Source organism: Nicotiana tabacum, chromosome 20 (genome assembly GCF_000715075.1).
Source record: "Nicotiana tabacum cultivar K326 chromosome 20, ASM71507v2, whole genome shotgun sequence".
NCBI classification, from domain to species: Eukaryota; Viridiplantae; Streptophyta; class Magnoliopsida; order Solanales; family Solanaceae; genus Nicotiana; species Nicotiana tabacum.
Window position 1 is genome coordinate 159,187,304 of NC_134099.1, and position 144,179 is coordinate 159,331,482.

At 38.2% G+C, this 144,179-nt stretch overlaps 6 protein-coding genes and 1 long non-coding RNA gene across 10 annotated transcripts; 3 read left to right on the forward strand and 4 right to left on the reverse strand.

Annotated features, from left to right (window-relative positions):
• Positions 1-14,521: 14,521 nt before the first annotated feature.
• Positions 14,522-23,054, forward strand: LOC142174626 (uncharacterized). The gene is made up of 14 exons (XM_075240457.1): positions 14,522-14,669; positions 16,878-16,889; positions 18,273-18,533; positions 18,914-18,949; positions 19,021-19,080; positions 19,184-19,216; positions 19,320-19,512; positions 19,625-19,849; positions 19,943-20,026; positions 20,081-20,427; positions 21,089-21,306; positions 21,637-21,913; positions 22,000-22,191; positions 22,849-23,054. The coding sequence occupies exons 1-14, from the start codon at positions 14,522-14,524 to the stop codon at positions 23,052-23,054; spliced, it is 2,292 nt and encodes a 763-aa protein (XP_075096558.1).
• Positions 22,857-30,030, forward strand: LOC107806925 (uncharacterized). Its single transcript, XM_075241188.1, has 6 exons — positions 22,857-24,625; positions 24,718-24,792; positions 24,934-25,042; positions 25,195-25,257; positions 29,350-29,462; positions 29,790-30,030. Exon 1 carries the CDS (start codon positions 23,070-23,072, stop codon positions 24,510-24,512), a length of 1,443 nt encoding a protein of 480 aa, XP_075097289.1. The 5' UTR covers positions 22,857-23,069; the 3' UTR covers positions 24,513-24,625; positions 24,718-24,792; positions 24,934-25,042; positions 25,195-25,257; positions 29,350-29,462; positions 29,790-30,030.
• Positions 30,031-46,898: 16,868 nt separating this feature from the next.
• Positions 46,899-47,763, forward strand: LOC107764354 (uncharacterized). The gene is made up of 2 exons (XM_016582908.2): positions 46,899-47,431; positions 47,517-47,763. Exons 1-2 carry the CDS (start codon positions 46,908-46,910, stop codon positions 47,761-47,763), a joined length of 771 nt encoding a protein of 256 aa, XP_016438394.2. The 5' UTR covers positions 46,899-46,907.
• Positions 47,764-48,447: 684 nt separating this feature from the next.
• Positions 48,448-51,302, reverse strand: LOC107764353 (uncharacterized). The gene is made up of 6 exons (XM_075240458.1): positions 50,957-51,302; positions 50,580-50,784; positions 50,232-50,430; positions 49,880-50,066; positions 49,095-49,705; positions 48,448-48,891 (listed from the first exon to the last, which is right to left on the reverse strand). The coding sequence occupies exons 1-6, from the start codon at positions 51,300-51,302 to the stop codon at positions 48,448-48,450; spliced, it is 1,992 nt and encodes a 663-aa protein (XP_075096559.1).
• Positions 51,303-52,138: 836 nt separating this feature from the next.
• Positions 52,139-57,838, reverse strand: LOC107764352 (apyrase-like). Its single transcript, XM_075241324.1, has 10 exons — positions 57,742-57,838; positions 57,201-57,477; positions 56,245-56,373; positions 55,628-55,684; positions 55,407-55,499; positions 53,901-54,103; positions 53,644-53,735; positions 53,226-53,440; positions 52,559-52,748; positions 52,139-52,419 (listed from the first exon to the last, which is right to left on the reverse strand). The coding sequence occupies exons 2-10, from the start codon at positions 57,441-57,443 to the stop codon at positions 52,280-52,282; spliced, it is 1,362 nt and encodes a 453-aa protein (XP_075097425.1). The 5' UTR covers positions 57,444-57,477; positions 57,742-57,838; the 3' UTR covers positions 52,139-52,279.
• A 15,785-nt stretch (positions 57,839-73,623) lies between these two features.
• On the reverse strand, positions 73,624-76,721 carry LOC107762664 (protein STABILIZED1-like). Its single transcript, XM_016581037.2, is given in 2 exon segments — positions 73,624-75,813; positions 75,815-76,721. Coding segments are annotated over 2 exon segments (2,844 nt in total). The 5' UTR covers positions 76,664-76,721; the 3' UTR covers positions 73,624-73,818.
• Positions 76,722-77,113: 392 nt separating this feature from the next.
• LOC107762663 (uncharacterized) lies at positions 77,114-82,235 on the reverse strand. Of its 4 annotated transcripts, none has more exons than XR_001642854.2 (7): positions 81,392-82,233; positions 81,073-81,268; positions 80,922-80,963; positions 80,315-80,516; positions 80,021-80,171; positions 79,664-79,788; positions 77,114-77,529 (listed from the first exon to the last, which is right to left on the reverse strand). It is a non-coding gene; the product is annotated as an uncharacterized LOC107762663 (long non-coding RNA). The 4 variants fall into 4 exon arrangements; XR_001642852.2 differs by having other exon boundaries at positions 80,315-80,397; positions 81,392-82,232; XR_012704168.1 differs by having other exon boundaries at positions 80,315-80,397; positions 80,922-81,268; positions 81,392-82,235.
• Between the last annotated feature and the right edge of the window lie 61,944 nt (positions 82,236-144,179).

The window sequence follows — 144,179 nt, forward strand, 5'->3', positions numbered from 1 at the left end:
AGGCCTAGTACGGACCGCACAAAGTTGAATGCGGCCGCACTAGGTGGTTCAGAGAGTTGGTAAACCAGGCTAGAGGCAACGCGGCCACGGTACATATCTCACGGTCCGCAGTGTGCCGCACTACTCTTTTGTGCGGTCCGCACTCATGAGATTCAGAGAGATGAAAGTTTGCAAAGCCAAAGCAATGCGGTCCGCGGTCGTGATTGCGCGGACCGTGCCAGCTCCCTCCGTGGCCGCGGTCCATTCTACGCGGTCCGCGGAGTCCGAGTTTAGAGAAGCAAAAGTTAAAGAGCCCAGTGCGGCCCGCACTGACCCCGCAGGGGTATTTTTGTCCAGTTTTTCCAGCCTAGTATAAATAGAACATTTTACCATTTTTGGTCATCTTTTGTATTCAGATGTGAGCTGCGCTCCTGAGAAAGATATTTATAGCCATTTTTGGCACTTTTACTTTACATTTATGATAGATTCTTGTAGTTTAATTTTAGAAATTAATTAATATGTTTAGTTCTTCATCTATTTTTTCAATTTTTTTGTCTAGCATGAGTAGCTAAACCCATTAGCTAGGGTTGTGGTTCATCCCTAGTATGGGTAATTGATGGGTGTTTCCATCTAGTGTTAGATTGACTATGGATGTTTGCTATTTGGGTTGATTTTATATTTTAATCTAGAATTGGTGATTGCAAATACTGGTTCAAGCTTTGTGGGTTTAACTCTTCTTGAGAAAGAGAGTCTATGACCCCAAAATTGACCCAACAAGGAATTGGGATGGACTCATGAGAAATGATAGTCCCAATTAATGAGTTAAACCTCGAGAGAGTAATTACCCTACTTGAACTCTAGTTTCTTGGTCTAATTTGCCTACCCATTTGGTCTCGAGAGAGTCAATTGGGCAAAATCACTCTCTCTACTGAGAGGTGTGAGAGTGGGTAAAATTGTGAAACGGTTATAGCATAAGCGCAATTATGTCAATCGAACCTTAGTAACATCTACCTGTCAATTAGCCACCTAGGTAGTGTCACGACCCTAGTGCCCTTCTTCCCATTAGATACAACTTAGCATTATTCTCGTAGCATAATTTAGTGTTAATCATTAGTTTTATAAAAATAGTTATAATTTGAAAACCCAAAAATGTTTGAAGTGACATTAGGAGTACAAACACATCTCTAGGATAGACAGACAATCCAACTCCACTACTAGCTCCCTGAGGAAATCGACCCCGACCCTCATATCGGGTAAAAGCTATTGCGAGCCGTTCTTCCTACCTTAGTGTAGCATCGAGTTGGCAAAGATTACTTTTTGGCGCCGTTGCCGTGGATCTTACGGTGTTGACTATTTGTTTATTTAGTTTTGTGTTTTGCTTCTCTTTCCTTCTTGTTTACTAATTTTGTTTGTGTTGATCAATCAGGTACAAATGGCTCTTAATGGAAATGACCCTCTCGGTAATATGATAGCGGGAGAGGAGGTAGAGGATCTAGAATAAGATGAGGTCTTACCTCAAGTTCCACGGAGAGGCCGAAATGCCAATGTAAATGCAAATGAGAACAACAATATTCCAGACCCTCCTCCGCTACCGCAGAGAGTGGCTCCTAGAGTTTTACCAAATCAAGGATCCGCCAGTGCTATTGTTCCTCCCCGAATCCATGTGGGAAACTTTCAAATCACAAATGTTATATTGACCTTGCTCGAGCAAAGAGGGTATTTCACGGGCGCCTCCGATCAAAATGCCTACAAGCACTTGAAGGGGTTCGTCAATACATGTTGGGGTATCAAGTAGACAAACGTATCCGAGGATGCGTTGAGATTGAGGCTTTTCCCGTTCTTTCTTCGGGGTAAAGCATTGGATTGGTTAGAAAGGCTCCCCAATCATTCTATTACAACATAGGATGAATTGACGGACAAATTCATTGCCAAGTTCTTTTCTACAAGTCATATGGCGGCTCTTCGGGATGAAATTCTAGCCTTCAAGCAAAAGCCAATGGAACCTTTTCACAAGATATGGGAAAGATATAGAACAATGGTGAAAGAGTGCCCTAATAACGACATGACCGAGGCTATGATCCAACAAACCTTTTATCGGGGCATCAACACCACGAATCAATGCATTGTGAACCAATTGGCCGGAGGGAACTTTATGAAACTTTCTTACCAAGAGGCATGTGATGTACTTGATGAAATGGTCGACACCTCTTCGGCATGGCAAAGCCGAGCAAATGTGCCCCAAGGTGACCCCACGGTCATCCATTTGCACAAGGAATTGCACGATCATGGCCAAGCTATTGCCAAGCTTACAACAACTATGAATCAATTGGCGAAGGCACAATTACAACAAATCCAAAATCCGCGCCAAGTCAACGCAATAGAAGGTGTCACTATGCTTAAGAGAAGGCAAAGAGGGCAACAATCTCAAGGGAATTGTGAACAATATGACAATGATGGTAGTGGGTTTTCAAATGAGTGTTATCATGACCAAAGTGAAGAGGTTCAATATGTCAACAGCTATCAAGGCAATAGAAGCAACTCTTCCAACCAACAATGGCAACCTCAAGAAAATTGGGGCAGTCAACAACAAGGCGGAGGTAATTGGAATAACAACAACCAAAACAACAATTGGGGTAATCAAGGCAACCAAGGGAATTGGAATGGTAATAACAATAATTGGGGCAACAAAAACAATCAAGGGGGGGTGGAACAACAATGGAAACCAAGGCAACCGGGGGATGGGCTTTCAAAGGCCCCCAATGTACCAACAACCGAGCAATCCACCCCCTTTCCCTTCTCAAAGTCCTAGTTCTTTCGGAGGTGATATGGGAAGAATTGAAAGCATGTTCGAGCAAATGATAAAAAAGAACCAAGATTCCGATGCCCAATTGGCTTCTCATAATACATCTATCTGGAACTTGGAGGTGCAATTAGGCCAAATCTCTCAAGCATTGAATACTTGTCCCAAGGGTGCTCTACCAAGTGATACGGTAGTGAACCCGAAGGGTGGGAATAACAATCATGTGATGGCGGTTACAACAAGAAGTGGGAGAGGCGGTAATGTGAATGCCTCAAAGCAAAAGCAAGTTGTGGAAGAAGATGTTGAGTTGCGTGATGATAATGTACCTTTGGTTGTTGAAGATGTGGTTGAAGAGAATATGAACAATGATGTGAGGATTGATATTGATGAGGCCGAGGTAGAAACTCAAGATGGTGTAAACCCGTCTAGGGAACACGTGATTGACATGCCTGAGCCGGTTGTGCCAAGAGCCAAGGCTCCTTTGCCAAGGCCACCTCCACCTTATCCTCAGAGGCTCGCGAAGCAGAAAAATGATAATTAGTTTAAAAAGTTCATTGATATGATGAAGATCTTATCTATTAATGTGCCATTGGTGGAGGCACTTGAACAAATGTCGGGCTATGCAAAATTCATAAAAGACTTGGTCACAAAGAAGCGTTCTATGGATTGTGAGACTATAAAGATGACTCACCAAGTTAGTGCTATAGTGCATTCAATGGCCCCGAAGCTTGAAGATCCCGGTGCTTTCACCATTCCTTGCACCATTGGGAGTGCGGATTTTGCAAAGGCCCTTTGTGACTTGGGGACTAGCATAAATTTGATGTCGTACTCGGTCTTCAAGACTTTGGGAATTGGACAACCTCGACCTACCTCAATGAGACTTCAAATAGTAGATCGATCGAGGAAGCGACCTTTGGGCATAATTGATGATGTACTTATCCGAGTGGATAAGTTTATATTGTCGACCGACTTTGTCATATTAGATTGTGAGGTGGACTTTGAAGTGCCGATTAATCTTGGTAGACCTTTCCTAGCTACGGGAAAGGCATTGGTTGATGTTGAAGCGGACGAGTTGACTTTCTGAGTGGGGGATGAGAAGGTGGTATTCCATGTTTGCAAATCGATGAGACAACCCAATAGCACGGAGGTGTGTTCATTTGTGGACATATTCACAACTGTGATAGTGGATGACACAAGTCCCATGATCCACGTTGAAGATCCCCTTGAGGCCGTGCTTCTTAATATGGATATCAATGATGATGCTAGTAGAGTGGAGTGCGTGAATTCATTGCATGGTATGGGTTCATATTCATATGAGCCTAGGAAGCTATCTTTGGATCTTGAAAACCGCAAAACTCCACCAACAAAGCCATCAATTGAGAAGCCACCGGTGTTGGAGTTGAAGCCATTTCCTCCACACCTCAGGTATGAATTCTTAGGTTCAAATTCTACTTTACCTATTATTCTTTCATCTTGCTTAACTAATATGCAGGTTGACGCCACTTTGGCAGTACTTCAAAAGCGAAAAAGGTGATTGGATGGACATTAGCCGACATTCGAGGTATAGCCCTGCATTTTGCATGCATAAGATCATTTTGGAGGAGGATGCAAGGCCTTCCTTAGAGCATCAAAGAAGACTAAATGAGGCGATGTAAGAGGTGGTGAAGAAAGAGGTTATCAAGTGGCTAGATGTTTGGGTAGTTTATCCTATTTCTGATAGTTTGTGGACTTCTCCGGTGCAATGTGTGCCGAAGAAGGGTGGTATGACCGTGGTGATCAATGACAACAATGAGCTCATTCCCACTAGAACGGTCACCGAGTGGAGAGTTTGTATGGATTATCGGAAGCTGAACAGGGTGACTAGAAAAGATCATTTCCCATTGTCATTCCTTGACCAAATGCTTGATTGTCTTGTGGGCCGGGCTTTCTATTGCTTTTTGGATGGTTACTCGGGGTACAATCAAATTCTAATTGCCCCGGAGGACCAAGAGAAGACCACCTTTACATGTCCTTATGGCACATTCGCTTTCTCTAGAATGCCATTTGGATTGTGTAATGCTCTGGCGACCTTCCAACGTTGCATAATGGCTATTTTCACAGACATGGTGGAGGATATCTTGGAGGTCTTCATGGATGATTTCAGTGTGGTTGGGGATTCTTTTGAGGAGTGCTTGGTAAACTTGGATAGAGTGTTGGCCCGATGTGAAGACACCAACCTTGTTCTCAATTGGGAAAAGTGCCATTTTATGGTAGAAGAAGGTATAGTGTTGGGTCACAAGATCTCGAACCGAGGAATTGAAGTTGATAAGGCCAATATTGAAGTTATTTCGAGGCTCCCTCCCCCTACTTATGTCAAAGGGGTGAGGAGTTTCCTTGGGCACGCGGGTTTCTACCGGAGGTTCATAAAGGATTTTTCTAAAGTGGTACATCTATTTTGCAAGTTTCTAGAGAAAGATGCAAAGTTCTTGTTTGATGAGAGTTGTATGCAAGCATTCGAGCTTCTTAAGCTCAAGTTGACTTCTACACCCATCATTACCGCACCAAATTGGAGCTTGCCTTTTGAGCTCATGTGCGATGCTAGTGACGTTGCGGTTGGGGCTGTTTTGGGCCAAAGGATCAACAAAATGTTCCATCCGGTGTACTACGCAGTCAAGACCATGAATGAGGCTCAAAGGAACTACACAGTCACCGAGAAGGAGTTATTGGCTATTGGTTTTGCTATGGAAAAGTTCTGACCTTACCTTATGGGGGCCAAAGTGATAGTGCATACCGACCATGCCACCCTTAGGTATTTGATGACCAAGAAGGACTCAAAGGCAAGATTGATGATATGGGTATTGCTTCTCCAAGAGTTTGATTTGGAAATTGTTGACCGAAAAGGGAGTGAGAATCAAGTGGTGGACCACTTTTCCCGTTTGGAGGAGGAGGGGAGGTCTTGTGACGTTCTTGAGATAAATGATGCATTTCCCGACGAGCAACTCCTTACGGTGTCAATGAATGGAATGTCGTGGTTCGCCGATGCCGCAAATTATCTTGTTACCGGAATTATCCCGTGTGAGCTCTCTTCCAACCAAAGGAAGAAGCTCAAGTGGGATAGCTTGGATTTTTATTGGGACGAGCCATATTTGTTTATGATTTGAACCGATGGTGTGATTTGACGATGTGTCCCGGAGGAGGAACAATTGGGTATTTTGGAGGCTTGCCATTCCTCTCCCTATGGTTGCCATCATGGCGGGACGAGAACGGCTTCTAAAGTGCTTAGTTGCGGATTTTATTGGCCTACCTTGTTTAAAGATGCGGGTGATGTGGTCAAGAGATGTGATGAATGCCAAAGAGCCGACGGAATTTCTAAAAGGGATGAGATTCCCCTCAATACAATTCTCGAAGTGGATATTTTTGATGTTTGGGGCATCGATTTCATGGGTCCTTTTGTGAGATCTTGTAGGAACACTTACATTCTCGTGGCTGTGGACTATGTCCCAAAGTGGGTTGAATCCTTGGCTTTGCCCAATAATGAAGCCCGGAGTGTTGTGGCATTTTTGAAAAAGAGTATCTTCACAAGGTTTGGCACTCCTCGTGCTATCATTAGTGATGGGAGTTCTCACTTTTGCAACAAGGCTTTCGACACGTTTCTTTCCAAGTACGGTGTCAATCATAAGGTTTCTACCCCCTATCATCCTCAAGCTAGTGGCCAAGTGGAAGTCTCCAACAGAGAAATTAAGAGTATCTTGTCTAAAACTGTCAATGCTAATATGACCGATTGGTCGAAAAAGTTTGATGACGCTCTTTGGGCTTATCGAACGGCTTACAAAACTCCGATTGGTATGTCTCCGTATCGGTTGGTGTTTGGGAAAGCTTGCCATCTTCCGGTGGAATTAGAGCACAAGGCCATGTGGGCTTTGAGGAAGTTGAACTTAGAATGTGATGTTGCAGCAAATCTTCGGGTTGAACAACTTAATGAGCTCGATAAGTTTAGATTCCATGCCTACTCCAGCTCATCCTTGTACAAGGACAAAATGAAGTACCTTCATGACAAATATGCTTGGGGCAAGGAGTTCAAGGTTGGAGATATAGTTCTCTTGTTCAATTCCCGGTTATGTCTGTTTCTGGGTAAGCTCAAGTCAAAGTGCAGTGGGCCTTTTAAAGTTGTGTTCGTGACCCCATTTGGTGCTCTTGATCTAAGAAACGCGAATGGTGAAGTATTCAGAGTCAATGGACATCGGGTCAAGCTTTATCTTGGGAAATTTGATGATATCCACGTGGTGGCACTTCTCCATCTAAAGTGATGTGCTGGTAACATGCCTCGTGGCACGACGTTAAATCAGGCGCTGCTTGGGAGGCAACCCATGTCTTTTTCTTTTTGTTGTTTTCTGTGTTTTTCTTGGTAGTGTAGGTTTGGTTTTTGAGCTAACTGATTGTTAGATGTTGCAAGGATTGAGTTGATGTAGTGCAAAATAGTTTGAAAAAAGTTGAACAGTCTCTGAAGTTTGCTAGTGCGGCCGCATTACACTTTGTGCAGTCCGCACTGGTGATGGTCAAAAGTGGTGCTCTCTGAAGTTTGCCACCGCGGTCGTATTCCATTTAGTGCAGTCCGCGATGGACCTCTGCGGCCGCGGTCTGCTTTTGTGCGGTCCGCGGAGGTTGCCTTCTCAAGCTTCAAGTGAAGAAACCCAGTCCGGTCCGAAGTCGGTTTTGTGCGGCCGCACTGGTAGGTAAGGATGGGTCCCATTGCTTCTCTATAAATAGACCCCAAGGGTCACCCTTTACCCTTTTCGAACTCTTAACACTCAGAAACCTAAAAACACTGTTCACACTCTCATTTGATTGTAATTCTTGTTTGCATTGATTAGTTGCATTCCATCTCCACAATCTGGTAACATTTCATCCATATTTCATTGATTAATTTTATATTTGCCTTTTATTTTCATGCCCAGTATTCTTAGCTTCTTTTTCTTCTCGTAGTCTTTATTTAACTGTTAGCGTAAGGTAGTTTTAAATGTTGGGTTTGTGTGCTGAATATGCTTAGTGATTGGGCAATTGAGTAGGGACAAGTTAGGTGTAAAAATTGAACAAAAATAGAAAAAACTTAAACCCTAACTTAGTGCCTGTGCAAAATACTCTCCACGGCCCGCGATCGCCTTTGTGCAGTCCTCGGTGCCCTGACGCGGTACGCATTACCATTTTGCATTGACTGTGGTGCCCAAGTGACTGAAATTGAACCTATGCCCAGTGCGGACGCATTGCACTTTATGCGGTCCGCGCTGGCCCACCGCGGCCGCGATCCCACTTTGTGCGGACCGCGGTGGGTAGATTCAAAGGAGTAGTTTTCTATACCTTACCCCAATGCGGACCGCGGTGGCTTTGTGCGGTCCGTGGTGCACCCAATGCGGCCACACTCCTTTTTGTGCGGGCCGCAGAACACTGTTTCTGCAATATGTTCTGCAACTTTTGATCTTCTGTTCTGCAATTCATTTCACTGTCTGTGTTGATACTAACAAAGCTAGATGTTTATGCTTGCAGGCAATGGTTAAACAAAGAGGCAAAGGCTCGAAACAACCCGGCCGAGGTAATTCCTCCCAGGTATGGAAGCAAAGGATGGTAAAACTCACTCCCCAGGCTAGAAAAAAAACATAAAGGATATGAGGAAAGCAATCAAAGCGGCCGACATAGCCATTGACTACTCGGGGAGTGAGTACGAGCCCTCCCGGGAGATCTCTTCAGATTCAGTCCCACTATACATCCCGTATCCAGAGAAATCCATACATAGAGCCACTCATCCCTCTTCCCCCGATGCTCGAGCTTCAATCAACACTTCTTCTGGGTCGTCTGAGGGCTCAGCGACAGGTAGTGGGGATGAATACTCTACATCTCCCACAACGTCAATATCTGGAGAGGGTGCTAGAGGTGATGAGGGAGATGGGGAGTTACTTGGGGGTGGTGTGCCTCAAGTTGGGGTTGTTGACCGAACTAAAAATCCCGTTGTTTGGGAAGATAGATTCGTCAGCTAGGTGGCGTTCCACAAGTTCAGGGAATGGTGGCCGACACGAAAGTTGATTCTTGAGAGGAGCTTCATTTACAAAGACCTTCTACCCCTACACCCCAATGTACATAGACAGTTTCAAGCTCAAATGGGTTGGTAGCACTTCAAAGATAATTGTGTGAAGGCGAATGAGCACATGGTCAAGGAATTTTATAGCAATGTGGCCCACATCTTGAAGGGCACTAAAGTGACCAAAGTGCGAAACAAAAATGTGGTATTTAATGGGAAGGCACTAAATGAATACCTGGGGTTCAAAGAAGAAGATGAGTCCCTTTACAATGAAAAGTTAGCAATGGGTGAGGAGGTTCGCCCGTGGTTAGCCTCATACCTGGCAGTCCCGGGTACGGTTCTAGAGTGGTTGCAAGCAGGGGTCAAAATACTTCGGAGGACTTTTAACTTTGAGGCTAGGGGATGGTTGACTTTTGTGTGCAGTCGGCTCGATCCCACTACCCATGATCAGACTATTCCGCTTGCCCGGGCTGTTCTTTGCATCTATTATGGCGGGATACCCTATCAACGTGGGCAATGTGATGCCCCGCGTCATTTTGCAGTGGGGGTTGAGCATGATCGGAACTACCCTTTTCCCAGCACCCTCACTATGTATTTTAGGGACCTGAAAGTGGAGAAGAGACCTTTTGACATCAAGGTCAAACCTGTGGCTCCGTTTTCATGGTACAGTCTGAAGGGGTCAAACAACCCCAAGGACAAAAATTACAAGCCACCTGCTTCTGCTCCAATCGGCCAGTCTGAAGATCTGGTTGCGGTAGAGCCCTCCACTGAGCCTGTTTCCACAATCGCTGACATGCCTCCCAGACCTTCCACTACTGCTGGTCCCTCTACTTCAGCTGGTCCGGGGATTCCATATTCCCGGGCCCATCCTATCACTACCCACCAGCTGATCCAGACACTTCATAGCTTGAACAACTGGATGTCAGTTGCGTTATCCAAGTTGTCCACCTTGACTTCTACCATTGCGGCTTAGTCGGCACCGCAGCCAGCACAGTTTCCACAGGCTATTGAGGATACATTGAAGAAGATCCAGGAGAACCAGGAAAAGATCATCAGTACTCAGGGTGCCTTGGCTAAGGCAGTAGATTCACATGGCAAGGCCCTGAAGGAGCTTGCCAGGGAGCACAAGAAGCTGCGAAAGACAAGGGCTTCCAAGGAGTCGGTGAAAGAGCTAAGAGTAGATGTGGACAAGCTGATGGCAGACCAGATGCCTCTTGACTTATTATTCGGGGATCCAGCCCCAGTAGCAGAGCCACAGCAGGAGCAGACTCAGAGGCTTCCTAGGAAGAAGAGGAAGCTCCCTAGTGCAGACGAGGCGGTCATCCGGTGGGCAGACCCATAGGAGGTCTCCTCCAGTCAGCCACAAGTTGCTCTAGATATTCAGCCCGTACAGGTCCAGGCCCCAGTCCCAGCAGTTGAGCAGCAGGAGACCGGGAACCAGTCTGAGGTTCCCGTACATACAGAGGACCTAGGGACCACTCATGTTCCCATGCATACAGACGAGGCTTAGGGAGTACCTACATCCTTTCATTTTGATTTTTGATGCTTATTTGTTTAGTTGGCATTGGGGACAATGCTAGCTTTCATTTGTGGGGGTACTCCCTACTTTTTATTCAAATGATTGTATATATTAATTGACTTTGTTTATGTTTTTGTTGATTTTCTATTTGGTCTGTATATAACTTTACATTTAGTTACTTTTATCGCACTTTTTATCTTCTCTTTGGTCTGTATATAAAGTTACATTTTTGTATATATTCATCCCCCGTTGTATATTCTAATCCCCTATTGTAAATATTCATTTTATTTTCTATTTTCGTACAAATTTTTCATTTTTAGCTTAGTAGATAGGCTCGCAGCGTTTTTGTTTCATTTTTGGCGCTTTCAATAAGCCCTTGGTTTTCTTAATGCCACGGTTTTTTCCAAGGGTGAAGTATTGTGCGAACCGGGTGGCTCTTCCCGATGATGGATGACGTGACAACCTTCTTAAGGGTTTGAGTCCGTTTTTTTATTTTTCTTTTCTTTTTAGTAGTTTATAGTTAAGGGTACCTCAAGCAAAGCTTCACTTGGAACACATTTGCCGTTGATCGCATGGTCGAAGACAAGTGGTTGTGTTTAGGATGGTGAAAGTAGTGACCTTGAGACTCTTGTTTTGACCAAACAAACATCATGTGGTCTTTCGGGACTATTGTGTGCTCAATCGTGTCTAAGGTTATTGTGGGCCCCCGACTCTATGTCTTTGGCAATCCTTGAGTGTGTGTGGTGAAAAATCGAATTGTGAGTCCAAGTCCCGAGTCAATGGTCTAGAACTTGTCCTGAATGTTTGTTGAGGCAAAATTTTGAGTGAAATTCGACTTGAGAAGTGATTATAGTCTCTCCTTGATCCAAATAATAGTCGAACAATTTCATAGCCTACCAAGGATATAATCCCTAGCTAACCCTTTTGAGCCTTAAACCTTTTTCTTTCAAGAACCAATGCTACAAGCCTATTCCTGTTCTAAATTATACCCTCTCTTGGTACTCAAATCGTCCCTTGAGTAATGGCAAAAGTCTAAGTTTGGGGGGAGATACAAGAAAGGAAACAAAGTGGTAAAAGGTACAAAAGCAAAAGAAAAGGAAGGTGATGAAAAAGAAAGAAAAGAAAAAGACAAAAAGAAAGCCCAATGTGCAAAGAATAAAATGGGATTCAAGAAAAACAAAAGTGAAAAAGATGTGGAAAAAAGTAGAAAAAGAAGAATTGCTTTGAATTTCATAAGAAAGAGTGACAATGTGTCTCTCTAACCCCTTGAAAAGAAGTGAAATACTCAAAGAATCAAAGAGAATTGTGCCAAAATGAATCAAAAGAAGTGCTTAAGGGAAGATGGAACCCATATAGACCAATAACTTTTCCTACCCCGAACAAAAAGCCTTCACATTGACTCCACAAAAACCCTATATGATCTTGAGTTGGATGACGCTCGCATTAGTGGATACTTACATGAGGGTCAAGCATATGGTACTTAGAGCCGGACTTGTTACCTTTCCTTGAGAGAGACAAGTGAATTCCCATTAACCTTGGTTTGTGTGCTTATACTCTAAAAGGTGAGGTTTGCTTAGGGAGAGTTGAGGATGTGTGAGTTTGGGTTCCACAACGACCAAAGTAATTGAGAGAGTTCTTTGATGTAATGAGTCAATTCTTGATGCTCTTGTGTCACACTTGATCCATAGTTTTTCAAAGTTTAAATTTTGTTAATGATCCATTCGTATTGAGGACAATTGTTAGTCCCAATTGATGCTTGTTGAGGTTACTTTAGGACAGCTGGAATTACTTGGATTTTTCTTTAAGGGGTTGGTCTTATTTTGTTTGCTTGAGGATAAGCAAAGTTTTAAGTTTGGGGGAGTTGATAAGTTAGGATTTTAACATATTTTATGCTCCTACTTGCCTATGCTTTGATCATATATTGTTACAAAATAGCCCTAAAAGGCTCACAAGTTGTGCTTGATTGCAGGTTTGATCGATAAAGTGACAAAATGTCAAAGATCTGCTAAAAAATGAGTGAAACCTGCTCAAGTATCAAAGACCAAGAAATCTAAGGAAAGAAGGCCTAGTGCGGACCGCGCAAAGTTGAATGAGGCCGCACTAGGTGGTTCAGAGAGTTGGTAAACCAGGCTAGAGGCAACGCGGCCGCGGTACACATCTAGCAGTCCGCGGTGAAGGCTCCGCGGCCGCACTACTCTTTTGTATGGTCCGCGGTCATGAGATTCAGAGAGATGAAAGTTTGCAAAGCCAATGCCATACGGTCCGCGGTCGTGATTGCGCGGACCATGCCAGCTCCTTCCGCGGCCGCGGTCCATTCTATGCGGTCCGCGGAATCCAAGTTCAGAGAAGCAAAAGTCAAAGTCAAAGAGCCCAGTGCAGTCGCGGTCCATTTAGTGCGGCCCGCACTGACCATGCAGGGGTATTTTTGTCCAGTTTTTCCAGCCTAGTATAAATAGAACAGTTTACCATTTTTTGGTCATCTTTTGTATTCAGACATGAGCTGCGCTCCTGAGAACGATATTTATAGCCATTTTTAGCACTTTTGCTTTACATTTACGATAGATTCTTGTAGTTTAATTTTAGTAATTAATTAATATGTTTAGTTCTTCATCTATTTTTTCAATTTCTTTGTCTAGCATGAGTAGCTAAACCCATTAGCTAGGGTTGTGGCTCAACCCTAGTGTGGGTAATTGATGGGTATTGCCATCTAGTGTTAGATTGACTATGGGTGTTTGCTATTTGGGTTGATTTTATATTTTAATCTAGAATTGGTGGTTGTAAATACTAATTCAAGCTTTGTGGGTTTAACTCTTCTTGAGAAAGAGAGTCTATGACCCCAAAATTGACCCAACAAGGAATTGGGATTGACTCATGAGAAATGATAGTCCCAATTAACAGGTTAAACCTCGAGAGAGTAATTACCCTACTTGAACTCTAGGTGCTTGGTCTAATTTGCCTACCCATTTGGTCTCTCGAGAGTCAATTGGGCAAAATCACTCTCTCTACTGAGAGGTGTGAGAGTGGGTAAAATTGTGCAATGGTTATAGCATAAGCCGCAATTATGTCAATCGAACCTTAGTAACATCTACCTGTCAATTAGCCACCTAGGTAGTGTCACGACCCTAGTGCCCTTCTTCCCATTAGATACAACTTAGAAATATTCTCGTAGCATAATTTAGTGTTAATCAATAGTTTTATAAAAATAGTTATAATTTGAAAACCCAAAAATGTTTGAAGTGACATTAGGAGTACAAACACATCTCTAGGCTAGACAGACAATCCAACTCTACTACTAGCTCCCTGAGGAAATCGATCCCGACCCTCATATCGGGTAAAAGCTATTGCGACCTGCTCTTCCTACTTTAGTGTAGCGTCGAGTTGTCAGCGATCACTTTTTGGCATCGTTGCCGTGGAGCTTACAAACAATGGTGGCCCAAGCAAAAGTGGGGGAGATCGGAGTGTATCCAAAACTAAGACTCCTCCCTCCAGCAGCAACAGTGTTGCATCCATCAACAACAATTAAGGGAGATAGCCTCCCTCAGAATGCCGTCATTGCGGCAGGGTACATTGGAAAAATGAATGCCCAAACATCAAGATCAATGCTCATCAAACTGCCGAGGATGAGTCAGATGCATCAGACACTTTAGAATCGGACCAGGTAGGCGCCTTCAATGCAATTGTTGGCTCTATCCCACATGCCTTAGTGGGGACCAGTGCATGTCCTCCTAAGAAAATATCAGACTCAATTACCAAGAAAGGGAAGGAAAATATGGACGAGAGGCCTCCTAAGCAAGTGAGAACCCTAATGTTCGACGAATTGAAAGTGAATGGCAAGCCCATTCACGCATTGATAGACATGGGTGCTACCCACAACTACTTGGCTTCAACTCAGGTAGAGCGCCTGGGTCTAGTTGTGCAAAAGAGAAAGGGCCATGTTAAGGCTATCAACTCGCCACCCCAGACATTGGGTGGAACAGCTACAAATGTCCCAGTGAAACTTGGCCCATACAAAGGAAGCATCGACCTGCGCATAGCAATCATAGATGACTTCGACATCATAGTGGGTTTGGAGTTCATGAGGCAAACCAACACCATACCGGTACCATATGCCAACATGCTCCTGATGTTGGGAGAAAACGGGGCCAAGCCCTGCACCATACCATGTTTTCCCAAGATGGCCGCTGGAAACATCTCGGCTATGCAGTTGGAGAAGGAAGCCAACAGACATGAACCCCTGGTTCCGGCTACCCTTCGCAACAACAATCAGCCATCATGTCATCGACCTCAAAAGACTGGTGATGCTCCTCAGCGTGTGAAGACTTGTCAGCCATGCCACAAGGACAAGTCGGATCACTCATCATAGATGGGACCCTTGCAGCCATTACATGTCCCACAAAGACCTTGGGAAAGTGTTTCCCTCAGATTCATCACGGGATTGCCCCAAGTCGGTAACCTTGCATCCATCTTGGTTGTCATAGATCAGTTTTCAAACTATGCAACTTTCATAGCAGCCCACAAAACATCTCAGCAGAAGATACAGCTCGACTCTTCTTCTCGCACATTGTCAAACATTGGGGCCTGCCCAAAGACATTGTTAGTAGGCGCGACTCACGCTTCACTAGCAACTTTTGGACCCATCTCTTCAGGTGCTTTGGGTCAATATTGAGTCACAACTCAGACACCCATCCACCATCGGATGGCCAGACAGACCGGTTCGATGACATGCTGGAGGAATATCTCCGCAACTTTGCAACCGGATCACAAAAGCATTGGGTGAAGCTCTTAAGCAAATGGGAGCGCAACATGGGGATACTGCGGACCTATCTCGTCAAAGCCCAAGAGCGGGCAAAAAGGTTCACCGAACAAAATCTTTGCTTTGCCCAACATCAAACAGGGGACAAAGTAATGTTATGCGTCCCAAAACAATACTTGTTTGTAGATAGGACCCATGACCCTCGCTTGCAACAAAAATACATCGGGCCCCTGCCCATTGAAAAACGCATTGGGAAGTCCACATACCAGGTGAAAACTCCATCCTGGTGGAAGATCCATCCAGTCTTCCATGTCAGCCGCATGAAATCATTGCATCGCTACAACAACAAGCTCAAAGAATAGAGGGGCGCAGACCTCCCAACCAACAACCACCAGAATCATCATCATCGTCATCATCATCATGATAAGGCTCCGAGGACGGCGCCAACTCAGGTGGGGGAGAATTTTGAGTGCTTTCTAGACACGCCCCATGACCCCTTGGCCGCGCCCCATGGCGGCTTAACAATTCTCACAATGCCTAGCACCATGGTCGGCCCCGTGGTATTGGCTACGCCAAGTGACAAGCGCATATGCGCCTCTGTCGCCCCACCGATGCCTCTCGCCAGCGCCCAGCGGCTGGCCAATGACAACAGCGTCGTGCGCACTGACAATGTCGCGCGAGCAGATCCTGATGCCTCGCCAGCGCCCAGCTGCAGGCCCATTCCAGCAGCGCCTCATGCACAGACCCTGATGCCAAGCACCAGCGCCCAGCCTCAGGCAAGCACAACAAGTGTCGCACGCACTAACAGCACCGCGCGCGCAGACCCTGACCCGCAAGACAAAGTTGCTGCCATCAGACTTTTTTCTAAATTGTAATAAACTAAGTCCTTTTCATTGTAATTATAGGCTAGTTTACATTATTTTCATTCAGTGTGCTTCTACAGCTTTATTAGGGCAAGTCATGTAACTTTGGTTTATTTTTTTTAAGCATTATTAGGGGGGATCAAACAATCAAACATTTTCAAGCAACCAATTTTCTGTACTGGTGTCTCTCCCCCTCGACACCACATCTTTTGTAATCAACTTTCATTCATCAATAAAATTATCATCATTATTCAAAACCCAATTCTCTCTCAGCTTCCACAATTTCTCGTGATATTGGTTTTCCCGCACGACACCGACAATCTAGTCTAGCATGCGGAGGGAACCTCATTGGCGGACAGCAACCGCACTGACATCGGTTGCCTAGCCTTACGTTGCCCTTCCAAAGAACATCAGGAAGGCACCGCGTAACAATAATATTGCAGTTCTTTAAATAATTTGACGCAAATTCGGTGTTTTACTAAATCTTTTTGTTCTACTATTTGTTCAGTTTCATAGATGCATTAGATGCTGAAATTTAAGTATAAGTATAAAAAATATGTGTTTTATATATTGTAAGAACTTTCTGATCCGTACACCATATTAGTCTCTATTATGTTGTATATCGTCTTTCTTCTGAATGCATTATTTGATATATCATTGCATAAATTTAAGATATATTATGTCATATGTTTTATCATTTTTTATATGTTTACCCATCCCATACATCTTATGCATTTTTTAAAATTTAGAGCATTTGTAATTTTTAGGTACTTTTAATGATTAGTCGTACAGGTTTATCGGCTTTATTAGTCACTTTTATACCTGCTTTACTCAGTTGCAAGTAGAGAAAACTCACAATTCTAATCAGCATATCAAATCTTATATACTAACCTTTAAATATGTTTTCTGAACAGTTTGCCAAGCTGGTAAAAGTTATCGTTGGTCATAGTTTTGGATTCTATGAATTTTGGACATTTCAGTTGGCAGTCACTCCTAACTTTTACAGCTTTATTTTTTCAATTCAGCATATCAAATCTTATATACTAACCTTTAATGATGGTTATTGTCCTTAAAGATTTGATAAATTATTTAATTATATTGGTTTTGATAGATTCCTTACCTTTTTCCACTTATACCAGTTACCTTTTTTTATTTTATGGTTTACAGACTTTGTCCATTCTACTACTATCAGACGGAATGCTATTGAAAAAGAAAAAACAGAACAATCATTAACGGACATAACAAATCGTCTGAATTCCCCTCAATTATGTAGTGCACTCATAAAAATCTGTGAACAAGTTTCATCATCTCAATCTCAACAATAATATCCAAATTCAACGCAACAACAACATTTGCGATATGATTTTTCGCCTTCAAAATTGCAAAGCGATCATCTTTTACCGGATTTAAATGAGCTACCATTATTGCAAGGTAAATATTTGTGTAAATTTTGTTATATCTTAAATGAAAATTTTAGGAAGTCAAACTTCCGTACTGCTATTCCGGAAAATAACAACAATAATTTTTTTTTTAACTTATATACTTTTATCTCATATGCGTAATGGACTGGCCAGTAGAATAATTTATATATTAAAAGCTTAATGTTCTGCCATTATTTGCTTTTGTTTATTTTATTATAAGTAAAACATATTTGTTATAAATATAGAATTATTATTTTGTATGAATTTTGCTTTTTGTCGTTCTACTTTTGAAATTTTTGTTAAGCGATTTATCTTCTCTTTTGCGATGTTTATTTTTTTTAAAAAATATTTCTTTGGTTGATTAGCCTTAATATTTAGAATACTTTTAAAATGAAGATTTGTTAGCCATCTAATTTAACATATTGTTTGATAGGCGGTTTACATTTTCATTAGAAGTATGACTAATTAGAGGCGAAGTAAGATTTAATTCATGTTTGTAATGTGAGTTTTTAGCCAAAGTTAACCCTTATTGATGGGAGTCGCTTTGTATTTGACATCTATATATACTCTTGACCATCTTTAATTCCATAAGGTTACTAAGGTACTACCTTTAGTTTAACTTAATGGAATGAGGTTCAAAGTGACGGTGAAACTGTTAAAACACAAAAGTCAATAGTTATTTTTGTAGCTAAACCCAGCTATAGAATTATTTTTTCAAGATCAATATTGCAATAAACTTAAACTTTATCTTGACTAACATGAAAAACAAATGCTACATGTTAACTTGGTTTACATACAATTTAGTATATACAAATTGGTTTGATAGTTTTCCTATCCTTTTCCACTTCTAACAATTAGTTTTTTTTTTTTTTTTTTTATGGTTTACAGAATTGGTTGATACTACTATCATAGGGAATGCTTCTCAAAAAGGGAAAACAAAACAATTATTAACGGACATAACAAATCGTCTAAATTTTCCTCGATTTAGTAGTACCCCAATAAAGAGTTGTGGACAAGTTTCATCGTCTTATTCTCAAGAACAATATCCAAAATCAATGCAGGAGCATAATTTGCGATATGGTTTGTCGAGTTCAAATTTGCAGAAAGAACACCTTCTACCTGATTTAAATAAGATACCATTATTTCAAGGTAAATATTTATGCTTAATTTATTTAACTTATTTTTGAAATTTGAGGAAGTCAATTTTTTGTGCCCCTATATACATGTCCGCATAAATAATGAAGTTTTTAATTTATACACATATAACTTATATGCGAAACTTGGGCAACAGAAGTATTTAAAAAAACTAAACTTTAATTTGCTTCCATTTATTTGCTTCTCTTTATTTTCTCAAGTACACCATGTTTGTTATTTTACAATTCTACTTCTATGAGTTATTTTTTTTGGGTTATACTTTTGCAATTTTCATTATTTTAAAAGCACCCCTATAATTTCAAATTCAGTTTTGCAATATACTTTTTCTTCAATATGAAATTGAAAAAAGGCTAACAATTAATATTTATGTTTAGAATTTGAAGATGACAATATTGATGCTGATATACCAGGTATGTCATTGAACTCACCACAACTCATACTCATACATACAAGTTTACTAATTTTTAATTTTTTCATCAAGGTCATATGCAATCCAACGTACAAATTCATGATGAAAATGAAGATGACGGTGTTTTTGAAGGTATTCACATATAACTCATTAATGGTCGATAATGTTAAAATGTTTTAACAGTTCCACATATATTAAATTTCAAATTTTAAGCACTAATTATTATTATTTTTAGATGATGAAGTAGAGAGCTTGATGACCAATGAAGGTATAAGTATGACGTAATTTAAAGTTACATATACAACATACTTTTATTTTCTATATAATAAGTACTTTAAATTTATCTCTTTATTTTACTCTCATAAAACCAGAATACTGGGATATTGGAGATGCCAATTATGAATGTGAATATTGTGGGGCATATTTCTGGTTTGAGGAAAGAGTTGACAAGAAGTATAAAAATAAAAAAACCAGTTTTCACTTTGTGTTGTGGTCGTGGAAAAATCAAGCTACCAAATCCAAAGGAGCCTCCTTCGATTTTGAAGAATTTATTGTTTGGATCAGGTTAATAGATAAATTCATTTCATTAAAATAATGACACTATAATTTTTGCATATATATATCTCTTCTTTAACCTAACTTAATTTCATGAAGGTGCAAAAAGCAAACATTTCAGAGAGAACATTCGAACATATAATTCTATATTTGCATTCACATCAATGGGAGGAAATGTGGATTTCTCTATCAACAAAACAAAGGGACCTAGAACATTCAGATTGTCTGGGCAAAATTATCATCAGATTGGAAGCTTATTGCCTTTGGAGGGATCTTCTCCAAAATTTGCACAATTGTATATTTATGATACAGAAAATGAGGTAGAAAATAGAATTCATGCTATCTGGTTAGCATAGACAATTGCTTACTCAAAATATTTTAAAATTATATTTTTTATAAGATATAAATTGTTTGTTGAATTCAATATTTTTCTTTACAGTCGTGGTGAAATGAACAATCAACTTCATGCTGAAATTGTCAATGAGTTGAAGCAAATGCTTGATGACAACAATGTTCTTGCAAAGTCATTTAGAATGGTAAGAGATCAATTTTAAACGGATGGAACCTCAAATGTTAGACTTAGATTGATTGGGAAAAGAGGCTCTGATGGAAGAAGATACAATTTACCAACAGTTTCAGAGGTAGCTGCCTTGATTGTTGGAGATTTTGAACAAAGAAGGTCTGACAGAGATATCATAGTTGAAAGTCAATCTGGACAACTACGAAGGATAAATGAATTAAATGTATCATACTTAGGTTTGCAATATCCATTACTATTTCCGTATGGTGAAGATGGATACAGAGAAGATATTCCTTTAAATGATATTGATGATTCAACCGGTGGAAGGAAATATGTTAGCACGCGTGAGTACTTATCATATAAAATTCAAGAATGGAAGGATGAAGATCCAACAATTGTATCAGGTAGAAGATTATTTCAGTAATTATTGGTAAATGGTTATACAATGATGGAATCTTCTCGATTGAGGTTCATTAGGCTTCATCAAAAACAATTGAGAGCACACTTTTATAAAAGGTTACAAGATGTTGTTTTACATGGCGACATAGAACCTTCTTCTCAATGACAAAGAGTTATACTTTCTTCCAGCTTTACGGGAGGTGCACGTTACATGTTGCAAAATTATCAATATGCTATGATAAGTTGCAAATGGGCGGGGTACCCTGATCTGTTCATCACTTTTACTTGCAACCCAAAATGGCCAGAGATTACTAGATTTGTGGAGAGTAGGGGATTATCTCCAAAAGATCGTTCCGACATTTTAACAAGGGTTTTCAAAATCAAGCTGGATCGCATGATAAATGATCTACGAGACAATAAAGTTTTTGGAGAAGTAAAAGCAGGTACAGTTTTTATGTTCTACAAAATTATTATGTTTGCACATTAATTTTATTATATGCTAATACTAAAAATAATTAATATATAAACTTAATGATCTAATTACATCTTTATTCTTCAGTGATTTATATAGTTGGATTCCAAAAACGAGGCTTGCCTCATGCACACTTCTTGCTTTTTCTTTTGAATAAATACCAAATGACAAAAATATTGATGGAATAATTTCAGCAGAATTACCAGATAAAAAAGTAGATCCTTATTATTATTATGCTGTTACAAATTTCATGATGCATGGTCCTTGTGGTACTGCTAGAAAATCTTCTCCGTGCATGCAAAATGGTAGATGCACAAAGCATTTTCCAAAAAAATTTGTGTCATCAACCACAATTGATGAAGATGGGTATCCAATTTATAGAAGAAGGGATGATGGTAGAACTGCAAAGAGAGTAGGTATTGAGTTGGATAATAGATATGTTGTACCACACAATAGATTTTTATTATTGAAGTATTGTGCACATATTAACGTGGAGTGGTGTAATCAATCACGATCCATTAAGTGCTTATGTAAGTATGTTAATAAAAGTAATGATCGTGTCACCGCAACTTTTTCTCAAAGTGTAAATAATGAAGACTCGAGGGTCGTTGATGAAATAAATATGTATTGTGATTGCCGATACATATCACCTTGTGAAGATGCTTGGAGAATTTTTAAATTCCCAATACACCATAGAGAACCACCTGTATAAAGGCTATCTTTTCACCTACCAAATAATCAGACGGTGATATTTTCGGATGATGATCCAATTGATGCAGTTGTCAATAGACCAACCGTTAAGGAATCTATGTTTTTAAGCTGGTTTGAAGCTAATAAGACATTTCCTAAATCAAGAGAATTGATTTATGCAGAATTACCTCTAAAGTTTGTGTGGAAACAAAACCTAAAAAGATGGGAAAAAAGAAGAACATCTGCATTTTCTATTGGGAGAATATTCTTTGTTCCACCTGGCTCTGGCGAGCAATATTACCTTGGATTGTTGTTGGATGTCATTAAAGGTCCAAAGAGCTATGAGGATTTAAAAAAAATAACGGTTGTGATCATGGGACTTTTAGAGATGCATGTTATGCTCCGGGTTTATTAGATGATGACAAGGAATATGTAGATGCTATAATGGAAGCAAGTAATTGGAGAATGACATCATATCTTAGACAATTATTTGCTATGCTACTTTTATCAAATTCAATGTCATGTCCAAAAAGTGTTTGGCAAGCAACATGTCATTTACTATCAGAAGATATCCTTCATGAAGAAAGAAGAATATTGGATCACCCAGGTACTTATTTAATGCTTACAATTTCGAGTTATGGTATGATACTTATGAAGGATGGCCGATTTGCTTAATTTTATTAATTAATTTTCTTTTTAATTACTTCATTCATATTAATCTGATTGTTCATTTCTTTCTTCTTTTTTGTTTTTCAACTTCATACAAAATTCACTCAACAACTTAATGTTCGTTAAACAATATTTTGTTATGTTGTCTTTTTACTATAGTATTGTGTTTAGATCATAGGAATAATATTGATAGTAATTAATGCACTTTCCAGAAATAAATACTAATAGAAAATTAATGCATTGTATTTAATGCCCTAAAGCTTCGGGAAAGCCTATAATCTCTCTTATGCATTCTTTATTTTAATTGAAAATATTGCAATTAATTTTTTTGGATAGCAAAATTATTTTTTTTGATACATTACGAATAATAAAATGCATCTTCACAGTATTAGTAATTTTTAAAAATAAAATGAACCACATGGTTTGGACTATATTATTACTTCAAATTCTATGTGCGTTAAATGTGCATTAAATTAATGTAAACTACTATTTAACACTATACTTTTTCGTTAATCTTATTATTAATTTCACGTGGCTAAACTAGACTTTATAATTTCATTGTATTTAATTATTTTATATTTTAATGTTATTTCAGAAGCTGACCTAACAGATGAAGAATTGAAAAATCGTTGTTTGCAAAAGCTTGAAATTTTTTTGAAAGGTTGTGGAAGAAGTTTCCAGGATTTTCCAACAATGCCAAGGCCTGTTTATAATACGGAAGAAGTTGACAACAGCAACAGATTAATACGGGATGAATTGCATTATAATAAACGCATTTGGCAGAGGAACATCAACAATTAGTAAAGAATTTGACAGATGAGCAAAAGTCAGTTTATGAAAAAAATAATAAGAGATGTGAATGAAGACAAAGGTGAATTTTTCTTTTTATATGGTTTTGGAGGAACATGCAAGACTTTTATTTGGAGAACTCTATCTTCTGCCATAAGATCTAGAGGAGATATTGTGTTAACTGTTGCATCTAGCGGGATTGCATCTTTGTTGTTACCAGGTGGTCGAACAACTCATTCAAGATTTGTGATTCCTCTAAATGTAACTGAAGATTCAACATGTAATATCAAGCAAGGTACTCCTTTAGCAAATTTAATTATTAAGGCAAAGTTGATTATTTGGGATGAGGCACCTATGATGCATAGATATTGTTTTGAAACTCTTGATAAAACTTTAAGAGATATTCTTAGGTTTAAAGATGCATCCAATTTACACCGACCATTTGGAGGTAAAACAATTGTTCTTGGTGGTGACTTCAGACAAATATTACCTGTCATTCCAAAAGGTAGTAGACAAGATATTGTTAATTCTTCTCTCAATTCTTCTTATTTGTGGCCTCACTGTCAACTCTTAAAGTTAACAAAGAATATGAGATTACAAGGTAATAAAATAGGGACACATCTAGATGAGTTGAGAGTTTTTTCAGATTGGATTTTGGCAATTGGCGATGGTATAGTCGATACTTCTGTTAAGGGCAATGAAAAAGTCCAAATACCAGATGATCTTTTGATAAAACAATCTGTTGATCCAACATCTGCAATTGTAGAAAGTACATATCTGGATTTCAACAATCGTTGCAATGATATAGGATACCTCCAGCAAAGAGCCATTGTTACTCCAACTATTGATATAGTGGAATCAATCAACGAATATATGATTTCTCTTAATCAAAGTTCTGAGAAATCATATTTGAGTTCCGATACAATCTGCAGCTCTGACAATACTTATTCAACACTGGAACATGTACACACTCCTGAATTCTTAAATACAATTAAATGTTCTGGAGTTCCAAATCATGCTCTTACTCTAAAGGTTGGTATTCCAGTAATGTTATTAAGAAATATTGATCAGTCAGTAGGATTATGTAATGGAACAAGGTTGATCACAACTAAATTTGGAAATCAAGTTATTGAAGCCAAGGTGTTAGCAGGACAAATGGCCGGACATAAAGTGTTTATTCCAAGAATGACATTGACTCCATCTGATGCTAGAATTCCATTTAATTTCCAGCGAAGACAATTTCTAATTATTGTTTCTTTTGCCATGACAATCAATAAAAGTCAAGGACAATCATTGTCTCACGTGGGTTTATTGAAAAAACCAGTTTTTATACATGGACAACTATATGTTGCTCTTTCTTGGGTGACAAGCAGAAAGGGATTAAAAATTTTGGTTTGTGATGACAATGGGCAAATAACTACTAAAGATACAAATGTTGTATTTAAAGAAGTTTTTCGAAATTTAGTTTGACACTAGAAAGATAATCAGTGTCTTTTTTGAGGTTTAAGTACTACTTTTGTTACTGAGCTTCATTAACCAAGTGCGACAATAGCTGTTGATAAGATATCTGAAACATGTAATAGGTACGCTTTACTTTTCTGTTCTTTTCTTATATCTTTCTCTATTTCTCTATTCTATATATAAATTAACATTTCATAAAATGTTGCAAATACAGATCTATCAGGATTTTCCATAACATGGATTAACGGGACTTCTTACATCGCATTTGTGAAGAAGCACAGAATGTCATGTACGAATTTTTTCTTTTTCCCTTTCCTGTTCAGTTATGTTAATTGCAACAGATTATAAGTTGGATTTTACAATATTCTATTCGGAACGATTAAGTTAATGCAATTTATTTTCATTTTCCTATTTTTTTTGCATTTTCTAGTTTTGTAATGTCGATTTGAAAGAGGGGATTGTCACTGGAGGTTAAGCTTGGCCACTGCTTCAAATTTGGCATTAGTACTGGAGATGATGTTCAATGTCAACTTTCAAAGGTGATTGCATATCTACCTTGTGTGTGTACTTATGATACCATATCCTCATTATAAGATAGCTAGATGTTTTCCCTCTTCTGTTTCTAAAACATAATTAACATTCCAATTTTAATTTGCGTCGTCTTTTTCATTCACAAACCTTATTTTGCCAGGTGGAGTGATGTCGTTTAATGATGGTGGTCCTTCAAGGAAATCCCAAGCCCAGTTTCTCAAAGGTCCATTTCTCTATTTTCTATATTTAATTTTTGAATATTACGTTATGCGACATTGAATTGAGCGAAAAAAGGTGTTATTCTCTGTGTCGCTACTTCGCGATTCAATACATGTGCTTTTATGTCCTTTTTAATTGTTAAAAGTAGTATATTGAAGATTAGCTGCAGCATTAACAAAATGCTGTAAAAAAATATAGACGATAGCTTGCTCTGGCATCCCATAGAGAATAAGGATGGGGAGTTATGCTGTTGCATAAGTAATTACTTGTGTATCAAATATTGTTATTTTCATATCAACGAAAGTAATTACCTGTGTCATTATGTATTTAGTTTTGGTATTTTTATTTTTGAGCTGGAAGTAGCAACGTTTTGGACTTTTTTCGCAGCTGTTTTGGGGCTGGATTTAGGTGCACTTTCATGGATATTTGCAGGTCGTTTTTCTACTGCGTTTTGGAAGAATTTAAGCTGCGTTCTTGGCTGATTTTCAGAAGTTACGGGGGCTGTTTTGAGTGATGTTTTGGGGTGAGTTTTGCGGCAGATCTTATGGCCATTTTTCGCTAAGTTTTGACTGTTCTTGGTCCAGATTTCTGGACTGTTTTTGAGCAATTTCGGTAGCAGGTTTCAGCTGTAATTTTCCGACTATTTTTGGGTGAGAAATTCGTAGCGTTTTGGACTGTTTGCTACTGATTTTCGCAGATTTTTGGAGTATTTTGGGGTTGTTCAAAGGTGAAGTTTATGTGAATGTGACTGAGTTAAAACAAAATTCAGGAAACTGTTAGAAGAATAAAGAAATATATAAAATAGTAAAGAATCAGAAATATTCCGAGTCCACAATTTTCTTGTGCGTCCTTAAGGAATTTTAACCCCCTCACACGTTGCCAAGGTAATGGATTAAATCCTCCCAGGATAAAATGGAATAAACCTTCCTGCAACAGTGGCAATACAAACTGCAGGATACCAACGAACTCAAAGAACGGAGCAAAATCACACTTACGAATTTGAGAGAGAGAGACTGCGAATTAGGATGCAATATATTCAGAAAGAAAGAAGTTCTAGAGTCTTTTTTCGTATGTGGAAGATGCAGCCTTGCCTCAGAATTTATAGGCAAATATCAGAAGAGGTGTCTGGAAAGGTGCCTTTTCAGAAAATACGCGGCATGCCGCGGTTCTACCGCGATCGCGGCCGAACCGCGGCCAGAGAGCTTCTCTGAATCTGACTGCCGCGATTCTACCGCGGTCGCGGCAGAACCGCGGCCAGTGAGGCCCTTTGAACGTTCAGCAGTGATTTGGCATTTAATTAATTATTAAATAATTAAATAAATTTTGTCCAAAAATAATCTTATCGATCGATCATTATCCAAATCCAAATCCGAAGCCGAATCCGAGCCGAGCCGAGCGAGCGACGACGACGGCGCGAGGGTTCATTCTCTTCAACTCCTTTTAAGAGCTTTAAGAAGTGAATCTATATATAAGCACAGAAATGTGATTGTCCCTCACTAATGAGGGACAAAGTGCAAGACAAAAGTTCACTTCTTCAAATTTTCATTTTCCCTCCATTTTATTTCCCTCCATTTCCAATTCACACTTCTTCTCTTTTAAAGCCCAATAGCTTAAAGTCCAACAATCCCCCACATAAATGGGAATGGCTGTATCAAGAAAGATCATTGATGAAAGCTATGTGATTTGGAAGTAAGGATTAATTGCATCTGGATAAGTAGGTTTCCCTTTGAACTTTCCGTAGTGAACATATGTCGGATATACTCGGTCAATCGGTAGATTTGATATCTTTGAACCGTCGAACTTTTAGTGTATACCTAAACAACCATATGTCACACAACCAACCCTTAACCATCTTTTGGTTCTCATTGTTGTGTTCGTTTTAGCCATGAACACCGCCTGGTTTCATAAGTGCGTAGAGAATTGGCCTTACAGAATTCTCATTGAAGCGGCTTCTTCTTCACACTTACATAGGTGATTCCTAAACGTGTAATCCTTTAGATTGACATTATTTGATAAATACCTCATCAAACTTAGGTAATCATTAAAGAACGTGTAAAGTTCTATCCTTGTTACTGAACATTGTCTTCATCACGAGAATGGACCAAAGATTTTGTTTTGACAATGTTGAACCGGTCAATCACAACTTTGTTTGAGCTCCTTGAACCTAGATCTCGGAACATCCAAAATTTTAGGTAGAGTTACCGCCATGTTGACTTGTCCTCGGCCATAGTCCCATTCCCTTAGATGATTTCTCAACTCCCTCTCTAGTTAAGCCTTTTGTAAGTGGATCCGCAACATTATCCTTTGATCTTACATAATCAATAGTGATAATTCCACTAGAAAGTAGTTGTCTAACGGTATTATGTCTTCGTCGTATATGACGAGACTTTCCGTTATACATAACGCTCCCTGCCCGTCCTATTGCAGCCTCACTATCGCAATGTATGCAAATAGGAGCCAAAGGTTTTGGCCAGAACGGAATGTCTTCTAAAAAATTTCGAAGCCATTCAACTTTTTCACCGGCTTTATCCAATGCTATAAACTCTGATTCCATTGTAGAGCGAGCGATACATGTCTGTTTGGAAGACTTCCAAGATACTGCTCCTCCACCAACAGTAAACACGTATCCACTTGTGGACTTTGTTTCTGATGAGCCGGTTATCCAATTAGCATCACTATATCCTTCAATAACCGCAGGATATTTATTGTAGTGCAAAGCGTAGTCTTGGGTATACTCCAAATATCCCAGAACTCGTTTCATAGCCACCCAGTGATGCTTGTTGGGATTACTTGTGAATCGACTAAGTTTACTTATTGCACAAGCTATATCGGGTCGTGTACAGTTCATGATGTACATTAGACTTCCCAACACACGAGCATACTCCAATTGAGACGTACTTTCGCCTTTATTCTTCATAAGATGATGGTTTAAGTCAATTGGAGTCCTTGCACTTCTAAATTCCAAGTGTTTGAATTTTTCAAGTACCATTTTCACGTAATGTGATTGAGACAAAGCTAGACCTTGAGGAGTCCTCTGGATTTTAATTCCTAGAATTACATCGGCAACTCCTAAGTCTTTCATATCAAACTTACTAGCAAGCATACGCTTAGTAGCTTGAATGTCGGCAATGTCTTTGCTCATTATTAGCATATCATCAACATATAAGCAAACAATGACTACATGATTTTGAACGTTCTTAATGTAAACACACTTATCACATTCATTAATCTTAAAACCATTTGACAATATTGTTTGGTCAAATTTCGCATGCCATTGTTTGGGTGCTTGTTTTAATCCATAAAGAGACTTAACAAGTCTACACACCTTCGATCATTTGACAAATCCAAATCCAAATCCAAATCCAAAGCCAAAGCCGAGCCGAGCGAGCGACGACGACGGCGCGAGGGTTCATTCTCTTCAACTCCTTTTAAGAGCTTTAAGAAGTGAATCTATATATAAGCACATAAATGTGATTTTCCCTCACCAATGAGGGACAAAGTGCAAGACAAAAGTTCACTTCTTCAAATTTTCATTTTCCCTCCAATTTATTTCCCTCCATTTCCAATTCACACTTCTTCTCTTTTAAAGCCCAATGGCTTAAAGTCCAACAGTTTATAGCTGGTTTGTGTGGGTTTAAGGTGGAAGAAGAAGGCTATGAAAAGGAACAATTTCTTTGCTCCTCAAACTGCTGCGTTTTTACTGCTAGAAATTGATGTTTTGGGTTATGTTTTGCTGAGGTTTTTGGCTGTATGTTTCATGGAGTTTTCATGATTTTTTCTCACAATATCTCGAGGGATGATTCTTCTATATAGTATATGTATCTCTTGAGTTCAAAGAGTCAGCTTACGTGCAATAAGGTTTATATGTTGGGTTGCCTTTGCACTGTGTATGCTGATGTATTTGTCAGAAGTACAATCGAGTTTACTTTGTTTCACCTATACTTATTACTTATGGTATTGCAACATCTTCCTCGCATTGTCCCTCGCTTAATTTACATCATTATCTTTTTTTTTTGTATATAGAGTCTATTTTCATGGCCAAGTGCTGATTCACATAAGGTTTTGGTTACTGATGTCATTCAATTTATCTATGCAGATTACATCTTCATTTAGAGCAATGGGTCTTTTAATTAATTTCATCCACACTTTTGAACATCCTTGCGAAAAGTTCCATCTTTCTTGGTAGAGTTCATCACACAAATTGCGAAGGTGAATTTTTTTACCTTTTCTTAAATAGTCAAAGTACCTCAGTCATGTTCAGGAATAGTAAACACTTTAGTCTACAAATTGCTATTTTGCAGGATACTCATTAAAGTGGGAAGATATTGTTATTTTTTAACATGTCTGAGTATGAGTCATGGAAATAGAGTTTAGGTACCAATTGTAAAACTGTTATTGAGGAGCAGGAAAGAAATGCTTTTATTATAAAATGCAACGTCAATATATGGAAATAAAGGAAATTGACTAAATCCATTCTCGGTGAGGAAATTAAAAGTGTGGCATCGCAGTTGTAGGTGAACCTATTATTTGATGCAGGTAAATTTTTAAGGCATTGCGAGGCAATTCTACTGAAATTACCGGTGAACTCGGTGTATTCGGCCAAGATCACTGTTCCCCGGCCACGAAGTTGTAGATCATTCTCAGAAATACCTTATAATATTATGGACCTTGAATCTGTTACAATGACTAGAGATCTATTAGCTAGCTACGTTATTGTAAAGGATTTAAATGTCAGTTGATATTTTTTTTTGTTGAAGCTCAATGTAATGACTTTAGTTTAGAGCATCAGATTATATTTGGAGTGTTACTTTACTTCAACAAATCAAAAAATAACTACTCTTTGTTTTTCTTTACGAGTATAAATTTGTGTTTGAAAAAATGCTCATTACTAATGAAAGTTTCGCAACGGTTTATTATTATCATTATATTAGCAACCTAAACTTTGTACTTTTTATGTGCTTCTTAGCCAAATATTGATGTCAAATACGTGGAGGACAAACACATTGGAAACTTTGATAAGTTACATGTCATCTTTGACACCAATTCTTATAATGTATCTGAAACTAGCATGGACAATACATGTGATGACAGTACATAAGATTTATCTCAGAGCAACGCTTTCTTCATCGTCACGTTCAAGCAGAACCCACAAAGAGGAGGTGCAATGACAACACTTGAGTCGATATGATGTGTGCCATTCCTGCAAATATCGAGGATTGCAACAGCCAACCCGGGTGCTCGGCCAAGGTGTTTGGCTTGATAAAAAATTATCGGGATTCGATGATGATTTAGTGATCGACGCCTATGAGTTCCTTTCTCTCAACCAGAAAAGAGCAAGACATTCCTCAAATTGGATGAGATATTAAGAAGTGTTATAAAATATAACCCAAAATAACAATATAGAACAAGCAAAACAAACTAAGAGATATAGATAGAAAGAAAGGAAGAGAGATTCTTATTTCTTCTTCAATTGTGTGTATTTTCCTATCTATTACAAGGCCTTTATATAGGCATAAAAAGTGAAGAAAATATGTCATGGAATATGTCATTGAACATACACAATATGTCATTAAGCATTTGAGATGAAGATCATGGAAGAAGAGTAGACATCCACCATAATGTGATATTTATCATAACACTCCCCCTTGGATGTCCAAAGATAATGTGCTTCGTTAAAACCTTATTAGGAAAAAAAACTCTATGAAAAAAAATCCTAGTGAAGGAAAAAGAGTATACATGTTTAGAAATACGCCTTTTGGTTGCCTCGTTAAAAACCTTGCAAGGAAAATCAAGTGGGACAAAACCTTGTAAGGAAAAAAGAGTACAACGCGTATTAACTCCCCCTGATGAGAGCATCAACTCACATCCTTGAGTCTTCGCATCCCAATTTTGTACACCAGTTTCTTGAAGGTTGATGTTGGTAGAGATTTGGTGAACAAATCAGCCATATTATCACTTGAACGAATTTGTTGCACATTGATATCACCATTCTTTTGAAGATCATGTGTAAAAAATAACTTTGGGGAAATGTGCTTTGTCCTATCTCCTTTTATGAATCCTCCCTTCAATTGGGCTATGCATGCTGCATTGTCTTCATACAAAATTGTGGGTAGTTTTTCACACTTCAAACCACATTTGTCTCGGATAAGATGTATTATAGACCTCAACCAAATACATTCTCGACTTGCTTCATGAATAACAATTATCTCAGCATGATTAGAAGAAGTAGCCACGATTGATTGCTTAGTCGATCGCCAAGATATGGCAGTGCCGCCACATGTAAACACATAACTTGTTTGAGATCGAGCCTTATGCGGGTCAGATAAATACCCAGCATCGGCATAGCCAACAAGATCGGGATTGCAATCATTGCCATAAAATAAGCTCATATCGCTAGTCCCTTTTAGATATCGCAATATGTGTTTGATCCCATTCCAGTGCCTCCTTGTAGGAGCAGAGCTATATCTTGCTAAAACATTAACCGAAAAAGTTATGTCAGGCCTTGTAGTGTTAGCAAGATACATTAGTGCACTAATTGCACTAAGATATGGTACTTCAGGACCAAGAAGCTCTTCATTCTTTTCTTGAGGTCGAAACGGGTCCTTATTCACATCAAGTGATCGAACAATCATCTGAGTACTTAATGGATGTGCTCCATCCATGTAAAACTGTTTCAATACCTTTTTAATGTAGGCAGATTGATGAACAAAAATCCCATTTGTCAAATGTTCAATTTTCAAACCGAGATATAATTTTGTCTTTCCGAGATCTTTCATCTCGAATTCCTTCTTTAAATAATCAGTTGCCTTTTGGAGTTCTGTAGGAGTTCCAATAAGGTTTAAGTCATCAACATATACGGCAAGTACAACAAATTCCGATGTTGTTTTCTTTATAAAAACACATGGACAAATGGCATCATTTATATAACCCTCCTTTAATAAATACTCACTAAGACGGTTATACCACATTCTTCCTGATTGCTTTAGACCATACAAAGATCTTTGCAATTTGATTGAAAATGTTTCCCGGGAATTTGAATTCTGTGTGTTAGGCATTTTAAATCCCTCGGGAATTTTCATGTATATCTCATTATCAAGTGAGCCGTAAAGGTAGGTTGTAACTACATCCATTAAATGCATGTCAATCTTTTCATGGACAGCAAAACTAATGAGATAACGGAATGTAATAGCATCCATAACAGGAGAATATGTCTCTTCATAATCGACACCAGGCCTTTGTGAAAATACTTGTGCAACAAGGCGTGCCTTATATCTTTGTACCTCATTTTTCTCATTCCTTTTGTGTACAAAGACCCATTTGTAGCCAACAGGCTTAACACCATTAGGTGTTTGGACTACAGGCCCAAAAACTTCACGTTTTGCAAGTGAACTTAACTCTAATTGGATTGCTTCTTGCCATTTTGGCCAATCAAGTCTTTTGTCGACATTCTCCAACAGATTGAGGTTCAAGATCCTCACTTTCTTGCATAATTCTAGATGCAACATCATATGCAAAGATATAATCTGCCACTATATCCATTCGATTCAAATTTGTCTCAATATTGATTGGATTTATTGATAGTTCCTTATTTTCTTGAGTCTCAGGCTCATTGATTTCCTCATGAATCTCAGGATTGGTTAAATCGTGAATTTCTTTATGAGACTCTTTCGTAGTGTCATCTTGATCATTTATTTTTCTTTTTATAGGATTTTGATCCTTAGAACCTAATGGTCTGCCACGTTTTAGGCGTACTTTTGACTCATTAGCTATGACACTAGAAGATTGTCCAATAGGGACATCAATACGGATTGGAACATTCTCTGCAGGGATATATGATTTTGTTATCCTTTTCAAATCCGTAAATGCATCTGGCATTTGATTTGTTATTTTCTGCAAATGGATAATCTTGTGCACCTCTGTGTCACAAATAGATGCACGTGGATCAAGATGAGACAATGATGTATTTTTCCACAAAATTTCACGTTTTGTTCACTAATTTCTCCCCCTAATTTTGGGAAAAATTCCTCATCGAATCGACAATCTGCAAAACGAGCAGCGAACAAATCTCCCATTAATGTTTCAAGGTAACGAATAATGGAGGGTGATTCAAACCCAACATATATTCCTAACCTTCTTTGCGGACCCATCTTGGTGCGATATGGGGGTGCTACAGGCACATATACAGCGCATCCAAAAATTCTTAGATGAGATATATTATGTTCATGACCCAAAACTAATTGCAACGGGGAATATTTGTGATAATTTGTCGGTCTGAGACAAATTAGCATTGCTGCATGTAAAATGGCGTGACCCCAAACAGAAGTGGGCAACTTCGTTTTCATGAGTAACGGTCTTGCTATCAATTGCACACGTTTAATTAAAGACTATACAAGGCCATTTTGAGTGTGAACATGAGCTACAAGATGTTCCACTTTTATCCCAATTGATAAGCAATAATCATTAAATGCTTGGGATGAAAACTCAGCAGCATTATCAAGTCTAATAGACTTAATTGGATTATCGGGAAATTGTGCCCGTAATCGGATTATTTGTGCCATTAATTTTGCAAACGCGAGGTTGCGAGATGACAATAGGCTTACATGAGACCATCTAGAGGATGCATATATTAAGACCATAAAATATCTAAACGACCCACTAGGTGGGTGAATAGGTCCACAAATGTCCCCTTGTATACGTTCTAAAAACGCAGGGGACTCAATCCCAACCTTTGCTGGTGATGGTCTTATAATTAACTTGCCTTGATAACAAGAAGTGCAAGAAAATTCATTATTTAAAAGAATTTTCAAATTCTTTAATGGATGCCCATTTGAGTTTTCTATGATTCGTCTCCTCATAATTGATCCAGGATGGCCCAATCGATCATGCCAAAGTACAAAAGTACTGTAAGCAGTAACCTTTTGGTTTAAGGTAGAATGTGCCTCAATTGCACTAATTTTTATCCAATACAGGCCACAAGATAAAGATGGGAACTTCTCAATAATTCTTTTCTGGCCAGAGACATTCTTGGTAACGATGAGATATTCCATATTATTCTCATCTATTGTCTCAATATGAAATCCATTTTTGCGGATATCTTTAAAACTCAACAAGTTCCTCTTGGACTTGGAGGAGAACATTGCATTCTCAATGATAATTATTGTTCCCATAGGCAGAGTTATAGTAGCTCTTCCAGAGCCTTCAATTAGATTACTACTACCAGAAATTGTAGTAATATCTGCCTTACACATACTTAAATGAGAGAAATATTTCTTCTCTTTGAATATTGTATGTGTCGTACATGAATCAATTAAGCAAATATTTTTATAATTGAACTTTGATCCAAGTTTGCGTTGAAAGATTTCCATATTTGCTTCTCATAGTTTGACATACAAAAGAAGTATATGAATATATATTAGTATTTTTAGAGAAAAATGGAAAAGAAATAAAGTTAAACCAATAATTCAATAGTAGCCTTTAATGCATTTTCTGGCAAATTCTAATTATTATACAAATAATTACGCAAAAAATAATACAAGTACACATATGACTAATACAACTACAACAAATTTATTTACAAGTATAAATTATTTGCATTTTCCTACACATTGTATGAAACATAATTGATCCGTGTAAGAAAAGAACATATTCATAAAAAAAATTGAGGGTGAAGTAACAAAAGTTGTTCCAAGGTGCTTGTAAACCTTTTCTTAAAGAGAATTAAAGCAATTTATAGGAAAGTTAAAATCATTAAAAGATCACTGAGACTAGAATACTAATTAATAGGATATTACTCATTGTTTGTGAAACTTATAAAATTTCGGAAATAAAAATATTCTTAAGAACTACATAAGAAGAATTATAGAGTGCAATAAAAATTACGAGATGTTTATTCATTACATACTACGAATAGAAAAGCATAAAAATTAAATTGCTCAATCATCTTTAACCACAGATCTATCACCGATCAAGTGATTTATTTTTTTCATCAGGGTGCTCAAAAAAAATCTGCCACATCCAAGTGGGTGATGTCAAATTCATTATCATAGACAAGATTGGCTTCAGAGCCTTTATTCTTCAGAGATGCTTGATAAAGCTCAACCAAATGTTTTGGTATGCGACAAATTTTTGCCCAATTCCCTTTTCCACCGCAACGATAGCATTTAGTTTCTGAACCCTTTGCATTTCGCTTCTCATCTTTACCTTTCCATTTTTGGAAGTTATTTTTTGGTGGAGGATGATTAACACCAGGAAAATTTCTTCCTTAGACATGGTCACGACCACGAACGCGACCACGACCACGAATATGGCCACGACCTTTTCCACGATTAACATAATGGGAATACACCTCATCCTCTTTAGGCAATGGTGTAGACCTAGTGGGTCGATTTTCATAATTTCTCATAAGTAATTCATTGTTTCGTTCAGCCACAAGTAGAAGAGAAATCAACTGAGAGTACTTTGTGAAGCCTTTCTCTCGGTATTTCTGTTGTAAGACCATATTGGAAGCATGAAACGTTGTAAACGTTTTTTCAAGCATATCATAGTTACTGATATTATCTCCACAGGGTTTCAATTTGGAAGTAATTCTAAACATAGCAGAATTATATTCAGAAACAGACTTAAAGTCTTGGAGCCTAAGATGAGCCCAATCATATCATGCTTGTGGAAGAGTGACCAACTTTAAGTTGTCATATCTTTCCTTTAAACCATTCCACAAAACAAATGGATCTTTCACTGTGAGATATTCAATTTTCAACCCTTCATCAAGGTGATGGCGCAAGAAAATTAAGGCCTTAGCACAGTCTTGTGTAGATGCTTTATCTTTATCTTTAATGACGTCTCCAAGACCCGTTGCATCTAAATAGATTTCAGCATCCAATACCCATGTCATATAGTTCTTGCCCGAAATTTCAAGGGCAACGAACTTTCTTTTCATAATATTAGACATTTAAAAAAAATAAAAATTTGAGAAAAATTATACCTTCATTTTCTCAAAGATCTTCTTGAGATGGTAGAGCCTCGTGCTGATAACGTGTTATAAAATATAACCCAAAATAACAATATAGAACAAGCAAAACAAACTAAGAGATATAGATAGAAAGAGAGGAAAAGAGATTCTTATTTCTTCTTCAATTGTGTGCATTTTCCTATCTATTATAAGGCCTTTTTATAGGCATAAAAAGTGAAGAAAATATGTCATGGAATATGTCATTGAACATACAAAATATGTCATTGAATATGTCATTAAGCATTTGAAATGAAGATCATGGAAGAAAAGTAGACATCCATCATAATGTGATATTTATCATAACAAGAAGACTTTTGTTATTCAAACACTGGACATTTGATTTTTGGACTATACTCTTATTGATTAACAATATAGGCTTTAGGTAAAATGTGAGTTGTCATGAAAAGTAAATGTATTGGTTTTGGAGAAAATGTAAATAGCCAAAATTAAATAAAAATATATTCGAACTTATCTCTTTAGTATTGGTATTTTTTTTTTGGTGTTAAACCAATGATTAGAGGTGCAATATTTTTGTTGATTATTACTTGATTGCTTAAAAAATTTGTAGTGTCCTATCCCGGACTTGAGTATATCTCGAGGGATGATTTTTCCGAGGCATTTTTTAGCCATCAAATTTTCTATTGCACATGTTCTATTTGTTGCATGTGGGCCTACTTTGAAGGATGTGAGTTGATCAAGATTAAAGTCACTACGTCATTTCTGTTGGAGCTACTACAAATAGAATTTTATGCAAGTTGGTGCACCAAGATTAACCTTCATTCGGGACTGGAACTAAAATAAGATTTGAACCAAATGTGATGCCCTTTATGTTTGTACTGGAGTAAAAAATTTATGCGTTTTCATGTGGACTGGTCCTTTTAAAGCCAAAGATTGATGTAACATTTCTCAGGTATGGTGTAATAGCTCTTGGGAATAGCTATAGCAGAAACTTTAAAGTATTTTCTAAATTAGATCTGAGTTAACGAGTTCGTGGTAATAGCCTTTGACAAGTGCCCCAGTTCACTGCACCAAAGCAGTGGTAGCGGTGATAGCTCCTTCTGTTTTTTGGGTCGTGGTATTTTCTGTATTTTCAGGAATTCTTGGAGTATTGGAGACAAGTTGGGCGCACGAGCACTGGCAAAGGAAAGAAACCTGGACGATTGTCAGCAAAGGACGGTAGGAAGTGGTGCGTGAGTGTACAACTATATCGAGTACAGCAAATCAGCCACAGGTTTTGTTATCAGGAGTTGGTACCTCCTGTTTTACTGTTTCCCTTTTGGTGTTAGCTAAATTACTGTTACTTTACTTCGCAATAGTTAAACCTTTCAACTAGGATACTAGTTACCACTTGTTTCCTTCTAGTTTGATTTGTTGTCTGTTGTGCACTAGCGAGTCTTCTCTAGATTGTTGTAGGTGTAGTGGCTGCAGTCTGGGATGATAGAATAAGGGCATGTCCTCAGGTGGGGCAGAGTGTGGGGCTGGGGTCAGGGGGTGGGTCGGGTAGCAGGGGAGGTAGAAGGGGCAAGGGAGCCTATAGGTTGAGAATCGGGTCATGGAACATAGGTTCACTAACGAGTAAATCCATAGAGTTGGCGAAAATCGTACAGAAGAGGAGGATTAATATAGCGTGTGTCCAGGAGACTAGGTGGGTTGGATCGAGGGCGAAAAACATGGATGGGTATAAGTTGTGGTACTCTGGTGTCCTGAGGGGTAAGAATGGAGTGGGTATCCTGGTAGATAGCCATCTTAGAGAGTCTGTGGTAGAGGTCAGGCGGGTGAATGATAGACTAATGACTATTAAGTTGGTGGTGGGTGAGGGTACTTTAAATGTCGTTAGCGCGTACGCACCGCAAGCAGGCTTGGATGAGGATATTAAGAGGCGCTTTTGGGAGGGGTTGGATGAGATTGTTCGTAGTATACCGCCTTCTGAGAGGTTATTCATAGGAGGAGATTTCAATGGTCATATTGGGTCATCTGCAGGTGGGTACACTGAGGTGCATGGCGGCTTTGGTTTCGGGGAGCGAAACGGAGGGGGCATTTCACTGTTGGACTTTGCCAAGGCTTTCGATCTAGTCATTGTGAACTCGAGTTTTATGAAGCGGGATGAACATTTGGTTACTTACCAAAGTTCGGTGGCGAAGACTCAGATTGACTATCTCCTCCTCAGGAGATGCGACAGAAGGTTGTGCGAGGACTGCAAGGTTATCCCAGGTGAGACCCTCTCAACGCAACATAGGCTTTTGGTGATGGACATTTGTATTAGGATAAGGAGGAAGAAGAGGTCAGTACAAGGACACCCCAGGATTAGGTGGGGCGCCTTAACTAAGGATAAAGCTAAGGAGTTGGAAGGAAGGTTATCGGCAATGGGAGCTTGGAGAAGTAGTGGGGATGCAAACACAATGTGGTCGAAGACGGTGGACTGTATAAGAAAGGCGGCGAGAGAGGTGTTAGGGATATCTACGGGATTGGTGGTAGAATGCAGTTGTCCAAGGTAAAGTGGAAGCAAAGAAGGCGGCTTACCTGTGGTTAGTAGGGAGCACTGACGAGGAGGAGAAGAGAGAGAACAGTCAAAGGTATAAGGTAGCTAGGAAGGAGGCGAAGATGGCAGTGACGGAGGCTAAGACGACAGCTTTTGCTCATCTGTATGAGGAACTAAGGAACAAAGGTGGGGAGAAGAAGTTATTCCGACTCGCTAAGGCGAGAGAGAGGAAAACTCGGGATCTGGACCAAGTGAGGTGCATAAAAGATGATGACGGAAAAGTTTTGATGGGAGATGACTAGATTAAGAGGAGGTGGTAAACCTACTTTCATAAACTTCTAAGTGAAGAAGGGGATCAGGATATTATACTTGGGGAATTTCGGAATGCCGACAGTCACCATGAATTAAGTAATTGTAGGGACATTGAGATCGATGAAATCATGGAGGCAATGCGTAAGATAAGAAGGGGCAGAGCTACCAGGCCAGACGAAATTCCGGTTGAACTGTGGAAGTGTGTGGGTAGAGCAGGCTTGGAATGACTTACTGCATTGTTTAGTGTTATATTCAAGATTAATAGGATGCCTGAAGAGTGGAGGTGGAGTACAATGGTCCCATTGTATAAGAACAAAGGTGATGTCCAGAGCTGTAACAACTATAGGGGCATCAAATTACTAAGTCATACCATGAAAGTTTGGGAGAGAGTGGTAGAAATAAGAGTGCGAAGGACGGTGTCTATTTCAGACAAACAGTTCGGGTTCATGCCAGGGCGATCTACCACAGAAGCTATCCACCTTATTAGGAGGATGGTGGAACAGTACAGGGTTAGGAAGAAGGATCTCCACATAGTGTTTATTGATCTGGAGAAAGCGTACGATAGGGTTCCTAGGGAGGTCTTATGGAGCTGCTTAGAGGATAAAGGGGTCCCGGTTGACTATATTAGGGTGATTAAAGACATGTATGCTGGAGCTAAGACTCAGGTTAGGACAGTAGGAGGAGACTCTGAACACTTTCCAGTTGTTACGTGGTTGCACCAAGGGTCTGCGCTCAGCCCATTCCTATTTGCCCTGGTGATGGATGCACTGACTCATCATATTCAAGGGGAGGTGCCATGGTGCATGCCATTTGCTGATGACATTATTCTAATTGACGAGACACGAGACGTCGTCAACGAGAGGCTAGAGATTTGGAGACATGCCCTTGAGTCTAAAAGTTTCAAGTTGAGCAGGACGAAGACGGAATACCTCGAGTGCAAATTTGGAGTTGAGCTGACAGAAGCGGGAGTTGAAGTGAGGCTTGACTCTCAAGTCATTCCCAAGAGGGGTAGTTTCAAGTACCTTAGATCGGTTATTCAGGGGATCGGGGAGATTGACGAGGATGTCACACACCGTATAGGGGTGGGGTGGATGAAGTGGAGGTTAGCGTCGGGATTCTTGTGTGACAAGAAAGTGCCACCATTACTAAAAGGTAAGTTTTATAGAGCAGTGGTTAGGACTGTCATGTTATATGGAATTGAATATTGGCCGGTAAAGAACTCACACATCCAGAATATGAAAGTAGCAGAGATGAGTATGTTCAGGTGGATGTGCGGGCATACAAGAATGGATAAGATTAGGAATGAAGATATTCAAGAGAAGGTGGGCGTGGCCCCCATGGAGGACAAGATGCGGGAAGTAAGACTCAGATGGTTCGGGCACATTCAGAGGAGGAGCACTGATGCACCAATGAGGAGGTGTGAGCGGTTGGCTGTAGTGGGCACGCGGAGAGGCAGAGGGCGACCTAAGAAGTATTGGGGAGAGGTGATCAGACAGGACATGGCGCGACTTAGGATTACTGAGGACATGGCCCTTGACAGGGAATTATGGAGGTCGAGCATTAAGGTTGTAGGTTAGGGGAAACTTGTGAATATTTCTACAGCACAATAGAGTGAGACTAGCCAGTTAGGAGTTAGACTAAGAATGTCATTGGTCGTCTATTGATGCAGGGCTTTACCTGCTAGTTTTACTATACCAGCCATCTATTTCGTATTTCGTATTCTGTATTTCATATCTCTTATATTGCTGTTATTTTATTATGCATTTTTATGGTACTAATATATCGGCTCCTGTTGCTTTTTTTTGAGCCGAGGGTCTCCTGGAAACAGTCTCTCTACCCTTCGGGGTAGGGGTAAGGTCTGCGTACATATTACCCTCCCCAGACCCCACTTGTGGGATTATACTGGGTCGTTGTTGTTGTTGTTGTTGTTGTTGTTGGTGGTGGTGTAATAGCTCTTGGGGATTGGTGGTCCCTAACAACAAACTTATAGAGAGTTAAAGACACCCGATATAATTCACCTATTTGTCTTTTGATTTAACTTTTTTTTAATACGGTCAATAAATTTAGTCTGCAATACATATATATGTTTCTAATATCTCTCTCTGCTCTTTTTTGTTTGAAATGATCCGCGCATCACGCGGGTAAGTATACTAGTAAATTATAATAGCATGGTACTTTGAATTGGTATGATAAATCCTTTATTGTCTTTTTTTTTCTTTTTAAAATATTAGATTTTGTATTAGAGAGTAGCATGAGATGAGGGATATTTTAGGAGTATTGGGAGTTCAGTTCACGGTCACAATATATTTTGTCATAAAGCCGAATGGTCCTTAACAATATTTACTAGTTGAAGTTTATTATTAAAAATTTACGTTTAATCTCATCTTTTTTTGGTAAATAAAGAAATTTTATTATCAAGTTGTAAAACTTTACAGCACAAAACTAAGGGATTTTTACCTATCTATACCATATATCAAACATTATTACCCTCAATGTTTAAGGTTTGTATTTATTACATTTAAGCATACCAAATTACCATTTCTATACCATAATTCAAATTAGGGATATAATCAAGGGTTCATTTTTATTAGGCATAATTATAGGACTGTATCTTCACATTATTTGGTTTACCCGCCCCTCTCTCCTCCCACCCCCTACCTCTCCTCCCACCCCCCCTACGATTTACCTTCAGTTCCCCACCCCCACGATTTACCTTCAGTTTTTCCTTCATTCTCGTACAATCTCTTCTCACCCACAATTACCATCACTTTCTTCTCCACTTAATTACCTTCAGTTGATAGTATCCCCTACGATTTGAATTCACTTCCATCTTTGTCTTCAACTCCTAAATCATGAAAAAAACCAACACTCCCCAAAAAAATCATCAAAAGCTATATTAGCTGATATTCCAACCTTTGATTTGGGTGTTTTAACACCAAAATCACCACCAAAAAACCCACAAACGACGCATGCAAGTGAACAAACTACTGGTATTTCATCTCCTAGACAAATTCGTGCGGAAATGAGAAGCAAGCATTTGCACGATGTTGATGTTGGTGGAGTTGATAAACTAGTCGACAATCAACTGAAACGCAAGGGGAAAGAGTTGAGTGTAGATGACGATTTTGTAGATGATTCTCCCAAAGTTCAATCTGTGAAAAAACACAAGATCTCTCCTTCTTCATCAAAACCAAAGAAGAAGAAACCCTCAAAAAAAGTACCAACATTGGTTAAGGAAAAAATTTCAATAAAGGTAAACACTATTTATGTTTCCTCACTGTTTTGTAGTTTGATTTTGGTTGTAAAAATCTGTTGTTCAAGTGTTAATTTAGTGTTCAAGTTTTTTTGGCCAAATGTGGTATTGTCCTAATTTTGTAGATTATTTTTCACAATTTTGTAGGTTTAATGGAACTGTGATTATTAGACAGTGTATACTGTAGTTAGTTTGTAGTTGATTTGTAGTCTGATCGTTAAATTGTAGAGATGGTATTTTTCATTGCAACCTGTATTGCTGCTACATTTAACTTCATTCTAAATACAATTTATCTACATGTTGTGAGTTAATTGAAGTAACTGTTACATTCTGTAGATAATGTTTACAAGTGCATTGTTCTTCTTTGATTGTTCAAGTGTATTTTGGTAAAATGTGGTGTTGTCCTAATTTTGTAGATTCTTTGTCTCAATTTTGTAGTCTAATTGGAACTGTGACTCTTAGACAGTGTATAAATGTAGTTAGTTTGTAGTTGATGTGTAGTCTGATGGTTAAATTGTAGATATGATATTTTTTATTGTAACCTGTATAGCTCATATATTTAACTTCATTCTAACTACAGTTAATCTACATTTATGTGAGATACTTGAAGTAACTGTTACATCCTGTAGATTCTTTGTCTCAATTTTGTAGTTTAATTGGAACTGTGACTCTTAGACAATGTATAAATGTAGTTAGTTTGTAGTTGATGTGTAGTCTGATGGTTAAATTGTAGATATGTTATTTTTTATTGTAGCCTGTATAGCTCATATATTTAACTTCATTCTAACTACAGTTAATCTACATTTATGTGAGATACTTGAAGTAACTGTTACATCCTGTAGATTCTTTGTCTCAATTTTGTAGTTTAATTGGAACTGTGACTCTTAGACAGTGTATAAATGTAGTTAGTTTGTAGTTGATGTGTAGTCTGATGGTTAAATTGTAGATATGTTATTTTTTATTGTAGCATGTATAGCTCATATATTTAACTTCATTCTAACTACAGTTAATCTACATTTATGTGACATACTTGAAGTAATTGTTACATCCTGTAGATAATGTTTACACGTGCATTGTTCTTCTGTTATTGTTTTGTAGTTATAGGTGTGGGTAGGCTATTCTTCTTCTAGTTATATTTTGTATTTGTCATGTAGTTATATGTAGATTACTGTTTCCTTTTTATGCAAACTACTAATGTTCATTAATTTTATATTTTCTACAGAATGGACCTTACTTTGCACAACAAAATATTGATTATGGTGTGCTTAGATTCCACAGTTTGTGTGATCCTAGCATACCTAGCCAGATACAAGCTTTACTCTCTCCGAATGCTTTAAGGGTTTTCAGAAAAACTTGTTTTGGTTACTTATTAGGTCTCCCCAAAATCTGTATGCAAAACCAAACACTTTATCTTCTGATGAAGTATGAATTGACAAAGTCTACTGACTCATATTTTTCAGTACTATTTAAGGGTGAAAAATTGAATTTTTCCTTGAGAGAATTTGGGTTGATAACTGGTCTTAATTGTGTGAATAAGTTTTCAGACTATGGTTACACTTCCACCTATGTTAGCCCTTTAATGAATACATATTTTCCGAACAAAAAAAGGGTTGAGAAATGGCATTTGAAAAAAGTAGTGACTAATAAAGCATGGGCAAACGATGTGGATGCGGTGAAGTTGTGCATTCTTTATATGTTGGAATATTTTGTTTGTCCTTCTGATAAAGACCATGTGACTTTCATAGACAAGTTTATGTTCTTTCTAATAGAGTCTGGTAATTTTGAGTCATACCCATGGGGTATCAAATCCTTCAAGCAGGTTATTGAATCTGTCTGACATCGTCTTAATCCCCATGTACATTCTTATCTGATACGGGGATGCTCATTAGCCTTGCAAGTGTGGCTATATGAGTGTTGCTCGTCCGTCAGCACCGAGCTTGCTACGAGATGTTCTGAATCTATACCTCGCATTTTAAGATGGTCAGCTACAAAAGGGCAGATTTGGTTAACTGCAATTGAAGAGAAGATGATCAAGCCTGAGTGGATCAAGGTATTTTTTTCCACTTTTGTATGATGCTACAATTACATTCATAATAACTACATTGAATCTACATTTTTTTTGTCACTTGAATTAACTGTTATTTTCATCATTCAGTTCACAAACATGATTGAATCTAGAGAAGAGCTTGGAGTGCGTAATCTGCCAGACAAGATTCAATATGAAGATGAACATGGTGCTCAACCATCACATGTTCCAACTGCTGCTTCTCCATCATTTGAACCCAAATATACAGATTGTCAAGAGGACATTGAATCTGTCAGTAGCAAGCTCATGAAGTTGGAAAAGGGGATTGTGCAGGTATTATGAATAACTACAATATATTGACATAATTTGCTACATTTTGACTTCATTACATAACAATTATAGTATGTTATACATTGTAGTTAATTTGTGGTATAAATCTATAACAATTATAGTTTGTTGAATTGTAGTGTAACTGTAGCAGTTAGAATAAGATTACCAACTAATTATATATTTAATTTTTAGGTTGATGTAAAGTTACATGCCTATAGGAATGATGTTTTTGAGGAACTCTCAAGCCTTCGAGAGTTCATAGATCAATCTTTGAAGGGTGTTATGAATGTGATAAACAAGAGGTTTGATTTGGACGAGTCAAAGGTAAGAATTTACATATAATTTTGTACTAAGACTAATTAAGACATATGAATAAAGTAGTCTCAAATATTCCCCAAAATTGTAGTTTGTTGGTAGTTCAACAAAAAATAATTACCAACATCAAGGAGATAACAACCAGCAATTCCAGTTCAATGCTGGTGATCAACTGCATGGAAGCACAAGCAATACAGGTATCTACAAAATTCTTGCATACATATCTACAAATTTCAAGACAGCATTATTAAACTAATCATTTTTTTACTATGTGTTGCAGCTACAATTTCTCCAGAACATTTTCAACCACATGTTGACTTATATCCTGACTTCCAAGAAGCAGCTGAGGCATATAAAGCAGGTACAGAACCATTCCTTCATTACAATAAGGTTTTTATGCAAAATTTTAATAATTTACACCTTAACTACATATTCCTACATATATCTACAATTCTCATTCCCAATTATTCATTCAAGCTGATGTTTCACCAGAACATCTACAAGGAAATATTGAGGAAGAACTAGTAATTGATGAAGTGGCTGAGCCACAACAAGCAGGTAATATATTCTCTATATTCTCTATAACTCCATAATACTGTTCATATCTACATAGATCTACACTTATCTACAGAAGGTGAAGTTCCACAGTCGCCAATTCACGGTGTGACTGTGACTGAAGTTGTTCCTGAAGGCATTGATAAAAAAGTTGTTCCTGAAGGCATTGAAAACAAAGGTTTGACATTGGATGACTTTGAGCTGCCAGAAAACTTATCACAGTTGGTCATGTATGGCGAGCCCATACGAGATGAATCAACCCTTGTTCATCCCGGTAGAACAAGATGCACGATCACCTTTCACATCTTTGTATAGTTCTGGAGGCAGCACATCCGTTTGACCTAAATTTTTTTACCTCAAGCACCCCTTCACAAGTGTCATAGGTGAAAATGTAGATCCTGAATTGACAGAAAGGTTCACCAACTGGTTATACATTCGTAGTGATAAAGTATCTAGGAGGTATGAATGCTTCATTTTACACTGTCTGTTCACCATTTTTATACTTTAAAATTGTAATTCATTTTGTAAATTTTTTGTATTTGATCATCTTTTTTTTGTTATTACAGGAGGAAATATTACTTTTCCAAGAAGGATAACCAAATCAAGCCTTGGTTGGATTTTGGTTGTGAAAAGATTGATAAGAAGGACTGGTTTTATGACCTTGCTCACCCCGGACAAGTCATCAATAACACAGTAAGTATAAAGAACATAATCATTCACAATATCTGTTTTGTCTTCAGCTGTGTAGTGTAATTGTAGTTTATTTTTCAGCTATGATGTGTAATTGTAGTAATATTGTAGACAACATATATATGTTACTATATTTATGTCTCAGCTGTGAAATTTTGCTTTTTATGGACCTTATGTATCATATGTGATGATGATTGTATGTACAAACTGGAATTTTGGTACTTTTGACTGACTTGGAATCTCCGTGTACCACAACTGTAGTTACCTTGTAGTAATATTGTAGAGCTTGTGATTGTGCCTATTAATATTAACTGTAGGTTGAACTTGCTGATTTTTGGGAGCTTAAGTTAGGTGGTATGTTTCATTTGTTCCTCTGTATAGTGAATAAATGTAGACAGTGCATAAATATAGTTAATGTGTAGTTGTTTTGTAGTCTGATGGGTCAATTGTACATATAGTACTTGTTCAATATGGTTCATACAAACTACAATTAAATTACATTTTGTGAGGAACTTGGACTAACTGTTATATTTCTGTAGTTATAGTGTAGCTAATTTGCAGCAATCTGTTAGAGTTTTTAATAAATTCAAATTGTAGTTAATCTGTAGCTGTCTTGTAGACAAGTGTGGTTACACCGTACCTTATTGTATATGTTTATTCTATTTTGGCAGCACATTGATGTTATTATGTATTATCTGCGAAAAAGAGGCAAATATGGCCCCAACAATAATACTAGGTTCACAACCACGGATTGCTTGTTCAAGACAAAGATTGAAAGAATCTATGACAAGTTCATAAGTTCTCCACCGGAACAAAGGTATTCGGTTGTTAAACCCGAGGATGATGTTGGAGAATATATTCTTGGGTACAGAATTCTTGCTAATGTTGCCTGGGATCTTGTTGACTATGTGCTCATGCCTGTGAACCTTGTAGAGAACTTCCATTGGTTGTTGCTAGTTTTTGACATAAAGGACAGACAACTTTATGTTTATGATTCCATGGTGAGAGCAAACCGTCATAAAACAGTAGAGACATTGGTTGACAAGTTTTCAATCATTATCCCTCTGTATTTGTCATGCACTGGTTTCTATGGTAAACGTAAAGACATTAACTTCAAGAGCACAAAGGCATACATCGAAAAACCAGTTACGGACCCTCTCGACATACAATGGATGGTTGCTGAGATTCCACAACAAAAGGAAGGCTCAGTGTAAAAAAATAATCTCCCTTTCTATATGTTTAATTTTTTTATTTTAATCATTTGTTATATAATGAAAAATTCTCATCTTATGCAGCGATTGTGGTGTATTTGTGGATGCATTTGCGGAGTATGTTAGCCTTGGAGATTTGGCAATCCCAAAGGAAGATCTTTCTGATATTGACCAACACCGTAGACGCTATGGAGCTCTACTGTGGGACTATGCAACAAAGAAGCAAGAAGATGGGTCAATCAGTGAGAGTGAGGTTACTGGCAGGCTAGCAAGGAGGAAGGGTGCTCCGGCAAAAAACGAGAGGACTAGAGTGCAACGAAAGAAGAAATAGACTATTGTGTTCCTAGTTTGGTCTGTGAAATTTGGTAGTTGAATTGGAAAACAATGCAGGAAATATGTCGTTTTGGTTTTCTACAACACTTTTTGTTGATTACATTATACTCGAGTACTCTGATTACATTTTTACAGCAACAACTTTGTCTTACAATTTGACTTTAATCTTCAAGTTATTTTTATAAATACCTTCAAGTGCCAAGTAATATCTGTATATAACTGTCATTTGTTACACAGCAGAAAGATAAAATAAATACAGGAATCATATAAATAATTTAGCCATTTTTTATCAACAAGGTTTATCAAAAAAATTCAATTTATCTACATTTAAACTACGTCAAACTACATTTTAACTACAACTCCTCTACATATGAATAACAGGACTACAGTTCTAACACAGTTAAACTAAATATTCACTACAATCTGTATACAATTTACGTTGAATGCATTCTTTATTAATATCAGTTTTTTTTATACAGTAAATATTAAAGTTTAACTATTCTATAAAAAAAGACAACTTTAGATGCTTGACAGAATACATAAAAACATAAATAGTGCAGATACACAAATTGATGTTTATACTTCTTATTCATCTTCAAAAACTTAAACAATTAGACAAGAAAATCCGATAATTTGAGCTCACTAACATTTATTTTGAATAACTATTCTAACTACATGATATTCATTTCTTTTTCGGCGCATTCTTGCAAGTTCTTTTGTTATGCCCTTCACCTCCACAATTACCACATGACACCTTGTATTTCTTTGACTTTATTTCATCAAATGTTTTATATCTTTCCTTGTGAGGTCTCCCTGACTGCCTTTTATCTCCCGCCTGTGGCTTTACTACCCCATCCAAAATATGTTGTGGCACTTCCCATTTGCCTTCATCAGGAAGAGGATTTACTGGCAATTCATAGGTAAGCAGAAGGCTCTTCCTTGTGTAATACGGAGAGCAATAGTTTTCGTATGTTTCATTCCTATGCCTTAATGTTGCCAAAGCATGCGCACATGGAAGTTCATCAAGTTGGAATTGTCCACAGCTACATTTCTTATTTTCTAGACACACAATGTACCGCTTCACACCATCTAACACAGTATGTATATGATCTGTTGAAGCCCTCACCTACAATTGAAGACCAAACAGAAATAATAATACATCAATCATTAAAATGGATTATCAACAATTTACCTACAAATCAGCAACAAATATATTACAGCTCATCTACAAACTATTATTACCGACAATTTGACTACAGTTTAACTACAATCTGGAAAAACTGCAGCTAGTACTTTTTTGATTCTACTGCACCAAAAAAAATATCTTACCCTTAGTTTCTGAGATAATGTACTGTTGTCTTCCAATTCTTTGTTGTATTTGTGACCAAGGTATGTGAAAGTACCCTTTGCCTTCGATAACTTTTCTTTTGTCCAACGTTCAAGAAGAGTCCTCATATACTCAAATAGATCAAATATTGGAAGCTCTCTTGCATCTTTTGTTACAGCATTCAACGACTCGGCAATGTTTGACGTCATAGTAAAAGTTCTATTTACCGTTGCATGTACTCTTGACCATCTATGATAGCCAATATCATATAGGTAAGACTTTACACGCAGGTCTACCTCTTCAATCTTCAACATCCTTTCATTAAATTCATCCATAGTGTATGACCGTGCTGTAGCAAAGTACAATTCATGTAATTGTAGATGTCCCTTCTTGAATTTTGACCTTATATTTGTCCATATATGCCACATGCAAGAGTAGTGTGCAAATCCCGGATAGACAACTGATGTTGCCTTCAGTATACTCTCATGCCTATCTGAAACAACACACATTGAAGGTCTTTCACCATATGCCTCCTTGAATTGCTCAAAGAACCACTTCCAAGACGCGTCGTTTTCAGAATCAACCACAGCATATGCCAAGGGAAAAATAGTACCTACATTTTTAACACATAAAATATGATTAAATAACAACTACAATATATATTGAGAAATATAGACATGTTAACTACATTCTTTTATATAACTACAAAATAACTACAACATAACTACAATTTAACTGCATTTTAAAGACTGTCTACAAATAAGTACAAAATTATTCCATTATTTACCTGTTGCATCCATGGTACTTGCTGTCAGCATAATCCCCCTGTAGGCTGACTTTAAGAATGTCCCATCAACCACTACTACCGGCCTACAATGTTGCCAACCATTTATTGATGTACAAAGAGCAACAAATGCGTATAAGAAGCAATCATCTGCTGCCTTCTTCAATTTAACAACAGAACCAGGATAATTCTTCTCAAGAATATAAAAATATTAGGGTAATTTGTTGTAGGAGTCACACTGATTCCCTCTCAAAAACTATAAAGCTTTTTCCTTTGCTCTCCATGCTTGCATGTAGCTTAGGTTCAGTCCATGTTCGGATAACATGTCAGTTTGTATGTCCTTTGGTGTGTAAACAGTCTTAGGATCACAATACTTTGGAACGACCATGCTACCAAGTACTGCTGCAGCACGTTTGCGCTGTATGAATGTTTCGTCCATTAGGCAGCATGTGTGTTGACGGCTGAAACTTCTTATCTTGAACATTGCCGAATCATTAATTGACGTTGCCTTGAAATGCCATTTACAGCTTTCAGCAACAAATATAAGCCAGTAGCTACAAAAGAAATACAATATTTACACAAATTTATGAAAAAACTACAATTAACTACAAATTGACTACAATTTAACTACAATTTATAAAACCTACCTATCTTCAATCATACACTGATTTTGCTGATATATTATCCACAAATAACTACATACCTTCTATGACTGGATCTTTTTACTCTGAACTGGAACTTGTGCATCACTGAATAATTCTTCATTGCAGCAGCTACTGTTTGCTTGTCCTGATAAACTTGTCCTTCTTCAATATATGTTTGCGTAGATTCAGTTATTATTTCACTTTGATATTCCTCTATAGCTGGTGAGGATGGAAATTCAAGTAAGTTTAGGGATCCAGACGAACCTGCAAACAATAAATTCATAAATGTAGTTTCTATGTAGATAATTTTGAAAGCAACATTGCTTTATCCTTTTCAGTACTATGTGAGCTTTGTAGTTTAATTGTAGGTAATTGTAGTAATATTGTAGATAACATAGTAACACCATAACTCTCTGCAATGTCGAATCAAACAAACCTGCACTGGTGCTTTCATTGTTGATTGCCAATTCCATATTGAAATCTCTTACGCTTATACATAAAGGATACGAACCTAAGTTTTTATTCTCCTTTTTGGTTTCCATGTAAGCACGAACCCCCATATCATTCCTAATCTCCATTGGAGGACAATTCTCGTTCACAATGTATTTGATTTCTATAATTTTATCCGATGTATCAATCGATAATTGTTCTGCAATTGTAGAACTGAGAATTCCGTAGTTTGCATTATCATCTACCACAATGGCATCAACTTCAAAATCTCTAAATCTGCCATAGTTATCCCAATTACCATTCGATTTCAGCATTATTGGGATTTTTGACATGATTTCGTGTAGTTGATAGGAAAAAAGACGAAGAAGAGATATAGTTTCTACAATTTGAATACTGATATCGACGAAGAGCAATTTTGTACAATTCGAGATGAAGAACAGATATAGTCTCTCTTCAGTAATTGTACAATTTGATTGCGTTTTTTGTGAAATCTCTTTCTGTTGAGGAAGGAGAGAATTACGCAACTGGTGCCTTCAGGAAGAGAGATCTCCTTCATTTCAAAATTGGAATAAACTCCTTGACAGAATCACATCAGATTTGGTGCCTTCATTTTAGGGCTTTTTTAATGGCAAAATCTACCTATTTTTGGATTGGTATATAATTTGTAGTAAAAGTGTGGACTACATGGGTAAATAACAAATTATGAACATTTTTGTTAATAATGTTTGATATATGGTATAGATAGGTAAAAATCCCCAAAACTAAATTGGCTATCTGAAAGATTGGACAAAGCCCCAATTCAAAGCTCTTAATACTAAGGATACCAGTTCAAAGCTCTTAGCCTATTCTCAAGTTTGTATTTTCTACTTCCTTACAAAAAATGTCCTGCACCAGGAGTCTAATTATGACATCCACAGTTCTCTTCTTGTTCTGAAAGATTCTACAATTTTTTTCTTGCCAAATATAATATACACACCCAGCAAATGTTTAATCTCATCTTTTATCCAGCCTGTTCGAGTACTATGGTAATGATATCGAAGAGCTAAGGTCACAAATTGTGCATACTTTTTTTCCACACGTAATCAACATGGGAATATTTAATTTGAATATAACATAAAACCGCTAGGAATTTGATCTCGTGATATTACGATTCAAATTGGAAATGATATTTTAAATAAGAAGATCAAAACCGTCAGGTAATGCTCATTAATATAAGGTAACTGAGAGTACAAGACAAAAAAACAAAGCAAAGGGCATGACATACTATTATTGTGCAAGATAATTATTGTTACAATTGACTAGCAGAAAACTAATGTGATGATATTCTAGTCTTCTTTGAAGATGAAGAAACTAAATCAATGGCACATCCCAAAGGCCAAGCTGCTCCAACAAGATAATTTTTGTATTTCACATCATGCATCACTGTAATATCTTTGTATGGATTTAATCCTGTCCAAATATGCATTAAAAAAAAAGGTAAGTAAGATAGGGGAAAAAAGTCCAAGCACCAAATTAATTTCTGTTTCATCTGATGCTGCATTTAACTTATATACACCGACAGTATAAAAGAACATTAAAAATAACTTACGGAATCCATCGACAAGCAAAGTATACTCATATACCAAGTCAATGCATAAGTATGGGATATTTCTTTCTTGAGTGTTTGGAAATACTGATTTTACATCTGCTGCTTTTGTCTTGCAAGCAACTTTAGCTGCATTTAGGTACTGAATTGGCTTTGCTATTGCTGATGGAAATTTGCTATCCACAATGCCAACCTACAATACAAATTGAACCCCAATTAGTCTGAGCTTATAAATTTTAGACTGAATTGATCATCACATCAACTGTAATTACTACGCTTCAATCCTAAGTTGGAGTTGACTATATGAATCTTCATTATCCGTATCGCTCAGTTTATACTTATTAACCATGAACATATTTATTTATGTGATTTTATCTAACTAGACACAAAGCACTTTGATGAAAGCTATCTATAAAAGTTAGCTAGTAATTCTAACCTATGACTTTTTTCCTTTTTCTTTCTAATAATTTTTGGAGTAGTTGAACAAGGCGGATGTAGAGTGTTATCTACAGGTTCATGTGAACTCAATAGCTATTGTCCAAAATATCTATGTATGAATATTTGACTGTGAAATCAATTGTTATTGTATATTTTGTATTAACTTGAGGTCGTTGTATAGGAATACATAAACTTTAAATCTTGGATTCGACTTGTCAAACAGAACTTTTACCTGAGCACCAATATCATAGAAAAATGATGAAGCATGCACAGTCTTGGTTCCAGCACCACCTCCACCATTCCAAACTCCATTGAATGTGCAGTTCTTGTAATTGCACGGTGCTCTAATTTTAAGTGCCTTCCTAGTTAATGCTCTGCATTTCTTCAAGCTAGTACCACTTGGTGGAGCTTTTACTTTGTAGTCCACTCCTCCGTATGAGTAGTACCCTTGAAAATAAATGATAAACTCATGTATTAGCGCATTTGACTAATTACTTATAAGTAGCCTATAAAGATATATTGGTGGTGCATGTAACTTAAACTCTTTTGCATATTAGTACGATATTTCTTGTATTATTGAGAATGGCTGCAACGATATTATTGTAAAAAATGATAGGCGAAAATTCATAAGAAATTAGAGATATATATACCATCATATCCTTCCAAAGCGCAAGGATTACTATGGTTTCTTGAAGCCTTGAAAATCTCAGCACGACCAGCTAGTTGTCCATAGTTCAAATAACTGCATACGATATATACTCGTTAGACTTTAAGCTACCAACTTGTTTTTAGGTGACATGATAGTGTAGAGTATTTTACGCTGCGATATATACATAATGTTTGTATCTCAGTATATCATAGAGAATTTTTTTTTTGATTTTGTTTATAAAATAAAAGGAATGCAAACCTGTGAACATAGAGGTCGTAATCTTTTGACATAAGATGTTTTTCTTGAACATAGGGTTCTCCATCCTCATTTTGAGGAGCATTTGCAAATTGTTCTTTTGAGATGGCATATGCCATTTGGACTGATCCACCTCCAAGGTCAATTGTTGCTGTGGTACTTTTATAGTTTTTACCCAAATTTCCCAATAGATAATTTATTGCCACCTGTATATTAATAAACACCAATAAATCAAAATCAACTAAATAAGACATTCAACTTGATAATAGGTGATTACATGTAAGATTACTCCCCCCCCCCCCACCAACCCAACACTGTCATTACTGTAGGTTTTAATTTGGAGCTTAACTATAACATGTAACTATTCCTAACAAGTCTGATATAAATTTGAAAAATGGAGTGGATAGGCTGTTGTAAAAAATTAAATGTATAGATAATGCAATTTTTTTTTAAACATATATGTGTATATAAATTAAATCCTTAATTTTAAGGTGCAATTATATATTTACTTCATCCGGTTCATTTTATATGTTTACTTTCCTTTTTAGACAATTTTAGAAAGAATGCCTCTTTTTACCTTTAGTAATTCTGTATTTCCAACACTTCACATGACATATTTAACACTGAGATTCAAGAAATTTTTAGTACATTATGCACATCTCTAATTTAATATCCTAATATTCAAGAATCCTACGTACTTATTTTTTCTAAACTCCCTACACAGTCAAATTAAGACAGTTCGAGCTGCTACCACGTGAGAAAAAACTATTTTTACTTGCAAATTGAGTAAACTAATCCACGCTATTAATAGCCCGTTTGATCAAGCTGCAAAAATCAGCTTATTTTGAAAAGTATTTTTTTTAAAAGTGCTTTTCTCAAAAGTACTTTTGGTGAGAAACAATTTGTGTTTGGCTAATTAGTTTAAAAAGCACTTCTGAGCAGCAATTATTGTTTGGCCAAGCTTTAAAAAACTGTTTCTAAGTGTATTTTTCTCAAAAGTGCTTCTCAAAAAAGTGCTTTTCGAGAGAAAGCTACTTTTTTCTGCTTCTCCAAAATTGCTTCTGCTTCTCCTCAAAAGCCCTTTTTTCCTTCCAAAAACTTGGCCAAACACCTCAATTTTTGGCCAAAAGTGCTTTTGACAAAAAAAAAAAAAAAACACTTTTGGCCAAAAAGAAGCTTGGCCAAATAGGCTATAAGTAGGATATTTCGAGGCCTTTAGGTATCCGAAGGGACTCACTTAATAAAAAATAAATAAAAACTTCCAAATAGAGTTGAATAAAGAATTAATCTAAATAGTCGCTCATCCAATTGGCTTAAATCATAAATAATTGATATATAATATATTTATACCCGTGTATAATTACTTACCATCTATATATATATATATATATATATATATATATATATATATATATATATATATATATTGGGTGAGAATAAATAAAGAATAAATTCATTTGGCTATTTGTGTAAAGATTAAAAAAAGGGAAATATTTTGCTGCAACTTACCCACATATAAGAGCCCTCTTGAGTTCCATCAAGAATACTGACCCATTGATCTTTTGTATGGAAGGTGCTTTCATTCTTGACTAAGTCTCTCACCTTTTAAAATTGAAAAGGACAAAAGGTTTTATTTAATAAATTAGTAAAACGAGGATTAATTTTTTAATTAAGTAAAATAAAATAATTTTTCTTTAAATAAATAATTAAGATCCGATGAAAACACATACCGCTTGTAAAATCTTTTCAGCGGCATCCCCTTTTAACATCCTCAAACCTGCTGTTGCCTGTATGTTTATTCACACACAAAAAAAAAACAATTAACAGAGCAACCAAAAGTATTATTTTATTTATCATAAACAATTCTATATGACAACGGAATAATAATTAATTACGCAACTTGCGTTATTCTAAGAAAAAGATAAGTGAAGGGCCATTAGAGTTTCAGATTGGACCATGTACTTTTATTTTATGATTAATTGAATGGAATATCATGTTAATAGGGTTTAAAACTTATATATACACCGTAAGTGTAAAGAGCTTTACGTTATCAACGTTATTTAACTTGTTGTAGTAAGTTGCTTGACTTATTTTTCAGATTAGTAAGTACAACCATAAGTGATAACGAGTTATTATAAGTGACATGATTACTTTGCAATATCAGACAGTGACGACGACCATTAATCCCAAAAGTACCTATGAATATGTACAAAGTACGTACGCCTACTCATTTTCTTCAGTCTCTTTCGTCTACGTCGTCAGTTTATAGAAGTTAAACTCACATTAACATATTCTAATTAAATGGTAATTAATACTAACCCCAAGTTCGATGGTAATTAATACTAACCCCAAGTTCGAGGGAAGTTTCGGATTGCAGCTCTTTAGGAACAGCACCTTCAGCTCCCTCTAGAAGTGGCTCTAGAGAGTTGGCTGCAGCCTTAGGATCATCTGCATATGAACTTAGACCTGGATTTGTCTGCGAAAAAAGGTGAGATTCATATCATAAGATTTAATGGTAAAAATGTAGGAATTAATTAAAAAAAAAAAAGAAGAAGAAGTAAGTAAGAATAGAATATGCAAACTCTTGATGAAATTGTTCAACCTTTTCCAAACCTACCTTTTATATACTATATTTTTTACCCAAAACAAATAGGATCTCGAATCTAACTCAATTAAAAAATTACCTAAATCAAGATAAGAACACTGTTCAACATCAAATAAAATAAAGAGATTACACGTATTTTACATTATTTTAACTAACAAAGTATGGGAGAGGGGAATTAGTAGACAAAATTAAAGTATCGGAATTTGTGAGTTGAAACTTCATATATTTAAATATATTAAAAAAGAGCAGCCCGGAAATGGTATCGCGTGTTCACGCAGGGTCTGAAGAAGGACCTCTCAGCTAGAGGTGTGATGTAGACAATTTAAGTGACTGCTTTTACAGTTTGAATTCGTGACCTATAAATCACACAAAAATAATTTTACCGTTGCCGAAGCTCCCATCCAAAACTTCATATATTAACGTGAGAAATGTTAAAAGCCCATTTTACCTATTAAAGTAAACAAAAATTCTTTCAATCCATTAATTAATATGGTGAGCATGTGCTCTCGTCTTGGGATCTACCCTAAGTGCAACACTTATCAAATAAATTAGATGTATAATCTACCATTTTATACCTTTTACTACCTTTCTCTTTAGGAGTTAAAATATATACTAAATTATTAACGAATTAATTTTAACTTATTTTAAACTAACAAAAGCGACATTTACTCCATAAGATGAAGTCAAAAATTACTTACCGCCATAAAAAACTCAATATCGTTGCCAATGGGAAGAAGTTCCAAATTCTCATTAAAACGAAAGACATGAACTCTGCTGCCTGTACTTCCAGCATCAAATATAACTGCATAACTCTCTGATTCATGGCTCAAAAGATGTCGCCTTAAGGGTTTATGGGCATTTACACTGGAGAAAAAACTAAGGGGCAAGACCAAAAATATTGCCAAAAATGTAAAAACAAAATGACTATTTTTGTTCAGCATTTTGCCCTTTGCCCTTTGCCCCTTTGATGATCTTCTGCAAAAGCAAAATACACAAGTTATGAGAAAGAATTCAATAGTTGACTTTTGAGTTAACAACAATTAGGGCAACAATGGATTCAGAATTTAGATGATGTGAGATTTGAGCTGAACAAATAATAAGTTTTAAAATTGTATATGTAACCCTAGCTAACAAAGATGGAGAGTTCAAACTCCCTCAATAGCATAACATCTTTTTCTCTCCTATATAATAAAAAAATTAAAAAAATAAATACGAGAGAGAGTGAGAGAGGGGAGAAACCTTTCTATGCTTGTGGGAAGAAGATGATTAGATGATGAAGCAAATGGTAAACCTTGTGCTCTTATATAAACTTATATGCATAATATAACACAAGTTTAGAAGAATAACTCGCGAAACATGTGATACTACTATTATATTTTATTACAAATAATCTAATGATTTGACGTACCAATTATTTCTTTTTTCCGTTTAAGATATTCGTTTTGTATACTGTAAAAGCGACCCACTTTCTGTAACTATTGTCATTAGCGACTGATCCAATAATTAACATTCTAATAGTTACTCATGTAAACATGTGATACTACTATTATACAATTAAACCTAATGATATATATAATTTACCGACAAGATATATATATATCCTATACTTTTAAGATATTTTTGTTTTTACTCTCTCTAATTATGATATCAAAGCTGTCATTTTATTTTATAAATATGAAAGGAAGACCATAATCTGAAATTATTGTACTAATGACTGATCCATTTAGCATAAAATATATAGGCGGCCAACACCCAGCAGCTTATCGTTTCATTTGTAATATAATCTTGGAAACATTTCGGGCGATTTGCAGCCGTACCCTATTTTTATGCCACCTTTTAACTTATACCCTATTTTTAAAAACTATTGATTTCGTAACCATCTAACAAAAAATCCGTAATAATATGACCATTATACCCCTTCCAAAACATATAAAAGTTGCATCAAGCATACCCAGATTCAAATTCCAGAGCTCCTATGTATCTCCTTCACCAGTCCGTCTCTCCTGAGATCGCCTCTCGCAACCAGATTCAAATTCCAAATTCAAATTCAAATACATTATAAGTATTCAAATTCATCTCCAGAATTCAAAATAATTTTTGAATTATATGTTTTCTGATTGATTGATTGAAATTTTTTGATGAACTTCACTAATATGCTGAATTTGCATTCTAAATCTGTTTACGATGAATTCTCACATTCTAATCCGACAAATATGCTAAAAAATTATATTAAAACATTATATGAGTGTTTTAATATTTAAAACACCTATGCACAAAAAACTTCAGCATAGGTGCTAAAGTTGTTATTATTTAAAAGTTGAAGTTTTCCTATTACACTGGGTAAAAATAAAAATAAAACATCAATTAAAATTTCATATTGCACAAAAAACTTCGGCACAGGTGCTGAAGTTTTTTAGTTAATCTGTAAAAACTTCGGCTAATGGAGCTGAGTTTTTCTCCTGCACTATGTATTTTATTATCATTTTTTGGAAAAACTTCATACCAAAAAAATAAAACATCAATTAAAATTTTATAATGCACAAAAAACTTCGGCATAAGTGCTGAAGTTTTTTAGTTAATATTTAAAAACTTCAGCAAGAGGAGCTGAAGTTTTCCTCCTGCACTGTCTATTTTCCTCCTGCTGAAGTTATTTAGTACGTTTCTAAAATCTTCAGCACTTAAGAGCTGAAGTTGTTGTCCCTGCATTCATGAATCCCTGTCATACAACTTTTTTAAAAAAGAAATTCAGCTGATATGCTGAAGTTATTAAGCTTATTTCTAAAAACTTCTGCACTTAATAAGCTAAAGTTTTCTGTGCAGCATTCATTAATTATGTCATACATCTTTTTCCAAAAAATTTCAGCAGGAGATGCCTAAGTGATTTAGTTCATTTGTAAAAACTTCAGCACAAATAACCTAAAAATTCTTCTGTTCACTTTCCTAATACTTGCCACTAAAAATGAATCTGCAGGATGAGTTCGATTTACATTATTATAACTTTCAATGGGAGTTGGACTCCTTATTTCAAATACTTGGATCATGATACAAAACTTGTTCTACTTAATAAGCACATATCATTCAATACTTTCCTGAAGAAAATTAGTGAAGTTGCAACTATTGATTCAACCAGATATGCACTAAAAGTATGGTTTGATATCAAATTAAATACAAGCAAAGGAATGCTTGTAACTGCAGATGAAGAACTCAGTACCTGTAAACATTTGCTTACAGCTGATTCACCCTACAAGAATTGCCATTTCATCATCGAAAAAATACAACCTTCAGAATCTGCAGCATTCAAACAATCTCTTGCATATGCGATAGATTCAGAACCTTTTGAACATGAAGTAGGACAGCCAATAATGGAAGTAGACAACGATCTACAACCTTCTAACATTACAGCTGCTTCAGAATATATAATGCTGCAACAATTACCCCCTCCTCCAATAAATTCAAACCAGTTTGTCGATGACCAAGAAGAAGAAGGACAGCTAATAATGCAAATTGACAACCAACACACAATCCAACAAACCTTTTTGTTACCTTCTGCAATGATAAGCAACAATGAAGATGAAGTAAACATGGAGAATATACCAATAACATCAGATAGAATTGAAGAAATTGCTGAAAGTTCTTGTGCTTCTCAGAAATCAAGAAAAAGGGTGAGGAAACAGCTGAAAGAATCTCCACCATGTAAAATACTTAGGCACGATGTGTTGCCTGAGAAAGTAAGAGTTGGATCAATTTTTGAGAACAAACAAAACATGACTAAATTTTTCTGCAGCTTGGAGATAAACTAGAAAGTTGAATTCACTATTGTTAGATCATGTTCAAAGAGATACGAGCTGAAATGCATCGTGGACAAATATGGTTGGAATGTACGTGCTACCAGAATAAAAAATTCTACACTATTTGGGGTGATAAAATATCATAACATCCATGAATGCTCGGTTAATGCAAGAAAATCAGATCAGAAGCATGCTACATCAAATTTTATAAGTGAACAAATTATAGAACATGTTCGAGACAAAAAGATAGAGGTTACACCAGCCTTTGTAGAAAATGAAATGAAAAAGAAATTTGGAATTGACATTGGTTATCACAAGGCATGACGTGCTATTCAAAAAGTTGTTGCTTGCATAAGGGGGTCACCTGAAGAGAACTACCAGATTCTTCCTTCATACCTGTACATGATGGTGTGAAAAAATTCAAGAACGTACACAAGCATAAAAAGAGATGCACATAATAGGTAACCATCAGCCTGAAGTTTCAAATGTTCCTATTTGAAAAACTTCACACCTTATGATTTATTTTTTTGTGTTTCACTGTACAGATTTGCTTACATGTTCTTTGCTCCTGCGGCATCAATAGCTAGTTGGTTCTGCTGTAGACCCGTTATTGCAGTAGATGCAATGTTTTTAAAGTCCAAATATCGTGGTGTTCTATTTGTTGCTGTATCAAAGGATGCAAACAATCAAATCTTTCCTCTATGTTTTGGTGTAGCAGAATCAGAAAACAATGAGGCATACATTTGGTTCTTCGGGGAAATGAGAAAAGTAATTTAAGTCCGTCGTGAATTGGTTTTCTTGTCAGATAGAAACCAATCGATTGCAAATGGGATTAGAAAAGTTTTTCCAGAAGCTCACCATGGTATCTGCCTCTATCACTTTGAGAAAAATTTAAAGCAAAGACATGCAAAAGCCACGGTAATAAATCTTTTTCAAAGTGCTGCAAGGTCATACAAACGTGAAGATTAATTAGTTAATGTCCCAACTCAAAAGTATTGACAAGAAAACATACAATTACATAATGGAAGAGCCTCCAGAGAGATGGGCTCGATCGTGGTTTCCACGGTGACATTATGATATGCTAACAACAAACATGGTAGAATCAATGAATTCCGTTTTATTAAAAGGGAGAGAAATGCCTATTTTAAGAATATTAGATTTCATCCAAGAAAAGTTAGGAGAGTGGTTTTACGAACGGATAAAAAAGGCAAATGAAACTTTTCACAGAGTATCAATATAGGCAGAAGAAGAGATGACTAAGAAGATGGACTTGGCTTGTAAAATGTTTGTGAGTATATTTATTAACTTCAGCTTTTTATATCTGTTGTAGTGATTTACTGCTTACATTTAAAAAAATTCATACTTTTTTCTTTTTGAAGCAACAATACACTAATATAGTTTGTCTTAATTTTTTATTCCTTTTTAGGTGTTCAACCTTGATTCAATGTTGTTCAGAATAAATAGTGAAGGAATCGAATTCATTGTGAACAAAAAAAAAGAGAAATTGTGACTGCCTGGAATTCCAACTTGATGAATTACCCTGTCCACATGCAATTGCTGCTATTAATAAGAGCTATCTGCAGAAATCTAATTACTGTTCAAATTGGTATTCAAAGGAAACATGGTTAAAAACATATGAAGGACATGTGAATACCGTGAGAGATCAAAAATCATGGGATATACCACAAAATATACAATCTGAGATCACAAAACCTCTCGATGTAGAGATTTTACAAGGAAGAAGACAAAAGAAGAGGCATATACCTGTGACTGAATCAGTACCATTTAAGTCTACCAAATGCAATCGATGTAAACAAGTTGGGCATAACAGAACAACTTGCTTGTCTTCTCCAGCACCTCATCCATATTCAAAGAAATACACTGAAAAATACTCCAACCTTCAATAATCCTTGGTCTGAATTTAGACTTTCATTATTGTATGACATATTTGAAATGTGATTTTTTTTCATAGGAATAATAAAAAAAAAAAAAAAAGCTCTTGGACTATTTTATATACTGCTAAAATACAAATCACTCATTTTTGTTGCGCAGGCTTACAGGTTTGCTTGCATTTTAAAAAAGTACGCAATGACTTCTGCGAGAAAAAACTTCAGGTTACAGTATGTGAAATACATATCCTTAACACAAACACACACATACACACACACGCACACACACACATACGCATACAACACACAAAAGAAAGGCATGTACAAACAAAATCTTCAGCATCTCTAAGCTGAAGTTATAGAAAATGAACTTAATATCTTCAGCATATTCATTAATGAATATGCTGAAGTAAACAAAAAAGGACAGCATAAAAACATAAAAAAGAATTACAAAAACTAAACATAAAAACCAACTAAGAAGTATAAAGCAAATACCAACAAATAACAAGGATAATGCAATAGAAAGCTAAGAAGAAAGAGGATGAGAATTACATTGATACAAAAAGAGATGAGAACAACACACAAAGTACAAACAAAGACATCAGCTCTCAGGGCTGAAGTTATACAAAATGAACTTAAAATCTTCAGCTCTCTGGGCTGAAGTAAACAAAAAAATACAACATTAAAACATAAAAAAAGAATTACAAACACTAACAATCATCACCACCATCATCATCATCATCATCACAGTACTCCTCAATTTCTCTAAATATCTCATCATTATCAGTATCAGAGATAACTATAGGATAGTCGGGCAAAAGACCACTGAATCCAAGGAGATCAATCTTCAACTTGTCAAATTCATCACGTAACTAACTTTGTTCGATGATTACTCTATCCATAAGAGAAAGAAGAGTCTTCAGGTTGTTTTGCAGCTTGGAATAGTCGTTCCAGCTGGGAAACTAAAAACTATCAAACTGCTGCACAACCTTGTCGAACAAGGTTGAATAACCTCCACAACTACATTCCAGGTTAAGCCTGTTCTGGAATGATTCATTGGCAAAGAACTGTGGCCTGATTCTCTCCCAATCAGCCTTTATTTGATCCCACAAAAGCATAAGATTAGCCATCGGTTTGTTATTGTACCCCTCATACTTCAAAGTCTCCCACTTCTGCATGATTTCATCAAAATTAGGCTTCCTACTTCCGCTTCCACCAAACATTCTTTCTTTAACAAAAGCTGAAAGACTAAGGATGAATATAAATTTAAAGAAATATGATGGAAGTCTATGAATTACTACGAAATTTTCAAGTGAAGAGATTGTTAATATAGACAAAGAATTCACCTAATCAATTTAATATCTATAAATGTAAAAGTAACTTTTCAGGTGTTTTTACTGTTTTACGTTCAGAGAAATTGAATGAAACAAGATAAGTAGGTGGTAAAACGAGTATGTGGTAAATGCAAAAAGAAATGTAACTACAGCCTTAATAAGCACACAGTTTTTCTATAGTAAAAAAATAACTTCAGCCTGAAAAATAACTTTCCGGATCATTTACTATATGGTCAAACACATTTAAATGAAAGATGAAGTAGGTGACAAAAGACAAAAAGTAGATAGTAAATGCAAAAAAGATAAGTATCAACTTAAAAAAATATCAAAACATGCTGAAGTTTTTGTCATTAGCTTTTTCAAAAACTTTAGCCCAATGTGCTGAAGTAATTTAGTTCATTTATAAAACTTCAACACATAATAAGTTGAAGTTTTTCATCGTGCATTCAATAGTTTTGTTATAAATGCTTTTTCAACAACTTCAGCTCAATGTGCTGAAGTTAGTTAGTTCATTTATGAAAACTTCAATAGTTTTTGTCGTACAACTTTTTCAAAAAACTTCAGCCCAATATGCTGAACTTATTTAGTGTATTTCTAAAAACTTCAGCTCCCCTAAGCTGAAGTTTTTTTGTTGGATTCAATAGTTTTTTCGTACATCTTTTTCAAAAAAACTTCAGCTCAATGTGCTGAGGTTTTTAATGTATTTCTAAAAACATCAGCATTTGATAAGCGGAAGTTTTTGTCCTTCAGTCGACACTTTTGTTATGACTTTTAACCAAAACTTCAGCTTAAAAAGCAGAAGTCATTTACTTCATGCTTAAGTTTCTTCAACAAAAATGTGCTTAAAATTCATAATAAAAGACATAAACATATTTGTATGAACAAAAGTGAAATAAAAAAATACTTAATATATATTCACAAAATACAAATTATGTGCAACCAATCCTCTAATCAAAAAATTCACACATAGTCTCTTCAAAATCTCTATAATCATGTCCTTGTTGTTCTTCTGGAGTTTCATAGCCGCTATCTTTTTTCCACTTTCTATGAGCCCAAAGATTTACAGCCAATTCTCTCCTGAAGGTCAGTGACTGACTTTGATTGAAATTGAAGACATCTTCTTTATTCAACCGCATATCAATTAACTTAAGAGCAAATACACCACAATCAACACTACAAAAAGAACATGAAAAATAGTTAACACAAGGGCAAAAAATAATAAACATACGATGCATGGTAAAACATATGCGAAACACGTACTTGTTAGTCTGATGCAGTGAGCTTATCCACTTAATTTGAAATTTTTCCACAGGACTATCCCCATAAAATTTATTGTGTGCCCCAAATTCCAAGCATTTGAGACAGTGTGGGATCAACCGGGCATAATTTCTGACATGTTCAACCGCACGCTCATATGTTTCACTGCCCATGGAATCATACACATATATAATTTTATCTTTAAAGTCCAGAATTCCAAAAACGTAGTGCGTAGATCTCTGGCCCGTCATTGGCTTAAGTCGAAATGAAAAGAATACTTTTCTGGCAGATGCCCATGAGATACCACAGGAAAGGTCGAGGCCTTTTACATAGTTGGCCACCTTTTCATTCGTTGATTCTTCCTCAAACCAACTAAAGTCCGTAAGTGGCCGAATAACCGCTTCTTCTTCTTCTTCTTGAGCCTGTTGTTTGGATATCCTATTTCTCTTTGATTGCTCTTTTTTTTATCCTCCATTCTCTTTTTCTTCCTTTTTCAAATTTTATCCATCTGTTCTTCTGAAGGATGAATACCAGCCAGCTTAGTCATATACTGATCGAAAATTAAATCAGTTACTGCAAATCTTGATTTTGGATAAGCTGGAAGGTGATAGCAATATTTTTTGCGCAAGTAATATATGCACACATCCATATGCTGCAAATGAACAACAACAAATGATAACATGTGAAAAAACTACAAACAGCATGACAAAAACTTAAGCATATTCAGTTTGAAGTGTTAGATTAAACTTTAGCATGTTTGATTTAAAAGTTTTGAAAAAAAACTAGAGAATACATGTCAAAAACTTCAGCACTGTTAGGCTGAAGTGTTAGCAAATAAGCTAAAAACTTCAGCATTTTAGTATGAATAAAGCTGAAGTTTTCCAAATTACAGTACAAAAACTTTACTATAAAAAATAAGCTAAAGTTTTGGGAAATACAGTTAAAAACCAATTCAAAAAACAAACTTAATAACTTACTTCATCCGCAAGATCAGAGTTAGGATCCATAAGCTCGGTAAAGAATGATTTTCGAATATCAATTCCAGCTAATCTGAATAGATTGGAATCATATTCACTGGCATCCATCTGCAATCACTTTGTAAATCTTTGCATCAATCCACTGTCTTGATTAACATAATGGAAGGGACACCTTCGTATATTCTTTCCTACTTTCCAATCTTGCCCCTTTTCCTTTCGTTTATGAACTACGTAAGGAGATCTCAACCAAATACTCTCCATATGAATCATTTTCCCTTTTTTTCTGATTTTCCTTTTGCTTGCTCTTTTTGCTGTTCCATCACAACTAACTGTTGTTGTTCACTAGCAGGGGGAGAAACCACAGCCATAGTGGCAGATACTTGACCAACTCCCTGTTGTTCATGACGTTCTTGTCTCTCTTCACGAACAACAACAACAACAACAAAATTACCTTCTGAATCAGTCCCTTGTGTACTACCAAGTGAAAATGAACATACATTAAAGTTGGGGATATCACTGGTGTCACACATAGGAGAACTGGAAATCTTCCTTCTCTTAGGATTTGGAAGAAGTTGCGATGCATCAGATGATATCTGCAAAAACAAGAAAAATATAAACATAAATAAAACTGATACAAAACACACATTAGGCAAAAACACAGCTTGTAATCGAATTGTAGAAAATAACTACCTGGTCTAAGTATTGAGACACAGATGGTGTTTGCATTCCAACAGATCCATTTCCTTTACCTTCAGATATGCATGTATCTTCATGCGGGAAAAAATAAAAAAAATATAAATAATACTGACTAAATTTTATAAAATAATACCAACACACTTCACACCTATCTGTGAGCCAACAGGTGTGAATAAATGTATTTCTCCTTTTTGATATAGCTGCATAAGCTCACCAAATTCTTTTTGAGCTGCCCCGAGTCTTTCTGAAAAATCATTCAAAAACATAACAAAGAAAATAAAATATGTAAAGTTTCAAACTGTAAAAAATATACTTCGATCAAATGTAATAAATTCATGATCTATAGAATACCTTGATGTTTGTCTTCCGCTGTGGTTTCCCCAGGCTGCGTGCCTTTCTCGATATCAGCATTTCAAGCTTCATTCAATTGTGCACCAACGTCGAGGAGTATTGGAGTATTCTCTGGAAGGGTTTTCTCAACTCTACCTTCATTTAATTCAGCATCATCAGAGACTTTTTGAGTTGTGTCAATTGAAGCACAACTAGTTTCAACTTCCACTGCATATTCATAAAGAGGGGGAATAGATCAACTAGTTTTTCTATATATATAACATAGTAAAAATTTATACCTGTAGTGAAAATTTCACTACAGGACATTATCAAAAAGATCAGTTAAAACTTCAATCTCTAAGAAGGCTGAAGTTCAACAGTTACAAAAACAAAAACTTCAGCTCTAGAGCTGAATTCGACAGTTACAAAACAAAAACTTCAGCTCTAGAGCTGAAGTTCGACATGTACAAAACAAAATCTTCAGTTGAAGTTTTGTTTCATGTTTTGTGTTTTTTTGTTATATATTTTTATGAACTATTATAAACTTCACACTTTATACCTGTAGTAACAATTTCCTGCGTATCACCACATAAAATTTCCTTGCAAATAGCTAGTGCTCAATCAAACAAATTGCCCTATCCAATATTGCTTTCCAAAGAACAACTCGATGCATGTTTTTCAGTACAACAACTTGATCATTTGCACCTTGTTGTTGAACATGTTCATCGCATTCACCAGCCGCTTCCTTACGTGTAGCATTATCATCTGCGACTTTACGCGATGGATCATGAGCAGAATGTTCTTCAACTTGATTATCTGCACATTGCTTGCTTCCAACATTCTCAGTTGCTAACTGTTCTTCATCATTTCCATCTTTGCTCAATATATCAGCACTGGAACATTCCTCTTCAACTTGTTTCTGAACATGTTGATCGCCTTCAAAAGCTGCTTCCTCACGTGTAGCATTTACATCTGCAACTTTATCTAATGCATCATCAACAATATTAATATCCGATGGAGGTTCGTAACAGTCGATCACCCTATCATATTCTCGATGGTTACCTCAAATTAAAATTGACATCGTCCATTTCATTTGATTTTTTGACAATCTTATACAACTGTTCAAATTTCTCATCGAAATATTCCTAGAAAAAAAATTACTAACAATGATTAATCTAAATAACATCAGCAGAAATAAAAAAAACTTCTCTATAAATTAGCTTACCTTCACTTTCACAAAAACCGCATCAACAATAGCAGATCGCTCATCCTTTTTAAACTTATCGAAAACTTCGTTCACGATCGTACTTCTTTCTTTTTCTGAATGCCTTTGAACCTCCGTCGTTAACCTCTAGAATAGATACACAACAAAAATTCAGATATAGAAGAAAACTTCAGCTCAAAAACTTGTTGTACTTTTACAAAAACAAAACCAAAAAACTTCAGATCAAAACTTACAGAACATATTGTTTCAAGTCAGATGTAGAACAGGTAGAACGGGTAATTCATTATCATCAAAGTCAGATGTAGAACGGGTAGAACGACTCTAGGTATGAGATGATTAGCCAATAAAAGGAGTTCGATTCGGTTCTTTTGATCGACTCCGACTACGTGGTGATTCACCAATGACAGGAATTCGATTCGCTTCTTTTGATCGACTCAGAGTACGTGGTGATTCACCAGTTGAAGGAACTGCATTAACTACCTTTGAACGAATTAAAGGCATTGAATTCAATTCCTCTTCTGTAGAAATTATATCTAATACCCTAAAGTCGTGATATCTCTATTTAATAAAAAAAGTATATTATGAGGAGGAAAAAACTAATACATCAACATATTAACACAAAGACAAAAAAAGTAACTTACTTCATGAGTAATGAACATATGATAAAGTTCAGGAAATTTAGGCTCTCCTACACATACATAACGTAACATCCTGGGAACCTGAGGTGTATCAAGGTACTCATCCTCTCTTATATACCTCTCCCGAACATCTGGGAAGCGCTCATAGAACCAAGCACATAACGGATATGGAAATCCACCAAGTTTATACTCAGTTGTATGTAATTTGTTCTACTTGTCCAATGCATGTTTTAATGAATAAATGAGCTTCTCATAAGCCACATTACCCCAAAGATATTCAGCACAAACCTTATCATCTTCAACAATAGATGCATACTCCTCCATCACACATGACGCGGTACTTTTCCCAAACAAAATAGACTCTACAACAAGAATTTCCATAAGCTTAACAGCATCCTCATCACTCTCGCATACGTGTACGTGATTCACAACATTCTTTGGAATTTCATTGCGAGTCATAAAACTTCGAATATCCTTCAAAGTCACACCCTTGGACTTACCAAAATACCGCTTCAGAATATTGCTCTCTCGATTAATTGGTTTTTCAACATTATGTGTTGTGATCCGCAAACCAGACATAATGTGAAAGTCTTCAAGGGTGAAGGAAACATCATTACTAAAAATCTTGAAACTAATGGAGTCTCGATCATTGGTGAATATTCGAGAAAGACACAGACAATGAACCAACTTCATGCTGCATTGGAAATTCTCCATAGCCATAATGTATCAAAATGTATCATTATAAACTTATCCCGTTATGTAGGAGTCCAGAAAGTTGCAATTAATTTCTTCAAATCATGGTTCCCCTTCAAGTAACCCTTACAGTTAAACCAATCTCCAAACTCAAAATATCTTTGCCCTGGTCTTGTAGGTGGAAGAGCAGGGACATAAGGACCTGGGGGTATTATAGGTTGTCTAGGTGCTTTAGGTGCTTTACCTACTTTAGCTGCATTAGGATCTTTAGGTGCTTTAGGAGCCATCTGTTCAAAAAAAGTAAATGTTACAAAAAATAACATCAGGACATTATCAAAAAGATCAGTTAAAACTTCAGTACCTAAGAAGGCTGAAGTTCGACAGTTACAAAGACAAAAACTTCAGCCCTAGAGCTGAAGTTCGACAGTTATAAAACAAAAACTTCAGCTCTAGAGCTAAAATTCACCAGTAACAAATACAAAAACTTTAGCTCCTTAAGCTGGACTTCACTAGTTACAAATACAAAAACTTCAGCTCCTAAAGCCGAACTTCACCAGTTACAAACACAAAACATTCAGCAAAAAAACATGTTGTAGTTTTGACAAAAAACAAAACACAAATTCTGTTTATCTAAGGTATCATTGAACTATTATAAAACAAATAATACTACAGCTCCTAAATAATATTATATATTTAACTCTCAAAATTTTTAAATACTCGTTCAAAAAACCTAAAGATAGAATTTTCATCAACAACATAAACCCTCGTTCAGAAAACCTAAAAACACAATCGTAAAAGTAAAATTAATGCACTTATCAAACTAAAACCTAAGAAAATATTTTATCATAAATACATGACTATCAAAACCAAAACCAGAAAATAAATTGTAAAATAAAACCCAGAAAGTTATTGCAATGTACCTGTGATTAAATCGTAATGTGGGAACAACGACGACTAACAGTTGAAAAATCAAAACAACAACGAAAACCGTTTGATTTCAGAGAAGAACAAATCAACAAACGCGAATAACGTGAGTGAGAGACAGAGACAGTAGAGGACTAGCGTATATTTGGAGAGAAAATAGTCTTTTTATAAGGAAGGGAAAAATAGTCTTTTCAAATGGCTTTTAACAAAAAAACGGGTACGGGTGCAAACAAAAAGACAAAGCGGCTACAGGTTAAAAAGGGGCGTCCAAATAGGGCGCCCCATGCAATTTTTACGAAAATTTCACATAAAAATAAATGGGCTCCCTACTTTTCAATTTTATAGCCCATATTTTAATTTACAACCAACTAGCCCAAAAATAATAGGCTAAGATTCAACATCCAACTTCAATAGGTTCTCGAAATTACTATTTAATTTTAAAAAAAGATTGCTCAAGCTTTTAAGTTAATTTTCGAATCAGTAACTGTATCTTAAATATTAGTTCAAAAAGCCAAATCCATTTGGGTGGTGAAAATTAAATTTTTAACAAGGTTAAATATGTGGGTTTAAATTCCCAATTTGATTTGTTGAGAAATTTGGAGTGAGTATTATTTGGACTTGTTAGAAATAGTATAAGGAGGTTGTATATAAAATTTGAAGTCATTTAATGAAGATTTGGAATGGTTTTGAGCAAGAATTGCAACTGAAAATCGTGGAAGAAGTTCATTTACAGACGCTTGTATAAATGTGTATAAAAGTGTATAATTGTGTATAAGATATGTTTATATACTCATATACACTATTATACAAGATTATACATAATTATACAAAAAACTGACTTCGTCTTCCTCCTTGCGTCTTTTCTGAAATTGAACTCAAATCTTGCTCAAATCTACTCCAAATCACTTCAAATTTTAATTTTGAACTCCTTTTGATATGTTCAATCAATTGGAACAATACCCAATCCAAATAACTAACAAACTAAAAAATCCTATTTTCGAAAGCAAAGCTTTGAATGTCCTTCAATGGTGGACTTCTCTACTCTTCAATTTTCTTACATTGCAACAAGGTGAAATAGGGGGAGAAGCAGAAAATACATGCCCCCTTTAAGCATATGTTGAAGATGTGAGAAGAAGAGAGAGTGAAAGCAATGGTTGTGAGAACAAAGATTTAACTCATAGCTTTTAGAAGCAAGGGTTGTAAGAATAAAACTTTTGAATTTGCAAGTGCTTTCAAAATATGTATAATATGGGTTAGGTCAGGTAAAACTTAAAAACATGGGTCATTTTTTGTTATAGTGTGAAGTCATGTGTATTTTCTTGTAATTCTTTCTTATAATAAAGAATTCTCAATAATCATACAATGGGTATTAAAAAATTTCCCAGAGTAGGCGTTAATAATCTGAGAACTCCAAACTTTGAACTCTACTACTCGCTTCAATTACACAATATTAGAATAAAATGGATAGGCATTATATATACATCTGTATGTACATCAGAAGCTTAACAAGGGAAGGAAGTATAACCTGAATCAAAGTTTTAATTAAACCGGCACACTGATCTCTGTTGGGAATATATGTTCTGAAATTATTTAGTGTGATGGTTTTTCCATTTTCTCAATGAACATTTCCTGAGATGGCCTGTAATTTTTGACGAATAGCATCAATTCACACTCAAAAATCAATCGAGGATCACTTTTTATTATCAAAAAGAAAAACATGGAAAGGCATGTAAACGAGCTCATTCTTTTTTCTCAACATTCAATTCCCATCAATATTCAAGTTTTTCCGTTCAAACAAAAATGAATCAGTGGCACATGAATTGATTTGGAATTTATTCTCTACTTTTCTTTCCTTAATAAATCAACTAATCAGAAAAGAACAATATATGGTACTTCACATACGAATTAAAAATAAATTTCGTACAAATTTAATGCAAATTTGAATATCTACAACAACTTACATAGTAAAAATAAATTTTATACAACTAATTATATAGTATACAGTTTATTTACAACTTATCTACAACTTTCATACATTATTTTTTCCCAGTTAAATACATCTAAAATATCATACAACTTAAATACAATTTTTATGCAAATTTTATATAATGTCTTTTGTATATTTTATATCTGATTTATACATAGTAAAAATAAATTTCATAATTATATATTATACAACTTATCTACAAATTATCTACAACTTTCATATATTATTTCTACCCAGTTATATATATATATATATATATATATATATATATATATATATATATATATATATATATATATATATATATATAACAAAATATAATTTTTCTACAATTTTACTACAACTTTACTACAATTTCTGCAGTATAATGTATGTCATGTCTTCTTCTTCTTCTTCTTCGAGTTTCAGTCTGAAATTAAGCCAAAATCAGGTCTAATCTTCACCAGAACACCATCAAAATTGAGATATAAATTTCAAACCATATTCCCAATTGTTTGCAACAACACTCAATCCAAACAAATAATGATTTTTGAAAACTCAATTCAAATTCAAAGTTTCAAAGCTTTTATTGGCTGTCAATGGTAGAAATGCTTCTCTCTATTCCTTTGCTTTACATTGCTGGAATTAGGGATTGAGAGATAGAGATAGACGTAGAGAGAATTCCCAATTGTTTGCAACAACACCCAATTCAATCAAATAATATTTTTTGAAAACCCAAATTCGAATTCAAAACTTCAAAGCTTTTTAATGGCTATCAATGGTGGAATTGTTGCTCTCTTGTGCAAGATGTGTGGGGGAAGGGGTGGGATGTGGATAAAGAAACGTGGAAGGGGGTGGGGGTGGGGTGAGATGTGGAGAGAGAAACGTGGGGGGAGTGAGAGTGATTGTAGGAATTGATTAATTATCCTTAAATCCTAAAAATGTACATACTTGGTAATTTTGTATATAGGAGGTAATTAAAGTGAAACTTGAGTAGGGACGGTAATAAAGTTTCCAATAGTGTATATGTATGTAAAAATAGTTATATATTTTTTATCAAAATATAACAAGAAAATCTTAATTTCCTTAAAATGGCGAATAATACTTTTTTAGAATGTATATCTTCTATTTTTAAGAAAAAAAGACGGGAGACGGTTCTTCAAAAGTACTTGTTGTTAGCACAGACCAACAATTTCCTGCAAGCTTGACATTACCACTTGAAAATTTAAGAAGGAATATCAAAAGAATATGAAAAAAGTAATTGTCAGAACTAAAATTACACATGGTAATTAAATGGGCATCGATGGGTCATTACAGGCGCTGAAAGTAACACAATGCGAAGTGTGAAAAAAAATTCAATAATGTCCATAGAAAGAAAAAGAAAAACAGAACGCAGTCAACTTAGCAAGTTCTACGGTATGGTATTATCTCAAAAAGCAAATGTCTTCTTTGTCTCAGTCTCTGATAATTATAAATAACATATCACCAACACTACATGACGTAATTAACCCATCAAATGGTTGTACTAACTTCTGTTTTGTTAAGAGATAAGTTACACATGTAAATATAATATAACTACTGTCTCTAACCTATAAAGGATTAGTTGTGGTTATTTTCAGCCAAATTCTCCTCCTTCTTTAATGAGGCTACCACCTTCTTCAATATGCTTTCTGTTGGTTCATGAGAGTTCTCTACGGCCTTCTCTGTAGCTTGCCATTTTTCCCCATGCTTTGGCTCTGCGGCAACACACCTCTTCAACACATCATTCCTCTGCTCCTCCGTTCCATGCTGCTGTTCAAATTTAAAGTACAATGCCCAGAAATCACCAATATCTGGTGCAAGGGTCACTGCCCTGTTGAACCAATTTCTTGCTTTCTCTACTTTCCTCTCCTGCCAAAACAGCTTAGCCACTGCAACAATAACATGCGGATCATGATCACACTTCTTTAAAGCATCAGAACTTTTGGTTTTTCTTTGAGGACGAGGTGCCATCTCAATTGAAGCAGCCCATAGAATGCCACTATTGGGGCACTCCTGCAATGCTTTAGCCATCAGAACATCAGCTTCCCTTTTGTACCCATGCCTAGCTTCAGCCTGCACAGCTGCAAGCCATGGCTCAGGGCTCTGAGGATTCTTCTTCCTGGCCATAGTAAGAACTGCTCGAGCTTTGCTCAGCCCATTCATCTTCTCCTCTAGAGACGCAAGGGACAGCCAAAGGGGTATACAATTGGGACAATTCTTAATGCCAGACTCATAGGCATCCTTTGCCTTGTCAGAATTACCAAGTCTCTCTTCCAACTGTCCCAACATCAACCAAAGTTTGAAAAATGAGGGGAAGCGCCTCAATGCGTCATTCAGCAATCTCCTCTCTTCATCCACATTCCCAAGCTCTCTCTCCACAATGGCTGACTTCATCCAGACTCGTTCCAAGCCTCCCCTTTCACGTGCCTTAGCAAGAAGCTTCCTTGCCCTCTCTGTCTCACGGTTCTCAAACTCGAGCTTGAAAGCAGCAAGCCATATCTCCTCAGAATCAGGAATTGCAGCGAATGCTTCCTCCAGAATTGCTCGAGCTGCAGGAACATCACCAGCAAGCCACTTCTCCTTGGCACCCATCAACCATAGAACTTCGGCCTTTGGAATGTAGGTCACTGCTTTTCGAAGTAGTGCATCAAGTGATTCCCTGGTCCCATGGCTTTTCTCGAGCTGTGCTGCTTTAAGCCAGATGCTTTTCTTAGTTCTAAATACAGTAAGAGCATGTGCATAAATGTATTTTGCTGTTTCAATCGAACCCCGTTTCTTGCACTCTTCAGCATCAGCAACCCAGGTCCTCTTCCTATCTTCTTCCTCAACACCAATCCCAACAGTATTATTTATTATTGCCTGGCAAGTCCCAAGGGAACCAGCTCTTTCGCATCCTTCAGCCTCCTTCATCCAAGCCTCCCTATCAATCTCCAAACCTTCTCTTTGCAAAGCCCTGATTGCCCTTTCAATAATTTTCCCAACAGAAGCAGTATTCCCATTGGCTTCTTCCAGCCTAGCTGCAGTGATCCAGATGGCAGGCTCTTTAGGAAGTTTTTCTCTAGCCTTGTTAAGCACCTTCTTTGCGCTTTCATAAGTTTCCAACTTAGCAAGAGCAAGCCACAGCTCCACATGCAATGGACAGCATTCTACGGCCCTCTGAAGCAAAAGTCTAGCATCTTCCTCATTAGCCAACTCCACAACAGCTTTCCACAACCTCACCGAATCAGGGATATGCTCTAGACCTTTCCTCAAAACACGGCTCTTATTCGCTGTATCTTCCTCCAACTTTGAGGCCTGCATCCACAATTTCACTGAATTAGGATTTGCTTTAACACCTTGAGCAATCACTGCCTTAGCCTCAAGGGGGCTCGCTAAACGGCACGCCTCCAACCAAACATCCTCATTCTTAGGACACTCTTCACAACTTTTCTTTATCAACTGCCTCGCTACCTGCATCTTCCCCGCAACCTCCTCCAGTCTAGCAGCTGCTATCCAACCAGGAGGATGCTTCGGATTTGTCTGAGTAACCGACTTAAGCAACAACCTAGCCTTCTTTATATCCGAAATCTCAGCCATCGCTAGTAATCTTCATGCTCTTCAAATCAGTCAAGTATCCCTTAGGATCCACCACGGTTTGTCCAGTAACCGAGTCCAAAATCCTATCCAACCTCACCGACAACACAGTTCCTCTCCCTTCACCCACGGCAGTCAAATCAGCAACGGGCGTCTGCGCTGAAGGTGTCTCCATGCCACCAACTATCCTGCTCCTCGGATCCAATGCACTTACATGCTCTTTCTCCTGCCTAGCCTTCTCCAAAAGTGTATCAGGAACAGGCACAAAACTCTCAAACCTCTTTTTCTTGTTTCGTAACGAGTAATCCCCAATTTCAGGTATACTATCCCACTCGGCACTCGACAATGTATACAATTTCCTCTTCAAGTCAGCAAATTGTTCAGTAATCTTTGGGTTAGACGCTCGATACTTCTCAATTTCTTCCTTTAACCTAGCTTCTCTTCTATCTTTCCTCCTCGAATCCATTCTCTGATCAATAGCTTCCCAAATAGCATCAGCTTCTTTATCATCTTCATCATACTCAGCAGAAGCAAATAACCCTACATCATTACCTTCAAATTCATCGAATTTCTGGTTCTCATCGTAACCCTTTTCCTCATTATCATCCTCTTCGTCTTCCTCTCCGGCACCACCCTTTCCACGGCCACGGCCAACGCCGCCAGCTGCCGGTGCAGCGCCGCCAACAGCAGCAGCTGAACGATCTGGGAGGTCAGGGGCAGCACGGGCAGGCCCAATATCAGAACGGGTAGTGAAACCCGTAGCACCACGGCCCAATCCAGCAACATAATTCGGAGGCGGCCTTGTGTTTAGGAAATCGAGTCGAGCTTTCGGTGCCCCGGGTGCTTGCATACCTCCGAGCAAGGGCGGCTCTAGGCCCTAGGGTAAGTTCTTGCCTTAGGCGCCCCAAAAATATTTTCTTTATAAGTTTTTATTTTCTTTGCTTTATATTATACTAGTGGGTGTAGCCTGTGCTAAGCACAGGCCCAATAGTTATTTAGCGTTAATTTTTTTTTGCAGTCGTTTCTCATAGTACTCTAAATTATCCAAGGAAAATGCCATGTTCCTTTGCCTGGTTTGGTATTTATTAGATTTTGTTTTTGGTAATACTTTATTCATTCCAGGAAAGTTTGTTAATATATTATCAATTTCCAATGCTTTTTAACTGCTCTGACAATTGATATATTAAACTTCACGCGAACTGCAATGGTTAAACATTATAGTTACACAATCAATTTTGGTGCTTAACATGAACATCAACTCCATGGTGGAGTACTTAGTATTGGAACTGCTAGTCAAGGATAAAATTCAATCACCTTGTAATTTATTGACATATGTGAATTATAGATATAGAGTCGAGCAGATACAAACTTGGACAGAGCCTTCTATCTTGGCGGTTAATGGTCTCTGTCAATACAGGTTACCAATTTAAAGCACAAATGCTTTACACTTGCTAAATTTCATACTGTAGAATGAAAATAATGATGAAAATGATTCACTTTTTAAAGTGCAACTGAGCAGCCAATGGAAATATTCAGAGCTTTTAACTTAACCAGAAAAGTTGTACTCTTCCATTCAGGCTGGGAGCTTTTGTTTGCCGATGGAGGTCGACTCCTTCCATGGTCACTGCCCTTTTTACTTCTTGTAGCTTTGGCAGCACCCTTTCCTTGACCTTTGCAGTAATGGCAAATGATAGTCCTCGTGCTAGTTGAATTTCTCTAACAAAAGAAACAGGAATTAGCATGTAAAGAAATTGCATTGATTCAGTACTCATTCCAAGTTCAGCTCAAAGATGCTTAAGACCAAGTTAAACTTGAAAATAGTAGACCAATACAACAAATGAAACTAATAATTAACTACAGATTACATTTTTTTGTAAACTCATTAATTAAAGTTTCATTATTCAGAATCAGAAAAAGCAGTAAACAAAAACCTAGGAATATGAACTAAACACTAACTAAAAATACAATCTTTTCGTAAAGGTAAACTAAAAATCCAGCAATTAAAGATTCAATAGAATCAGACTAACTATAAAACTAATATCCAGCAATTAAAGTTCAATAGAACAAGAAAGAATGTTCACCAATAAAAGACACTTGAATCTGACAGTTGTCATTTCTCATAAAAGGAAGAACTCCAACAAAAACTACAAATTGCAGAAACTATAGAAGAAGCAACCATAACAGGACAACAATGGAAACATAATCAAACCAAGAAGGACCCAAATAAGAACAAATTAAATTGTTTTTCATAGTCGTCACTCTCCTCACCACTATTTAGCTCCTCGTCTTTAGATTCAGATGATGTATCTTTTTTCTTCCTCTTATTTGAATTTGCAGGTACCTTACAAGACCCTTTTTTGGAAGCCTTGTGAGAAATTGGAGATTCACTCACACGCTCTGTATTAACTGTCGCAAAGATGAATTTGCAACTATAGTAAGAAAAGACATCGAATGACTTTAAAAATAAATAGGACTTCCATGACAACTATTTCCTCGGTTCAACAAGTGAATATTGGTATTTCATATGGCTTGTCTGTCTAATCTAACTTAATAATCAACCACGAAGAGAATCCTATACCGGCTGAGAAATTCAGCAATATAATCTGAAGGTCCACACAAGACATGCCAACCATCTCAAGTGAGCTCTGAGTTTATCTTCCAGTACTAATCATTTATTAACTTTCGTGTTCAACTGCCCTCACATAAGAATGGTAAAAGACAGGTATTGAGCAAGTCTACTACTCCAGCAACGAAAAATGTTACGTTATTGTTATTCATTGAAAGTCCGCTGTAGTAAAGAGTAGTAACCATACCATCAAAATTGAAAATTGACAAGCTATATATCAATGACTTTATTAATAATACACAGCTTTAACAAAATAATCACAGTAATTCAATTTTCCTATTCGGTCTCGGAATAACGTGCATTCTAGAGTTTTATTGTTTAAAACTTATCAGTACATAAGCTACAAATCCCATGCATTACCACTAACATATGAAGATATAATGAAAGAATTAACATTCAGTACTGAAATAAGGATTCTTAAGGAAATGGATAACAGGATAAACTTTTGATGTTCTACCAAGAAAAAACTTTGAAAGAAAAAATTAGTAATCAAAAGCATAAGAAGATCCAATGGTGGTCAAGATAGCATTGTGAGGTACTCAAAGGAGGGCTGAAACATAGAAAAAACCAACAATAGTGGAATGGCATAACAGAAGTGGTCAAAGAGGAGAAATACATCAGAAGAATTTAAATGGAAAAACTGTACTACCTGTAGCAAAAAAGCAGATAACAACAGGACAGGGCCAACTACCATATGTAGACATCAAAGATAACATAATTCATTTTATCACAGAGAATCATATTGTACCACCAATTGGAGTTATAATTCTTTACACTGTAACCACATTGAAACCCTTAAGCTATTTGACATAATTGCTATGACTTAACAAACCAAAGAACTGAAATAAGAAATATTTTCAGGATCGAAAATTCAAGCACTGAGAATTTTTTCTTTTTCAGGTTACATTCACAAAAATATCTCGCAAAATGATATAAAGCCACTGGACTAACTGAACGATTCACATTTGCAGACCGGAAAAGAATAAAACTTAATGTGATTTATTTAAATTAATAAAATATAGTATTAAGTCTTTCTAATTACAGTTACATGCTCCACCTTATTTATTTGAATATAAGACCGTAATAGCAAAAGGCGTTAATGACATGCACACAAATAATGAACATATCGAAGAGAAAAGTAGAACAAGTCTTGGCGGATTAAATGAAAGTGAAATAGCTTGCGTTAAACAAACTCTACAAAAGCATTAAGGAGCAAGGAAATACTTCACATGATTTTGATCTTTAAGTTATCCGCATTGTCTTTATCTCCCAGATAGTCACCCTTTTCATCCTCATCATTTTTTGGGTCAGCATATTCATCTCGAGGAAATTTCTCTGTTGCACTTTCTCTAATTTACACAGAATAGCAAAAAAATCAATAGATAAAATGAAGTAGATGGGGCTTCTTCTTTATCTTCTATAATTGTAATTTCTGGTTGTGTTCTGTGATCACGTCAAAATCAGATATAATAATAATAATTTAATACACTGAAAATCTTGTCAACAGAAAATAAAACAGATACTCAGAAGAATAGCAGGGTAATAAAATAAATGAAGAGAACTTAAAATTTCTTTCAGTACCTTGTATGGAATTTGCAGGGGGATTTCAGTAACTTGAAGGAATACGTTTATTTGGTAGTTGACGTTACCGTCATGTCTGGAATCAAGCTGCAGACGGAAGCTTTTAGACGTGGCTTCAACCAATTTTACTGCTGTTGTAAGCTTTAGTAGCCTGAGGAGCACAGGAAATTATGTACTTTGAACTCACTATAATCGGCCCTCTAAAATGAAACTCGAGTTACAAAGAATTGCATAAATTGAAATAAATACAGTAACACACATTAGCGAAAAATGCTATGACGAATTCGGACTTACCATGTGTCACAGAGGCTGAGATACTAATTGAACTTCTTTAGCCAAGCAGCGATAGATTATTTGTTGTCTCTTCAAGTCTACCTCTATTCATGACAAACATCTTACCCTTTATATGAAAACTCCAACCACGCTAAATATGAAAACTCCGATCACACTATTTTTAATCCGCATATCTCAGTAATTTCAAGATCCATTTCTTTACCTTTACAAAAAAAACTCAAGATCCATAAAAATGTGCAACATCAAAAAAGAGAAAAATATATCAATAAATTTTTGACAATGCCATTCCAACGGAAAAAAAAATTAGTTGTTTAATCCTTTATAACTAATCTATAATAGCTGATGAGTAAATCACAAATTAAATCTTAAATATGCGAAGCTATGATTTTGATGAGGGAAAACACAAGGCTACAAACTTCTATAAGATCACTTTTTTCTCATTTGCCGAAAAAGTAAATAAGCAGAACTCAACATGTCAAAACTATTATATACTTAGTAACAACCAATAAGCACTTCAAACACAAATGTGATTAAATTTATCTATTCAGCCACTAATAACCGTAAAAACTAAAGGCGTTCATGATGACAAAGCGGTGCTATAAATTACCTCTGCTGCAATGTGACGTGGTTGATGCTTGAATTCCACAGTCTGAAATAAATCTCAAATCTAATTGGTTTGATGTTCTTTCGGAAACCTGATCGCAAGTTTTTTAAAATCTACATAATACAAAAGAATCTGTTGATATTTCTTTCAATACCTTGGATGAAATTTGCAAGTGGATTTCAGTAGCTCGAAGGAATACGTTTATTTGGTAGTTGACGCTACTGTCATGTCTGAAATCAAGCTGCAGACGGAAGCTTTTAGATGTGGCTTCAATCAGTTTTACTCCTGTCGTAAGCCTTTGTAGCCTGAGTATTTTGTCTGGAGTATTTAAATGATTAAGCTTTGAAGACCTGCACAGAAAATTATGTACTTTGAACTCACTATAATCAGCCCTCTAAAATGAAACTCGAGTTAATTGAAATAAATACAGTAACACACATTAGGGAAAAATGCTATGATGAATTCGGACTTACCATGTGTCACAGAGGCTGAGGTAATAACTGAGCTTCTTTAGCCAAGCAGCAATAAATTGCTTGTTGTCTCTTCAAGCCCATCTCCATTGATGACAAACATATTACCCTTTACATGAAAACTCCGACCACACTAAAAATGAAAACTCCGATCACACTATTTTGATCCACATATCTCAGTAATTTCAAGATCCATTTCTTTACCTTTACAAAAAAAACTCAAGATCCATGAAAATGTGCAACATCAGAACATGTGCCCAGGACTGGGCAACAAAATGGGAAAAATTATATCAATACACTCACAAGAAGAGACAACCAAAACAGAAGAAAATAATAACAATAATTTGCGAGGAAAAAATAATATGCTTCACATTACTTGGCAAAAAACTCACACATATGCATGCCGAAGAAGGAAGAACAGTAAGCTTCAAAATGGTAAATAAAAACAAAAGAAACAAAAAAAACATTATTCAGTTATCTCAATTTTCAGCCATATATCAAACACATTGCGTAAATTAGTGTGCACAATGCTATTGTAATGATAACCAATTCATTAGAACCTCATATCTTCTAGTGCTTCTCAAATGTTCTTCTTCAACATTTTTTATTGAAGAGTTTCCGGTGCTTGTAAAACACTCATTTTCAACCTTTCTGAATATTGCAGTTTGCAAATTTTTTTAGTATTAAAGCTCTTGAAATATGATTGAACCCTTCAATAACAAACCTGGTGATTGCCCTACCACCTCCTCTGCTTTGTCGGATTATAAGGATACCCAAAATCACAGACAACAAAAAGAATATAACCAAAAAAAAATATACATAGATAAAACAAACAAATATGCACATCAGATCAAAATCAATCATTTAGATATAAGAAACAAAATATAAAAAATAAATGAGAGACGCAAATGCAGAAATAGAAGCACAACTTGTCACGACCCAAAAATTCCTCCGCAGGAGTCGTGATGGCACCTAGTCTCTAAACTAGGTAAGCCTAACATTAACTGAAATAACATTGATATTTATTAACTTCAAATGAAATTTCTCTAAACAATTTATAATTCCCAAAACCGGTAGTACAAGTCATAAGCTTTTCTAAGAGTAGTTATACAAAATAAATACATCACTATTCCGAACAAAAGGAACATATGAAAATAAGTACAATTGAAGGTGACTCCGAGGACCGCGAAGGTTGCAACAGGTTTACCTCGAATCTCCACTGCAACGAACATCTACTATTGATCAAATACCTGGATCTGTACACAAAAATGTACAGAAGTGTAGTATCAGCACAACCGACCTCATGTGCTGGTAAGTGCCTAGCCTAACCTCGGCGAAGTAGTGACGAGACTAGGACCAGACTACCAATTAAACTTGTGCAATATAGCGTACAAAATAATAGGAAGCAGATAACAATGGTAGCAACAATGATCAACCGGTAATATAAATAGCAGGCAACATAAATGTTTCTCAACAAATAATAAATACAAGTGCAATCAATTAATCAAGTCCTTCAAATATAAATCTTTTGCCTATAAATCCTTCAAGTAATAATCTCTAAGATAATACGGCTTTCAATAAATATATTTCGAATATATTTCCTTTCGAGTAAAAGTCATCTTGTGACGCCTCATTTCATAATCATAAATAATATTGGTCTCAACCCACTTTCATATTTTCGCGGCACCTCGTGCCCACATATTTTTGTCTCATTTTTCACAACAAATATCCTCATATTATTCAGTTCATAGGTTCCATAACCCAATACAATTAAGAATGCTCAAGGAGCCTCATTCACTTAACATAAAGTAGGGTACAACTCCCAGCCCAAACAGGAAATCAACAAGAAAAGATGAAGTTATTTTTAGAAATCATTTGATAAAGAAAATACCCTTTTCAATTGAAGTACAATATCGAATAAATTATTACCTCTAATACGAGAAATAAATAAATCAAAATATAGAAGAAATTCCCTTTTAAGTAAAGTACAACCTCAACGGTTTAAGGAAAATTTAGCTGAGAAATCAATTGAGTTAAAAATATAACAATTATTGAAATTTAAAGTATTTAATATATATAAAACAATAGGGTGAGGTATTCTCAACACTATAAATTCCTACACAAAGGATCAAGCCGTAAAGGAAATCTAAACCATCAAAACACTTGAATTGATAACAACAATTACAACGGAGATAAAATAATCACAAAAGGAGTACACCTCAATATATAGATAACAACCGGGGATCTCCCAGGATACCGTCCTGTAGTCCCAAATGTAAATACTCGGGGATCTCTCAGTATCCTCCGTATATGAGCTAGGGATCTCTTGATATCCCGAGGATCTCTTAGTATCCTCAATATATGTGCTGGGGATCTCTTGGTATCCCGAGGATCTCTTTGTACCGTCAATATGAATGCTAGGGATCTCTTGATATCCCGAGGATCTCTTGGTATCCTCAATATATATGCTAGGAATCTCTTGGTATCCTCAATATATGTGCAGAGATCTCTTGGTATCCTCAATATATGTGCAGGGGGATCTCCCGGGAATCTAACCCGTAGTCCCAAAGTAAATGTGCAGGGGGAATCTCCCAGGAATCTAACCCGGAATCTAACCCGTAGTCCCAAAGTAAATATATAGGGGGAATCTCCCGGGAATCTAACCCGTAGTCCCAAAGTAACAAACAAGGGGGAACTACTGGAATCCCACATCCGTAGTCCCAAAATAAATACACAATGCAACCGACAGAATCAACAGTTACATCACAATAGAAGGATCGAACATCACCGCAATACATATAACAACAACAATGACAATAACACAAGGTACGACAAGTAAATCAACTCAAGGGCTGTAAATCATAAAAAAATGGTAGAACCAGCTCAAAGGAATAAGCACAGAAAAGAATACTGGCATAAAGGAATGGTTCAATAACGGGAAACTAACACGTAGCAACGATCCCACAATATACAAGTCAATAATAAGGAAATCAACACGAGTCAAATAGTTATGAAAATACAACATCACAATAAGAGAGGCAAAACTCTTCAGTTAAGTCAAATAGGAGTCACATTAATCAAAGTATAAAGACTCACGGGCATGCTTGACACCAACGTATAGATACTCGTCACCATGCCTATACGTCGTACTCGACAAATAACATATAACATTTATGGCACAACTCCTAATCCCTCAAGCTAAGGTTAGACCAAACACTTACCTCGATCCGGCTCAATAATAAATCCGAAACCACGTTCTTGCCATGCGTATCCGACTCCAAATGGCCCAAATCTATTCAATTAAATTGCATAACGTAAATAACACTTCAAGTAACCCATTCTACAATTAAGTTCTAAGCTAATACGCGAAATCAAGTAAAATGACCAAAATGTTCCTCGGGCCCATGCCTCGGAATCGGATAAAAATTTACAAAACTGAATACCCATTTCGATACGAGTTCACCCATACAAAAATTATCCAATTCCGATACCATTTGGTCCTTCAAATTATCATTTTACATTTTGGAAAGATTTCACAATTTTGTTCCCAATTCCATCCCAAATAATGAATTAAATGATGAATTTTATGATAGATTCATGTATTCTAGTCAAATCCGAGTTAGAATCACTTACCCCGATGAATTTCTTGAAAAACTTTCGAAAAATTGCCAAATTCCAAGCTCTCTAGGTCAAAATATCAAATAAAACCCAAAACTTCATATTTATAGAGTACCCCACGGATTCCACCTATGCAGTCCGCGCAAAACCAGTGCGGTCCGCGCAAAAACGAATGCTGTCCGCGGTGGATTTGACTGCAGTGACAGTCTTTGGTATTTTGGCCATAACTTTCTCTACATATATCCAAATGTCTATTATAATATGTTTCTGAAAACTAGATTCAAGACCTACAACTTTCGTTTTTGAATCATCCCCAAATTCCTTGTAGATCAAAAGATATGAGCTTCCGAAATTGGACCGACGACCTGCGGATCTTCATGACCGCGGACCGCGGTCATTTTCCCGCGCCCAACGCTAGGCCACCGCGCCCAGCGCAAAAATGACCGCGCCCAGCACTAAAATTTCTGCCCCATCCATTTAATGTCTGTACTCGCTCAAAACTCACCCGAAACACACCCGAGGCCCTCAGACCTCAACCCAAACATACAAACACCTCCCATAACATCATTAACACCTAGTCGAGCTTTCAAATCACCCCAAACAACATCAAAACACCAAATCAACTTCGAATTCAAGCTTAAGAACTTAGAAATTTCAAATTCCACGAACAATGCCGAAACCTATCAAATCAAGTCCGATTGACCCCAAATTTTGCACACAAGTCATAAATGACATAATGGAGCTATTACAACTTCTTGAGTCGGATTTTGATCTCGATATCAAAAAGTCAACTCCTCGGTCAAATTTCCAAGTTTTGACTTCTCATTTTCGCCATTTCAAGGCTAATTAAACTACGAACTTTCAAAAGAATTTTCCGGGCACGCTCCTACTCCAAAATTACCATACGGAGCTATTGGAATCATCCAAAATCCATTTCGGATTTTGTTTACTCTTATTTCACCTTCCAGTTAATTTATTTCAACTTAAGCTCTCTTCTTGGAGACTAATTGTCTCAATTCCTTTCAAAACCTTTCCGAACCTGAACCAATTTCCCCGGCAAGTTACATAAGAACCATGAAGCATGAATTTAGCAGTATAGGGGGAAACGAGGTTGTACTTATTCAAAATGACTGGCCGGGTCGTTACATTCTCCACCTCTTAAATAAACGTTCGTCCTCGAACGTACTAAGATTATTCTGAGCTTTCAAATTTGATGTTTCTACTTTTACACATATACTCGTGGTTGATCCCATCGTTTGAAATAAGTACGACAATACCGTTTCAATTGATATTATTTCCTTTATCCATAGTTGTAACTTTAAGACCAAATTTCTTACACTCTAGTCATTACTATAAAGGTTCGTTCTTCACATCAACACATGATTTTAATCTCAATTGGTTATAGCAACTCGTGCCTTTGCACCCCTCAAATCCGGAGTGTTACATTATCCCCCACTTACGATCATTCGTCCTCAAATAATAAGTAGAGTTTGTCCTCAAACAAATAATGTAACTTATCTCTTTCTTTGCACAACTCAATGTCCTAAATTTTTCTAACTCCCAAAATTTTCAGAAATTTCGGCAGAGTCTCCGCTGTAATTGGGACTATCCACCTGTCAGAGTAACACCCAAACAACTCATAACAACATATCCACAACCCAATAATGCTCCACAATGTATATATCAATAACACTAATCTCCGCATTACAAGTATGATATTATCATAATGATATCTGGACATGAAACACATCATATGCATGACCTTAACCACATCTTTGGTTTTAATAGTTGTACATAATCAATTAAAAATCACCAATTAACTTCATGTTAACAAATTCTCGTTTCAAGGTTTCACTTTACTAACAACGTAGCATGAAGACCTCATAATTACTTACCCAAATTAACGATTCACAATTAATGCCACCTGGGCACCCATCTTGTAGGCTAAACTCAATAGTTAAAATACAAATTTGGCAAATTATGCACAGAGATATTCATACAAGAATTTTCAAATAAGCCTCATAGGCATGACTCCCTATAAGTACTATAGTACACATTTTTAATTTCACAAGGGAGAATTTAAACACATAAATTTCTAACCACAAGGACCTCGTCCTTATATAACATCCACCGCAGCTTGTAGCCCGGTTTAAATATTTCATATCATATAAAAATGTGAGGATCTTGTCCTCAACTCTGAATCACAAGTATTTTGCACATTGTGCCAACTAAAATTTTTCATTTCCTTTCTTCCCTTTTTCAAATAATTTCCGTCAGACAAAATCACATATATAATGAACCCTTATACCGGTAGGGCATATAATTCACAATTGAAATTAATTATTTAGAAACTACATCGAACTCACCAAAATGATTAACAAAAGTCACTTTTGGGCTCACAACTATTTTTAGTGACCAACACATAATGATAGACATAGCTATCTCCATATAATCTCCCAACAGAAGCATTCATATACGTAAATTTTAGGATTACGGAGCTCACTCATGAGCGAAGCATATTAGGAGGACTTGCCTCGATACTCAGAACCAAATCAAGTTAATGGAATTGTTACTCTATAATAACTCGAGATCGTATTTGTAACGACTCCATTAGTGTAGCGACCTCAGCTATACCATGGCAAATATATCAATGGGTCGGGCCTACACCTCTTAGGCGCCATCTCCTCGCTTTTCCTCCACCTTTAATTGGTAGTGTAAGTCGAGTAGTAATTGCAATGGAGTACGTGGCACGTGTGCTCCGATGGAACGTATTTCTCCCAAGTCTATTACATTTCCTCAGGATGTTCCTAGTATCACCATCTTCATAACAACCCATCTGCAGTTCGACTGCTCATACTGAGTCTGTACCGGATGAATTGAATAGTCATTGCAGGAAATTCCATGCCACTGGTACATTAAAAGATGACTGTCCCACGCGAGTGTTGTGATTAACTTAAGCACTACGAGTATACTGAATGTGCTTCCTTAACCCCGCTGATACTGAAATGTAGAATTATTAAGGATGCGGGAATATCTCAAGTCTCATCATCATCCCGTTCAATTCTTAGCTCTTGATCATATACAAGTTTTGGAAAACCTTTCGATACCACATAAATACATCTCAGGTCAAAATTGGTATAACACATGATCCTGCAATCTGATCGTTGATAGTCGACTTCCCTCACTTGGTGCGAAATCATAAGACACATTCCCGACGATCCACAATACTAACCTTCACCGCTCATACGATACCAGTCATAAGACACCTCAAGCTATTTACTTAGCGGCTATCATCCTCATAACAGTTAAAAATCACTTCCTCCAGTGTCTTGGCTGCTAGTATGTACTCTTCGCTAATTAGAAATCCCATACGAACCACATAGTCTCTAATACCACCACTATCTTTAGATATACATCCACTTGTAATTATTACATAACCAATTAAACCTTCTTAAGATTGTACTTATCAACCAGATGTCAAAATCTGATGCTCTCCCATGCGCGGAACTGAAAGATCTCTCTGCACTTCCATAACCGCGATTCTGAACGACACGTGGTAACAATGGTTGAGCAACCCTGTCTCTCTTATAACCCTTTTACGATATCACAAACCATTGGTGTAGTGCGCAATTCCATACATGAGTGGACGCAAAATAACATAAAATATATATACTGCAAGCTGAATAAATGCCGCACAATAAGGACTGAATAAAGTGGAAATTTTTTCTACTAGTTCTGTAGCCTCTCGAAGATAAGTACAGACGTCTCCGTACCGATCCGCAAGACTCTACTAAACTCGCTTATGACTTGTAGCACCTATGAACCTAGAGCTCTGATACCAACTTGTCACGACCCAAAATTCCCTCCAAAGAAGTCGTGATGGCACATAATCTCTAAACTAGGTAAGCCTAACATTAACTGAAATAACATTGATATTTATTAACTTCAAATGAAATTTCTCTAAACAATTTATAATTCCCAAAACCGGTAGTACAAGTCATAAGCTTTTCTAAGAGTAGTTATACAAAATAAATACATCACTGTTCCGAACAAAAGGAACATATGGAAATAAGTACAATTGAAGGTGACTCCGAGGACCGCGAAGGCTGCAACAGGTTTACCTCAAGTCTCTACTGCAACGAATAACTACTATTGATCAAATACCTAGATCTGTACACAAAAATGTACAGAAGTGTAGTATCAGCACAACCGACCCCATGTGCTGGTAAGTGCCTAGCCTAACCTCGGCGAAGTAGTGACGAGACTAGGACCAGACTACCAATTAAACCTGTGCAATATAGCGTACAAAATAATAGGAAACAGATAACAATGGTGGCAACAATGATCAACCGGTAATATAAATAGCAGGCAACATAAATGTTTCTCAACAAATAATAAATACAAGTGCAATCAATTAATCAAGTCCTTCAAGTATAAATCTTTCGCCTGTAAATCCTTCAAGTAATAATCTCTAAGATAATACGTTTTTCAATAAATATATTTCCATTTGAGTAAAAGTCAACTTATGACGCCTCATTTCATAATCATAAATAATATTGGTCTCAGCCCACTTTAATATTTTTACGGCACCTCGTGCCCACATATTTCTGTCTCATTTTTCACAACAATATTTTTATATTATTCAGTTCATAGGTTCCATAACCCAATACAATTAAGAATGCTCAAGGAGCCTCATTCACTTAACATAAAGTAGGGTACAAATCCCAACCCAAATAGGAAATCAACAAGAAAAGATGAAGTTATTTTTAGAAATCATTTATCACGGCCCAATTCCCGAACCTGATCGTGATGGCCCCTCTCATGAAGACAAGGCCAGCCATTCAACCCAATTCATCATTTTAAGACAATTAATTAACACAATTATAGTATAAACATGGTTTAATAATATCCAATAGCGGAAAGTATAGATAAAATACGGAAATCCAACCCAACTCAGCCCTAACCGGGGTGTCACAAGTCATGAGCTACTACAGAGTTTACTAAAATTCTACAAAGTATATAATTAGGAACAAAGTCTGAAGATATCATAAATAACAGAAGATAAGGGAGAAAACGGGTCTGCGAATGCCATGCAGCTACCTTGATAACTCCGATGAAAACTGAACAGCAGAAAACTCGCTCTATGCATCAGGAATATGTGTACCTGCACACATGGTGCAGGGAGTAATATGAGTACTCCGACCCAGTGAGTAATAAATATAAATAATGACTGAAGGTAAGAAAACACGTTAAGGCAAACAACATTCTATACAGAAGCATTGAAATCATTTAAAATAACAATTCAGTGAAATATCATGTGAAATTTCTTTTAAACTAGTAAAACAGGTAATTTGGCAGTAAAATGACAAGTAGAAATCTGCCCCTCGGGCTCAATATTAAAACAACAAGTAGAAATCTCCCCCTCGGGCTCAGTATCAAAATAATAATTAGAAATCTGCCCCTCGGACTCAGTATCAAAATAATAAGTAGAAATCTGCCCCTCGGGCTCAGTATCTCAGAACAGTATCAGCCCCTCAGGCTCTATTCAGTATGAAGCAACCAGTCAATGAAATAAGAGCACATAATTATTATGGCAGATAATGCAGATAAGGAATAAATGCATGAGTGCAATACAATGCATATGACGGTACCCTCTGGTACCCACTGCGACATGCAGCCCGAGCCATCCATATTTATTTATCATCGACGACGCTCAATGGAGGTGTGTACAGACTCCGGAGGGGCTCTTACAGCCCAAGCACAATATCAAGCCATCTCGTGGCATCAAATCTAGTCCCTCGGCCTCATATTAATATCAGTATAATCACCCAGGCTCTCTGCCTCAATATCAATGTAATCAACCAGGCTCTCGGCCTCAATATCAATGTAACACTGCTGCGGCGCGCAACCCGATCCATGCTCAGTCCAGAAATCATCATAAGCCCCTTGGGCATTCGTAAAACAACAGTTCTCATTTAGAAATATCATTTAAGTTTTCAAATCTTAGAAAGATGGCTGAGTTTGCAAAACAGTATTTAAAACCTTGGACTGAGATCAAATGATATGCAAAATCTGTGAAAATAGTGATATCAATCCCTGAAGGATTCAAATAATTGGCAAGAAGCCCAAATGTAACAATCAAATCCAAGTAAGGATGATTCTCAATTTAGTTCAAGTAGAAAACACGGTAAAAACATCTCTCGGGACGGACCAAGTCACAATCCCCAATGGTGCTCTACCCCACGCCCGTTATCCGGCGTGCAAGTCACCTCAGTATAGCGTTACGATGTGAAATTCTGGGGTTTCAAACCCTCAGGACATCATTTACATCAATTACTCACCTCGAACCGGCTAATTCTCTAGCTCGCGATGCCTTTGCCCCTCGAATTGACCTTTGAATGCCTCGAATCTAGCCATAACGATTCGATCCAGTTAATAAAAATTATAGGCATTAATTCCATATGGAATTCTACATTTTTCATCAAAAATCCAAAATTACACTCAAAATTCACATGTGGGGCCCATATCTCGGAACCCGGCAAAAGTTACAAAATATTAAATCCCATCCAACCACGAGTCCAACCATACAAAATTTACCAAAATCCGACAACAATTCGGCCTCCAAATCTAGAATTTTCGATTTTGAAAGGTTTACAATTTTCTCCAATTTCTTCCATTTGATTCACTAATTCATGATGAAAATAACCATGAAATCATTAAATATAATCACTTTTAGATATAGAATACTTACCCCAATCCATATGGTGAAAATCACTTCAATCCGAGCTCCATAGCTCAAAAAATGAGAGTTCGGGGGTACTGTTCATACGTTTTTTACTGTTCACGGTACTTTTCAAGGGGGTACTGTTCACGGTACTGTTCACGGGGTACTATTTTTGTAATTTTCTGCAATTTTTCCTACGTCCGAAATCACTCCGAGACACCTTCGAAACACTCCCGAGCCCTCGAGGCTCCTAACCAAACATATACACTAACTCAACAACATCCTACGAACTTAACCGTGCGATCAAATTGCCAAAATAACGTCATATACCATGAATTAAGCTTTAAAATCCAATAATTCTTTCAAATTTCATAAAACATCAAAATTTTCATTTTGAGTCCGAAACACGTCAAACGACGTCCGTTTTCAACCAAACTTTACAGAAAGTGCTTAAACCATATATAAGACCTGTACCGAGCACCTGAACTAAAATAGGGGCCCGATATCATCACTTTCTAATCAAATTTCATTTCCATTTTCCTTAAATATTTTTCGAAAACAACTTCACTCAAAAATTCATTTCTCGGGCCTGGGACCTCGGAATTCGATGATTCTTGTTCCTGTGAGTCACAAATAATGATACGAACATAGCCCTTTAGATGAAACTCAATTCAGAGCTCATTTGCTCAGTTCAATACCCATTTCACTCGTTAAACAATTAACTCATGTTTCGTGTCAAAAACCCAATTGCGACTTGATGAAATTAGACCAAACTTTCCAGATCAGTCCTATAATTCATTATAAAAATTCCAGAAGTCTCGAAATCAAATTTCGATCTTTAGAACTAAAAATGGACCTTTGGATTATTACATGCTTATGCTCAAAATGGCAAAATCTTCCAAAAACTCTTCCAAAACTTATCCGAGCCTCATGGGACCCCGACCAAAAATGCCAACATAATTCATAACATCATTCAAACCTACTCCAATCATCAAAACACCTCAAACAACATCAAATTACCCAAAACTCATCGAATTCAAGCCTAAGTTTCCAAAAACTTCGAAATACTCTTTCGATCAAAGTCCGAATAACCTGATATTTCGCACACACATCACAAATGACATAATGAAGCTACAACAACTCTCGGAATTCCATTCTGACTACTATATCAAAATCTCGCCTATTAACCGGAATTCGCCAAAATACTAACTTCGCCAATTCAAGCCTAATTCTACACCGGACCTCCAAAACCAATTTTGATCACACTCCTAAGTCAAAAATCACCTAACAGAGCTAATCAAATCATAAAAATTCCAATCCGAGATCAAATACACATAAGTCAAATTTTGGTCAAACCTTTCAAGTTTCAAGCTTCAACTGAGAACCGTTCATTCAAGTTCATTCTGATAACCTGAAACCCAACACCAATGATTTACATAAGTCATAATACACCACACGGGGCAAGTAATGCCCAAGAACTGGCAAGCGAAGTACAAAAGCTTAAAACGACCGGTCGGCTCGTTACATCCTCCCCCACTTAAACACACGTTCGTCCTCGAACGTACTCAGAGTTGTTCTAAAAGTCAACCAATAGCTGAATAACTTTACCATGCATATACCCGGGGGTGATCCTACATCACCCTATCTCATATAGGTCCGATAACACAATGTAACTGAACTTTCACAATCCAACCTAGCACATAAACCTTAGAACCACATTTTCACTTCTGAAATCATCTATAAGATCAGAATCTCACATTTATACTTTGAATAAGTCCAAACAAGTTGTATTCACCCATACCTACATCATCAGGTGCAATTATATGACATACCACATAACTCAAACATATGTAGAGATAAATTCCATTCATAGCCATTGTACGCAACAACCGAATACAGTTAGAAAACCTCTTATCAACTAAAGTCTCATTCCAGCACTTTCATATACTGCCAATGATAATGAAACATGCAATAAGCCATAACCATTTCCCAGATCAACCATTCATGAAGCCACTTTTTTTTTGGCAAATACCAAAGCAAATTTCTGAGCCGAACCTCGATATTATCCTTCCAACATGCTGAAATCGAATCCGTTGTATTCATTGATGATCCCAACGATCTCATCTAATTCAACACAATTACTCTTCTCGCTCGACTTCCACTATGAAACTCCGATAGAACCACACCATAGGTACCTATAACCAACAGATCATAATGTCTCACAACACTGAAAGGTAATGCATAGATCCTCATAATTGCTAATAGCTCAAAACAACCGAAGCAACACATTCTTCGCCAACAACAACTCGAAGTCAACAAAATCGTCTCGATGCCAGACACATATCCCATATTGGTCTACCAATGGACCATACATCAACTCCAGTTACACACAACCGATAAATAATCCTTCGAAGGCCCACAATGACTGAATCATAGCACATACTAATATCTGACTAACTTACCCACATTTTGCCATCACAACCACAATCTAACCTGTATATGAGAACTCCTAGTCTCCAAGTCCATAAAATACATGAATTACCATATCTGATCCCAATTCCGCCACTCTCATATATAACTCACCTCTAGTACCAAATCACTCAATGGGAGATACTCTAAGATTCTTCAGTGCTGCCAAGCAAACCCGAATATCAGCAGCTAACCTGACGAGAAGTGCTGCAATATTACCGAAGTACCATCAACTCAATCACATTGTCTCTTTCTGGAACATATACCCTCGTCAAATCACCTCAATTAGCATTACCATTTCCTTAATCATATGGAGATCCCTTCTCAAATCATCTGAAGTTCATTTATCTAATTATCTGAAACTGCCAGCGCTGCTTAATGTCGACGCCCCCTTTTTCCCTCCTAAAAGAAGGCGAAATCGGGTTTACAACATTATGGGAAAAACAACTCTTATTCCCTTTTGAGGAATCAGGTTATGGAATTTGAAGAGTCGCCACCTAATGATTATGGTGCATTAGGACACTTTAGAGAAAAGAAGAAGATTTTTTGGAAGAAAACCAGAGTTCGGGTAAGGGCTTGAGATTATCTCGAGGGGAAGGTGTTAGGAACCGCTCAAGATCCACTAGTGTGGTTCCCGGCCATACTTAGCTATGACTTTAAGAAGAGTAGAAGTAACAGACAATGTTTGCACATACGATATATAAACAAGTTGACAATTTTGAAAGAAGAAAGACACAAGTGATTTTTTTTTTTGGAAAAAAGGAAAGCTTAGTTTGAGGAAAAATGTTAATTTAAATGAAGGAAAAGTAAAGAAAAGGGTCCTAGGTTTAACTATAATATGGTTCACTTCGGTGCAATACCCAGCAATCATTCTCACATGAGATATTAGCGCACCGGTCATCATCTCTATATTCTACCCTTCCCACCCCGTAGAGGTTATTTTAAGCGTGTGTATTGGTCACGAGTGCTTAGTGCGTGCTATTACCCGTCCCGTCCTATAGGTCCTAGAGGGTATTTAGGACCGCTATTCCTATGAGGTGAGGACTAGGTTGAACCCTTAGGTTTAAAGGTCAAAACACTAGGCGACAAGCAAAAACAAATAGGACTTCATGTAAGGAATCATATAAAGGCATGTAAAAGGCTCAAATACCCCTCCACAAATGGAAACATGATTAGCACGTCTCAATCAAATTTAAGGTCTAAGGAAATGAGAGTTAAAAGCTGGAATGTTCGAAAATATGTTAAGATAGGAGTTGAAGAGTTTAAACAGAATTTGCAAAAGGAGTTGGACGCACACTTTCTGAACTTGAGAAAAGGCAGGAGATACGTAACAGTTTAGAAATCGGAGAAAGCATTTTAAACATACTCAAAAATATATGATAGGGCATAGCAGGTATAGTATTCTGTTATGAAAATAATTTCGGACAGAAGAGGTAGGAAAACGTTTAGCACAGATGTAAAACCATTCAGAAGTGTAAAGCTGAGAGCATATAAGTATATTAGTTTTTGAACTATAGTTTTGGAAAATTACAGAAGACATAATGTCCTGATGAGTTTTAGGAAAAACAGTAACACAATTCTGGAAAAGGTAACTAAATAGAAAGTATTTGCACAGATATGATTTTTTAGAAAATAGGACAGGAGTTTAGTAAGAACCAAGCGGATCTCAGAGAAGGGAAACAAATTCGGACAGTCAAAAGATGTTGAATGGTTTAAACATGATAAGACGGTTAATCGATTTTATCCGGCCTAAGGCTTGCCTAGGCGTTGTTTAATCATAAAAGAAAGTGGACGTGCATACTTATTTTCCAGTTTTAAAAGAAGCCTGTTAACCAGACTTATGTCTGTTAAATGAAATTAGTGAAGTATTCAACAGTTGCAAATACAACCCTACATACATGATATCTAATGCACACAAAGGTCCTAAAGCATGGTATCTAAATGCAATGGCAGCATTGTTGATTATTAACTGATTGTGGTTATAAAGTAAATAACAAGCTGATAGTAAGAGAGCTTAAAGACAGGACCTCTAGTTGTATGCCCCTAGAAATGGTTTCTATTGCACAAGTAGGTAAGTAAAATCCTATAGACATGTTCTCTACCCATTACTTAAAGCTAAGCATGCATAATCCCACCCAATTGCACTATAAACCCCATTGTTCATTACAAGTTATTATAGACCAATGTGATTAAATTACAGTAGTGAAGAGTAAAAATAAGATGTTAATCTATAGGGAGCCTTTAGCCAGGCCCAAATCTCCAATCCTCACAGCCTTTACCAAGGTTTGGGTGCGGCAAAGCTCCCTAAGGGTCCATTGGGACCCTTGGCCAATACCAGGCACCCAAAACAAATTAACAAGACAAGTGCAAGTGTGGAATTACCAGCCTTGTGCATCAAAGTTCAGTGGGTACTCAAGGTACCCAAAGCAATTCTTACACTAAGGGGGTAGAACCTAAGTTCTAGGAGTAGTGAGACTGTGATAGAATTTGAAGAAGTTGAGCTGAAAACAATTGAAAGAGGATTCACATGAAAACAGTTTTGAGAGAAAAGTAATCACTTGAGTTTGAAAACAATTAATATGGAACCAGTTTTGAAAGCAAAGAGTCACACAACACTCAGGGAACACCAACAGGGGCGGGGGGAAAGGAACAAATAACTCACAAGCAAGAACATAGTTACATATACACAGAACATCAAGAGAAGCACTTCAGAACTTAAACAATCAAGCAGGTTCCACACAAATGGGTCAGGGGTTTAACAATATTAGATTGATAGACTCACACATCAAGAAGAGGTTCAGGGTCACTTAATAGCTAAAAGGTCCTGAATAACATGCTAATAATGTTCTGGGGTTAGGGAGGTAAGGAGAAACATGCAGGAAACAAGCAGAGGCATGCCAGACTATATTAATCAGCACAGAGGCATGCTAATTGCAGTAAGAACAACAAAACCATAAGTAGAAACATGCAAGAAACAAAAGGAAGTGTAACACAAATAGAAACATATTGCTTTTGGGGCTGTAAATCAAATAGGAGACATACCAGTTGAAGGTAAAGTAATGCAGGGTAGTGGTGAGTTATAATATGCAAGATGGTGAGCAACAGTTTGCAAGGAGTGAGCAACAATATGCAAAGAGTGTGCAGAGAGAGAGCAGCAGTATAGAGAAGCAACAACAATAACAAGAGTGAGCAGCAATAGCAGAAGTGAGCAGCAGTAGAAGTGAGCAGCAATATAATGGAATAGTGAAATAGTCTAAAGCTCAGCCTGAGTTTCAAACTAGTGGAGCAACCAGTAGTCACAAGAGGAGAGAGATTGTGTGAAACAAAGAGAGAGTACTGAATATTTTTGTGTAAGAGAGAGTTTAGAAAATGATTCTCTTTTTTCTGTGTGAGAAAGGAATAGTAGTACTTATAGTTTTTTTGAAAAAAATAGAGAACAGGGTAGTGTGAGCACGTGATTTTTGTTTACACGACAATTACTCCAAAAGAAATCAAAAATAATAATAAATGGTTTTGCTGTACAATTCTTGGAATTTACGTGGCATTTTTGTTAGTTATTTGTGGTTTTGTCCGTGTTTATTTAGTCTTATCAAACAAAAATACAAAAATATATGTCGTGCGTAAGTTTAGGATATCGTTCTACTATTAGGAATTAATCAAACCATAATTCGGTTATTAAAAGGAAAATCACAAAATATGCAGCTGTTATTCTATTTGTCATCCTTGAGTGATTTTATTTTAATTAAGTATTAATGTGTGTGATAGTTGTTTAATATTTGTATAGTTTTTTTGTTTTACAATTTAGGTGGGATTTTTAGAAATCAAAGAAGAAAAAAGAAAGGGGTTTTCGGATTGGGCCAGTTTGAACTAAATAAGAACATGCCCAAACCAAAATAACCCAGTCCGAATACCCTTTTACCCGGCCCAATTAAGCTGGCCACACGACCGTCCAAATGACGTCGTTGTGTCACCCTCAATTTGGACCGTTAATCTCACTAGATTGACGGTCCAGATCACTCACCCATAACCCCATACCTGACCCATTACCCGAACCAACCCCGACCCCAATACTAAACCAAACGACACCGTTTGATTAGCTCTTGGATCTTGGCCGTTGATCTTGACTGATCCAATGGCCAAGATCAAAACACACCCCCGTATATAACCCCTCATCTCTCACCCCGCACCCCCAAGCCAGACCCCTCCCTCCTCTTTGTCTCCCTCACCAGACCCAAACCCCACGAAACCCTAGCTGCCTTAGTCCTTTCCCGTTTTAAAACCGGCGGCATCAATGCCGTCGGCCACCATTTTAACACCCTAAGACCACTCAACCACACTGAATCCAAATCTACCAACCGTTTAGTTCGAATCAATCCCTAGGTTCTCGAATCTTCATTTGAAGATTCGAGTAAAAACTCGATCTACACCAACCTACCCCAGATTCACACTAGACACTCCCCTAACCTCCCTCATGACCAAACCAGGCTTGGTTTGGTCCGAATCTAACCAGAAAAACCTGAATCCCAAATCTGCCCTAAGAACCCTAAAAATCCAAATTCGAGTTTTGTCCGTTCAAACAAGGAGTTTGAGGTCTAATAGATTTTAATCGAAGTATTCTCAGTTGAGAACACTTCGATTAAAGTCCGTTCAACCCCAAAAGAGGTTCGAGTCAAAATTCGGGGCCTGGTCTTGATTTTCAATTCTTTAAGGTATTTTCTTCTTCTTTTCCTTGCCAATTCATGTTGTTTGTTTTGTTTAATGTTTGTTCATGTGTTTAAGTGTCATTTCAATTTGTTTTCATTTTTGTGTCGACTTTTCTATCCACCTTGCCCAGATCTTTGTTTGGTCGAATTTGTTTTTGTTGAGTTTATTATGCATAATTACAGTTTGTGTAATCGAGTCGAATAAGTTCCGTCAATCAGTTATGTTTTCCACAAATCCCTATGCCTGTCAACATAAAAACATAATCTGTGTTTGTTCAAATTTGTTTAGCTGCTATTGATTTGTGCGTATTGTAATTCACACAGTCGATTCGATATGTGTCGTCAATCAGTTTCAGTTTGGAATGGTATTTATCTGACTCATATGTTTGATTTGCTTACTGAGGCTTCTCAGAATTGAGTGCACTATGCTTAGCCTACTTATTTGAATCAGAAATCACCTAAGGATTGGATAGCTGTTAGTGTTAGCAGGGATTACAGATTGTAGTTCAATTTAATAGCATGTATGCTCACTTTTGACTTTGGGCAGCATGTGTTTGGTCAGAAGTTAGGGAATTAGAATAATTGGACAGCATGTGCTGTCAGGATACATTCCTGTTGCCCATGTTTGGTTTGGTTTAATAAAATGATAAACTATTTTAATAATGAAAAGAGGTTTTTGTCAGGGGAATCTCATGGGAGGGGGCTTTATTTTAATCTGTTTGATTGGAAAGAACAGCAGGAGAACATGGGAGGGAATTGAGTCTGTTTAACATGCTGTTGAATGGGCTGATGCTAGGATAAATAGAGAAGTTTTCCACTGGTTTAGGGATATAGACACAGAAGCTAAAAAAAAACTGAAAAGACAGTAGAGAGTTCAAAAAATATAGTTCTGAAAATCAGAAAAAATAGTCTAAAAATCAGAACAGATAGTGAAAGGTTCAAAAATCAGAAAGAGAGAGGAGAGAAAGCTGGAAAGGAAAAGAGATTTAAGAACAAAAGAAGAAGTTGAAAATCCTACTTTATTCACTTTTTCTTCTGTTTGAAATCAGCGTCAACTGCTTTGTTCTATTGGAAACTTGGGTTTTCTTTCCTTTGAGTGTTTGAAAATCAGAAACCGTGTCTCGTTATTGTGCCGGATTCATCTATCACCTATTGATAAACATTGGAGTTTCCTTGATCTCAACTGGTCCTTGTTGTTTTTTTACTTGGGGACTGGGTACTTGTTTCATTGGGCTGCTTCTGGTTTGTCCATCTGGGGTTGATTCTGCTCTACTGTTGCTGTTGTATTTGTTGTTGTTACTGCCATTCTGGTTGCTGTTGCTGACTTCTCTACCTTCTGCTTCTTCTTTTGCATTTCAGCATCCAGGTACACACTAGAATTTCGCATTGTTGTAACAGTGAAAGCATGAAATGAAAGATGTCGAAGAAGTTTAATCATTTGCTGCAGTAATTACAGTTTTTGTAAGATGTTGTTAGATTCGTATAACTTTCTAGGTTATAACTCAATAGCATAAAACAATAGGTAGTTTTTGTACTTAACTGAAGCTTTAGTCTGTTTTTTTAGTATTGTGATTTATAGTTGTTTGGTTGTACGAATGATACAATCATGCGATTTGTGGAATGCACGAATAGTTGGCATAGTGATAACTAGATTTTCTTTCAGCTATATGTTGTATGTATAGGGTAGAATGCTTTAACCTTGCTGAATACAATGTAGTTTTAATCTTTTGAGTTCTTAACTTCGTCGGATCCCGTTAGACAGTATATAGGACCACGTTCGAATCTCATTAGTAACAACTTCTAGTAGTTTAATTCAATTAATCTATTTAAATAGGTTAGCTTAAATTTAAACTTGAAAGACGTCCAGCATGAGCTTAGCATGCTATTTACCTGGTATGCAATTTCTTTTATCAAATTGAAAGCATGTTCAATAAGGCGCGAAATTCCCCACCTCGCAGATAATTAATCTGATAATTAATAAGAACCCGGAGTTGGCCAAGTATGTAATCCAATTAGCATGTATTTTCTTTCTTCTATTTTTTAGAGACAAACAAATAGAAAATATAGTCGCTGCAGGTTCATCCTTTCAAAATGAGACGAGCCTCGCCAAATAACATGCACAAACTGAGGGGCCCTCATAAATGCACATATTAAAATACTTAGAATTTGGGATGGACTGTTTAGCGAATTTCACTGTCTTCCCCAAAGATAATAACGCGTTAGACTCTTTAGGCGCGACTTAATTAAATTACATTCTTAAATTCGGGTGCGCATTTATGTGACCCAAATTCAAATCTCAACGGAGTCGAAATGTGTTAACAACTACGGGTGCATTGATTGTGATGTGGTTCGAGATGCATTTTCACGACGTTGCAATTCTATAAAAATAAATGATAATAATAAAAGCGGTTTAAACTTAATAAAAGCACGTAAGTCATAACATGTATTTAAATCAGATTTTTAGCCATTATAACAATTTAAGCGACCGTGCTAGAACCACGGGATTCGAGGGTGCCTAACACCTTCCCTCGGGTCAACAGAATTCCTTACTTAGAATCTGGTTCGCAGACTTCATTTGGAAAGTCGAAAATTTCCTCGATTTGGGATTCAAGATAAACCGGTGACTTGGGACACCAAAAGCCAAACCTTTCCCAAGTGGCGACTCTGAATTAAATAAATAATCCCATTTCGAATATTGTCACTTAAATTGGAAAAACTCCCTCGCGCATTTACCCTTCGGGGCGGGCGCGCAAAAAGGAGGTGTGACAGCTCTGGCGACTCTGCTGGGGATTTAACCCAGAATCTCTGGTTCAGGGTTCAAGAATTGGAGCTTAGAATAATTGTTATATTTGGCTTTATTATCTGATCTTTATTACATGTTTTGGCATAACGTGCTAAATGTTGTCTTTTACCGCTTTGATATTATCTGAACTGTATATAAACTGTGCCGAAACCCTTCTCTTCTTACCTCCGGGGAGAAGCTCGCTGGTCGAGACTCCCTATTCTGTTAATGCCAATACCTGAAATAAGAAAGAGGTCGGACAAGTTACAAAGCCAGACGATCTCGCGGGTCCCCGGTACGTAGCCCCCTCCTCGACTCGAGTTGTCCGCTCGGGTACACAGTCTAGAACATATACCCAGGTTATAAACCTAGTATAACGAAACCTCATGCCGGATCCCTAGTAGGAACGCTTATTTGCATCATGTTGCATTTGACGTAGGGGACTCAACACAGGGGTTGGGTCCGTCTAGGACAGACAACCCGAAATGAAAAGACCATCCTGCTGCATCCCGTTTGTTTGGCGCACTTATTTGCTTCAGATCTGCATGCTGACCGGTTTCTAAAAAAAAATTCAAACAAAGGGAAAGAAAAATAGCAGCGTAGGGAGATAATTACTTATTTTTGGAAAAAATAAAACCAATATTCAAGTAGTGTCAAAACCGCACCGGAATTTTCTAAAAAAAAAAAGAGAAAAAAAATGAAAACAAAGTTTGTCTTTTAGTTTGATTTATATATAAAAAAAAACATATAAAAAATTTCCTTTTAATCACTTTCAAAATCCAAAAAAGGTATTTATTTAAAAGTAAAAAAAAGGGGAAAATGCAAAATTCAAAAAAAATATATTGTTTCATTTGTAGTATCTCTTTAAAAGATTTTCGAAATTTAAAAAAAAAGTGAAAAGAATTTTAAAATTCATAAATATTTCCTTAAAAATAAAAAAAAATAAAAAATATATATATAAAATTCCAGAAAATAGTTGTTCCTTCTTTTCTTTAAAATATTTTATTCAAAAAAAAAGGATTTAGTTTGTTGCCCGAACTACGCCGGTTTGATTCTCACAGGGTGCGAGATACGTAGGCAACCCTCATCGGGTCCAACCTCCTCTTTTCAAAATAGCCAAAATGTTAGAATTTTAATTTCGTCATGAATGAGTCGGGTGATGCCATTTCTTCAAGGATAGCCGAATGTTCCCCAAAGGGACACCGGAAGGCTGACTTTGCACAAACGACCATTATTGGTCATTTTTATTTTTTCTGACCAAATTGCCCAACGGCCTTAGAATCCTCATCCCCGAGGCTCTGTGAGGCCATGTTCCCCATGTTGTTTTCATTACTACTAAAAGAGTCATAAATAAATCAAGTGATTGTTTTGTCAAAAATAGCCAAATGTTCCCGCAAGGGACGGTGGAAGGCTGATTTTGCATAAAACGGCCACTTTCGGTCGTCTTTTAGAGTTTTTGATCGGTTGACCCTCACAGCCTTAAAATCTTCATCCCCGAAGTGCTGAAAGACCGTGTTCGAAAATCTGATCTTCCTTTTTAGAAAAAATATAGTCAAAATATTTTTTAGTCAAGTCGTTTTTTCTTAAAGTCACCTTAATAAATGTGCAGGATGAGCACAATGCAAAATGAACACTTTTCGATAATGACTAAAATCTCTGTCAAGTTACGGCTATGGTGGAATGATCTAGGTGCTGAAGGACAAGATGAGGTCAAGAAATATCTGAAAGGTCTCACGGGTTTACTGGAAATCCAGCCTCGGGGAGATATCATAAGAGCTTTGGTCACTTACTTGGGACCCAGCGCACAATGTTTTCCACTTCTCCGATTTTGAACTCACCCCGACTCTGGAGGAAATGGCTGGGTACATCGGAAATGCTGAACTTCCATTAAGGCAAAGATACCTGGTCGCCCCAAGAGCTGTCACGGTGCATCGATTTCTAGACTCACTAAAAATACCCAGGACGGTCCACAACCCAGATTTGGCCGCCGATTTTTGTAATCCATGCTTCATATACGACAGGTATGGTCATGTAGGAGGATTCAACAATCTGATTAACAAGCTATGCAGCAAAGGTAGTCGTCAGAAGTGGGATAAGCACAGACGGGTGGCTTTCATGATAACATTTTTGGGCCTTCTGGTATTTCCGAGGAAAGATGGGAATATTGATCTGAAAATATCCGGGGTCGTTAGTACTTTACTCACTCAAAATGACAGTACTCTCGCGCCTATGGTGGTATCCGATATCTTTCGAGCTCTCACAGCCTGCAAAGCCGGGGGGGATTTCTTCGAAGGTTGTAGCTTGCTGCTACAAATATGGATGATTGAACATCTTTACCATCGTTCCGAATTTTTGAGCCACGGTTCCTCAGAGAAAACTTGCATAAAAGAGTTTTACACTAGAACCAAAGAGATCAGTTTGCCCGAAGGAGTTATGGCATGGACTTCATTCCTTCAAGCTCTCACTGCCAGCCAAATACAGTGGACACTGGGATGGTTGCCTGTAGATGAGGTCATGTATATGTCGGCAACTAGAACTCACTTTCTACTGATGGGACTTAAGAGCATTCAACCCTACGCGCCCTGCCGAGTCTTGAGACAATTCGGAAGATACCAGATAGTACCGCAGGAGGAAGATCTTAGTATCAAACAGTTGAGATAAGCTCTGACGGACAATTCCCTGAAGCAAAAATCCGCCAGATCTGGAATGAATGTCAATATTTGAAAGTAGACACTTGTGTGTAGGATCGGGCCAAAGGTGAGATGGTGCCATGTTACCTTGCATGGTATAGAAGAGAACTCGAACACGAAAGGCCGGCTAAAAGACCCCACATCCTGAATTTCGCCGAGTCATCGCAAAAGCAGTGGGATTGGTTGGCAAAAGAAAGAGGCTATCGTACCGAAATCAGCAAGTTGAAGCAACAAGTGGAAGGTATGAAATATGAGCACAATGTGCAAGTTGCTACCGATCTGGGAGAAAAGAACAGGTTGACTCAGGAAAACGAGATGCTCAGGGCCCAGATCAAACAGATGAGGATAGATGCTGATAACCAACAAAGGAGCCGGTCGGATGAACGATTGATAAAAGCTTTAAAGACGGAAATTGGGGAGTGCCGGAGTGAGTCAGAAAATACCATAGCAGGGCTCGAGGCACACTGGGCAAGAAGGACAGAAAAATGTAACCGGCACCTACGACAGTTGGAAAGGGATCACGAGCGAACCATTGCCAATCTGAAGGAAAAGGTGGATAGAGCGTTTGAGCAAACCCGAACCCTAGGAGTTGAAAATAGACATTGCCGCAAGCTTTTAGCCTAGATGAAAGTAGAAATTCAGCAGTGGAAAAATCAATGCCTCCAGGATTCTCGGGTTATGATAGCCCGTAATGATCAAATAGAGCATTTACTCAAAGAAAAGAGGCAAACCAGGGATAAGATCAGGACCATTGCCCATGCCATCATCAGAAGATGTCTACGGTGTGAAAACATGACCACCATTACCGTTCTCTCGGCAGTGATGGTTTATGTCAAGCAAACTATGCATGAGCTGGAACAACTTGAAAGGGACCTTACACCTAAGACCGTGGCAAGGCCGAACGATGCCCCGCGGGTGCCAATTCTCGAAACCTTACTGTATTCATAGGTCGAGTCTGTCTGTCTTTTGCATCAAGGTGTATTAGTCTGTTGAGTCTGTACATTTTTCAAGGCTTGTTATTTTCCTTTTTTCAAGAATGTTAGTTTGTAATAGAATGTTCAGTAATAAAATGTGTGCTTCTTTTACACTCATCTGTTTTCGAACTACGTAATGATCTGATTCACACGGCATCGTGATACGTAGGCAATCCTCATCGGATCCGGTCACATTTTTAACTGCAAATATTGAAAACAATAATAAAAAAAGAGAAAGAAAGAAAAATGAAAAAAAAAACAGTAAAGGGGAAGCCTAAAAAGAAGCCGGAATGACGCATGCCTTCGTTGCAAACATGTAGAAATTCACTTAACTGTATAGGTGCATCATGCCCCAACGTGAGATTACCTATCTGTTATTTGTTTCGAACTAACCGTTCGTTTGTCATTGAGTCTTTCCAGGTTTTTAGGAAAGGCGGTTGGTTTGGTGAAGGTCTGGCCTCACATTCATACTTCCCGAGGTCGAAAGGGAGTGTTCAATTACCCATTGTTAAGTCAAGAGGGGGTACTCACACTTACTTCACAAGATCAAAGGGAAGCATAGAAATGTCTTCAGAAATTCCTTTGCCGACAGTTCCTGTTTCCGAGGAGAGTTCAACTCGGCCGTCCTCGCGCCCGAATCCGCAACTGCGGAGGAAAATAGAATCCTGCGGCTCCGCATGTTGGAAATTTTGGATGACTGGAATAACGAAAAAGAGCCACCAAGTGTTATCCCCGGGTTCCCTGAGTTGTTCTCCAGGACAAGTGGGACTTCCAACATCCCTACAAGCTATCCGGCTACCCCATTCGGGTACCCAGCCATTTCGGCCTTCTCTGCTGGATCGCCCTCTGATTCTTATCCTCGAATGTCAACAACAGATGTAGCTACGAACATATTCACTGCACCTCCCTGTCCGATCGTGGCACAACCTGCTACACACAAGCCAAATTTTGACTCATCCTCATTCACATTCCAAGCACCATCCTTCTCACTGGAACCAACTCGGTTCGCCACCAGCACTCATCCTCCACAGCCTCAATACGAGTTTGCACCTGGGCAGGATCAAAACCCCAAAACTACTGAACAAGATGAGATAGCAAAAAGAATGAGGAGCCTTGAGCAGAGTTTGAAAAACATGCAAGGTTTAAGCGGACAGAAGAGTGTCTCCCATACCGATCTATGCATGTTCCCTCACGTGCACCTACCCGTGGGTTTCAAAACCCCAAAGTTTGAGAAGTATGATGGGCACGGCGGCCCCATTGCTCATCTCAAGAAATATTGCAACCAATTGCGGGGAGCCAGCGGCAAAGAGGAATTGCTAATGGCATACTTCGGGGAAAGTCTGGTAGGAATAGCCTCAGAATGGTATATGGACCAAGACATATCTTGATGGCATATATGGGATGATCTCGCCAGAGATTTTGTGAGACAATTCCAGTATAACATCGGCATTGCACCAGGCCGAAATTCTCTGTCAAACTTGAAGAAGAAACCTTCAGAAAGCTTCAGAGAATATGCTATTAAATGGCGCGAGCAGTCATCGAGGGTAAAACCTCCCATGGACGAGATAGAAATGGTCACTACTTTTCTCTAGGCTCAAGAATCAGACTATTTCCAGAATATGATGTCAGCCATGGGAAAGCCTTTCGCGGAAGCAATCAAGATCGGGGAGATGGTAGAGAACGGTTTGAAAACGGGTAGAATCTTAAGTCAGGTAGCCATAAGGGCAACCTCCCAAGCCGTCCAAAGCGGGTCTGGAGGAATGGCAAGAGGGAAGAAAAAGGAAGAAACGTCCATGGCAGCATCAGAAGCAAGGGAATATCGTAATCCCAAGCCCCGTTTTCCAGAAAGAACCCCACAACATTACTACCCCCACCAAAATGTGACATATGCTCCTCAACCCTACATGGTCATGAATACCCAGCTCTATGTCCATCCGCCACAGCAAGCCAATCGAGGCCAAGCTCCACCTCTCAGAAATCAGCCTCCCTACCGCAACCACTATAATCCACAGCCTCCTCAAAATAACTTCCGCCCTCAGGAACCACCTAGAAGATGGACTTTCACACCCATCGGTGAACCATATTCTACTTTGTTCCCAAAGCTAGTCCAGTTGGGTTTCCTGCAGCCAGTCCCTCAGACAAGGCACAATCCGGCATCACCTACTTACAAAGCCGGTGTTAGGTGGGCCTATCATTCAAGAGCAGAAGGGCACGATACAAATGACTGCTGGGCTTTGAGAAGGGTAGTCGAGAATTTAATAGAGCAGGGGAAGATAGTACTAAGGGACGAGGAGGTCCCAAATGTGACTAACAATCCGTTGCCCACTCACAATAACGAGCCGCTGATTGGAATGATTTGCGAGGACAAAGAATTTGATCCTGCTTTAAAAGCTATAATCGCCATCGTCGATACAGGTAAAAAGCCTAAAACCACCCCGAAGCTAGAGAAAGGGGAAAATAATGTCAGTACTGTCAAGGGCGAGCCCGAAGAGAAGGTGGAGAAAAAGACAGTGACGATGGTGCCTGTAAGGAATGAAGTTCTTTACGTTCCACGAGGTCGAGCAGAGAAACCGCAGAGTTTCGAAGTCAAAAGGGCAAAACCAATGTACGTACCAAAAGGGGCCTATGTGGTCCGGGGGACGATTCAACCACCTCGGCTGAATGAGCCAGTGGTTATCGGACGCATGCCACAGAAGCCGATGACAAACCCGTCCACAGTACCGTGGAACTATCAAAGAACGTTGGTTACGTAGAAAGGCAGAGAAGTCACGGGAGAAATTCCAGAGAATACTTTCATTGGAAGGTATTCGAACACTCAAGAGTTAAACAACACCACACGGAGACGCTTCCCACCAAAGAAGCCTGTAAGCATTGAAGAAGCGGAAGTTTTCTTTCAAAAGATGAAAATGCCAGACTACGAAGTGGTAGATCAACTACGCAAGTGCCTCGAGCAAGTGTCCATGCTATCTCTGCTGATGAGGTCGGCAGAACACCAAAAGATCTTGCTCAAGACCCTGAACGAAGCATACGTACCAGTTGAAACCTCAGTCGAACAACTGGAACGAATGACGGAGAAGTTCTTCGCCGTTAACCAGGTTTCTTTCAGCAAGAACGACTTACCTCCAGAAGGAGCAGCTCACAACAAAGCCTTACATCTGACAGTTAAATGCGAAGACTACTACGTCAAGCAGGTAATGTTGGATGGAGCTTCAGGTGTTGACATTTGTCCGCTCTCCACACTATAGAGAATGGAAATTGGGACCGGAAGAATCCGCCCCAATAATGTCTGCGTAAGGGCTTTTGATGGCGTCAAGAGGGATACCCTCGAGGAAATAGACTTGGTGTTGACTATAGGACCAGTGGAGTTTGAAATAACTTTCCAGGTGCTTGACATGGATACGTCTTACAATTTTCTCCTCGGCAGACCTTGGATTCATGCGGCAGAGGCTGTGCCTTCCACTCTTCACCAAATGGTGAAATTTGAGTACGAAGACCGGGAAATTGTGGTCCACGGAGAAAACGAACAGTCTATTTATCGGGACCCATCCATCCCATATTTTGAACCAAGGGAAGGGAGCGAGCACACGGTTTATCAGGCTTTCGAAGTCGTGCTAGAAGAGCAGTATGAAGAAGGAAGACCTTGCCCCCAACCTTTCTTGTCCAACGCCTCAATCATGGTGGCTAAAGAAATGATCCGACATGGATTCAGGCCAGGGAAAGGGCTCGGACGAACATTGCAAGGAATAACGGAACCCATCACCTTGCCTTCCACCAAGAAACTTTTTAGGTTAGGTTTTCAACCCACTCCAAAAGATGAAAAGTGGGCAAAGAAGAGGAAAAATGAGGGTTGGAAACTGCCTCGGCCATTGCCGGATTTATATGAAACTTTTGTTGGACCAAAATACATCGAAGAAGAAGACGATGAGGTTTTCACGGCCGAAGAGATCGAGGAGATATGTGGGGCAATGAGAGAAATGCTCTACGAAGCTCACATGGTTTAACCAGGAGAAGGCACAAGCACCGCTGAGATGCTATATGTGGGGCCAAACGCCAAGCTTCGAAACTGGGAGGCCACGCCATTCCCTACTAGACAGGAGTCCGGGTAGACCTGTCCTGCCACCCTTCCTGCATCACGAGTTATCCCGAGGATATAACTTGGATGTTTTTCCCTTCAATTGTTGTTTTGAATTCTTGAGTTATAAACATTGTTATCTTCCAAATTCCAAGAAAATAAAAATCATTGTTTTCTCATTTTTCCTTTGTTCTGATTTTTGTTATTTTTCCTTTATCTTTTCTTTCAGTTATAATAATGCGGCTTTAAATAATATGACATGCTTGCGGACTTCACGCCCAGATCACAACGAGCTATTTAATTGTGAAATAATGAATCAAGAACCAGAATATGACAAAGAAGAGGCTTTTAGGGAAATAAACCGAGAATTGGAACACTTTAAGAATAAACCTAAGCCGAATCTGAATGACACTGAACCAGTTAATTTGGGAACTCCTGAAGAAATCCGAAAGACCAAAATAAGCATTCACACGGACGAGAAAACGCGAGACATGATAACTCAACTCCTTTTTGAATTTAAAGATGTGTTTGCTTGGTCATACGATGACATGCCAGGATTAGGTGTTGATCTAGTGGTGCATAAATTGCCAATTCACCCTGATTGTCCTCCAGTTCAACAAAAGCAAAGAAAGTTCAAAACTGATGTCAGTGACAAAATTAAAGAAGAGATCACCAAGCAGCTAAAAACGGGAGTAATTCGGGTAGTCCAGTACACCACGTGGTTGGCGAATGTAGTTCCAGTGCCGAAAAAAGATGGGAAGACTTGGGTATGTGTGGATTATCGAGATTTGAATAGGGCGAGTCCCAAAGAGAATTTCCCATTGCCCAACATCCACATCCTTGTTGATAATTGCGCCAAACATGAGATCCAGTCTTTCGTAGATTGTTACGCTAGGTATCATCAGGTGTTGATGCATGAAGAAGACGCCGAGAAGATTGCTTTCACTACACCTTGGGGCACTTACTGCTATTGAGTTATGCCATTCGGTCTGAAGAATGCTGGGGCGACTTACATGAGGGCCATGACTGCCATTTTTCATGACATGATGCATCAAGAAATAGAGGTGTATGTGGGCGACATGATAGTCAAGTCCAGAACGCGGGACAATCATATCCAAGACTTGAGGAAATTCTTCGAGAGACTGAGGAAGTACGACTTGAAGTTGAACCCAGCCAAATGCGCTTTCGGAGTCCCATCAGGCAAGCTTTTGGGTTTCATAGTAAGCAAGAGAGGTATCAAATTAGATCCAACAAAGATAAAATCTATCAGAGATCTACCTCCCCCAAGAACGAAGAAAGACGTGATGAGTCTGTTAGGCAGGTTAAACTATATCAGTCGATTCATTGCCCAGCTGACTAGCACGTATGAGCCCATATTTAAGCTATTGAGGAAAGATGCAGCGATCAAATGGACAGTTGAGTGTCAAGAAGCTTTTGACAAAATCAAAGAATATCTTTCAAATCCCCCAGTTTTGGTCCCGCCAGAGCTAGAGAGACCCCTGTTCTTGTATTTGACAGTCCTGGAAAATTTTTTCGGTTGCATCCTCGGGCAACATGACATAACCGGAAAGAAGGAACAAGCGATCTACTACTTGAGCAAGAAATTCACCGGCTACGAGGCCAAGTACACTCTGCTGGAAAGAACGTGTTGTGCTTTGACGTGGGTTGCTCAAAAATTGAGACATTATCTCCAGGCTCACACTACTTACCTCATAAGCAGGTTGGATCCTTTGAAGTACATATTTCAGAAGCCAATGCCTACGGGAAGACTGGCCAAGTGGCAAATCTTGCTTACCGAATTTGACATAGTCTATGTCACCCGCACGACGATGAAAGCCCAGGCGTTAGCAGATCATCTAGCTGAAAACCCAGTTGATTAGGAATACCAACCGTTGAGTACTTATTTTCCAGATGAAGAAATAAACACCGTAGAAGTAGTCTCGGAAAACGCTCATGTTTGGAAGATGTTCTTTGATGGGGCCGTAAACGCCAAAGGTGTAGAAATTGGGGAAATTTTGATCTCGCCCTCTAGTCAGTATTATCCTGCTACAGCTAGACTGCGTTTCTTTTGCACGAACAATACAGCTGAGTATGAAGCCTGCATCATGGGCATGCATATGGCGATCGATCAGGATGTTGAAGATTTATTAATTATGGGAGATTCTGACCTGATTATCCGGCAAGCCCAAGGTGAATGGGAAACTCAGGATATCAAGCTTATTCCTTACTGACAGCACGTGGAGGACCTCGGCAAGCGTTTTAAATTAATAGAGTTCAGGTATATCCCACGGTGTCACAATGAACTAGCGGATGCACTTGCTACCTTGGCTTCAATGCTACCCTACCCAGGCAACGCCCACGTCGATCCCTTGGAAATCCAAATCAGGGAAAGACACGGTTACTGCAATGTAATCTAGGCAGGATCGTGTACACCGCCATGGTACCATGATATCAAGAGGTTCTTAAAGACACAAGAATACCCCGAACATGCTACCGGAGATAAGAGGAGGACTATCAGGCAGCATGCAGGAGGTTTCTTTTTGAGCGGTGAGGTATTGTATAAAAGGACCCCGGACCTCAATCTGCTAAGATGTGTTGATGCCGAGGAGGCGGGAAAGATCATGCATGAAGTACACGCAGGTGTGTGCGGGACCCACATGAATGGGTATGTTTTGGCAAAGAAAATCCTTCGAGCAGGTTATTACTGGATGACCATGGAAAAGGACTGCTTTAGCTTCGTTCGGAAGTGTCATCAATGTCAGGTGTACGGTGTTTTGATTCATGCACCTCCCACGGAATTGCATCCCATGTCTTCACCTTGGCCATTTGTTGCCTGGGGCATGGACGTCATTGGTCCGATCGAGCCGAAGGCCTCAAATGGATACAGATTTATATTGGTTGCTATCGACTACTTCACGAAATGGGTAGAGGCTGTCACTCTCAAGTCGGTCACTAAGAAGGCTGTGGTGGATTTTGTACATTCAAATCTTATCTGTGGTTTCGGTATTCCTGCAACTATCATCACAGATAACGCGGCGAACCTGAATAGTCACTTGATGGGGGATGTATGCGAACAGTTCAAAATAATGCATAGGAATTCCACTCCTTATCGGCCCAAGGCCAATGGCACTGTTGAAGAAGAAAACAAGAACATCAAGAAGATTTTGAGGAAGACGATCTAGAGTTCCCGACAATGGCATGAACAGTTACCCTTTGCATTGCTGGGATATCGCACCACGGTACGCACGTCAGTAGGAGCAACCCCTTATCTGTTGGTTTATGGGACCGAGGCTGTGATACCAGCAGAGGTAGAAATTCCTTCGCTCCGAACCATTGTCGAAGCAGAAATTGAAGATAGCGAGTGGGTTAAGACTCGATTGGAGCAGTTGACTTTGATTGACGAGAAACGAATGGCTGCGGTTTGTCACGGGCAGTTGTACCAACGAAGAGTGGCCCGTGCTTACAACAAGAAAGTCCGACCCAGGAATTTCGAAGTGGGTTAACCTTGTACTGAGGCGCATTCTGCCACATCACCAGGAAGCGAAAGGAAAATTTTCTCCAAATTGGAAAGGCCCATACATCATCAGGAAGATATTGCCGAGAGGAGCGTTGTATCTGGGTGATATTGAAGGAAATGATCCTGAAACAGTAGTGAATGCGGATGCAGTCAAAAGGTACTGTGTCTGAGTTATACTCCAGTGGTCTTGACACATTTGAGATGATGAAGGTTTTATTCCCACTACCCCAAACACTATCAACTCCATCTACACCCCCTTTGAGCCGGTTAAATTTCTTTGGCTACTAAAAAAATAAATAAAAATAAATAAATAAAAAAAATAAAAAAAATTGATTGACCCTGAACTACGTCTGACTTGATTCCGAAAGGATACGTAGGCAGCCTCTCTCTGGGGTTCAGTCACACCAAAATAAAATCCCATTTACCCTGAAATTGAAACCGGGGCACACCAAACGGCTTAGAAGTTGTAGTTTCATCTACCATTCTTTTACCAAGAACAAGTCCTTCGGATCAATTACCTAAGGTAGGGGGAGCCAAGAGATATCACGATTGGAGGCCGGTACATTCAGAATTGAGAGAAATAAAACGAGAGAGTCTTGTCGGTGAAAACCTTCGGGCACCGTGAGGCGATGGGAGTAGAGAAACCAAAATGAGAGAGCTTGTTTAGTAAAAACTCGCAAAGAGTGCTATCAAGCGACAACAAGAAGAGAAATGAGAGAGGTCGACTAGCGAAAACCCGCAAAGGGCGCTGTCGGCCGAAAAGATGATTCCACCTCAGGAAGTCTTGGCAAAGTTCCACCGGTTTGGAAACATAGTTCCACCTTTGGTTCATGGGGAAATACAAGTTCGTGAAGGTCAGGCGTCCCGTCCAAAAAGCATGTCATGTCAATTCAAAGTCAGCATGTTTCCCTCAGATAAGTCTTTCTTGTCCCGAAAGGACTCTTCTAAAATATGCTTTCTTCGTTCTTTGTTTTACTTTTCTTTGAATCCCTTTCATTTTAACTCCAAGTTCCAGATATACTGGAAAGAATAGGTGGCAGGACCGGTCTCACAGAGTCCCGTTTCGTAAGAAGTAAATACCCCGCTTTAGTGGTACGTTTGTCCCAACCCGATGGATCATGATGTTGGCTGCATTCGAAGTAAAGCCACACACACAAAAAAAAAAGAAAAAAAAAGACAAATCCCCACAGGGTCTCCCTTTGTACAAATCCCCACAGGGCCTCCCTTTGTAAAAATCCCCACAGAGCCTCCCTTTGTAAAAATTCCCCAAAGAGTCTTCCCCAGCTAATCCCCGATGAGTCTGCCTTGTACAAATCCCCACAGAGTCTCCCTAATAAAAATCCCCACTAAAAATCCCCAAGCATAACGGGATGGAAGAACCAAAGCCTTACACGGGCAAATCATCATAAAATCTGGAAACGTGAGTCTGAGCAGTCCAAAAGGGTTTCGCCTGTGAATCCAATCAATGGCGGAGTTTCTCAACAGAAAAAAGGGACACGACAAAGCAATTGTAACAATCAAGGTCACCGAACCAACTGCCATTTCCGAACTGACAATTGTTCTTTGTTTGGAAAATTGAAATAGGTGTGATCCAAGGCAACCATGCAAGAAGCAGGTGTCGCCCAAAAAGAAAAAGAAATACATGAGTGCAAGAAACAACTTGGCAATAAGGAATCTACTCAAAAGGGAAGTTTCCCCAAAATTCTCTTTTACATTTTACTAAAAGAAGAAAACTCCAAAAAAAAAGGGTCAGTTAGAATCACCGGCATTTTTCATTTAGCCAGCATTAGGGCTCCAACCCTGAACTGAGCATTTTATTCCTGTTAGCCAGCATTAGGGCTCCAATCCCTAAACTGAGCATTTTTCTGTTAGCCAGCATTAGGGCTCCAACCCTGAACTGAGCATTTTTCTGTTAGCTAGCATTAGGGCTCCAAACCCTGAATTGAGCATTTTTCTGTTAGCCAGCATTAGGGCTTCAATCCCTGAACTGAACATTTTTCTGTTAGCCAGCATTAGGGCTCCAAACCCTGAACTGAGCATTTTTCTGTTAGCCAGCATTAGGGCTTCAATCCCTGAACTGAGCATTTTTCTGTTAGCTAGCATTAGGGCCCCAACCCCTGAACTGAGCATTTTTTTGTTTGCCAGCATTAGGGCTCCAACCCTGAACTGAGCATTTTTTCTGTTAGCCAGCATTAGGGCTCCAACCCCTGAACTGAGCATTTTTCTGTTAGCCATCATTAGGGCTCCAACCCTGAACTGAGCATTTTTCTGTTAGCTAGCATTAGGGCTCCAACCCTGAACTAAGCATTTTTCTGTTAGCCAGCATTAGGGCTCCAACCCTGAACTGAACATTTTTCTGTTAGCCAGCATTAGGGCTCCAAACCCTGAACTGAGCATTTTTCTGTTAGCCAGCATTAGGGCTTCAATCCCTGAACTGAGCATTTTTCTGTTAGCCAGCATTAGGGCTCCAACCCCTGAACTGAGCATTTTTCTGTTTGCCAGCATTAGGGCTCCAACCCTGAACTGAGCATTTTTTCTGTTAGCCAGCATTAGGGCTCCAACCCCTGAACTGAACATTTTTCTGTTAGCCAGCATTAGGGCTCCAACCCCTGAACTGAGCATTTTTTCTGTTAGCCAGCATTAGGGCTCCAACCCCTGAACTGAGCATTTTTTCTGTTAGCCAACATTAGGGCTCCAACCCTGAACTGAGCATTTTTCTGTTAGCCAGCATTAGGGCTCCAACCCCTGAACTGAGCATTTTTCTGTTAGCCAGCATTAGGGCTCCAACCCCTGAACTGAGCATTTTTCTGTTAGCCAGCATTAGGGCTCCAAACCCTGAACTGAGCATTTTTCTGTTAGCCAGCATTAGTGCTCCAACCCTTGAACTGAGCATTTTTCTGTTAGCCAGCATTAGGGCTCCAAACCCTGAACTGAACATTTTTCTGTTAGCCTGCATTAGGGCTCCAATCCCTAAACTGAGCGTTTGTTTTCTGTTTAGCCAGCATTAGGGCTCCAACCCCTGAACTGAGCATTTTTCTGTTAGCCAGCATTAGGGCTCCAACCCCCTAACTGAGCGTTTATTTTCTGTTAGCCGACATCAGGGCTCCAATCCCCGAGTTGAGCACTTTTCGATTCAGCCAGCATTAGGGCTCCAATCCCTGAACTAAGCATTTTTTCTGTTAGCCAGCATTAGGGCTCCAACCCCTGAACTGAGCATTTTTCTGTTAGCCAGCATTAGGGCTCCAACCCTGAACTGAGTATTTTTCTGTTAGCCAGCATTAGGGCTCCAACCCTGAACTGAGCATTTTTCTGTTTGCCAGCATTAGGGCTCCAATCCCTGAACTGAGCATTTTTCTGTTAGCCAGCATTAGGGCTCCAACCCCTGAACTGAGCATTTTTCTGTTAGCCAGCATTAGGGCTCCAACCCCTGAACTGAGCATTTTTCTGTTAGCCAGCATTAGGGCTCCAATCCCTGAACTGAGCATTTTTCCATTTAGCCAGCATTAGGGCTCCAATCCCTGAACTGAGCATTTTTCTGTTAGCCAGCATTAGGGCTCCAATCCCTGAATTGAGCGTTTTTTTTCTGTTAGCCGACATCAGGGCTCCAATCCCCGAGTTGAGCACTTTTCCATTCAGCCAGCATTAGGGCTCCAATCCCTGAACTGAGCGTATTTACCTTATGGCGACATTAGGACTCCAATCCCTGAGTTGCATTTTGTAGACTAGAGTTTTCCAATCCCCTCATCAATTATGTAAGTTTTATGGTGATTAATTCACGAAATTTTCTTAGTGAAACTGGGGCAGAAAAATTTCGTTCGTTTGTTTTGTTTGTCTCAGCAGGTCTGACCCTGAGGTGCATGGATCGAGACGACCTACGGGATGAGTCTCAATCCAGAATAAAGAAAAGAAGAAAAGAACAAAAAATCATAGAAGATGTTCCAAATATTGGAATAAACAAAGGGCAGGTCGCTCAAAAATTGGATCAAATTCCCGAGTTCTGCCAATCCCGTCTCACTCAATATCGCAGAAATAAACAGGCGCCTACAACTTGCAAGCATCAAGATTCAGATCAAAATCTACAAGCAAAATCAGCTAAGACCCAAGATCAAGTTGCAAAAGAATTATAGATAGGAATCTTGTAACTAGCGGTTGACAGGCATAAATAGTTAGTTCAGTTTCAATTTTCTTTAGTTGTAATAAGGCGGTCGGTAAGCAGTAGGGGCAACAACAACAGCAGTAACAACAAGAATCGCAATCCCATGGTAGTCCCAGCTACCAAAGTTTCCCGAACTACATTGACCTGATTCCTGTTTAGCCCAGGATATGTAGGAAATCTTTGAAGCAAAGATTCGGTCAAATTTTTCAAAAAAATGTGCTTCACACGGAGTAGTCAAATAGACAAAAATCGTTCATACCCGCTCACTTTATCTTTGCACGAAAACCTCGCTTGTTTTCGGATAAAGAGGGGCAGCTGTGAGCACGTGATTTTTGTTTACATGACAATTACTCCAAAAGAAATCAAAAATAATAATAAATGGTCTTGCTGTACAATTCTTGGAATTTACGTGGCATTTTTGTTAGTTATTTGTGGTTTTGTCCGTGTTTATTTAGTCTTATCAAACAAAAATACAAAAATATATGTCGTGCGTAAGTTTAGGATATCGTTCTATTATTAGGAATTAATCAAACCATAATTCGGTTATTAAAAGGAAAATCACAAAATATGCAGCTGTTATTCTATTTGTCGTCCTTGAGTGATTTTATTTTAATTAAGTATTAATGTGTGTGATAGTTGTTTAATATTTGTATAGTTTTTTTGTTTTACAATTTAGGTGAGATTTTTAGAAATTAAAGAAGAAAAAAGAAAGGGGTTTTCGGATTGGGCCAGTTTGAACTAAATAAGAACAGGCCCAAACCAAAATAACCAAGTCCGAATACACTTTTACCCGGTCCAATTAAGCTGGCCACACGACCGTCCAAACGATGTCGTTGTGTCACCCTCAATTTGGACCGTTAATCTCACTAGATTGACGGTCCAGATCACTCACCCATAACCCCATACCCGACCCATTACCCGGACCAACCTCGACCCCAATACTAAACCAAACGACACCGTTTGATTAGCTCTTGGATCTTGGCCGTTGATCTTGACTGATCCAATGGCCAGGATCAAAACACACCCCCCGTATATAACCCCTCATCTCTCACCCCGCACCCCCAAGCCAGACCCCTCCCTCCACTTCGTCTCCCTCACCAGACCCAAACCCCACGAAACCCTAGCCGCCTTAGTCCTCTCCCGTTTGAAACCCGGCGGCATCAACGCCACCGGCCACCATTTTAACACCCTAAGACCACTCAACCACCCTGAATCCAAATCCACCAACCGTTTAGTTCTAATCAATCCCTAGGTTCTCGAATCTTCATTTGAAGATTCGAGCAAAACCTCGATCTACACCAACCTACCCCAGATTCACACTAGACACTCCCCTGACCTCCCTCGTGACCAAACCAGGCTTGGTTTGGTCCGAATCTAACCAGAAAAACCTGAATCCCAAATCTGCCCTAAGAACCCTAAAAATCCAAATTCGAGTTTTGTCCGTTCAAACAAGGAGTTTGAGGTCTAATAGATTTTAATCGAAGTATTCTCAGTTGAGAACACTTCGATTAAAGTCCGTTCAACCCCAAAAGAGGTTCGAGTCAAAATTCGGGGCCTGGTCTTGATTTTCAATTCTTTAAGGTATTTTCTTCTTCTTTTCCTTGACAATTCATGTTGTTTGTTTTGTTTAATGTTTGTTCATGTGTTTAAGTGTCATTTCAATTTGTTTTCACTCCTGTGTCAACTTTTCTATCCACCTTGCCCAGATCTTTGTTTGGTCGAATTTGTTTTTGTTGAGTTTATTATGCATAATTACAGTTTGTGTAATCGAGTCGAATAAGTTCCGTCAATCAGTTATGTTTTCCACAAATCTCTGTGCCTGTCAACATAAAAACATAATCTGTGTTTATTCAAATTTGTTTAGCTGCTATTGATTTGTGCGTATTGTAATTCACACAGTCGATTCGATATGTGTCGTTAATCAGTTTCAGTTTGGAATGGTATTTATCTGACTCATATGTTTGATTTGCTTACTGAGGCTTCTGAGAATTGAGTGCAGTATGCTTAGCCTTCTTATTTGAATCAGAAATCACCTAAGGATTGGATAGCTGTTAGTGTTAGCAGGGATTACAGATTGTAGTTCAATTTAATAGCATGTATGCTCACTTTTGACTTTGGGCAGCATGTGTTTGGTCAGAAGTTAGGGAATTAGAATAATTGGACAGCATGTGCTGTCAGGATACATTCCTGCTGCCCATGTTTGGTTTAGTTTAATAAAATGATAAACCGTTTTAATAATGAAAAGAGGTTTTTGTCAGAGGAATCTCATGGGAGGGGGCTTTTTTAATCTGTTTGAGTGGAAAGAACAGCAGGAGAACATGGGAGGGAATTGAGTCTGTTTAACAGGCTGTTGAATGGGCTGATACTAGGATAAATAGAGACGTTTTCCACTGGTTTAGGGATATAGACACAGAAGCTAAAAAAAACTGAAAAGACAGTAGAGAGTTCAAAAAATATAGTTCTGAAAATCAGAAAAAATAGTCTAAAAATCAGAACAGATAGTGAAAGGTTCAAAAATCAGAAAGAGAGAGGAGAGAAAGCTGGAAAGGAAAAGAGATTTAAGAACAAAAGAAGAAGTTGAAAATCCTACTTTATTCACGTTTTCTTCTGTTTGAAATCAGCGTCACCTGCTTTGTTCTATTGGAAACTTGGGTTTTCTTTCCTTTGAGTGTCTGAAAATCAGAAACCGTGTCCCGTTATTGTGCCGGATTCATCTATCACCTGTTGATAAACATTGGAGTTTCCTGGATCTCAACTGGGCCTTGTTGTTCTTTTACTTGGGGACTGGGTACTTGTTTCATTGGGCTGCTTCTGGTTTGTCCATCTGGGGTTGATTCTGCTCTACTGTTGCTGCTATATTTGTTGTTGTTACTGCCATTCTGGTTACTGTTGCTGACTTCTCTACCTTCTGCTTCTTCTTTTGCATTTCAGCATCCAGGTACACACTAGAATTTCGTATTGTTGTAACAGTGAAAGCATGAAATGAAAGATGTCGAAGAAGTTTAATCATTTGCTGCAGTAATTACAGTTTTTGTAAGATGTTGTTAGATTCATATAACTTGCTAGGTTATAACTCAATAGCATAAAACAATAGGTAGTTTTTGTACTTAACTGAAGCTTTAGTCTGTTTTTTTTAGTATTGTGATTTATAGTTGTTTGGTTGTACAAATGATACAATCATGCGATTTGTGGAATGCACGAATAGTTGGCATAGTGATAACTAGATTTCCTTTCAGCTATATGTTGTATGTATATGGTAGAATGCTTTAACCTTGCTGAATACAACGTAGTTTTAATCTTTTGAGTTCTTAACTTCGTCGGATCCCGTTAGGCAGTATATAGGACCACGTTCGAATCTCATTAGTAACAACTTCTAGTAGTTTAATTCAATTAATCTATTTAAATAGGTTAGCTTAAATTTAAACTTGAAAGATGTCCAGCATGCGAAGCGCATGCTATTTACCTGGTATGCAATTTCTTTTATCAAATTGAAAGCATGTTCAATAAGGCGCGAAATTCCCCACCTTGCAGATAATTAATCTGATAATTAATAAGAACCCGGAGTTGGCCAAGTATGTAATCCAATTAGCATGTATTTTCTTTCTTCTATTTTTTAGAGACAAACAAATAGAAAATATAGTCGCTGCAGGTTCATCCTTTCAAAATGAGATGAGGCTCGCCAAATAACATGCACAAACTGCGGGGCCCTCATAAATGCACATATTAAATACTTAGAATTTGGGATGGACTGTTTAGCGAATTTCACTGTCTTCCTCAAAGATAATAACGAGTTAGACTCTTTAGGCGCGACTTAATTAAATTACATTCTTAAATTCGGGTGCGCATTTATGTGACCCAAATTCAAATCTCAACGGAGTCGAAATGTGTTAACAACTACGAGTGCATTGATTGTGACGTAGTTCGAGATGCATTTTCACGACGTTGCAATTCTATAAAAAATAAATGATAATAATAAAAGCGGTTTAAACTTAATAAAAGCACATAAGTCATAACATGTATTTAAATCAGATATTTAGTCATTATAACAATTTAAGCGACCGTGCTAGAACCACGGGATTCGAGGGTGCCTAACACCTTCCCTCGGGTCAACAGAATTCCTTACTTAGAATTTCTGGTTCGCAGACTTCATTTGGAAAGTCGAAAATTTTCTCGATTTGGGATTCAAGATAAACCGGTGACTTGGGACACCAAAAGCCAAACCTTTCCCAAGTGGCGACTCTGAATTAAATAAATAATCTCATTTCGAATATTGTCACTTAAATTGGAAAAACTCCCTCGCGCATTTACCCTTCGGGGCGGGCACGCAAAAAGGAGGTGTGACAGGTAGTAAGTGTATAATTATAGAAACAATACCAAATTGAATCAATCACAGGACTTAATTCAATTAAATCAGGGATTCATGATTTGAATGGGAGTACCGGTTATCAAGTAAGGAAAAGAATCAGTAAGATGACTGATTATATCATACTTTGAAGTAGTATGCAATAAGGGCTAGATACACAATGCTTCAAACAAGGAAAGTATATGCGGAATACTTAAAAAAAAGATGTTTAAGTGCACAAATATGGTAAAAATATAAATTAACTCTGAAAATCAGTCAAAGAATTGCGGACAAGACCAAAATTAGAGGGAATCAGTACCAAGTATAGAAGGCAACTCATAAGTAAGGAAACAATTTGAAAAATCAATGTAAGAACCCTTAAGGAAAACACATACAAATCAGGGATTCAAAGAGATGCTCGGAATTAACAGAATATTCAGTAAAGAGAAGCATTTAAACTTATTTAAACACAATAGTCACAAAGCTAAGAACCCTAAGTAAGGAATCATATAAACAGTGGAGAGTCAGAACCCTAGTAAAGATTTAAAGCGTGGAACTTGGACTAACTCGGAAACAAACAAACTCATAACATGGCACAAACATAGGCATATTCACATAATACTCAAAAGAAATAGAAGACATGGTGATTTTGAAAGGGGGTCGGAAACCCTAGTTTTGAAAAGAGGAACAAGAACGTTTAAAAACTTGAACTAATCGAAGATATCGAGTAATAAGTAGTGTAGAACTCAAAGAATAAACTAGAAATCGTTTAAAAAGACGTAGATTAAGATATTTAGGCAAAAATTAGGGTTTGCAATAAAATTAGTGCGATGAGGAACCTGGCCGTGAAACTTGTTAACAACGACATTTAAAGCATCATCGGACCAAAACCCACCGGAGAAAGGCCGGAGATAAGCCAAGCGAGGTTCCAGGGACCGCCTTTCATGGTGGATGTCTATAGGGCTTCAAGGCTCAGAGAGAAGCAACGAGACGAGGTTTCATGGCGGCTAGAGGTCGAAAGAAGTGAGAATGGAGTTGGCCGGAGAGGCGACGAAGTCCATCAGAGAAGAAAGAGAGAACCAGAAGGTTCTAGAGAGAAGGGAGAGCAAACGTCAGCATAGAGAGAGACCGGTCTTTTTGCAAAAATGAGGGTAAAGGGAAGGGGGGTCGTTTGATTTATTTAATGCAAATTAATCTGGGCCGTTGATCTCGTTTGATCAACGGCTCAGATCAAAACAAAGCTGGACCGGGTATCCAAATGGGATGTGGGTCGGGTCTCAATTGAAATTGGGTCGAATTGGGGTGCAATTTGGGCTGTAATTGAAATGCAACTGGGGCTAGGTTTTAAATAGCCTCTTTTCCCCTTTCTATTTTATAAAAATAGTAATAACGATTTTAAAAGCAAATTAAAAATACTAGGTAGCCAATATTATAAAAATATTAGTTTAAAAATATTGTAGCAAATTTTATTGTTATAAAATGCTATTAATTACAAAATAGGCTATAATTGCAATTATATGCAATTTAGCTTTAAAAATGCCAATAAATTGGTAAAAATATGCAAAAATCACATTAATTATATTTTGGTGTAAATATGAGAATGAAATAAGTTATTCATCAAAAATGATAATTTTTGAGAATAGTTATTGGATTTTGTGGTATTAAAATAGGCAGTAAATTGGTTTAAAAATCACAAAAAATACGAAAACTCTTGGGTGTGCTTATATATGCACATATATGCTATTTTGAAAATATTTTGGGTATAAAATACATAGAAAAAAATTGGGTATCAACAGCCACCCCTCTTTACCCGAGGAGGATGAAAGAGTTGTCGGGCAAAGACAAGATGGCCAATTTTGACCAGAAACGGTGATTGAAAAAGAACTTTGGACGCGCTTTGGTTTCTGAGATGCCTACATATCCCTGGTTTCACAGGAATCAGGGCACATGTAGTTTAGGAACTATTGACGGAATGTGTCGATAGAGATTTGAAAAGACGGACGCGATGGTCAGATTTAAAAGGTGTTTGGAGTCGAATAGATTGCGGAGAACCGGAGCGGGATCGCTTCTGCTGAGACGGCCGTTCGCTAGCCGGTGTACCTGTAGATGGGAAGATGCACATATTGTGCGTAATTTAAACATAATGCAAATTCCCGTTGGACCATGAATGCTGTCTTTGGACGGTTTGGATGACGTCCTCAGACTATGATGTTCTGGGCCATGAAGAGCATAAAATAAAGATTCGCAGGACATGAAATGGTGTTCTCGGGCTATGCAGATGGTGCCTCCGAACTATGACACCTTTGAATAAGTTGGTGATTTTTCAGCCCATGAGAAGGTGGCAATCTTTCAGCCGAATGAATGCAAAGAGTGGCAATTTTTCAACCAAGGCGCGAATTTGAATGCAAGTGGCGATATTTCAGCCGAAGTGAGAATTTAAATAAAGTGGCGATATTTCAGCCATGCAGGATGGAGACAGAGCTTAGTCTCTAAAGGCAGATAGATAGCCTTATGCAATATGGAGGTAGAGCTTAACCTCGAAAGGCAGAGAATAGCCTTATGCAAAATATAGATAGAGACAGAGCTTAGTCTCGAAAGGCAGATAGATAGCCTTATACAATATGGAGGTAGAGCTTAACCTCGAAAGGTACAGAATAGCCTTATGCAAAATATAGATAGAGACAGAGCTTAGTCTCGAAAGGCAGATAGATAGCCTTATGCAATATGGAGGTAGAGCTTAACCTCGAAAGGCAGAGAATAGCCTTATGCAAAATATAGATAGAGACAGAGCTTAGTCTCGGAAGGCAGATAGATAGCCTTATGCAATATGGAGGTAGAGCTTAACCTCGAAAGGTAGAGAATAGCCTTATGCAATATGGATGGAGACAGAGCTTAGTCTCGGAAGGCAGATATATAGCCTTATGCAATATGGAGGTAGAGCTTAACCTCGAAAGGCAGGGAATAGCCTTATGCAAAATGCAGATGGAGATAGAGCTTAGTCTCGAAAGGCAGATAAATAGCCTTATGCAATATGGAGGTAGAGCTTAACCTCGAAAGGCAGAGAATAGCCTTATGCAAAATATAGATAGAGACAGAGCTTAGTCTCGAAAGGCAGATAGATAGCCTTATACAATATGGAGGTAGAGCTTAACCTCGAAAGGTACAGAATAGCCTTATGCAAAATATAGATAGAGACAGAGCTTAGTCTCGGAAGGCAGATAGATAGCCTTATGCAATATGGAGGTAGAGCTTAACCTCAAAAGGCAGAGAATAGCCTTATGCAAAAATACAGATAGAGACAGAGCTTAGTCTCGGAAGGCAGATAGATAGCCTTATGCAATATGGAGGTAGAGCTTAACCTCGAAAGGTAGAGAATAGCCTTATGCAATATGGATGGAGACAGAGCTTAGTCTCGGAAGGCAGATATATAGCCTTATGCAATATGGAGGTAGAGCTTAACCTCGAAAGGCAGGGAATAGCCTTATGCAAAATGCAGATGGAGATAGAGCTTAGTCTCGAAAGGCAGATAAATAGCCTTATGCAATATGGAGGTAGAGCTTAACCTCGAAAGGCAGAGAATAGCCTTATGCAAAATATAGATAGAGACAGAGCTTAGTCTGGAAGGCAGCTAGATAGCCTTATGCAATATGGAGGTAGAGCTTAACCTCGAAAGGCAGAGAATAGCCTTATGCAATATGGATGGAGACAGAGCTTAGTCTCGGAAGGCAGATAGATAGCCTTAAGCAAAATGCAGATGGAGACAGAGCTTAGTCTCGAAAGGCAGAAAGTAGCCTTATGCAGTGCAGGAATGTAAATGAGCAAATAGTAGTAATTTTCTTAGCTGATAGGCAGTTGCGATATCATGACTACTGGGGAATGTTGGGTGTAGATAGTAGACCTTTGTGAGTTGAGTGATTGTTTCTAGGGTTTCGACTTTGAAGAGTGAATGCGTTTTGCATTGCGATCTGAGTTCCTGCATCCAAAGAAAATCGTGAGTTCTGTAGAGGGGGAAGGTTAGTTCGTATCCCTTGGCTCCTGACGTTACGTATCATTGGGGTAGCATTGCTGAACGATGGTGATGCAAATGATGTTTATGCATGATTCAGTAAATGTAATGTAAGTATATATATTTTGAAAAAAATGATTTTATTTTGGATGAACCAACAACTGCAACGTGGTTCAAGACACTGCAACCTTGCTTGCTCCGAAATTTTGAGGGTCCTCCTCAAAATCCTGCCCCAGTTCACTGGGCTGGCACTGCTGATGGCTGTGCTGAATAACTGAAAGCGGGTCGATTCCAGAATTTTGAGGGTCATCCTCAAAATTCTGCCCCAATTTACTGGGTTGATGTTGATGTGAAAGCCGACAAACTGCCTTCGGAATTTTGAGGATCCTCCTCAAAATTCTGCTCCAGTTCCAATAGCGGGGAAAATGGAATTTTTATTAAAATGTGACCGAACCCATAGGGCTGCCTACGTATCCCCTCTTAAACGGGAATCAGGTCAGGCGTAGTTCAAATTACATCATAAAGAAAAGCATACGATCAAATGTAGTATCTCTTTACTGTGTCTGAGTTGATCGGCTTCGGCCAGACTTCTCCGTCCATATCTGCAAGTCTAAGGGCTCCTCCGATTAGAACTCGGTGAACTATGTATGGACCCTGCCAATTGGGGGAGAATTTCCCTTTGGCTTCGTCTTGATGTGGAAATATCTTCTTCAACACCAGCTGTCCTGGTGTAAACTTCCTTGGTTTAACTCCCTTGTTGAAGGCTCTGGACATTCTGTTCTGGTATAACTTACCGTGATAGACTGCATTCATCCTCTTTCCATCTATGAGGGCTAACTGCTCGTAGCGACCTTTTACCCATTATGCGTCATCTAACTCGGCTTCTTGTATGATCCTTAATGAGGGAATTTCTACCTCAGCGGGAATAACCGCCTCTGTACCATAAACCAGCATGTAGGGAGTTGCCCCGGTTGATGTGCAGACTGTGGTATGATAACCTAATAAGGCGAATGACAACTTCTCATGCCGTTGTTTGTGCCTCTCGATCATCTTCCTTAGTATCTTCTTGATGTTTTTGTTGGCCGCTTCTACGGCTCCATTCATCTGCGGTCTATAAGCCGTAGAGTTCTTGTGTCTGATCTTGAAAGTCTCACACATTGTTTTCATCAGGTCGCTGTTAAGATTGGAACCGTTGTCGCTGATGATTGACTCTAGAATTCCGAACCGACAAACAATATGGTCGCAGACGAAATCTGCTACCACTTTCTTGGTAACTACTTTGTATGATGCTGCTTCAACCCATTTAGTAAAATAATTAATTGCTACCAAGATGAACCTGTGCCCGTTTGACGCGGTAGGCTCAATTGGACCGATAACGTCCATTCCCCAAGCGGCGAACGACCATGGTGAGCTTGTTGCATTAAGCTCGTTTGGAGGCACTTTTATCATATCTGCATGTATCTAACAGCGATGACACTTTCGGACATACTGGATGCAGTCTGTTTCCATAGTCATCCAGAAATATCTTGCTCGGAGTATCTTCTTTGCTAAAACAAAACTATTCATGTGCGGTCCGCATGTACCTGAATGTACTTCCTCCAATAACTTGGTTGCTTCCCTTGCATCGACACATCTTAGTAAACCCAAATCAGGAGTCCTCCTATACAGGATTCCTCCGTTGTGAAAGAAATTATTGGATAGTCTCCGAAGCCGTTTCTGGGTAGCATTGGCAAGCTCTGGATATTCTCCTGTGGTCAAATACTCTTTGATGTCGTGGAACCATGGTTTCCCGTCGGTTTCTTCCTCAACATGAGCACAATAAGCTGGTTGGTCATGAATATTGACCTGGATGGGGTCAATGAAATTTGTATCTGGATGCTGAATCATAGATGACAAAGTGGCAAGTGCATCGACGAACTCATTCTGTACCCTGGGAACATGCTGGAATTCTGTCTTTCTGAACCTCTTTCTCAATTCCTGTATGTGATGCAAATAAGGGAGTATCTTGGGATTCTTGGTTGCCAATTCTTCTCGAACCTGATGTATGAGTAGGTCCGAGTCTCCGATTACTAGTAACTCCTGAATGTTCATATCAATGGCCAGTTTAATCCCTAGAATGCAGGCTTCATATTCGGCCGTATTGTTGGTGCATGGGAACCTGAGCTTGGCGGATACCGGGTAATGCTGACCGGTTTCTGATACCAGGACTGCTCCTATTCCAACTCCTTTGAAATTTGCAGCTCCGTCGAAAAACAACCTCCAACCATCATAGGATTCAGCAATATCTTCTCCTATGAAAGATACCTCTTCATCGGGAAAATACGTTTTAAGGGCTCGTATTCTCCGTCTATGGGATTCTCGGCGAGATGATCTGCCAAGACTTGCCCTTTGATTGCTTTATGGGTTACGTAAACAACGTCGAATTCACTTAGCAGAATCTTCCACTTGGCGAGCTTGCCGGTGGGCATGGGCTTCTGGAAGATATACTTCAGAGGGTCCATTCTGGATATGAGATAAGTAGTGTAAGAACATAAGTAATGCCTCAACTTCTGCGCGACCCAAGTCAGAGCACAGCAAGCGCGTTCTAAAAGAGAATACCGGGCCTCGTACGGTGTGAACTTCTTACTGAGATAGTAGATGGCTTGCTCCCTTCTCCCTGTTTCATCATGTTGCCCCAAAACACAACCAAATGCTCCATCCAACACTGCGAGATAGAGCAAGAGGGGTCTCCCTAGTTCAGGCGGAACCAAGACTGGCGGCGTAGACAAGTATTCCTTGATTCTGTCAAAAGCCTTTTGACATTCATTGGTCCATTCGGTGGCGGCATCCTTCTTCAGCATTTTGAAGATGGGTTCACAAATGACAGTAGACTGAGCTATGAATCGGCTGATATAGTTGAGTCTTCCCAGGAAACTCATCACGTCCTTCTTGTTCTTTGGCGATGGCAATTCTTGGATAGTTTTGACCTTTGATGGATCCAATTCTATTCCTCGACGACTCACGATGAAACCCAATAATTTTCCAGCAGGAACCCCGAATGCACACTTGGCGGGATTCAGTTTCAAATTGTACCTTCTCAACCTGTTGAAGAACTTTCGCAAGTCTTCCATATGATCTGCAGCTTTCCTGGATTTGATGATGACGTCATCCACATACACCTCGATCTCTTTATGTATCATGTTGTGAAAAATGGTAGTCATGGCTCTCATGTAGGTAGCACCAGCATTTTTCAATCCAAACGGCATCATTCTATAACAGTACATCCCCCATGGCGTGATAAACGCTGTTTTCTCTGCATCTTCTTCATCCGTCCATATCTGATGGTACCCAGCGAAACAATCAACGAATGACTGCAGCTCATGCTTGGCGCAGTTGTCGATCAAGATGTGTATATTCAGCAAAGGAAAGTTGTCTTTGGGACTGGCCCGGTTGAGATCCCGGTAGTCGACACAGACTCTAACCTTCCCATCCTTCTTTGGTACCGGCACGATATTGGCTAACCATGTCGGATATTCTACCACCCTGAGAACCCTGGCTTTGACTTGCTTAGTAACCTCTTCTTTAATCTTCAAACTCATGTCTGGCTTGAACTTCCTGAGCTTCTGCTTTACCAGCGGCCATGTAGGATCTGTTGGCAACTTGTGAGCCATAATGGATGTACTGAGGCCAGTCATATCGTCATAAGACCATGCAAAGATATCCTCATACTCTTTTAGGAACTCTGTGTACTCTTTCTTTTCTGATGGCGAGAAATGTGCACTGATACGTGTTTCCTTGACATTCTCAGTATCACCCAAATTAATGACTTCGGTCTCTTCTAGATTAGACTTAGGACTATTCTCAAAGTTTTCGACCTCTCTGACAACCTCTTTTAGTATATCATCCTCTTCTGAATCTATATCCATTTGTTACATTGCCTCGTTGCAAGTTACAGTCGTCGGTTCATTATCAAGATATGTAATAGTAATGCTGTGCAAAACAAAGTAAATGATAGAGAAGAGTAATAAGAGGGCAATATATAATGAATTTGAAATGCTTTAATTGAAATTCATAATCATTCGCGACATCAGAGCTCTTTTGGAAAGTAAAGACAATGCAAAAAGGAAAAGCAACTAAGAAAATAAAGATGCGATGCATGATGCTCGTTCAGCCTTGCTACCCCGAAGATATCCGGGCACTGGTGGTCCTGACCGACCAATTGGTGAGGCATTCCCCTCGGTTCACGACTTGAATGGAAGGGCCTTCCTCCCCTTCCTCCTCGAAGATAACACAACAATCCATATCATCTTCCAGAAACAGGTTCTTTATTGCTGCTAGTGCCTCGTCTTCATCTGATCCATACAAAGTGTTGGCTGGCTAAAAAGTCTGCTCCAACTGAGGTATAGAGTGCTCCAGCGAATAGTATGGTCCGCGCTATGGAGGTGACCAGTGGTTGAACTCCTCCCAAGTGTACTCATACCCTAGGCCAAAAAGTGGTACAGTGCTTCTTCAGCTTGATAGGTTTGGTGATACCCTGCAGGTTCTTGCCAAGTCCTTTTCCGAGTTCATACCCGCTCCAATTCAGGATGCTTTCGATCTTGCTATCCTACCACTTGTCTTTGTCTACAACATTGACCCGCTCGATGTGGTGGTACGTTTCTCCTCCTATCCTTCTTCCGCCTCCGATTATCGGAATGGTTTGGCGACTGTATATAGGGTTGCTACCGTCGCCATGAATGATTACTTCCTGATGATTCCATTCAAATTTTATAGCTTGATGCAAAGTTGATGCTACAGCCCCAGCGGCGTGGATCCAGGGTTGTCCCAGCAACAAATTGTAGGATGCTGGTACGTCAATGACTTGGAACTCGACATCAAACCAGGTGGGTCCCATCTGTAGGCATAGGCTAATATCTCCAATGGTGGACCTCTGAGATCCATCAAAAGCTTTGACACTGATAGCCCCGTCTTTGACCTCGTGCAATCCTTTACCCAATGTCATGAGAGTTATCACTGGACAAATGTTGAGGCTGGATCCCCCATCGACCAAGATTCTGGTGATGAAATGATCTTCGCATTGCACAGTGATATGCAACGCCTTGTTGTGACTAAGCCCTTCTGGTGGCAACTCATCCTCGTGGAAGGTGATCTTGTGGCTTTCCAATACCTGTCCCACTATATTCGCCACTTCGCCTCCTGTTATGTTGCTGGGAACATAAGCTTCACTTAGTATATTCATTAAGGCATTTTTATGTGTCTTAGAGCTTTGCAGAAGGGCCAAAATAGAAATCTGTGCCGGTGTTTTGTTCAGTTGTTCAACGACTGAGTACTCCTTGGCCTGTATCTTTCTCCAAAGGTCATCTGGCCCAGTTTCGACAAGATGTCTAGAGGTTTGCTTGCTGGACTCGGCTAAATGTTCTGGGGTGTATACCCTGCCTGTTCTAGTCATGCCCTGTGCGGCGACCGCTTCTCCGATATGTGTTTTCCCATTCCTTCTAGCCTCAGTTGTGTAATCCCAAGGTATGGCTTTCGACTTGAATGGGTTCATGTCTGTTATGGAAACCGGAATGGACACCCTTGGAGGTAACACAACAACTTCAAACGGTGCGGGTGCCTTTGGAATCCCAAACTCAACCTCAATCGGTTTTGGCACCTTTGCAGGCGGTGCTTCAAACTCGAGTGGCACAAACACATTTACCATATCCTCCTTAGAATGCTGAATCTGAACAACAATGGGATTGAGGGTAACTGCTGGCTTCTGAGGTTCATCACCTTCAGCTATCAACCCGATTGACCCTTTGGGGTCCCAATCGTTTTCAATCTCAATCATATGGATGCCCTCGCCCTTATGGTCAGGCAGAGGGTTGTTGCGTACATTAGGAGTGGGCTCCTTTGCTATAATGATCTTGTTGTCAATCAGGGTCTGAATCTTATCTTTCAACGAGCGGCACTCGTCGATGGCATGGCCTTTCATCCCAGAATGGTATGCGCAAGTCTTGTTTGGGTTGATATATTGGGAAGGATTTTCTGGAGTTACGACTGGAATAGGGGTAACGTAACCGACTGCTTTGAGTTTTTCATATAATTGGTCAATTGGCTCGGCTATGGCGGTATATTGTCTGGGAGGTTTACGGTCGATGTTTAATCTAGGTCGGGGAAAGTTTTGGCGGGTAGGAGGTGATAGGTAGTGAGAAGGTTGGGAGTTGTATGCTTGGTATACGGGTGCGGGTTGAGAATATCTGGGTGAAGTGGGTTGATACGTAGGTGGTGGAGGTGATTGGTAAGCAGGTGGTGGAATTTGGTAATTGGGTAATGGTGCTTGGTAGTTTAGGGTAGGTTGATATGTAAGTGAAGCTGAGGGATAGGTTTGGTACTTCATAGGGGAATTGTTCCTTTGCGCAACCATTACGGAATTTACATCCTTTTTCTTCGACGAGCCACCAGACTATAAAGCCTTGTTGGTAGCTTGCAATGCCTCGAGGTTAGTGACCATACCGTTTTTGATGCCTTCTTCAATCCTTTCTCCCAACTTGATGATGTCGGAGAACTTTTGGCCCTATATTAGCATCAGCCTCTCGTAGTATTGCGGATCCTGAGCACGGACAAAAAACCTATTCATTTGTTCTTCCTCCAAGGCCGGTCTGACCTTAGCAGCTTCTAACCTCCAACGAGTAGCATATTTGCGAAAGGTCTCTGTGGGCTTCTTCTTGAGATTCTGGATATAGAACACATCTGGTGCGTAGTGTTGAACCTAAACCGGTCCATAAAGTCAGACGCCATATTCACCCAACTAGTCTATTTCTTTGCATCCTGGCTAATATACCATGATAAAGCATCACCCTTCAAACTCCTCATGAACAGCTTCATGCGGAGTTTCTCGTCCCTTCCGACTCCTACCAGCTTATCACAATACATTCTGAGATGGACCCTAGGATCACCTGTACCGTCGAACATTTCGAACTTGGGAGGTTTGTACCCCTCCGGGAGTTCGACATCTGGCTGAACACAAAGATCTTCATAGTTCAAACCTTCCACACCTTTGCTATCTTCGACACCCTGGACCCGGCTGGTTAACCTCTTGAGCTCAGCAGCTAAATTCTGAATGAGGGAGTCTTTGCTGCCTGATTCAGGTGTATCTGAGATAGGCTGGGCATAGTGGGGTACAGTGTCCACAAAGATGGGAGCGTTCTGGTCGTTTGTGGTGTTTTGGGTTTCGGGAATGAGCAGTGGAGTGTTGTTGCAGGTGTTGCAGGCTTGGGTATGAGCGGATTGTGCTGGTGGTGGTGTAGTATGGTTCTGGTTGTTGGCATCAGCAGTGGCAAGAGTGATTGACAGACTTGCCAGGTTTCGAACTTGTTCCAATTCTTCCCGAAATCTCAGCAAAGTTTGCTCAAGATGAGCAGCAGTTTCCTTAGTGATTGAAGCGTTCTGAGAGGTTTCCTCGATTTCCTTTCTAGCACTGGTATCTCCCATTTTGCCTTTGTTCCTGTTTCTGGTAGGATGCGGAGGAGGAGGAGGTGGAGGGCCCTTGGATCTTGTTGAGTATGCTGATGGTGCCAGAATGCACGAACTAACCTTTGGGGAGGGGAATAAAAATAAAGAAAAACAAAAAAGGTAACAAGTTAGTGCGGGTTGTGAGAAGAAAATGTTGCAATATTTAAACATATTGTGCAAGAATGTAAATCGCGTCCTAATTTAGGTGCCTCGTTGTGCCTGAGGTAGGCCTAGCGACAAATTAACTTGGAGAACTTATAATGCTAAATGCCTCATTTTATTGATAAAAATAAGACGAATCCCAAAATAATACTAAAATAGCGGAAAGTAAAAATGTCGCTAATTGCTATTGGCCTTATTACATTAAAAGCGAAAAGAAAGACTCCTAACTACTTGGACCTAGAAGGACCTTCTTCAGGTTGAATGTTCTCGCTGATCAAGTCCTCCAGCTCGCGCAGATTTTCCAGTAAAAATGCTATCGCCAGACGTTCTCCTTTGCCTTCCTCAACATTTTGACAGTCGATGACTCTTTTCCTCACTTTCCCTTCCAATTCCAGCAAGTTGTACTCCAGGTATTCTATCTTCTCACTAGCCTTGGTGACTCTCTCCTTCCACTCGTTGATTTGGTTGCTTGATGGGAGGTTTCTCCATCAAGTCTGCAAGAGTGAAGGCATGTTTACCATACCGAAGTCAGGAACTTTGTCATTTATTTTCTGCAAAACAAAAGGGTTAAGACTTCACCCCCACCGGACTCGACTATTTAATACCAATAATCAGCATAAAAAGCATTTAGTTCTCCAAATAAATGCACCGAACATGTTGGTGTCCGTTTGGGTTTTAGGGAAACCCGATGGACTTTGGACAAGGCTATCTTAATGAGTCATTATGTGGACAACATAACTGACTCGGCTAGGTTTGACCATGATGCAAGAACAGTTTCAAGGGAGTAAGGTTTCTATTGGGGTATTAGACAGGTACCCTTGAGCGAACAACTCAAGAGGGAAAGGCGCCGAACCGTCGACTACACCATTGATCGACTGGTTTTACCGCAAATATGCCTTTGCCACATTTAGGGGGTTTATAATATCGGAAGGGCACAACCACTCATTATAAGCGTTGCTATAGGATTTGTTTTGGCACGAGTGGAATATGATGTTGAGGAATGCAGTTATAACAATGAGACAAATTGCATGTATTTTCATGTTCATAAAGTAAAGATTACAATAAATGCTCAGTAATTACAACAGAATTGAAATAATAAGGCAGTAAAAGAAGAAATTAAAAGGAAAGAAAAACATGAAGAGCCAAGTTAGTATTTTGATGAAATAATTAAAGACAGAAGGTAAATGCAATTAAGGAAGCAATAAAGTCACAAAGCACGTAATGATAAAAGCCTTAAAGGTGTCCCCAGCAGAGTCGCCATGCTGTCGACGTCCCCTTTTTCCCTCCTAAAAGAAGGCGAAATCAGGTTTATGACATTATGGGCAAAACAACTCTTATTCCCTTTTGAGGAATCGAGTTATGGAATTTGAAGAGTCGCCACCTAATGATTATAGTGCATTAGGACACTTTAGAGAAAAGAAGAAGATTTTTTGGAAGAAAACCAGAGTTCGGGTAAGGGCTTGAGATTATCTCGAGGGGAAGGTGTTAGGCACCCCTCAAGATCCACTAGTGTGGTTCCCGGCCATACTTAGCTGTGACTTTAAGAAGAGTAGAAGTAACAGACAATGTTTGCACATAAGAAATATAAACAAGTTGACAATTTTGAAAGAAGAAAGACACAAGTGATTTTTTTTTGGAAAAAGGAAAGCTTAGTTTGAGGAAAAACGTTAATTTAAATGAAGGAAAAGCAAAGAAAAGGGTCCTAGGTTTAACTATAATATGGATCACTTTGGTGCAATACCCAGCAATCATTCTCACACGAGATATTAGCGCACCGGTTATCATCTCCATATTCTACCCTTCCACCCCGTAGAGGTTATTTTAAGCGTGTGTATTGGTCACGAGTGCTTAGTGCATGCTATTACCCGTCCCGTCCTATAGGTCCTAGAGGGTATTTAGGACCGCTATTCCTATGAGGTGAGGACTAGGTTGAACCCTTAGGTTTAAAGGTCAAAACACTAGGCGACATGCAAAAACAAATAGGACTTCATGTAAGGAATCATATAAAGGCATGTAAAAGGCTCAAATACCCCTCCACAGATGGACACATGATTAGCACGTCTCAATCACATTTAAGGTCTAAGGAAATGAGAGTTAAAAGCTGGAATGTTCGAAAATATGTTAAGATAGGAGTTGAAGAGTTTAAACAGAATTTGCAAAAGGAGTTGGACGCACACTTTCTGAACTTGAGAAAAGGCAGGAGATACGTAATAGTTTAGAAATCGGAGAAAGCATTTTAAACATACTCAAAAATATATGATAGGGCATAGCAGGTATAGTATTCTATTATGAAAATAATTTCAGACAGAAGAGGTAGGAAAACGTTTAGCACAGATGTAAAACCATTCAGAAGTGTAAAGCTGAGAGCATATAAGTATATTAGTTTTTGAACTATAGTTTTGGAAAATTACAGAAGACATAATGTCCCGATGAGTTTTAGGAAAAACAGTAACACAATTCTGGAAAAGGTAACTAAATAGAAAGTATTTGCACATATATGATTATTTAGAAAATAGGACAGGAGTTTAGTAAGAACCAAGCGGATCTCAGAGAAGGGAAACAAATTCGGAAAGTCTAAAGATGTTGAATGGTTTAAACATGATAAGACGGTTAATCAATTTTATCCGGCCAAAGGCTTGCCTAGGCGTTGTTTAATCATAAAAGAAAGTGGACGTGCATACTTATTTTCCAGTTTTAAAAGAAGCCTGTTAACCAGACTTTTGTCTGTTAAACGAAATTAGTGAAGTATTCAATAGTTGCAAATACAACCCTACATACATGATATCTAATGCACACAAAGGTCCCAAAGCATGGTATCTGAATGCAATGGCAGCATTGTTGATTATTAACTGATTGTGGTTATAAAGTAAATAACAAGCTGATAGTAAGAGAGCTTAAAGACAGGACCTCTAGTTGTATGCCCCTAGAAATGGTTTCTATTGCACAAGTAGGTAAGTAAAATCCTATAGACATGTTCTCTACCCATTACTTAAAGCTAAGCATGCATAATCCCACCCAATTGCACTATAAACCCCATTGTTCATTACAAGTTATTACAGACCAATGTGATTAAATTACAGTAGTGAAGAGTAAAAATAAGATGTTAATCTATAGGGAGCCTTTAGCCAGGCCCAAATCTCCAATCCTCACAGCCTTTACCAAGGTTTGGGTGCGGCAAAGCTCCCTAAGGGTCCATTGGGACCCTTGGCCAATACCAGGCACCCAAAACAAATTAACAAGACAAGTGCAAGTGTGGAATTACCAGCCTTGTGCATCAAAGTTCAGTGGGTACTCAAGGTACCCAAAGCAATTCTTACACTAAGGGGGTAGAACCTAAGTTCTAGGAGTAGTGAGACTGTGATAGAATTTGAAGAAGTTGAGTTGAAAACAATTGAAAGAGGATTCACATGAAAACAGTTTTGAGAGAAAAGTAATCACTTGAGTTTGAAAACAATTAATATGGAACCAATTTTGAATGCAAAGAGTCACACAACACTTAGGGAACACCAACAGGGGCAGGGGGAAAGGGAACAAATAACTCACAAGCAAGAACACAGTTACATATACACAGAACATCAAGAGAAGCACTTCAGAACTTAAACAATCAAGCAGGTTCCACACAAATGGGTCAGGGGTTTAACAACATTAGATTGACAGACTCACACATCAAGAAGGGTTCAGGGTCACTTAATAGCTAAAGGGTCCTGAATAACATGCTAATAATGTTCTGGGGTTAGGGAGGTAAGGAGAAACATGCAGGAAACAAGCACAGGCATGCCAAACTATATTAATCAGCACAGAGGCATGCTAATTGCAGTAAGAACAACAAAACCATAAGTAGAAACATGCAAGAAATAAAAGAAAGTGTAACACAAATAGAAACATATTGCTTTTGGGGCTGTAAATCAAATAGGAGACATACCAGTTGAAGGTAAAGTAATGCAGGGTAGTGGTGAGTTATAATATGCAAGATGGTGAGCAACAGTTTGCAAGGAGTGAGCAACAATATGCAGAGAGTGTGCAGAGAGAGAGCAGTAGTATAGAGAAGCAGCAACAATAGCAAGAGTGAGCAGCAATAGCAGAAGTGAGCAGCAGTAGAAGTGAGCAGCAATATAATGGAACAGTGAAATAGTCTAAAGCTCAGCATGAGTTTCAAACTAGTGGAGCAACCAGTAGTCACAAGAGGAGAGAGATTGTATGAAACAAAGAGAGAGTACTGAATATTTTTGTGTAAGAGAGAGTTCAGAAAATGATTCTCTTTTTTCTGTGTGAGAAAGGAATAGTAGTACTTATAGTTTTTTTGAAAACAATAGAGAACAGGGTAGTAAGTGTATAATTATAGAAACAGTACCAAATTGAATCAATCACAAGACTTAATTCAATTAAATCAGGGATTCATGATTCGAATGGGAGTACCGGTTATCAAGTAAGGAAAAGAATCAGTAAGATGACTGATTATACCATAGTAAGAAGTAGTATGCAATAAGTATGCAATAAGGGCTAGATACACAATGCTTCAAACAAGGAAAGTATATGCTGAATACTTAAAAAAAGATGTTTAAGTGCACAAATATGGTAAAAATATAAATCAACTCTGAAAATCAGTCAAAGAATCGCGGACAAGACCAAAATTAGAGGGAATCAGTACCAAGTATAGAAGGCAACTCACAAGTAAGGAAACAATTTGAAAAATCAATGTAAGAAACCTTAAGGAAAACACATACAAATCAGGGATTCAAAGAGATGCTCGGAATTAACAGAATATTCAGTAAAGAGAAGCATTTAAACTTATTTAAACACAATAGTCACAAAGCTAAGAACCCTAAGTAAGGAATCATATAAACAGTGGAGAGTCGGAACCCTAGTAAAGATTTAAAGTGTGGAACTTGGACTAACTCGGAAACAAACAAACTCATAACATGGCACAAACATAGGCATATTCACATAATACTCAAAAGAAATAGAAGGCATGGTGATTTTGAAAGGGGGTCGGAAACCCTAGTTTTGAAAAGAGGAACAAGAATGTTTAAAAAATTGAACTAATCAAAGATATCGAGAAATAAGTAGTGTAGAACTCAAAGAATAAACTAAAAATCGTTTAAAAAGACGTAGATTAAGAGATTTAGGCAAAAATTATGGTTTGCAATAAAATCAGTGAGATGAGGAACCTGGCCATGAAACTTGTTAACAACGACATTTAAAGCATCATCGGACCAAAACCCATCGGAGAAAGGCCGGAGATATGCCAAGCGAGGTTCCAGGGACCGCCTTTCATGGTGGATGTCTCTAGTGCTTCAAGGCTCAGAGAGAAGCAACGAGACGAGGTTTCATGGCGGCTAGATGTCGAGAGAAGTGAGAATGGAGTTGGCCGGAGAGGCGATGGAGTCCATCGGAGAAGAAAGAGAGAACCAGAAGGTTCTAGAGAGAAGGGAGAGCAAACGACAGCATAGAGAGAGACCGGTCTTTTTGCAAAAATGAGGGTAAAGGGAAGGGGGGTCGTTTGATTTATTTTAGGCAAATTAATCTGGGCCGTTGATCTCGTTTGATCAACGGCTCAGATCAAAACAAAGCTGGACCGGGTATCCAAATAGGATGTGGGTCGGGTCTCAATTGAAATTGGGTCGAATTGGGGTGCAATTTGGGTTGTAATTGAAATGCAACTGGGGCTAGGTTTTAAATAGCCTCTTTTCCCCTTTCTATTTTATAAAAATAGTAATGACGATTTTAAAAGCAAATTAAAAATACTAGGTAGCCAAATATTATATAAATATTAGTTTAAAAATATTGGAGCAAATTTTACTGTTATAAAATGCTATTAATTACAAAATAGGCTATAATTGCAATTATATGCAATTTAGCTTTAAAAATGCCAAAAAAATTGGTAAAAATATTCAAAAATCACCTTAATTATATTTTGGTGTAAATATGAGAATGAAATAAGTTATTCATCAAAAATGATAATTTTGGAGAATAGTTATTGGATTTTGTGGTATTAAAACAGGCAGTAAATTGGTTTAAAAATCACAAAAAATACCAAAACTCTTGGGTGTGCTTATATATGCACATATATGCTATTTTGAAAATATTTTGGGTATAAAATACACAGGGAAAAATTGGGTATCAACACCTAAGAATTTATGACCTTCCATTCAAATATGAACCGTGACCTTACACATGCAAATCTCAGTCTTACCCAACATACCGTATACCGTACCACTCTAGGATAACCGCGAGAAATTCAATCCCTTCCGAGCCACAAACATCTACGTACTCAACCAGTCAAGAACTTTCCATTGGTCCCATTTAGAAGAAAATCACTATGCATCCCATGCTACGCATGCCCATAGAAAATATACATTTCCAAATCGTGGTAAAAAAAACCATCAAGAACTTTCCGAGTTCCCCTTGCACAAAATCGGACCGGCCAAGGCTGAATCCTTATAACTTGATCAAGCTACGCAAGTCATCAAAACCTAAGAGCATCGCCGCAAAATACCTGAAAGAACTTATTACCTCGAACACACATAAGGAATTAATCATATCCTCACCATACCGATTCGGTGTACTATCAAGCTACCCCATCTATCTAAATTTCCTTCTAACTTATCTTCAACTTGATATTTTCTCTTATTGTAGCACCAAAATTCCTCAACCCAGGCTCACCACACGAGACCCAAGCATAAAACCACATTGTCTAAGACCCATGAGTCGCTGAATACTCTCTCAAATATTCCCAGAAATGCCACATTCCAGAATACTTTACTCTGAAGAACTTCCTGCGAATCTAAATCCGTTACATTTACCTTCCTGATACTGATACATAGGATCCCATAATTGATATAGAAGTGACACAAGTCTTGGCACCCTCTAATGCAAACCTCAATTAGCCTGATCAAATGAACCGTCAACCCGTGCCTCACTAGCACTCTAACACCGCAGAATGTAACCTCATTCCAGTACAACCAAGCAACTTCCGGCTCTATGCACCGAACATCTTTTACCAACAACAACTCAAGACATTCCGTGGTTCTCATACCATATGAAGCATAATATAACCTCTGTCAAAATTTTCCTTTACTCGAACCAGCCTCGGTCTCAATTTCTACAAGCCATAACTGATTCACCAGCACGCCTCAAACTGGAACCAACATAGCACCTAACCGTGCAATCACCTAATCAATAGCAGACTCCCCCACTTGGCTCAAAGCCATAGATAAACACACATTCAATAACTCATAACGATTATACTCTATTGATGCCATGATACCATAGTGAGATTAAACTCAAATCTTTTATAAGCTTGTGAAAATACAGATCATCTAGAATTTTAACTCTTCTGCAAATCTCGCATTCCACTCTCGCAACAGTTACACCCACTCTCAAAGCAACCCAATTTAAATTGCAACATATATCCTTCACTCACAAATGAGATCTTCTAATAGACACATAAGGATCGTACCACCTCAGAACATTTCGCAGGAGACCACCCACCTGCTTTGCCTCTAACTAACATTTCTGTATACCTTCCACCGTCATAAACTGTATGCAGTCACTTAGTCTTCCTGAGTCTAAACTCATACCGTAACATGAAATTTACTTCACTCCAAATAGGAGACATGAAAAGATTCTTCACGCGCCCATAACTCGGGGCTACACATCAGATCACAATGAAAATCAAACACTTAATAGTTCATCTATTATCCTGACGCCCTTCCTCGTCACCTCCAAGTCATATAGATATATCTCGCAGTACTAACATACTCCTCACGTGGCTATCCAACCATCATTCCCACTAATAGGGACAATACCGGACATATAATTTCAAAACTCTTGCTCGCACAATCAGCACTTCGGTGCTCAAGCCATAGGCAAGGATCCAGCCTCAAGTCCTCCAGATTGGCCTAACATCAAACTCACAGCGATTACGTCTCGCCCTTCAACCGGGGAATTACAAGCCATCAAGGCACATCTAATACTGAGTGCTCGTTCGTGCATACGAACACGTGGATGGAATTGTAAGAGTTACTATTTTTTCAGCTGAATCAAGGACGCACGATAAGAATTCAAGAATATGAAGTTTTCCTAAAGGTTCTGCAGCCTCTCGAGGATAAATACAGACGTCTTCATACCGATCCGTGAGACTCTACTAAACCTGCTCATGACTCGCGAGACCTAGTAACCTAGGCTCTGATACCAACTTATCATGACCCAATTCCCGAACCTAGTCGTGATGGCACCTTTCATGAAGACAAGGCCAGTCATTCAACTTAATTCATCCTTTTAAGGCAATTAATTAACACAATTATAATATAAACATGGTTTAATAATATCTAATAGCGGAAAGTATAGATAAAATACAGAAATCCAACCCAACTCAGCCCTAACCGGGGTGTCACAAGTCATGAGCTACTACAGAGTTTACTAAAATTCTACAAAGTATGGAATTAGGAACAAAGTCTGAAGATATCATAAATAACAGAAGATAAGGGAGAAAACGGGTCTACGAACGCCATGCAGCTACCTCGATAACTCCGATTAAAACTGAATAGCAGAAAACTCGCTCTATGCCTCAGGAATACATGTACCTGCACATATGGTGCAGGGAGTAATGTGAGTACTCCGACCTAGTGAGTAATAAATATAAATAATGACTGAAGGTAAGAAAACACGTTAAGGCAAACAACATTCTATACAGAAGCAGTGAAATCATTTAAAATAACAATTCAGTGAAATATCATGTGAAAATTCTTTTAAACCAGTAAAACAGGTAATTTGGCAGTAAAATGACAAGTCGAAATCTGCCCCTCGGGCTCAATATCAAAACAACAAGTAGAAATCTGCCCCTTGGGCTCAATATCAAAATAATAATTAGAAATCTGCCCCTCAGACTCAGTATCAAAATAATAAGTAGAAATCTGCCCCTCGGGCTCAGTATCTCAGAACAATATCAGCCCCTCAGACTCAGAACAGTATGAAGCAACCAGTCAATGAAATAAGAGAACATAATTATTATGGCAGATAATGCAGATAAGGAATAAATGCATGAGTGCAATGCAATGCATATGACGGTACCCCCTGGTACCCACTGCGGCGTGCAGCCCGAGCCATCCATATTTATTTATCGTCGACGGCTCTCATTAGAGGTGTGTACAGACTCCGGAGGGGCTCCTATAGCCCAAGCGCAATATCAAGCCATCTTGTGGCATCAAATCTAGGCCCTCGGCCTCATATCAATATCAGTATAATCACCCAGGCTCTCGGCCTCAATATCAATGTAATCAACCAGGCTCTCGGCCTCAATATCAATGTAATCAACCAGGCTCTCGGCCTCAATATCAATGTAACACTGCTGCGGCGCGCAGCCCGATCCATGCTCTGTCCAGAAATCATCATAAGCCCCTTGGGCATTCGTAAAACAGTAGTTATTATTTAGAAATATCATTTAAGTTTTCAAATCTTAGAAATATGGCTGAATTTGCAAAATAGTATTTAAAACCTTGGACTGAGATCAAATAATATGCAAAATATGTGAAAACAGTGATATCAATCCCTGAAGGATTCAAATAATTGGCAAGAAGCCCAAATGTAACAATCAAATCCAAGTAAGGATGATTCTCAATTTAGTTCAAGTAGAAAATACGGTAAAAACATCTCTCGGGACGGACCAAGTCACAATCCCCAATGGTGCTCTACCCCACGCCCGTTATCCGGCGTGCAAGTCACCTCAATATAGCGTTACGATGTGAAATTCCGGGGTTTCAAACCCTCAGGACATCATTTACATCAATTACTCACCTCGAACCGGCTAATTCTCTAGCTCGCGATGCCTTTGCCCCTCAAATTAACCTTTGAATGCCTCGAATCTAGCCATAACAATTCGATTCAGTTAATAAAAATTATAGGAATTAATTCCATATGGAATTCTACATTTTTCATCAAAAATTTGAAATTACACTCAAAATTCACCCGTGGGGCCCATATCTCGGAACCCGACAAAAGTTACAAAATATGAAATCCCATCCAACCACGAGTCCAACCATACAAAATTTACCAAAATCCGACAACAATTCGGCTTCCAAATCTAGAATTTTCGTTTTTGAAAGGTTTACAATTTTCTCCAATTTCTTCCATTTGATTCACTAATTCATGATTAAAATAACTATGGAATCATTAAATATAATTACTTTTAGATATAGAACACTTACCCCAATCCATATGGTGAAAATCGCTTCAATCCGAGCTCCATAGCTCAAAAAAATGGGAATTTTCGATGGTACTGTTCATACGTTTCCGAAACACTCCCGAGCCCTCGAGGCTCCTAACCAAATATATACACTAACTCAACAACATCCTACGAACTTAACCGTGTGATCAAATCGCCAAAATAACGTCATATACCATGAATTAAGCTTTAAAATCTAAGAATTCTTTCAAATTTCATAAAACATCAAATTTTTCATTTTGAGTCCGAAACACGTCAAACGACATCCGTTTTCAACCAAACGTTACATAAAGTGCTTAAACCATATATAAGACATGTACCGGGCACCGGAACTAAAATACGGGCCCGATATAATCACTTTCTAATCAAATTTCATTTTCATTTTCCTTAAATATTTTCCGAAAATAATTTTACTCAAAACTTCATTTCTCGGGCCTGGGACCTCGAAATTCGATGATTCTTGTTCCTATGAGTCACAAATAATGATACGAACATAGCCCTTTAGTCTAAACTCAATTCGGAGCTCATTTGCTCAGTTCAATACCCATATCACTCGTTAAACAATTAACTCATGTTTCGTGCCAAAAACCCAATCGCGACTCAATGAAATTAGACCAAACTTTCTAGATCAGTCCTATAATTCATTATCAAAATTCCAGAAGTCTTGAAATCAAATTTCAATCTCTAGAACTAAAAATGGACTTTTGGATCATTACATGCTTATGCTCAAAACGACAAAATCTTCCAAAAACTCTTCCAAAACTTATCCGAGCCTCATGGGACCCCGACCAAAAATGGCAACATAATTCATAATATCATTCAAACCTGCTCCAATCATCAAAACACCTCAAACAACATCAAATTACCCAAAACTCATCGAA

Bases quoted from the DNA above. Each gene is read 5' to 3' on its own strand.
- LOC107806925 (XM_075241188.1), top strand. From the start codon at position 23,070: ATGAGCAAAAGTCAGTTTATGAAAAAAATAATAAGAGATGTGAATGAA.
- LOC107764353 (XM_075240458.1), bottom strand. From the start codon at position 51,302: ATGTCAAAAATCCCAATAATGCTGAAATCGAATGGTAATTGGGATAAC. The intron at 50,067-50,231 runs GTTTACACACCA...ATTCTTGAGAAG, and splicing joins AGTATTGTGATCCTAAGACT to AATTATCCTGGTTCTGTTGT. The intron at 48,892-49,094 runs GTAAGATATTTT...CTTCAATTGTAG, and splicing joins CATTATCTCAGAAACTAAGG to GTGAGGGCTTCAACAGATCA.
- LOC142174626 (XM_075240457.1), top strand. From the start codon at position 14,522: ATGGCCGCTGGAAACATCTCGGCTATGCAGTTGGAGAAGGAAGCCAAC. The intron at 18,534-18,913 runs GTAAATATTTAT...ATTTATGTTTAG, and splicing joins TAAGATACCATTATTTCAAG to AATTTGAAGATGACAATATT. The intron at 19,513-19,624 runs GTTAATAGATAA...CAAACATTTCAG, and splicing joins GAATTTATTGTTTGGATCAG to AGAGAACATTCGAACATATA.
- LOC107764354 (XM_016582908.2), top strand. From the start codon at position 46,908: ATGTATTATCTGCGAAAAAGAGGCAAATATGGCCCCAACAATAATACT. The intron at 47,432-47,516 runs GTAAAAAAATAA...CATCTTATGCAG, and splicing joins CAACAAAAGGAAGGCTCAGT to CGATTGTGGTGTATTTGTGG.
- LOC107764352 (XM_075241324.1), bottom strand. From the start codon at position 57,443: ATGCTGAACAAAAATAGTCATTTTGTTTTTACATTTTTGGCAATATTT. The intron at 55,500-55,627 runs GTATGTGTTTTC...CAATTTTAAAAG, and splicing joins CTGAAAAGATTTTACAAGCG to GTGAGAGACTTAGTCAAGAA. The intron at 53,441-53,643 runs GTATATATATCT...TTTATTTTCAAG, and splicing joins CGCTTTGGAAGGATATGATG to GGTACTACTCATACGGAGGA.